This window comes from Rhamphochromis sp. 'chilingali' (genome assembly GCF_963969265.1).
Source record: "Rhamphochromis sp. 'chilingali' genome assembly, chromosome: 12".
Classification (NCBI taxonomy): domain Eukaryota; kingdom Metazoa; phylum Chordata; class Actinopteri; order Cichliformes; family Cichlidae; genus Rhamphochromis; species Rhamphochromis sp. 'chilingali'.
This window is the reverse complement of record NC_137939.1, coordinates 2,115,255-2,259,433: the sequence shown is the minus strand read 5'-3', so window position 1 is coordinate 2,259,433 and position 144,179 is coordinate 2,115,255. Positions and strand designations below refer to the sequence as shown.

The following is a 144,179-nucleotide window of genomic DNA, read 5'->3' as shown; positions in this document are numbered from 1 at the left end:
ATTTAATAATTATAATATGTAGTTTATATTACTATATAGTCATGAATATATGTAAGAGAACATGTTATGGCAATTATAATGTACTCTTAATTACAGATAATATAAAGTGAAACTTTATTTTGTACCTGATCTATAATTCAAGATTCTTTATTCATCACATGCATAGTTATACAAGTATAACACGCAGTGAAATGTAACCTGACACGCTCCTCGACTTGTGCAAAGGGGGGAGAGAGGAAGAACATTATATATTATATACATTAGGTGAATGTGCAGTAGTAGCATTGTATGCAATGTAATTAAGCTAATGTCAGGTAAAGTGATATTTTACAATGGCGTCTGGACTTCTTTAAGTTGCTTCAAGCAACTTAAAGAAGTCCAGATGCCTTTCTTTCCAAGCTCCTTAGACTGCTACTGTAAGACTGCTTAAGTTCAATGACATTTTTTATATAGCACCAAATCACAGCAACAGTCACCTTAAGCCACTTCATAGTGTCAGGAAAAACCCTACAATAATAGAGAACATTCCAACAAACAGCGCCCTTTGAGCAAGCACAGTGGCAACAGTGGGAAGGAAAAACTGCCTTTTAACATGAAGAAATCTCTGGAAGTAGCAGGTTTAGGGTGGGGGAGTCATCTGTTGTGATGAGTTGGAGGGGAGGGAGACAGGACAGAACACACTGTGGAGAGATAGAGATTAATAATAATTAATGACTGAATTCAGAGTGGTTTATAAACACATAGTGAGAGAAACAGATGAGTAAAGAAGAAATACTCATTGCATCATGGGATGACCCCAGCAGCCTAAGCTTATTGCATCATAACTAAAGGAGGATTTGGGATCACTTGATGTGTTTTATGTTTTATCAAAAAGGAACATTTTAATCCTAATCTGGAAAGTAGTGAGAGTGTCTGTCTTCTGAGTCCAAACTGGGAGCTGGTTCTACTGAAGAAGGAATGAATTACAATAGTCCAGCCTAGAAGTAAAAAAATGCATCAACTAGTTTTTCAGCATCACTCTGAAACTAGATGTTTCTAAATTAAAAATATTGCACTAGAAAGCAGTCAAGGACTTCTCCTGGTTAAAAGATTTTTAGAGCAGAGTACAATTACCTCAGTTTTATCTGAGGAAATTAAGAGGTCATCCTGGTCTTTGTCCTTAAGACATTCCTGCAGTTTTACTAATTGGTGTTCGTCATCCGACTTCGATGACAGATAAACCTGGGTATCATCTGCATAGCAACAAAAATGTATGCTATGCCTTTGAGTTATAGTCCCAAAGGTAAGCATGTATAATGTACACAGAATTAACCTTTGTGTATGAAAAGGACTCCACATTTACATTAACAAGTTGAAATCTATTTGATAGCTATTATTCAAACCACTGCAGTGGAGTACCTTTTATTTCTAATACTCTAATCGCTGTAATAAAATATTTTGGTCAACAGTATTTGCTGCAGATGATCAGTTAACTCTTTACAAGTACTCTTTCAAAAAAATCTTTTAAGTAAAAGAAAGATTGGCTATTGGATTATAATTGGCCAAGATAGCGGGGTCAGATGATAGCTTTTTAAGTAATGGTTTACTTACTGAAATCTTAAAGACCTGTGGTGCATATCCCATTAATAGAGAGAGATCGATCATTTAAGGCTGAAGCAGTAATTAATGGTAGGACTTCCTTGAGCAGTCTTGAAGAAATGGGATCTGGTAGATTCATCACTTTGCCTTCATCTTTATTTTTACTTATTTATACAGGGAGATATTTCGCATTTGAAGCTGTGGTTGAACTAGATAAATTATTGAACAATGAGATTTAGTTTTAGGGTGACCGCTCTTATACAGTTTGGGCATAATTACTTCCTGGTCTTAGGCTGGAACGCTAAACTTTGAATCACATTGAATATGACAAGTTTCCCTGTGCTGCCTATACCGGAAGAATTCTGGCCACTTATAGACTAAAAACTTGTGCTTCACCCCAGGTACAGCTCACAACAGGTACAGCGAAGGTTCACAAGTAAAGTGAATAAATTAGATTCAGAATACTTTATTAATATCTAGGGAAATTATGGGGGTTACGGTTGTGCCAGGACACTAACATTAAGAAAAACAGAAACAAAAAAACCCAACAAAAACAGACTAGACCAGTCTGTCTCAAAGTGTGGTACGCGTAACACTAGTGGTACGCGGGAAAACTCCAAATTTTTTTAAGATTAAATAATATACCATTGTGGAGGTATGCAAAGACGACACGAGAGTTTCCGAGGCTCTTCTGGGAGCCGGAGTCAACCAGAAAACGTGTCCCCGAGCTTGAGTTCTCTATAAAGAGTAGCCTTTCCTTATCATAAGGCGTCGTGGCCACTACGGAGCACTGGCGGGTTCGTTTCCCTGCAAAGGTGCCACAGCGCTGTCACGCTGATGGTTAAAACACAGCCATCATGCTGCGATCCCAGCCACCATTGATGAGTTGGAGGCCCCCGGGAGAATCGATGGGGCCGTCGGTGAGTCGGGAACTATCGCCTGGGTGCCGAAGCCCCTAGTAGTCAGGAGAATGCGATCTGCTTCTTCTGCAAGTGAGTGGTTATCCTTTGTGGCCAGTAGCGGGGAGTTGTCGAGGCCAGCTCGCACCGGCAACTGTCGGAGGAAGACGTGAGTGAAGAGGAGTCTGCCGTCATCCGTTCCTAGCAAGGACAGTGTGCTCTCCGTGAGCTCGAGTGCGGTACCATCACCCAGGCCCGAGAGAGAGAGGAGTTTCTTGGCCACTCTGCATCAGAGAGGGAGTAGCGCCACAGCAGCAGTGCCTTGAGAGCGGGGTATTTCTCTTGGGTGAGAAGTGAAGCTGGAGGATGAACGCTAACTTTTATTCCACTCAGTGAGGGTTACCGATGGTTAGGAACAAATGTAACTGCATGGCAGGATGCTGTTAACGGACCAAACTTCAGTCTGGAAAACAACTGCAATGTAAGGTTAGTCATTAATTTAGTGCTGCATGGGCTGTAGTTACATCGTAAGGTTTTAAAAACGGAGCTTTAAAATGAATAGTGATGATAAAAACCGAGAGGCCGACAGTGATCACTGACCTTTATGGGGGCTCGTTCAGATTAAATAGAACAAAATAAAAGCATTAATAAATGCAGAGTAGTTTGGACTCAGAAGCAGGTTTCATCAGGTCATCACTTAAAGATTGGATATTCCACCTGTTGTGAATGTTTTAATGCAGTACAGTTGTTATTATTATCATTTGTCACATCCTGTTTATGATATTAAAAATAAATAATGTTTATACAAGAAATAAAATTGACTCATGTAAACTGTATGTAGAGTTAAATATAGGCCTATACTACTGTACTTTAATGTCGGTCATAAGGGTGGTACTTCAAGAGCCATATATTTTATGAGGTGGTACTCATTGTGAAAAGTTTGAGAACCACTGCACTAGACTATTAGCAATACAATATGTCAAGATATAAGGAATAGTACAATATATACACTATAAACAAATCACCAAATAATAAATATCCGGGGTTGACAGATGTGATTATAAATGAATATCAAGAAAATAGACAGCAACATTATTAAGTAGAAAGGGAGATGGCCAGAGGCAGGAATGATTTCCTGTGTCCTTCAGTGGTGATTTTTGGTAATCTCAGTCTCTCACTGAACGTGCTCCTGTGGCTAGCCATGTGGCTAGTCATGGACTGTGTGGGAGGTATCCAGCATTGTCCTTATCTTGGACAACATCCGCCTCTCCGACACCACTTTAAGAGAGTCCAGCTCCATACCCACAACATTACTGGCCTTACGGATCAGTTTATTGAGTCTATTGTCATCAGCAACCCTCAACCTGCTGCCCCAGCATGCAACAGCATAGAGGACAGCACTGACCGCAACAGACTCATAGAAAATCCTGAGCATTGAAAATCAGGATTTTCTAAAACAGATAAAACAGTTTGCCATCCTTGAGGAAAGGTGGCCAAACATCATTGCTCACTTCTTATCCCTTCTATTTTTTTTCCTTCTATTTATTTTACATTTCGTTAGTGTCCTTGTTATGACTAGCATCACGAAACAGTAGCTGCAGCCCATTCAGATTGCTGACCTAATCCAGGTCCTCTAGAATAGCCTATTCATATGTGGTCTTGCCGTGTCTCCCAGTAAAGAGTGCGGTAGAGAGACCAGCACACAGACTGCTACACGCGGAAAGGAGGACAGGGCTGTAGAAATGCATCAACCCAGCAGCAGGATCAGTATCTCCTCCTTTGTGTGAGGAGGCTACTCGTGCATGTTTCTGACAAAACTGTCAGAAACCGACTCCGTGAGAGCCCAACTTCTCTTAGTGAGACCTGTGCCAATAGCCCACCACCGTGGAGAGCAGGCTTGCGCAGTTTTTGTTAGCACCGAAAGACCACCAACTCTCTTTTTTTTAGAAGAAAAAAAAAAGAACAAGTAGAGAAAAAACAAAACAAACAACAACAATAAATCAACAATAAAGTGCTAGTGCTTATCCTTATAGATTAATATTAACATTAATCAACATTAGTTAATATTAATATTAATGACTACTTGCTCCTCTGTTGAAGCAAATTAATAATGCTGGAATATCTTAAATGAAGTGGAACAGCCACTTCCGGCAATAGCAGGAAAATTTGTGCACGGTCATATGGTGGACTACGAAGAGATTTCTCGTGCTGGTAATTTTTCTAAGCATTTAAGTAATGGTTTCCAGTAAGTAAAAAGTCTATTCGACGAGCCTCTGAGGGAGAATTCTATCTTCTCCAAATTTAGAAGTCCTTGGACATAGGGGTCAAACTCTGGCCCGCGGGCCAAATTTGGCCCGCAGCCTAATTACATTTGGCCCGCGAAGCCATACCAAATTACTATTAGAGCTGGCCTACTGGTATTACACAGCTACTATATATATATTGTTTAGTATTAAGCTTTGCTTGTTCCATATTCAGTTTTTCAGCAAAACTTGTTTGAGTCCATAAGAAAAGATTCATTCTTATATCTGGAGGAAGATTTTTCTTTCAATAAATATTAATGTTAGCCCGCGACCTTGTTCCAGTTTTGAATTTTGGCCCACTGTGTATTTGAGTTTGACACCCCTGTCCTAGGATGTCATGTAACCAGACTTTGATTAATGGTGGCTGAGATGATTTCCACAACAACAAAATTCATTTTCGGGCAATAAGAGAAGCAAAGGCAATAAGATTATTTTGGATAGCTGTGATACTAAGGTTATTTGGTGGTTTGCCAAAAATAGCAATATGTGGAGTCGGAGTTGGATTTATACCTAATATATCTGAAATTGTTTTGAAGAATTGATGCCAAAATTCAGACAGCCTGAGGTACGCCCAAACATATGAGTAAGGTTGCAAGGTGTCTGTGAGCATCTATTACATTTATCATCAAATTTATCTGGATATAATTTTGACATTTTTTCTTTACTGCAGTGTAGTCTGTGGAAAACGTTAAATTGTATTAATGAAAGTCTGGCACAACTAGAAGACGAATTAATGGCCCCTACAGCTTCCTCCCAGAAAGACTCAGAAAAACTCATGTGGAGTTCTGACTCCCATCTTGGTCCTACGTAAAAGAAATTCACGAGGTGGAGAAACTAGTTTGTAAAGGTAGGAAATATGGCCCTTTGACAAAGTATTAGCTCTAAGAACCAAGTCTATTCCTCTGGGAGTTTGGATTTGTGGGAATAAAGTTGAACACTTCTTTGCAAAATGTCAAAACTGGAAATACTGGAAAAAAATCAGATTTATTGAAATTAAAGCAAGTAAATAATTCATTGAAACTTGCAAAAACATAATTTACGTATAAATGACCTAGACTACAAAGTCCTTTATCTTCATCTTTGCTGGAACGAATAAATGATTTTGCAAATCTGGGTTGCTGGAGGGAGGGTGAGCCATCCAAAGTGGCGTCTTATTTGTGACCAAATTTTTAATGTTCCAGCAACAACTGGGTTGGAAGGTAGGCTTAATAAGGATGATTGTAAGGTATCGCATGCTAAAGCACATGATGACGAGGAACAGGAGGCCGCTTCACTCTGACACCAATTAGTATGGGGAGACGTACACCACGATAATATTTTATACATGCTGGATGCCCAATAATACCCAATTAGATAAGGCAGTCCTAATCCTCCAGCTGATCTATCTCTATAGAGAAGTGAACGACTAGCCCTTGGATGTTTACCAGCACAAATGAACAATGATATAGCGTCATTTATAGTCCTAAAAAATGTTTTAGCTTTCATTGTAAGTAAGGTAAAATTCTGTTCTCGCATTAATCGCAGAGGTCATGTAATTGCAATGCCGAGATATTTGAACCCTGACTTAGCCATTTTAAAGGGTATAGTTGATGTAGGTATGTCTGCAGCCATTTGGTTAACTGGAAAGTATTCGCTTTTGGAAATGTTAAGCCTATATCCCGATAGGTATCCGAAGGAGTTTAATACTGACAAAATGTGTGGGATATTTAATAAAGGATCATTCACATAAAGAAGCAAGTCATCTGCATAAAGCGACACCTGATGTTTTATACCCCATCTATTAATCCCTCCGAATCTTTCCACCATTTTTAAAGCTACTGAAATAACTGGTTCAATCGCTAATGCAAATAGTAACGGGGATAATGGGCACCCCCGTCTTGTTCCCCGAAAAAGTGGGAAAGGAGTGGAGCGTTGATTATTTGTACAGACAGAGGCACAGGGAGAGGAGAAGAGTAGTTTGACCCATGAGACAAAATTATTATTAAAACCAAACTGTCTTAGAGAGAAGAAAAGATAGACCCACTCCACTCTATCGAAAGCCTTCTCGGTGTCAAGAGATATTATGGCTTCTGGAACATTAGAAGATGATGAAGAAAGAATGACACCAAGAAGTCTTCTTATGTTGGAATGTAAACGTCTTCCCTTTGTTATCTTCTGATCCTCTGAAATATTTGAGGGCATGATTGATTCTAATCGCCGGGCTAGAATTTTTGCGAGAATTTTAACGTCTACGGGAGGAGTGATATTGGCCAATAAGATGTGCAGCTCAGTGGGTCTCTGCCTTTTTTAAAAAAAAATTAGGAGAATAGTGGCTTGCATGAGTGTGGTACAATCCTCTTTCTTGAAATGTTCTTCTCTTTTGATTGGAGTACATCTTTCCACATGTTAAACTCAATGCAAAAACTCAATCAGCAATCAGTAATTAAATGTAGAATCCACTACATACTTGACTTACTTGTTATTTCTCTCTGTAAAGTATTTTGTGAATTGTCTGTGAAAAATTCTATATAAATAAATTTTACTGAGGTAATTTTTTGGGGGGAATTTAATCAGCACATAAGCTACGCCCATTAAGCGCTAGTTTAATTGCTTAATAGTTAGCTGACTCTTCTGTTAACTATATGCAATATGTCTGGTCATAGATGTTTAATACCGTGCTCAAATGAGCTTTGTTTCTTATATTAGCCAGCTAATGCTACTCAGTGCTACTCGAGAAATATCTGAAAAGACCCCCACGACAAGGAATTGGATAAGCATAGAAAATGAATGGAAGTATCTGAAAAGATGCTATTAATTGTGTTTTTACTTATAGGAACTTAATTTTTACAGACATTTAACATTTTATTCTTCAAACTCTTAACCTTAAATATAAATCTATGTAGAAGACCCATTTTCTGCTTTTACTTTAAATCAAATCAAAATCAAATCAAATCACTTTTATTGTCACATCACATGTGCAGGCACACTGGCACAGCACATGCGAGTGAAATTCTTGTGTGCGAGCCCCACAAGCAACAGAGATGTGCAAACACAACAACACAAACGAGCAAAATACAAGAATGGCCAACCTGAAACTAATAAATATATGTACAATATATAATAGTGTATGCATTTCTGGATGTGTATACTAAATATTTTCCTACGTGTGTGTGTGTGTATACACATTTTTACAAATTAAATAGTAAAAAAAATAAAAATAAAATAATAATAATAATAATAATAATAATAATAATAATAATAATAATAATAATAAAATATATAAAATATACAGAGTTGAATGTGTGCAAAACAAGTGGCATTTATATACAGTATGGAGTGCATAATGTTAAAGTTCCAGTAGTGAAGCTGAGGTGTCTATGACGTGTTCAGCAGTCTGATGGCCTGATGGAAAAAGCTGTCTCTCAGTCTGCTGGTACGGGACCGGATGCTGCAGAACCTCCTTCCTGATGGAAGCAGTCTGAACAGTTTATGGCTGGGGTGACTGGAGTCCTTGATGATCCTCCCCGCTTTCCTCAGGCAGCGCTTCCTGTAGATGTCTTGGAGGGAGGGAAGCTCACCTCCAATTATCCGTTCAGAGCACCGCACTACTCTCTGGAGAGCTTTGCAGTTGTAGGCGGTGCTGTTGCCATACCAGGTGGTGATGCATCCAGTGAGGATGCTCTCAATGGCACAGTGATAGAAGGTCCTGAGGATGTGGGGGCTCATGCCGAATCTTTTCAGTCTCCTGAGAAAGAAGAGGCGCTGCTGCGCCTTCTTCACTGTTTTGTTTGTGTGTACTGACCACGTAAGATCCTCAGCCAGATGTACTCCAAGGAACCGGAAGCTGCTCACTCTCTCCACAGCAGCGCCGTTGATGGTGATGGGGGTGTGTACTTCTCTGCACCTCCGGAAGTCCACTATCAACTCCTTTGTCTTTGCGACGTTGAGGGTGAGATGGTTGTCTTGACACCAGTGGGTCAGGGCGCTGACCTCCTCCCTGTAAGCCGTCTCATCACTGTTGGTGATAAGACCCACCACTGTAGTGTCGTCTGCAAACTTCACAATGATGTTGGAGCTGTTAGTGGCTGTGCAGTCGTAGGTGTAGAGTGAGTACAGGAGAGGGCTCAGTACACACCCCTGTGGAGCACCAGTGTTCAGTGTGATGGGGGATGAGGTGATGCTGCCCAGTCTGACCACTTGGCGTCTGTCAGACAGGAAGCTAAGGATCCAGCTGCAGAGGGAGCTGCTCAGTCCTAGATCCTGCAGTTTCCTGTCCAGCTTCGAGGGAACGATGGTATTGAATGCTGAGCTGTAATCTACAAACAGCATTCTCACATACGTGTCTCTCTTCTCCAGGTGTGACAGGGCAGTGTGTAGTGTCAGGGCTATGGCATCATCAGTGGACCTGTTGTGGCGGTATGCAAACTGTAGAGGGTCCAGTGAGTCGGGTAGTGCAGAGCAGATGAAGTCCCTGACCAGCTTCTCGAAGCATTTGCTTACGATGGGGGTCAGGGCTACAGGTCGCCAGTCGTTCAATGAGGAGATGGTGGAGGATTTGGGTACAGGGACGATGGTGGCCATTTTGAAGCAGGCTGGGACTACAGACAGAGAGAGGGAAAGGTTGAAGATGTGTGTGAACACTCCAGCCAGCTGAGCCGCGCATGACTTGAGGACGCGGCCGGGAATCCCGTCCGGACCAGTAGCTTTGCGCGCGTTCACCTTCCTGAAGCACTTCCGCACATCCTCCTCAGACACAGTGTGCGCACTGACGTCATCCGCGGTGCGCACACTGTCCGGTCTCATGGTGTTCGCTGCGTCGAATCTAGCGTAGAATACGTTTAGATCCTCACACAGAGAGGCCGTGGTCTGCGGTGTGCTGGTTTTCCCTCTAAAGTCTGTGATCGTGTTTAGTCCCTGCCACATACTCCGAGGGTTGTCAAACTGTTGCTCCACCCTGTCCCTGTACTCACGTTTGGCTGCTTTGATCGTCTTCCGGAGTTGGTAATGTGCGTGTTTGTAGTCCGATGTGTTCGCGGAGGCAAAGGCGGTGTTCCGTGCCGCGCGAACATCTCCGTTAATCCAGGGTTTTTGATTTGGGAAGGATTTAACTGTTCTGGATGGGACGACATCTTCCACGCATTTCCTGATAAATCCGCAGACTGAGTCTGTGTACTCATCAATGTCTCTGGCGGCCACGTGAAACATTTCCCAGTCCGCGTGATCAAAACAGTCCCGCAGCGCAGACTCCGATTGGTCCGTCCAACAGTGCACCGCCCTCCGGGTTGGAGCTTCCTGTCTCAGCTTCTGCCTGTAGGCGGGCAGGAGCAGGATGGAGCAGTGATCTGATTGGCCGAATGGGGCGCGGGGGAGGGCTTTGTACGCATCCCGGAAAGAGGTGTAACAGTGGTCGAGTAGCCGGTTTCCACGTGTGTTAAAAAGGATGTGTTGATGGAGTTTTGGTGAGACTTTCTTCAGGTTTCCCTTATTAAAGTCTCTGGCTGTGATAAACGCTGCCTCTGGGTGTGCGGTTTCCTCACTGCTGATCGCGCTGTACAGTTCCCTGAGTGCACGGTCAGTGTCGGCTTGTGGGGGAATGTAAACAGCCGTAATAATCACTGCTGTAAATTCCCTCGGTAGCCAGAATGGCCGGCACTTAATCATCAGGTACTCCAGGTCCGGTGAGCAGAAGGATTTGACCGGGTGCACGTTCGCATAATCACACCAGCTGTTGTTGATCATGAAACATACACCACCGCCTCTGCTTTTCCCAGTAAGATCCTGTGACCTGTCCGCGCGGTGCACGGAGAACCCCGGTAGTTGTATTGCGGAGTCCGGTACTTTGTCCGATAGCCAGGTTTCTGTGAGGCAGACCACGCAGCAGTCCCGCATCTCTCGCTGGAATGAGATCCGTGCCCGAAGCTCGCACAGCTTGTTCTCCAGAGACTGCACATTAGCCAGTAATAAACTGGGTAACGGTGGTCTGTAAGTGCGCCGTCTCAGTCGAACCAGAACGCCAGATCTTCTCCCTCTGCGTCGGCGTTTGCGGCCTCCAGGGCCAGAGAACAAAGGCGTCTCAGGTGAGATGAATGGGGGGTCTGCAAACGGAGCGTCCGTGTTGCAAAACTTGAACTCCGGAAAGTTATAAGAAAGACCGTCTTTTATGTCCAGTAAGGTTTGTCGGTCGTACACAAGGAGACAAGTGCTGCTCGTGAAAAAATAAAGGAAAAGTAAAATTAAACACAGAAGAAAGCCGTTGCTTGGGGGAGCTCGCGACGAGGCTGCACAGCAAATTCAAAAGTGTTAAATGTTTTGGTGTTAATAGTCTTCTTGCAAAAGTAGAGTTAATTTTACTCTAAGTAGAGTCACATTCTTTTAATGTAACTCTGAGGTGTAAAATGATAGTAGTTAAAATCGAGTGTTAAAAATGAGTGTTTCTCTGTCAAATCTGGAGGTGTTACAATGGAAACATTAACTCTTGACCTCTTAACTCTGAACTCCTACAGGGGCTATGACACCAACAGAGTAAATTCACAGACTCCGCCCCCAGCACGGCTCCAATCGAAGCTGAAGTGAAGCCGTTTCAGAACATTTTGCTCTACATATTTGAGTTGTTTGCCATGCTTGGTAAGTCATTTTTTCCAAAGATTGTTTCAATTATTATTATTAACTTTTACTTCTGTGGCTCTTTGGAGTTGAGACAAAGCTGTGTGAAAGGCATTAGCCATGTTGCTCGCTGATAGCATAATATTCTGTTTTAGCTAGCTGAAAGGTATCGTTTGCGGGCAAATACCACAGCCTTGAAAAAAAGCTTGCATGTGAATTTTCAGTCAAACTTTTGGTCAAATACACCTAAAACAATGTCTAGAATGTGAAATGTTGGTATAATGGTGCTACTTGAAGCCTGAAAACGATCGCCCATAAAAACAAACAAACAAACGAGCAAACAGCAGTAGCAGACGTCCTGACTGGATTCTACGTTAGCATAGATCCCTCCAGAGTTTTGTGCACACGGTTTAGGTAAAAATGAAAAAGGTTGAGGTTTTACATTTAGTTCAGTATTACCTGTTGCCTGTGTCCTTGTCTTTTGGGAAAATACTTTACACAAGTAATGACTCAAAGAGGATTCCTTTTTTTTTTTTACTGTGCTGCAATTGTTTACTGGATTATTTGTGCCATTAATTAGTGTCAACTAATTTTTATTCAATCTCCACACAGGATATGCTTGTGAAGATGGAATATGGGGGAGAGCAGAAGTGCGCTGAAGTTCCACAAAGGGATGAATGAAGGACATGCATATTGTATTGAAGAAATAAGTGATGAGATGCTGTTATTTGCATTTACCATGTCAGACCTTTTGATAAACAAAATTCTAATGAAAGTGAGAACATGTACACTGTTACATCTTTCAGATAATGTTTTGAAATTGTGGTGCACAGTTCAGAATAAATGTTTTTCAAAAACCATTGCGTCTTTTTAGTAAATGTTTATTTCCAAAAGAAATGTCTAGAAGTTCAGAACAGTAAAATTCCCGCTTTTTAGAATGAATTAGAAGATAACTCTTACGTAGTTAAACTAAAATACTCTTTGAGAGTTAATATATAAACTCTTAACACCAAGTGTTAAATTATCAACTCCAGACAGATTTGGTGTTTAACACTAAATCAGAGTTAACGTACCAACTCTCCAAAAAGAGTTAAATTAACACTCTCTGGTGTGGACCCATATAGACACTTTAATAGTGTTGAAATCAAATCCGACAGTGTTAATTTGGACATGCTGGATTTGCTGTGTGCCATACTCGGCGCCATCTTGTCTGTGTCTTTAACTAATTTTAACTTGTTTTGTTTTTAATTTTGTCTTAGTGAATAAAAAATTTGCATATATATTTACAGTATTTATTATTTAATTATCTGTTTAATAAACATTGCATATTTGTTAAAGTACAGTACATTTTTCAAAATGATAGGTTTTTAAAATAATTTAAAAACAGTAGATTACTTGTGTATTTTTGTAATTTTATTGATTTTTCATGTATTGAAAGATAACAGCAAAATTCTCTAAAATTAATAGAAAACATTCTGTTAAAATACCAATATATATATTTATATTTTTTACAGTGTAGACCTATTCCATTACGTCAAATGCCTGTTTTTCAGACTTCACATTCATTACTTAGTGATTGATGCCCGTGAAAGCAACAGACCATGGCTCATTCTCTGATTGCCTGTTTACAGGTCTCTGACACTTTTATAGCTCTCCTAATACCATTACAAAGTATTACTTCAACAGCAGAGCCTGCTGCTTTCCTGTAGAAACAGATACAAAAGGTTGTTTGCTTTGATAATTTCAAACACTCTAGTTGTGAAAATTTGCTTTCGTTGAAGCTATCTAAGGACTTGTTGAGATTTTGACTTCCACTTTCAATAGTGATCTGCAAGATTTTTTTTTTAGTCAAAAACAGATTTATATTGGTGAAAGCAAGGACGGTGAGGATGTTGTTCTCTTTGTCTAAGGAGCTTGGAAAGAAAAGCGTCTGGACTTCTTTAAGTTGCTTGAAGATGTTTCACCTCTCATCCGAGAAGCTTCTTCAGTTTTGTTGTTCTCTTTGTGTTTTATCATCCTGGCCAGGTAAGGCCAGTGAAGCAGAAGAACATCATGTCAAGAAGGTCCTGAATAAATGTGGTTATCCCAGCTGAACATATATCAAAGCTGGGAAAGCAACTAAAGAATGCTCCAGGTGATCCAGGTGAGGAGGACAACTGGTGCCTATGCAAAAACCCTTAGAGATCCTGTATGTTTCAGGACTATCAGAACAACTGAGACACATTTTCTCTAAACACTACATCTCTGTGGCTTTCAAACCCTAAAACTCATTGCACCAAAAATTGGTCCACCCCAAGGATCCGGTCCCCCGGCACAGAGTAATATAGCCAGGAGGATTGCCATGATTTATATCAGGGAAACCAAACAACCTCTGGCTAAGTGGATGGCACAACACAGAAGAGCTAACTTAGTCTATTTACACCTACAGCCCAGTGGCCACCCATTCAGTGATGAGGAACTCTGGTTTGAGTGTGGAGTCAAGGAGGCAATATACGTGAAAAAGGAAAGACCATCTCTGAATAGAGGAGGGGGCCTAAAGGTAGATCTTTCAGCATCTTACAATGCTGTGATTGCAGACATTCCCCAACTCTCTGTGAATGGTACTTATGTTCATTGATCAATAGTCTTTGATCAGCGATTGTTGATCAATGGTGATGACAGTTTGCATATTAATGATCAAGAAACCAACCTCACAGCCTCACATTGCTCAACAGTGGTGCTAGTTTCATTCATTATGCAAATTATATCATTCATTATGCATTATGCATTATACAGTTTATAAGGGGGGGGGGGGGGGGGAACCTGCAGTCAGCTGAGACTGAAGAAGTCACTCGGATGAGTCACGAAACTTTTCTTCTGCTAAAGACGTTATGTCCAGATGAACAGGATCAACTTGTCCTTGCCAGCCCATAGTGAACAGTCTGAAACTATGCAGTTTAAAACAGCAATAAATGCTGAAGGTCGAAGGTTCTGAAAACGTTTAAGGGCAAACTCATAAGATAATCAGAGAGCAATTGGCATGCACATATAAGAATTGCAATGGTATTTCCACTTGGTGCAATGGATAGCTTTGAATATAATGCCAGTCTATGCAATATTTGTGGTGACATTTCTCTAAAATCCAATCATGTTAACTTGCTGGTGCGGCTATAGGGAAAGTATCACTAAAGTCACTATTTTCTGTACAAAAATATTAAATGCAATACAACATCTAATAGAGTTGTAAAAACAAAACTCCACTTAATTTGCAGAATTAGAAAATACAAATGTTCTGACAACCAAATGTAGTAAGATTTCAACAAATGAACAGTTTTTTTTTTCATTGAGACGTGTACACTGAATCAGCACATTTCTGGTGACAGAACAGCCTGGTTGCATCCAGAGACATTTTCTATGCTGTCTCCCTTTGTAATTATGTTGGAAAACCATTGTTACCTCCTACTGCTAGGGAACAGCTGAAATGCATATGACTGTGGAATAGCACAGATACAACCCCATAGTTTTAACTTATAGTTTGCAAGTTAATAGTGCTTTTTTTTTTTTAACATAAAGCGATGGCTCTTCTGTAATTAATTGTATGAACTTGTATGCTAGTAATTTGTAGTGTACTATAATATGCTTAAAGAACTGTAAATACAACATGACCATCGTGCTCCAGCTGTGCTTTCCATTCCCATTCTTCTTTGCCCGTTCTGTTTTTGCCCTTTTCCATGGTTAAAATGATGTTTGTGATCTCAGTTCATTTCAGTAGCATGTATATGTCCTCATGGTTTGCTTCACTTTAAAAAATGTCCAGTAAATCAGTATATTCTGTCTAAATGTTTGATAATGTTTTTAAGCTGCTGCTCCTGTTGTTACTGAAGGCCTGGGACAAAAATGTTCAGCTGAGACATTTCACCTTTGAACTGCCCCAGATCGGCTCAAAGAATACATTTTTTTATGGTTCTGAGTTGTTATTTACACAATCTTTTATCTTACATTATTTATCTTCTGAAGTGTTTGAGAGTCTGATTTTACACTTGATTTTTTTTTCTGATTTCTTATTATCCTACTATTGTCTGGATCTTCTTCCATTTCAGTCTTTGCTTATTATGTTTACTTTATATCAATTCCAGAGAGGTTTCTTGCATTTTTGTTAGTGTGTGTGTGTGTGTGTGTGTGTGTGTGTGTGTGTGTGTGTGTGTGTGTGTGTGTGTGTGTGTGTGTTCACTAGAAGTTGCCTCTTTGGTTTCTGTTACACATCCATTTGTTTCATATGCTGTTTGTACCTTGGTCTCTTTTGTTTCCTTGTCTTTACATTTTGTTTAGTGTTAGTGTTCATGTCTCCTTTGACTTTTCCTGTTTTACTTTGAAGGTTTATTTTATTTTGTGGCCTGTGTCAGTTTTATTTCCTGTATGTGTTCCACGGATTCCCAGATTAGTTTCACCTGTTGTTAATTGTGTTCATGTGCGTTCCTCTCCTTCCTGTTTTTATTTTTATTAGTAATTGGTCTGTCTGTATATAGCCCTCTCTTCCCTGTATCTGTAGTCAAAGAGTCTGCTGTCGTTGCTTCCCTATATCCTGCAAGGGTCAGTGAGCTCCTGTGTTTTGTTCTGTTAGTTTCAGAGTTTATAGTTTGCTTATTTTGTACACTGATATAAGAGTATAAGAATAAAAGGGCTTACCTTTAGTTTTTTTGTTTTTTTCAGTCTGAGCATTTGTGTCCACACCTCACCGTCACAATCTCAATTTGCTTCCCTCAAGTTAAAGGTACTAAGAGACGCACTTCAAACACTGACCAGCGCACTGGAAAAGATCTTTTTTTTTAAAACAAAAAAACAGAAAACAAACTTTCTTTTCACAAATGCTTTATTGCTAGAACTGCAGTTTTGGAGGCTTTGGAGTGCACTTTTTATAAATCCGCTACTCATAAAGTGAACCCGCTCAAACTCACAGCCCAGGATATCAGTGACAAAGAAGGCAGACTACTAGACTTGTTTTGACGTCTGCACCTAACAGGGAGAAGAAACAAAAGCATAGAAGACTGCAAGGTAAGGTAAAGAAGGGGGAGAAAAACCCAGTCAGGATTTATTTGTCTTTGGACCATAAAATGGATGTAAAACCTGCTGTAGCCACTTGGAAGGCGTTGTCAGCGAAACTGACTCAGCTGGACTTTGAGTACTAAAGGTCTGATGTAAATTGTTTAGTTAAGTATCAGTTTCACAGAGTAGAAATTATCATTAATATTTTCTTTAGAATATGCTAAATGATGATGAGAAAAATCTAATAGGAAAGATAGGGTTTATTGTTTGAAAAGCAATTCATGTTAAAAATCCTGAAATGTAAGAGAGATATAAGACACACTGGAAAAAAGGTTGATTCTAGTTGAACTAGAATCAAAATATGATAACATTTTAAAAATGATGCAGATTTTTTAAAAGCTTAAACGTTTTTCTTTTGTTACGGCACTTACTGTAGCGTGCAGTAAATCGGCTAATATGAAGGGATTTTATTTGGGTTTGCAGGGTTCCTGTATGTGCATTAAATACTTGTATAGGTTTGCATAACAAAATTGTACACATAAAAACTATCACTATATTAAATAGTTTGAGAAGTGAAATACAGGATGTTAAAAGATGTGAAATACATCTTTGTTTTAATCTTCTTAACACATACAAAAAGAAAATAGAAGTACAAGGAAAAGTTATAGCTGGCAAAGACTTATGTTTATTCTTTTAGCTACTTGTGTTTTGGTATTAAGGTGAAAGAACATCCTATACAGAATGCTTGACGGGGATAGATGCAGACAATGGCAAAATTGTGCTACACGAAACAAAACTGCGACTTTTGAACTTTTTATTAAAAGTGTTACATCAGCTGTTTCTTTTTCTTGCCACATGTTGAAAAACTGTGGGACTTATTTTTCTCCTGAATATTAAACATGCACCCTCATGTAGAATGAGAGCACGGCATTGTCCTTTTCTGAGTTGATTTTCAGAAACATACATGCACAGTATCCATCAGGGTCCTTTAGACGGCTCTGTCATCTCAGGGCATTCACACACAGCAATACCGTGGCTGTAAGAACTGTGTGGATCTCCATTGTGGTCTCGAAAATTGCTATGTTTTTAAAAAAATATAATTTGTTTTCTTTAGTGTTGTGCTGCAAATCAAAACATTCATTCATCAAAAAGTATGTGCCAAATGTCATGTAATTTTGTTTTATCCCACCAAGTTCCTTCCCCAGCCGACTCTAAAATATCTGTCATTATTGTTGTAATAGTTTTTTATTTTAGCAATACGAGTAAGGATGGAATGTGGAATTTTAATTTGTTAGTTAAAAAAAGCACCCCCCCAGCCTTCTTTTCTAAAAATAATCCAGACCTTTATTTGAAAAGTTTATATGTATTTGCAAATCTTTTTTTTTTCAACAGAACATACTTATATAATGAATACAGCTTTTTACAGCAGACAAAACTGAAAACAGTACAGATTTGACAAATACTATACCAACAGTCTTTTCACTCTTTGTAATATTTGGTAACTGTTGTAAATTCCACAATTTACTGTTATTTTTTATTTATTTAGTTTGTCACACTGAAAATAGGTATTTTGGATTTTCAGACATGTACTGTGTCTGAAACAATGTTTTTAGCGTTGTCTAAAATGTGTCACTGTTATTTATTGATTGTCCATTTTCATGCATAAACAAAATACCGATGTAAGATCTGAAACATTCTTCTGCTGTAAGTAATGTCAGAGGACAAAAACTACTAGTAGTTTATGATGTTGCTTTCCTCATTACTGGATGCGTGGCATTAATGATGCAGTTTTTCCAAGGGCAAAATAGGGGAATTATTAGATTATTCAGAAATGCCATAATTTTCTTAATTTTATAGTATTAAAGATGAAATGCTGTTGCTTATGGCTCTTATTATATTGTTTGTTATTGTGTAATCATCATAGTAACAGTATTACTCAAAGACTAACTAACATAAAAAAGAAAAATGGTGCACTAGCCCTATGTGTATACAGTTTCTAGTTATTCCTGTTGTAATTTAAACATTGCTAAAGGAATGATATGAACAAAAAACTGCATCATATGAGGACAGGGCAAGTCACAGAATTAAAACAGTGAGGCTCGTTTAGCTGCCTCCAGGGCACATCTGGCTCCAGCTTAAAACTGAAGCCTGGACCAATTTCTTAGCTTTAAGGGCTAGCGCATGCAGTCAGTTAGCTGTTTCAGGAATGCCAGTTAATTGCAGTTCCTATGGAAAGGTTGGATAAATAAACACTGAATTGCCTCTGATGTGTTGTACATCTCTACAGGTTCTTGGGATAGACTTCTTCGCACACTGGCCCAAATTCAGCCAAACTAAATGGTCTTTTTGTGTTTGTTCTGACCTTGAGCAAGGCTGTGACCAAATGTTTCTACCTTGGGTCATTTCCAGGATTCCACAACAGTCAACGTAGGCTTGGGAGAACCATTTACACACGGGAATGTGCAAGGGAGGTGATTCAGTGAGGTGTTTTCACCTGGTTTTACTGAGAAAAAAAAAGATTTTTGAAAACATGTTTTCCAAAACTGGGGTTAAACTCCTGGTTATATTGTGAAATTACATTTGTGGGCTTTAGGAATCCTGACTAAAAAGTTCCATAGATGCTTAGATATTGCAATTAAATGTTATTATATGAAACTATAGGTTGGTGTGTTGATGCAGTCACTCAGGCTTTACCAGATTTTCTCTTCTGGGGTGCTGTATAATAAAGAGCTGCTTAATATGAAAGCTGTAATTGTAGAACAATGAAGGAAAAAAAAAAAAGCTGGAAAAAAATACATTCAAAAAGTCAAAAAGTTCCATCAACAAACAAACAGCATCGATAGCAGGTGCAACAGGGATACATAATTCCAATTTCTTAAGTGAATATGACCCCCACCCACGATCCTATTGTTAAGCATGTTTTGAATGCGTTGATTTTCAATTGTTTATTTGTATTTACTATTTTGACTGCATTTATACCACTAGAAACAGACTTTTTACATTTTTCTTCGTATGCCATGTTTTCCTCTTAGTTAGAGATAATATCAGAACTAAATGTTGCCGAAGCGTGTTTTTGTTGTTTGCGTTGAACATTGTTAGTCAACTGTTCACAGTCAGTCAGCCGGCCTGATATTTATATTAATCTGTACGCTGTATCCGACTCTCAAAATAATCACCATAACAACATGTAAAATGCTCTCACGCATTTAATATCTTAGCGATACGGATTATTTTACAGCTTCTCCGGTCGTTAATTGTGCAATTAAATTAAAAATTAATTAAAGCCCTTAAGCCGATGCAGTCCTCTGGTGATACAGAGGTGCAGTTCAAGGTCCGAAATTTTGGAATTTGCTGGTTTCTTCATAAAAATCCCACGCGAAGAAAAGTGTGAGAATGTGGTCATGTATCCCTTATATTAGTCCTCGAATATGTTAATAAAAGTGTTATAAACTCTTAAGTTTGGTTTGTATTTCGTGATTTGTATGAAGTAATTCGTGTCTTAAAGGAGGCACACGTTTTTAAGCCAAACATTATAAAAGAAAATGGCAAGAAATCAGCGCCAAAGAGATCTGGTTGCAAAGTGTTATTATTATTATTTTAAATAATTTTGGTTTTTATGAAAATAGAGCTCCTTTTACTTTATTTGTATTTTCTTTTCGTTTATTTACGTGGGTTACATTCCACAAATATCTTGATATCGACATATTTGATAAATTTTATTTTTATGCACGACTTTTTAATGGGTTCAAACGGGGATAATGAATGAATTCCAGAATTAATATTAACACCACAAGGTTCAGAAGGTTTGGCATCCTCATCTGCTGAGATATGATGCCTGACAAAGTATGTGCTTTGACTTTTGAAATATTAGATGAGGACGTGATTGGACAGGTGATCAAATTTGCAGATTTAAGTTTGATAACCGGTGTGTTATTATTATTATTATTATTTTAATTTTAAGTAGTTGGGTGAAAGGGGTGACCCAATTCAGCCAGAATTCGTAATATCATTCAGACTTAAAAAGAAAACCCGAGTCAATAAGATGCCCTAGCACCGAGCTGATAAGAAGACATTCTCTCTACAGCCAACAGCTTTAAAATATCACTACAGATAAGATAAAAGCGAGTCAAGGACAGATCAAAAAATAGATTAACCCCTTATGACGGGGTTGATAAGATTGTTTGCAGTTTCGTTTCCTTTTTTATATTTTATTTTTGTTTTATTATATTTTTGACGAGTTATATGAGAGACATTTCTTTCTCGAATTTGGACCCTGTTTATGCACACGGCTACTGTTTTGGTTTATGAGAGAGGTGGAGTGTCCTCTCCTGAGCACACACAGCTCTGTCTGAGCACGGGGACTTTGAACTTGAACTTCGCCTTGCTCATCTTTATGTGCGCAATACACCGGAACAAATGAGCCAGAACTGATTTTGGTCCATGAATTGATCTGCCTCTCTCCTTTATCCTTTCCACCGCCCATCCAGGCTATGTACTTGAAGCCGAAAAACGCACCTAGACAGTGAACGACATAGTCAATGTGTAACTCCATCAATTATTCTTTGGTTATCTATGGTTTGCCTTATAATTTCTTCTCTGTTATGCTCCAGGTGTGGCTTAATGTTAGTTTTGCACGAACAACCATTCTCAGGGACAGCTATGTTTATCTCTTAAACGGTCAAATGGACCAGTATGTATAGAACGAGGGTCAGCGGTAGTTCTGCAGAAAAGATCATTTGACTGAGCAGAATTCAAATAGTCACACTTGTGACATATTCAACTTAGTATCTGTTTATCATAAAGAGGGAGCTGTGTAAAAGATTTCCGTCATAATTAAAAAAAATGTCTGTGTTCATTACATGTTCACTATTTAGATTTCCGAGCTGTTTTCGCCAATATATCAGCACAGCAAAGTAATCCTGTTGATGTAAAGACAGGGGGTAGGTTGCAGGTAGAAGCGATGAAAGAGATCGCACGCACTCCACACAAAATCTTTTCTGGAGTTATTTTAAGCAATGTTATTTCAGGTATAGCTCATCGAAACTGCGGCAGTTGTTCAATTGTTCAATTTTTTTAATTATTATTATTTTTGTTAAAAAGGACTGTTCAATATTTCAAAATTCACAAATTAGCTATTGGTTTAACCGCAAATAAAAAGCACTTTAACCCCTATAAACTCTACTAAGCTACCCCTTCAGTGAAACTGAAAAACTTTGCTTTGTATAATCAAAGATAAATGACTGATTTTAGAGTAATTTTAGTAGTTTAATGTCAGTTTCTCAAATTCAGATGACAAACTTGGGCAAAAATAACCACCTCTGCACATCTAATCTGTTACCTCGGCATCAAAAACACACAGCCGCGCGCTTCTGGTGTATTAGATTATGATTCACTCCTTTCATAAGAACTCATAATTAAACTAAATCTATATAGTAGTTACCTACATACATATTTGTTGGTTTACACATATGATTCCGTTTGGTTTCAAGTGCACCGTTTCACTTCAAGATTTTCTTCATCACAACATCATGCAGGTGCTGACATCATTTTCCAGTCCGCAGCTCCTCCAAACCAACAGCCTATTTGATTTTAAGCTCTTGATACAGTCACCGTTGAACTGCTGCAGACTAGGTGAGGAAGTTATTCTAAAAATCTCTTCCAGTAAATTTCCCGCATTTTTATTTGGTGTGCTAGAGTAAAGTGAGCTTCACAGGGTGGGTTATCCAAACAAGCCGTGTGCATGTTACAACCGAGTCCACTGCTTACATTTTGTACCTCAAAATGCAATCTGCATGTTTCGCCTTTTGAAAATAAGTAATACTACAGTATATAGTGCATTTCACATGTTGCATGGATTTCACAGTGAAAATGATAAGGAACGTGTGGGTACATTTAGGACTTCAAATTAAATATTTGCATCTTAGTCTGGATACTTGGACTTTAAGTGGAGCAAAAAGTAAAATATGTTATTTTAGCTACATACTTATAAAGAAACACTTCACGCAGAGTTGGATCTGCAGTGTTCTGTTCTTTGTGCACGTTTCCTCACTAGTTACTGATCAGAAAGCGATTATTTTTATTCGGCTTTTCTGTATAAACTTTGTTTAGAAACAGTTTTTAATTCAACTGGCAGCCCTCTCAGTAGTTGATATAGTGGCGTCTTAAGCGCAAAAATATTCCGAGCGCGTGTCCGCGGAACTCTGTTTGCATGCTGACACATAAGAACTCTTTGAAGACTGCATAGTGTTAGAAACTGTAATGAACTCTGGTGGCACAGAAACTAGGCTACAGAAACTACTACAAGAAAAACCGCAAGATATCCTTGAAGATTATTTCAATACAGATTTCTATATCTTAAATGGCCAAACATATTTTGGATCAGTTTCGTCGCGATAAACACTTTCGAAATAAACGTGCTTAACCTCAGATGACTGTGTTGTTCTTTTTTCAGACCTGCTGTTAAGGAGAATAGCTCTTCAACAGAAAAATAGCTTCTCAAAGATCTTTTTCGGCAACAAGTGGGAAGCTTCAAACATATTAAACACACTTCTGGCGTGGGTAGAACTCATTTAAGGGACAGCTTGTGTAGTGAAAGTCTGAAATGTGCAGAAAAAAGTTTTAAGGGCTTTATTCTTTGAGAGAAGGAGTGAGGTGATTAATGATGAACGTGTGTGTCTTTTGTTTTGCTGTCTGGACAGATGGAGCGACGGCCTCTCTTAACTTGAACTTGGACTTCCGACGAGACGCGTCAAACTGTGGATTTATTTTGCCAGCTTTCTCACCGGTCCACCCTCTAGACTGCAGCAGGAACACTAAGCAGTGACTCTTGCAAAACTTGATTTACCACTTAAACAGTGGTAAATCAAAGATTTGGCATATACAAAAGAATATTTTATCAACAACGGCGCACATAAAGGCAAAACTTGGACAAAATTTGGGCCTGCAGTGTTGGACGAGATAAGACTTAGTAACGTGTTGGTGTCATGTGTCGTTATAAAAGTAAATATCAAATCAAATAATGCATTGCAGAAGTTAAAATAAAAACCTTAAGTCTATAGTGGCAGTACTCATTTTGTGATGAGTTTAAGAGATAATTGCGCAAGGCTACGCTAAACTGCCTTTATCCACGTCAGGAAGCCTAATATACAGCAAGATATGTGTCTAAAATCATAAATTGTTGTGTCACTACACCAACCACCTTATCAGATCTATTTATCCGTCTGTTTTTGTGGTGATGCTGGTGTAGCTTGTCATCTGAATTGTGCGAAATTCTACAAATGTTTGCGGCTTACATGCTCCCCATTAAATCGGTGCTGTATTCCTGACGAATTTATTGCATTTCAGAAATACACTTTGCATTGCAACTTGATGACCTGCACAATTTCTTATTCTCGAATTTTGTAAAAGACCCTGTTATCAGTTCAGTGCAGTGAACGAATGATGAACAATGGACAATGTAATAAGAATATGATAAGTACACTTTTAAAAAAAGGTTGTAAAGCCTGCGTTGTATTTTGTAAATCCATCTGGCCTAGCTGGAGCGGTGGTCTGCCAGCCATACCCTCTGTTCTGTGGGCGCGGCTCTGCTTGGCCTCCTTTAGTTTGCGGTTAGTCCACGGCCATGCTCTCATAGTCTACCTGCTTTGGGTGAAATTAAAAGAGTCAAATCTGAAGTAAATTACGCCTAATGTATATGTATGTGTATGTAGTCCTTTTCATGCAGCGTGTTTGAAAGAGTCATGACATACAGCCACTCTCTACACTGTGCTATCCCTGACGCGTAAAATGGCCAAACCTGTCGGTGATTATCCTGAAGATGACCAACTTCAAGCTAAACGTACTAATTTTCAAACGTCCGCCATATTTTGTTACTTGGCTTTGCAGTAGTTTACATCTTTAACCTTAAGTTGGTAAGAGTCTATTTAAGAAAGTATTAGTGGTTTGAATCTAAAGGGCTGGGACACTCCCTGCACCGTATTGTCTAAACTCAATACACTTGTGTCTTCTGTTCACTGTGTGCTGTTTCACGAATACTAAATGTAATTTAAGTTTGCCTGGCAAACATGTCTTCCTACCACTGAAATTAGACTACGATTTTGCAGTAGATTTATCTCCTGAAAACGTATAGGCGACTGCCACGTAGTTTACATTAGATTGGGGTCACAAATGCCTTATCCAGGTTCGGCTGCTAGTATCAGCTGCTCATCCTTATGCGGCAAGACACAGAAAATGCAACAACCAGGCTAATTTGTTGACCTAGGTTCTAGCAAACTAAAAGCTGTACCCTGATCTATTTACGCATTGCGTTTAAATTAACATTTTTTGTTACTGTCTTGAAAATTAATTCTTTGTCACGCACCAAGCACTGCACCGCCTGGTTATATATTTCAGACCTTGGCAAAAATCACATGCTGCCCTATGCCCTGACAGTTGGCATAGAAAGTCAGTGATGATGGCTATATGCTTACGAACTCTTCTGATCGTAAATTAAATGCAGCTCGGAGAGAAAAACACCAGATTGAGATGGTGTTTTAGTTTTGTAGGAATGCTTTCATGACAGGAAAGCATTGTCCTGCTTCCAGAACAATAGTCCACCTTCACACACACATGCGATTCCTAGGAGGAGGAGAAGTGCTGTATTTTTCAGATGAAAATGTTGCACGAACAAAGATTAATGCAAGCATGGAAGTACATGTTGCGACTCAAGCAGTAACGTGTGACTTACACGATGTTTTCAAGTTAATATGAGCCTCAGTTTCCTGTCATGTTTATGTATCACGATCCAGTTTGGGTCCAATTGCTTCGTCCATATACAGTATACTTAAAGCCGCTAAAAGTCTCCATGGGCTCCTTACTATATTGCGCACATCTATTTGGTTTTTTGGTTTGTCTACGTGTGGTTTTCAGTTGAATTACCAGTGATTTTAACTTCATTATAACATTGGTTCAGCCTGCAGCTGATTGCAAACTCTTAAATATATCCAAGGATTTGCATCATAATGAAACTGTTAAAATACTATTTCATAGATAGATGAAAAATAATTCACTTAGGCTTAGCTTTAGGTTAATTTGTCTCTACCTCAAAAGATTAATTTGTAGGTTATGATGGCAGTGTCATTATTATTTGAATAAGATATGGGCCTGCGGGAAATGGGATTGGGTTGAATGGGGCTGTACAATAACACACTACAGCCTTGTACTGCAGAGTCAAAATGGCGCTCGGTGCATGATGTAAACGCATATTCTTCTGGCTTAATAGCCATCGGCTAAGTCTTGTGCATATGCAGTGAGTTGACAGCGGAAGCTGCAGGTAGGGAGCCGTTGTATGAGGATGGAAGGTTCCCCTCCCCCACAAACCAATGCACCAGACAGGCGCTCTCCCCGCCTGACAGGGCCTGTCTGGCAGGACGTGATGTCTGGTTGTCAGTGTATTTACTGCGAGGCATCATTGCTGGTGGTCAGGATAGTCGTTTCTATTAACACTTCCTCCGCTTTCGCAGTGAAGAGTATTTGATTCATCCTTGCAGATCATTCTAAGTTTTTAAACAAAAGTTTTAATATTTAAGATGGATGAATGTTTGTAAAATTACATGTTTTTTTTAAATTTTCTGGTCGAAGTTCCCATAAACCGAATAAGGAGAAGTATCCAGAACCTCTCTAAAATACTTTGCTTAAAACTGAGCAGTGAGAGTTTTTCACTATTGTCTCTGACTGCAAATGTATTTGCGTAATTTATTTAGTCATTTATTTTTTTGTAGTTTGGTTAATACCCCTTCAAGCATCGCGACTTTGATTGAAAGCGTTTCCTTCTTTCTTGTCATTATACGCAAATTTAAGAACTATAATATGCGGTGACAAAAAAAGTAAACCCACTTAGGCGAATGAATTTTAGTCTGATTTCCCAGCATAAGAGACAAGTTTGCGTACTTACCCAGAGCAACTCATTTGAACCCTAAACTCAAGTTCAGGGTTCAGTGTGGGCAAGAAAATAGCAATCTTCATTTTACAATTAATTATTTATAAATCTCGCTGTGAATGGGTAGTTCGGATGATATTAATTTGAATTTTTAAATACAATGTGAAACTTGGGCATGCGGAAACTTGCGGGAAATATTTATAAGAATCTGTGTATCTTAAGCAGGTTGAGGGTTAATGAAAGATAATGAATTCTGAAGTTCACGTTAACATATTTTCTGTGGGGCTAATTAAACACTATAGCTAACATGGAGTTACTGGTATCTTTGCTACTTTTCCTTAAACGCCTACATACTATCCAATCTATATATATTTTTTGCTTTTTTCCCTCTCCTAACCATAAACGTGATAGTCATAATACTTACTTCTACTTACAAAGGGTTAAAGAAGGCAAATTCAATAGTTACCCGTATATTTAAGATGTTAATCTGTTGTGATAATGTAGTGTAGTCTAGTTTTTCAGAAATGATTGATAAAATCAGAAACGGACATTTCCAGTCTATTTTAGAGAAATGTACAGGTCAGATTAACACGTGATTTATATATTTGTATACGAAAAAAGATAGTGGATTGCAATTTTCCTTCTCTTTTTTTTTGGCTTTGCTTTGTTTAATGTTAAACTATCAGGCTGCCTATTCGACCAACGCTACATCATCAGTCTGGAGGAACTGTTTCTACAATCAGCAAGAAATATGCACTTGCATCTGTTATAGTAGACAGCATTGATTAAAAATACTAACAATTAAAGAAGATTTTTAATATACGGTCATTAATAATAAAAAGGAGCTAAATTCTTAGTTTGGAAGGTGCCGGTTTTCTGCCGCGCAAATGTTGTCAAATTCCTGATTTTCAAGCAGAAACTAAATAGTATTTGGAATTCTTTCCCCCTCTTCGCACATAGCAAATATTTTAGAGTAAGGGTCTCCAAATAACTTCTAGTTTGCTGCATACTTCAGTGTGAAGTTCATTCTTGCCTGTCTAGACTCTGATTACGACCTTGTTTGTCTGCGTTTTTTTACCTTGACCTTGGACTTCCGTGCAGCTGCCGCTTGGATGAGCTTTTCGCAGTTGTAATTTCCTTGAGACAAAAGAGCTAAAGTCTCCGTCCGAGGAACAACAGGGGTCCGGCTTCCCCAGTGCTGTTTGCAAATGCGCAACGGTTGCTCGATTATTCCTAAGACAACTCAGAAGAGCAAAAATGTTGATAAACTATCCGCCCTTTACAGGGTAGCTTGTAGCCTGCTTTATGAGTGACTCATGGAATAGGCATTACAAAAAGCCTTTATGGATTCACTGTGGGCCTAGCCTATCGGCCATATTTGAAACTTGAAAATACAGTAAAGTTTTATATATTAGCTCAGAAGTAATTTTTGAAATGCAGAACAGAAGAAAGTGTGTGTGCGTGCGTGTGTGTGTGGGGGGGGGGGGAGGGGGGGTATAGAACCTGGTGGTAATAAGAAGAACTAAAACTTTTTGAATAGTCTTACAAATCTAAAGGAAGACGCAGATAAAACAACAGAGGAAGAGTTGTTGGAAGAAATAGGTCCGCATATCTATCATGGAGTATAATTAAATAAGCTCTTTAGCCAAAATACAGTCCAGCTCAAAGCGGCCCTTGTTCTTATTTTCCCCTGGTAGCGTCAGCATCCACTTATAGAGTATGAATGAAGTGCACAGTGAAACGGAATCATCACATGAATTCGCTTAATGGTGACTTTGTCTTCTTGTCGTTGAAACTCACTTTGGGCCTGAGAGTGAATCTTTAAACTAAATATATCCTTACTTAAACATATAACGGATTAAACTCTATAAAAACTAAACGCTATCAGTCAGTATGGGCAATTACGGCATTTATATATTTAAATACCAAAACACTGTTCGCTTATTTTGTAATGACGGCGTCTTACCTGCTATGACTTTCATCTCGTCCTGTGGCGGCTGGTACTGCGGTGCAGTGACTGTCATTCAGCACATTCACGGTTGATAATCCTAAAACTCAGCCTGGTAGGTCTGCATCACATACACACGGCGCGCACACACCCGGCCAACCTGTAGATACTTACTTAATTAAGAACAATATGCTGCAAAAAATAATTACCTCATTCTAAAAAATAACTAAATAAAAGAAAAGAAATACATAAAATGAAATATTATAGTTTTCACAATATCAACATCTTAAATGTAATATTAGTAACATCCTGATTATTCCCTGCTGCAAAAAAACAAAACAAAACAGAATTTCTTCATTATATTGATGTGCGAATTAGTAGAAGATACGGATCTAAATGCGCACTTCTAGGAAGGAGCCTTGATAAGAGGTTTGAATATGCATATATAGTGTCCCACATATACCTAAGACCAGTGTGCGATATTAAAGATTAAGTTGACTACATAATTAAGATTCCATATTACATTATCGTTCTGTAATATTATATATTTTTATATTTCAAACAAAACCCCAGACGCAACATATCCACCACAAAGTAATGGACAGAGATAAGAGTTTGTGTCATATGAAGCTGAAAATACTATTCACAAATGTAAATACAAATATTTTATTTTAATTTTTTCTTTGCACAATGTTATATGCCCTGGCATCTTCAGAAATCGGCTAAACTTCACAGGTTGCTTTCGTTTGCTCCAGATCGTGAACGTATCCAAACTCCCCTTTAAGGGTGTGGGTCTAGGTGATTTAAGCCAATGATATGACTCGGTGTTCTGCAGGAAAAACGGTGACACTTGAGGCAGTGGGTCTTTAAAGGGCTGCTCTGCTCCTGCTCACAAGCTCAATCTCGTAGGACTTGTTAGCGTATCACGTGCCAGATTCTTAATGAAGTGGACACACAAGAGCACTATGTGCGCATGCGCTCGGTGTAAACTGTAGTTGGAAATGAGGTGTCCGTCTTGGAGTAGTCGACTTTTAAAAAGCATCGGCAGCCCGTGATATGACGACTTCGCTAGTTCTGCATCCACGCTGGGCGGACACCTTGATGTACGTTTATGAAAAAAGCCCGAATGAAAACAACCAGAATAAAAGCCAAACAATGGAGGGACTGAGCGGTAATTGCCCTGCGACCCACTGCAGGGACCTGATGTCGCACCCCGCGCTGGGACGACATTCTGGCACCATAGCGACCCACCAGGGCTCCGTCTACTCGGATATTTCCTCCACAGACACTGGCCGACAGTGTCCCGCTTCTCAAACATCATCAAGTGCATCTTTGAGTTACGGTTATCCCTTTGGAAACCCATATTACGGCTGCAGATTATCTCACTCGCACAACGTGAACTTGCAGCAGAAGCCTTGCTCGTACCATCCCGCAGAGAAATATGCCGAGCCCAGCACAGCGCTGCCTACGGAAGAGCTGTCTACCAGGGCGAAAGAGTTTGCCTTCTACCCGAGTTTCGCCAGCTCGTATCAGGCTGTTCCCGGATATCTCGACGTGTCGGTGGTGCCCAGTATCAGTGCCCACCCTGAACCGCGCCACGACGCCTTGATTCCCATGGAGGGCTACCAGCACTGGGCTCTCCCTAATAGCTGGGATGGCTACAAAGAGCCAACACAACCAACTCATATTTGGAAATCACCTTTCCCAGGTATGGAAAAGTATAATGATTTTTAAAGTGTTCCGGCAGATTGGAATTTCTGTAGTAGTCCAGCTGCTTGCAGCATTTTAATACGCATTAGGGCTATTAAAAAGCAGGCAGATAGTTTACTTTGCTTTCGTACTGTGGTCATCTAATTTTATTGTGTTAAAGTCTCCGTATCAACTTACCAATGAGCCACGGGAAACTAAATCTGATGAAAAAACACACAACTGTAAATTCCCATGTCTGTCATCACGTGTAATTTTCCTGCATCTCTCATTTTATGCGGAGATATTCATATGGTTTGAAGTTCAACAAATCCCCATGCATTTCTTTGAAATATGCATAAATTGAAAGTAAATTGGAATTCCACGTTAAGGTGGGTTTTCTGGAGCCCATCCTTTCTGAGTATTTGCTTTTGACAGTCATATGATGACAATAGTTAAGTTTCGTCACGTAGAACAGAGAGGAACAGCACTGCATACCTTTGCCCCTTGTATGACAATATAGTGGCTTAGCTAGCCTGCTGCGTTTGGATGGTGCCAATAAATCTTAGCGCCCCCGTGGTGCGTCTTTTGCATATATTAGGATTCATTTATAACATTTGCATTACATACAGATCTTTGCATCATGTCGTATAAATGGTTCAAAAAGACGGACAGGCTCACCTTTTACGTTGTTTGCCATCACACAGCATGCCTCATATCAATAGCATGCGCCAGTATGCACTTTACAGAGTGTTTAGGCTACTTTGTTTAGCTTATGACTTTATTATCTTTTTGAAATCTGTAGCTATTTTTAATTTCTGGTAGGGACCCCATTGCTTTTTAAATGTTATAAATGTTACAAGAGCAAGCCACGCAAGCACGGGCACGCAGACATTTACGCGCGTACACATGTACGAACACACAAGTGCGCGCTGCCTTTCTGTGCTGTTTCAGCCACACACACAGACTGACGTCCTCTCACGCGCATCAACTGATTTTCTTGCAACTAAAAACACATGCAGTGACTCTCATATCCAGTCAGTTATCCTCAATTTAATGACAAGATATAACTGAATGCTTGAGGACAGTGAGTCAAATAATAGGACATAGCTTTAAAATCCTTTAGCTTAAATAATGTGGATTTCCCCCCAATTTCATGTTTAAACAAGAATAGTGTATCGTAACAATCTCTTGCTGCCAATTATAGGGGGCGAAAAACTGCATGTATTACAGCTTGCCAGTATTTGTGTTAAGATTGCCATGCTTGTCCTGTCATGTTTTTGCACGGCTGTTTTGCATTTAGCTTTACTCTTGAAGAAAGAGACTAGTCACAAAAGTTAGGTTAACTTAAAAAAAAAGAACTACGGGGAATTAACAAAAAAAAGTGAATAGAGTATAAAAAAGAAAATTGCTTTATATTATGAATAAAACTAGAATCTTTCAAGAAAGCCTTTAAAGAAAAGTATAAAATATGTTAAACATGTATAACTTTATTGTAAGAATTAAAAACTTAAAGTTGCCAGCTGTCTTCAAGTTAGATGCCAGATTGTGATTCCTGTGTCTTACTGGTGACTGGTGTGTGGCACACACAACCGGACCAAATATAATTACACTTATCAGTCTTACCCCACAGCTTGATTACATGTCAATGGGAGATTCGTTTAAGATAACAATAACCGCAGTTACGTTGGTCCACAGATTATCAGTGAGATCAGATAAAGTGTTAGTATGAACCATAACTGTCACTTGATATTGAAAGATCATTTACAACAACTGGAAGTTATTCAGTCACCTCTCCACATGTCAGGTGCAGCACACCAGAGATTCTGACTTCCAGAAAATTTTAACTCTGTAGCCCATTCCCGTCACCACACACACACACACACACACACACACACACACACACACACACACACACACACACACACACACACACACACACACACACACACACACACACACACACACACTCAAAGAGATTGTATTTTCCTATTTTCACTCCAGTAGAGTCCATCCAAATTTGACCGGCCTTGTCAAACGCAGCATTGCTGGTTTTGTGAAATGAAACATTGTGCTATTTTGCACAGCGACTAATATTTTCCTGGAACTGTTCCTATTTTCTTGCAGATGTTGTGCCATTGCAGCCTGAGGTCAGCAGTTATCGTCGAGGGCGTAAAAAGCGTGTCCCTTACACCAAAATCCAGCTCAAGGAACTGGAGAAAGAGTATGCAGCGAGCAAGTTCATCACCAAAGACAAGAGAAGGCGGATCTCGGCCGCCACCAACCTTTCAGAGCGTCAAGTCACCATCTGGTTCCAAAACCGACGAGTCAAGGAGAAGAAATTTGTCAGTAAATCCAAGAACAGTCATATGCACACCACTTGAATGGATGAGCGACTTTCTTGAAACTGCAAGTCACACTTTCCAAATCATCTTGCCATATATTTACCTCTTCCAATCGTAGTTGAAGAAATTTCTTTTGTATTTTTAATTTAAGTTCCATCATCAACTCCACCGACCACGCAACCAAGGTCTCCGATTTCAATTTAGAGATAATGCTCTAAAAACTGTGAAAATATAAAAATTCACTTCACATTTTGTTTTATAGGAATGTACATATATAAATATATAATATTTAAAACGATATTAGTATTTCAAAGACAAGTATTGTGTGTTTCTTTTCCTGTTTCCTTTTTCTAAGATTTCAAAAGGACTGATGATATTTCAATACTTGCAACTGATCAAAACAGAGGACACGGTTTAATGTCATTTTTGAACTGTAGTCGCCGCATGGACAATGGTTGCGGTGGCGAAAAGACATGCTGAACTTGAGACTTTATCGTCTTCAACAAAAGACTTTCGGAAGAAAGAATAATTTTCTAAATAAAAAAAGGAAAAAGAAAGAAAAAGAAAAAAATGTTACATCTGAATTTCAAAAGCTATGTGTGTGGGATATGTAAAGCCTGGGGTAAAACAAAGGCTGCTATGTCGTTAATCTGTACAGTGCAATGCCTTTCTTATTTAATTCATATTATCTAGTATGGCGGAAATGTAAACTGGAATATCCCCCAAACCTGTATTTTTTCCTTTTATCAGTGAAGGATTCTGTCATGCAACCGGAATGATTGTAAACCATTAAAGTCAGTGAGTATTACACATAAATGCACAATCGTTTCTATCTTGTTTTGACTTCGTTGGTGTAACATTGGAGATGATCACACGCCTTGTACGACGCCTGTAATTTCTACTTTGGTGCAGTATGTGAACTGTTTTGTGGTGTTGAATTACGTACTGATAACGTGTTTCATAAATAAATGATGATTATGAAAATGCTCAAATATCCAAGTCAATCAGCCACCCTCCTCGCAGCATTTCCTTTCGTTTCAAGTTACACCGGTGCTACTAAGTAGCAGAGACCCAGACCTCTATCGCTTTTCCTCTACAACATCCCAGCAACGGATGGGCGAGTCCAGATTTTTATTTCGCACAATACTCGATTAAGAATAACTGGGCAACCTGGAGTCATCTTGTTGGCAAGCAGGGATGATACAGTGATTAGTCACGATTAGTGCGCAACAAGGCATACTGGCACTTGCAAAGTCAGAAAAACATAAATGAATAACTATGCTGGAATTTACTTCTTTCTTCCACAGAGAACTACAATGTTGAGACTTACAGGACCCGTTTATTTACATAGATCAGCTTTGAGAAACGGAGAAATGTGCTCATGAAGTTTGTACCGCAAAATTCCACCGCAATTTCCATCAAAGTTAAAGGCAGTGCATTTTTTTCTGTTATTTAGCATTCGTTCAAGTTTCAGAATAACTGGCATTCAGCGAATCAAATGGCTTATCTACCCGCTCTCACGCGAACATTTAGCGGGTTATTATTTTCAATCCTTATTATTTTCCATCCACAGGTACAAAAGTGTTTTGTTGTGGGTCTAACGGATACGTAAAAACCGGCAACCTTTAAGAGGGCAAGAAACATTGTCTTAATTAGACACCATCTGTACTGAGAGTATTTATTCAGAACATATTTTGCTGATTAATATTTTCCAACATACTGACAAAACCTGAGTAGATTTAAAAGGCAAAGCACTTGCTTTGGTAAATGTAGTTTTAGTCCTTCGCTGGATTCGGTGTACAGGCTCGAGCCTGCTGTAATTGCAGTACGGAGTTGTTCCAGGTAAACCTATACACAGGTTGCAGTTGTATTTAAATTGAGAAGCCATTTCACCCAGCCACACACACACACACACACACACACACACACACACACACACACACACACACACACACACACACACACACACACACACACGGTCTATCTGCGTCTTAATAGTAGGTCAATTACGCACTGACGCTAAAAACACAATTCCCCACCAAGGCAACATTATGCAACAAGTCTGTGTGGTTTTGTTTATGTACATGTTTTTTATGTGTTTAAGGAGAAGGTTTTGTTGTATTTTACACGCATCCACTTGTTTCACATGCAGACTTTAGTCATGAATTTCTCAAAGGTAAGTTAGGCTAGGCTACTTGTGCAACAGGAAATGACGGGAGAAGAATAATACGCGGACATAAACGGTTAGACACGAGTGTCCTGAGAATAATTGAAGATGCGGTCAGTTTATTTTAAGCTCCTGGTGACTAGCCCACATCAAGTCTGTGATTAAATGTTTTATCTGAATTAAAACCCAGGTATATGACTCTTCGTGTGAGATGTAAAGCGTGAAAACGGTTTCTGTGCCTTTCTTTAGTCTTAGCATTTTACGCCTGAGGCCTTTCATATTAAATCTAACGTTAAAGCTAATCCCTAAAAAAACAAACAAACAAATCCAACCGAATTGATCATTAGTCTAAGTTTTGCTGTGCACTTTCATTTCTTTATGTGCCAATTTCTGGCGCGCTGTGTCAGACTTGAGGCTCTAAGCCGCCAGATTTCAACTTTTGTTCGTTCGTTTCCTGGATTTTCAGTCCCTGTAGAAAGTTCTGGCTCCTCTAATTTACCCTTGACCATGACTATGCAGTCACTTTGACCTTGACATCACAGCGGATTGTGAATAATAAATAGGGGGTTGGACACCACTGCTGACGGTTTGTTTGTAGGCAAACAAGGTGTTATTTCCCAGTCTAGACAGACGGGCTTAATGACATGCCATAAATACATAAAAAGGGGAAGTGTAGCGATATCCTCTGACCTGCGACTCTGACCATCTCTAAGAGCGGTGCATTAACATTTTGACTCAGTTGTTTTTTTCTTTTCTTTCACCCCCCCCTCTTTTTTTTAAGAAGTCATCTAAAAGTACTTGTTCTAGCCCGTACCTCCCAAACCACCAATGGTTTCATGCACTCATCATGAGGTGTGTGTGTTATTGACCACGGAGGACAGGTAGAACTTTTGACGCCTCACACCAACATCAGTAACCCTCAGCAAGCAGCCATACTGCCTACACAGCAAGAGGAAATAATTATACGACGTCGCCCACAATAAAACAATTAAAGGTACGGCTGTTTTCTTCCTAATATGGCAGTAGGCCTACATGGACTTTGTTTTAGGACATTTTGTAGCTTTCAAAAAAAAGTACACTGAAAAAACAAAAGTAAGGAAGAATATGCTGTGACAAGCATAACCTTAATTTTTAAATGTGGTTTATTTCTGTCGATGAGCTACACTTCGTACAGCGACGACGTGAACGTTTTCATATGTAAAAATGCACAGCTGTTTATATGTATTTTGTTTCAGAACAAAAGTATGCGCTACGTATTTTTTCTTTAGCTGTGTATTTAAAGTCCGACCAGTAATTTGCCACATAAATTGGCTAATCTACACCAGCAAAATGCAGTGAAACGAGCGGAAAATGCGCTTTAAAACATACGCGTGTGTAATGCTGTAACAACCATGTTTTTAAAGCGTTTTACATATACATATATGAAGAACAGTACATAAACTCATGTGTAAATGTATCAGCGTCGCAATAAGCTACACGGTTCCCCTTTTTTCATCTGCTCAGTTTTAGGCCCAAATCGACATCTATGCCAAATATGTTAAATAGCCAGATTAGTAGTTTATGTGCCAAACGGGGAATTATGCAGCATATTAAACCATACAAAACTGCTTCAAAACTAAAAGAAAAAAGTAGCCCTTGCGTTTTGCTGTATGTGGAGGTGTGAAAGCAGCAGGCCACCGTCAGCTATGAAAAAGGGGGCTGATAACCTCTGGTGGTGACCAGAGGAAAATATCAGGAAGTGTTGCAACAGCATTTTTCTTAATGTGTTTTCGTTCATGTCTAGTTTTAGCGCCTGGTTGACATTTTTTCCAGTGCTTTTGACAATATTTGCGGAACACGGAGCTTACCTTTGTTTCATTTTGTCCAATTATTTTAAAGTAAAAAAGATTTTTAAAAAAGGAAAGTTTTCTGTCAGCATTTAAAGTTGAAGCCTGACGTTTAAAGCTGACAGAATGCCATTTTTATCTTAGTTATTTTGCAAGGGCACTGCTGTCTGAATTAAACCTTATATTATACCATCAGTGCAAAATTATTTGATGTCTGTAAATGTGTTATTTGATGTATTCTAGGCATAATATGCTCGATCAATGTAAGACGCAGAAGGCTACCGAGACTTTCAGCGTTTAGTTGTTTTATTTATTTATGCATTTATTTGTTGACCTCACTGGAAAAAAAGGCGACTTCATATTTTTTAAAAGTTGCACACTGTTCAAACATGTTACAAGTGAATTAAATCTTGCTAGGCATACAAGCCAAGTTTTGTTCGAAAATTCATACTCTAATAGTCATAAACAGCCCTAGTTAATTAACACTTTATAGTCAAATTTTTTGATTAAACATTTTACTATACAGGCGCACAGGATACTAAAGTTGTCAAGTTTGGATTAAAAATTAATCCAGCTAATAAAATAAAGAAATCAAAGAAAAAATATTCTTGTCTAACATTTTTTGACAGTTTCTTTCGATACAGCTGAGCACAAAGTGACGGTCAGGTTCAGATATTGATTTCTATAAAGTGAAGCTTTACTATTGATCCTTAGTTTGCGTATTTTAATTTTTTAATTTTTAATTTTTACACAACAATCTCCGGGTTAAATTATAATGAATACGTATTCTATTTGGGTTGTTTTTTAGCTTCCTTAATTTGAAATTCAAAATAATAATAATATCATTTTCCCTCGGAATGATATGCGCTGTTCTTAGAGATATAAGTAGCAGAATTCGTATTTTATCAAAAGAATGCATATAGTTATTTTTGCAAGAAAACCGCATAAAACATAGTGTGTTGCTGTAAACAAACAAACAAACAAACCAAAAAAGCTCTTCCAAAACATTTAATCTAAAACGTTACCACTTTGTGGTTCCTTATACTTCCCTTGGTGGTTAGTTTTTCTTGAAGGAGGCTTTTAAGGGGTTGCACATAGCTATAACTGTGGCAACCTGCCTGCCGAGAATCAAAGAGAGAAAAGGGGAAGAAAAGCCCTTTGTTTAGGCTATTGCCCTGTCTGGACAGGGACCAGGGGATTGCACGAGACTGTTTTCAATATCGAGCAGACAGTGTACTAGACAGTGACCTTGACAGTGCTATATGCTTTAAGTTCTTTATTTTAAATAATAGATTTTCGTTATGCTAGAGCACAAGGCCTATAGCCCACGGTCACATATGACATCATCGTCGAGCTAAAGATGCACAGAACAGACGTGCAGTTGTTTGCACGTGAAATCCGGATCTGTGGGATACTTTGGATCAGAGGCGTGGAGAGACGAGGCAAGGAGGCGCAACACATGGCCTCTTTCTCCGAGGTAAAGTGGCGACTTAAGCCTGCACATTACTTAACGCATGGACGTCCGGGACATTTTGTTGTAAACATCACACTGTGCTGTTTTGCTTTTGTCAACTGTTATAATAACATGAGAAGCTGTGAAGTGATAGCGAGGCACCCAAATGCTTTTCATAAGACCGAGGCCTAAGATATTATACTGGATTGATGTTGTGCTGCATTGCGAGACTCCCTAACTAGATGCAAGAATGTGCAGTGATAGGAGAGGCAGTGAGACCAAGGGAGAGAGATAAACCCCGACAGATCCCCAAGAGCTTCTCCAGTTTAAACATTTGATATTTGTTCTTTCTATTTAAGGCTAGAGCGAGGCCCGGTGCCTTTCGGTTAGATTGGATACATGGTCACAAGTTACGGACACAGCTATCAGATATCGGCTGACTTGCAAATCGTTCCCAAACCAGTGTTTAGGTGAATGCTAATGTTCTCACATAACACCTCATTGGCAAATTTCTAATTGGCAACTAGCGACATTCAGCACGCCGCATGTGCAGGCTTCTGTAAGCCGGCGCATTTCTGTTAATGCATAAATTCATAGTGCTGCTGTCAATAAATAAAGGGAATATTAATGTATTTTATATTTGGACCTTTACAACAGATTTTCTTTTCTTGGTGCTATGTTAACAAGGCTGATATTTTTACATTTGTTTTGCATTATCAAATATACGGATTATATATCTTTAAATTTAATGGAGATATCAACTCTCACAATACATACTGCAGTTTGCTGAACCTCATATCTATTCCTTTATTTTAATGGAGTATTAAAGTTCAACATCAAGTTCATCCCACCTTGTGTCGTGAACTTGAGTAGGCTGACGATGACATAAGTGGGCTATGTTATAGCTATGATTTTTTTTTTAAATATATGTCGTCGGACTTTTTAAACCACCTTGATTGAAATAAGCGGAGACTGGATTATGACAACTTTAGTAATTATATAAATTGATTTTTGGTAGTGGTGGTGGTAGCAAAATTTGAATTTGCAGGGCGATTGCAATAAACTGTTGCTGGACTCGTATAATACTGAAAGAGTTTAAACGACTGTGCAGTCTTCTTAGATTTATTTATTTATTTTCAAGAATAAGAAGCCTGTGTATCCTTGAGGGGAATGCAAAAGCCATGGATCACTTATAAGAATATGTACGAGGATTATGGTCATTTGATGACCACGGACCACATTAGAAATAGTTGGGCCAGCTGTTTGCAGAATACCTAAATCACGTGCATATGATAGTGATTTTTTTAATATTTTTTTTGAAAGAAACTGCACTTTGGCGGACTCTGAAAAGTTTGCGTGTGTGTGTGTGCGTGCGTAAACAGAGCGCTTTTGTCAGAAAATAGGATGACGGTATCACAGAATATCTCATATTTGTTCAGTGTCTTCCGAGCTGCATCCACAAATCAACTAATTAGTGCGTTATAAAGCAGAGAGACTCTCGGCTGATTGAATCAGCTAAGGGCCCTCTGATATCTTGTAAAATTCATATAAAAGAATTGTGAGAGGTATAACAATCCCACCAGAGTTTGGCTGCGAACGTTTATTGGTGGTATCTGTTAAAGTTGTTCATGTGAGGTGTACTAGAGAATATTATGTGAAATATACCCTCTTAAAGTAACCTTGTAGAATATCGTCCTCCTTTACAGAGCCAGTGGCTTCAACCTGCTGACCCCGTTACTGTAAATATGAGTAGAGTGCGGCAATGAGCATCAGTCTTTTCTTAAAACAAGCTTGTAAAATTGGGACATCACAGCTTTATATGACACGGAATTCGACCATAATTTGCTAGAAAACAAGATGTCATATGCACCCTCTCCTTCAAGAAAAAATAGTTTTCATAAGAAATAGCATTTAAAAAACTTTTGCCAGCTTATAAAGATATTAAACGAGGCCATGGACAGTTCCACGAGTGTAAAAGGAGAAACAGTCTGGGCTCCTTTTGGACGCGGCGTTGCTCGAGTGAGCAAAAACAAGATTCTACATTTTTAATAAAAGGTTTATAGTATTTTTAAAAAGCATATAAACCTCAGTAATACAGAAGTTAATGTTTTGTTTTGTCTGAGATGGACCAAGTGGGTGGTACCATGTGTAGCAGAATTTAGCCTGGACACGTGGTCTGAGAATGACCAATCAGGCGCTCCTCCAGGTTTAACTACGTTAAATGTCAGATTGCAATAAACTAGAAGCTGTTGGTCGGGCCCGCGGAAATGGGCGAGCATAATCTCCTTAATCCAGGGTTTGTGGGACCTTTGGTAAACATCCACACTGGAGACACATTTTACTTTCCGAATTTTAGAGCCTCAGGGGGACAACTGGCGGGGCTACCGTCTCTCTCGTACCCGAGAAGGGACAACGTTTGCTCCCTCCCGTGGAATCCTTCGGAGCCGTGCAATGGATACTCTCAATCCTACTTTAGCAGCCCCGTGTCTATTAACCCTTCCTTCAATCGGTCGTGTGAAATTACCAGACCAGAGGAAGGCAAATGCTATTACAACAATGGCAACGGGAATAGGGAGACCTGTTCAGGTGGCAGCAGTCTCAAACGAGAGGATAGGGCGAGAGACACATCATCCCTAGCATCTGACCACGGGATGCACAGTGGAATTGGCAGCACGGTTGCCTTTTCTAAATACGATTATGGGACCGAGCAGCTAACGCAAGACCCGCCATCCTGTCAGTCAATGGAGTCCGATTCCAGCTCCTCTCTGCTCAACGAGGGCAGCAAGCCTTCATCCAGCGACACACAGACCCTGGTGTCACCGGGAAGCCATTCCAGCAACATAGCCGCAGGCGGAGGTGAGCGTATTTTGTTTTTAACCACAGTTCTCACAATCGCACCTTCACATTATTTATAAGAAAGAACAGGCTGCGCACAGCGTACATTTACCGTATTAAACCGTCATTAGAGCTCGTTATCTTGATGCACAACATGCAGCTTAGGTTAGCCTGCAGGGTACTTGCGTGGTGTGCAAACGCCACTAGGGGTTGCCCTAAAATACTCCATGCGCCATGTGTACAGTTAGCGATAACCCCCAACAATCCATATCACAAGCAGCGTTTGAGTAAACAATTCAGTTCCGCCTTCTATTTTTTATAGCTCAGGCGAGGTTCTGTTACTTAGACATATAAACGGTTGACTTTGGTCTATTTTGTTCGCACTCACACAGATCAGTGCAGTGATTTAAAGAAGTGAGTCGCTTTGGTTGACTGCATCGAATAGAGACAGTTTTCTTTTTAATGACTCGTAAACCGAATTAATCTCTGTCGCTGTAGACTCAGGAGTCATTTAATATGCTTTGAAAGTCGCAAATAAGTACAGGGTATTTGCAAGCACGGCTCAATTACCACGTTAATGCTGCTTTAACTGCAACAATAAAACTTCCTGTGACACAAACCGCGGTATATTGGTGGGCTCCATAAAGGTGGCTGATTTTTTTTATACGTGGGGAACAAAAATGAAACGAAACTGGACAAGTCCTGATTTACAAATATTGGGATTTGAGTCAGAGACCAAAACAAATTCGTGGTACATGTGCAGGGAATGACAGCTTCCAGGGGCATTCGTTTTCTCAGTTTAAGATAAAGCACAAGCCCCACATCATGGATGTTTAGCAAATCACATCAGCTTACTCCAGCTAAACCAAAATAATACATTTATTTACATATACACATATTTAGAAAAGCGCCTTATCACAATGCTATTTAACAGGTTTGCTCTAACATGGCGCATTGCATACTGACTTAACTAGAGAGGCAACTTGACTTGGACAGCTGATGCCCCAGTAGGTTCCCCATAACCTTGGAGGTGACCGTGATTTTGCAACCGTGGTGACTAATCCACTGTGTGCTCCCCTCCTCTCCCCTCTTCTCCAGGTGCCCCGTGGTACCCGATGCACACTCGGACCAGAAAGAAGCGCAAACCTTATTCCAAGCTTCAGCTGGCTGAGTTAGAAGGTGAATTTATGCTGAACGAATTCATCACCAGGCAGCGGCGGAGGGAACTCTCCGATCGTCTGAACCTCAGTGACCAACAAGTCAAGATCTGGTTCCAGAACCGCAGGATGAAGAAGAAGAGACTCATGCTGAGGGAGCAAGCTTTGGCCTACTTTTAGAGATGCGGCAGAAGGTGAATCGATAGGCAGTAAAAAAGAAAAAGAAAAAAAAAGAGAAGAAAAAGGCAAGCCTTCTACGCTCCCTTAGGTCTTCTTTTAGTGCATGCAACCATCTACCCATCTTTTACATTGCAAGCATTTATTACCCTACTTTATTTCTAATATTTTTATATCAAAGGTGCGGGTTGCAAAAACCCTAAACAAGCCGCTGCCTGGCATCCAAAGCTATACACGTCAGTGAGTCTTCACGTTTTGGTATAATCGCACAGAAGAAGCTGTGAGAATGTGTTTGTGTGCGTGTGTTTTACTTTATCCCGATCTGTCATGACATTAGTGTACGGCCTAAATGTGTCTTTAGTGTAACATCTTTTCGGTTGACACATAGTGACGACATCAGGATTGTTACCGTTTTAGTCAGAGAAAATAAGGCGGGAGAGTCGGCGAGCCCTCGAAATAGGCCTAAAAATAATACTGAAGTCAGACAGGGAAGCCTGACTGGGGTGAATCAGTGCAAAAAGAAATGTCTGAAGTTATGAAGTGATAAAGAAGAATCTCGGTTTCGGTCGCCTTTACCTCCACATGCCATACTTTGTTAGGCAAGAGGAACAACGCCTTTATCTTGTCTCCATAGTTTTCGCCACGTTTATGGGCACGTTCACGGTCACGGGCGGCAGATCTGGAAGTCTGGGAGTCTGCGTGAGGAGGCGAGAACTAAAACCGCAGTGTAATTCATATCAATGTTTTTATGACTGCGCATTGAAAATTGATTGCCATGACTTTGTTCATGTGCAAATAGATTTCTGAAGGTATTTTCCACTTTCACCCCTACTTTTATTGCTTTTTTACGTGTCTTAACATCAACCACTGAATCCTGCATGGGTTGCGTTTCTTTCGTTTAGTGAGGTCACCGTTAGAAAACGGGTTTGAGCTGCTATAAAAAGTTTAAGTCCAGACTGTACCAGTCAAAAAAAGTGTATTTTACAATGAACTAGCGAGGACCTGTAATGGAAAGATTGAACAGTACTACACAACTGTGTTCAAGGCCAACTCGGTTACAGCGAGGGACCCGCCTAAACTCGCAACAGCGGGAGAATAAGTTGTTTTTTGGGGAAAGCGCATTTCAGAAACTCGGTGCTTATGATTTTTTTTAAATCAATATGTAGAATTAAAAAAAATGTAATCATAGGCTTATGTGTGTGCTCCCTTAATTCAGAGTGAATGCAGTGCATTATCCGTCATGTACAACGAGTAAGCTATAGCAGTGAAATGTTCTCAGCATGTTATTGATGTGAAATAATCATAAGTCATGTTCTGCAGGATACTTTTTCTGTAGGTGACTTTTATATTTTTTCTTCCAAACAAATGCCAACAAACTAAAACTTTTTGGACTCAAACGTCTTCAAAGAATGTATTAGTATTATTATTATTATTATTAGAATTATTATTACTAGAATTATTATTAGAGAGGGAGGACGGTCTATTAGACCTATTAATGTACTTGCTTTTTGCAATGTGCTCAGTGTTGCCCCTTTCTTTACCCTGTACTTGTGTACAACTTTGTTCAATGAAATGACATATGTTGGTATTTGCATCCTATTTGAGGAGGCCTTATCGCTATGTAATAGGCTAGTGCTTTATGTTATTGACCGTCTTGTAACAATATCGCATTCCATAGGCTATAGCCTATTTGTGGTTGTAAGGGCTGGAAATGTAGGCCAAAAGTGTATAGTGTCAAGAATGGTAAGAAATGGTATGTAAGGTTTGTTTAATTTTTTAAAATTTTACAAATGTTTTTATTTTTTTAATATTATTATCATCATCATTATTATTATTATTATTATTATTATTGTTTTACCATTCATGACATTTAAAAAAACGACGTTTCAATGTAGTAGTTGTTTATTATCGTTATTTTATGTCACTCCGATTGCATTCCTTTCTTTGCGCTTGTAAGGATTGCTACGTTGTCTTGTAAAAGTAATAATGATATGAATGTATATGCGTAAGGTCTTCAATAAAACACAGTATTGAAAAGGTTACTGGTATTAGCCTGTTATTATGTTGCTTATCTGAATTTTCTGCTTCAACACCAATGATAACTGTGGGGATTATTTTATTGGACGTGACCTGTAACACGGTTTAAAAGCTACACGCGTCCACCACACTGAAATAAAGATTTGAACATTAATAGGACATTTGAAAGCATTTGAAAGAGTGTTTTGTTGGCACATTAATTACACATGCTGTGAAACGTAAGAAAATAGAGCCCATTTATTTATTTATTTTATTGTTGCCGCAACAGATGCAAAGGTAGGTTATAGACAAATAGGTAAAAATGCAAAATTGCATCCAGGTGCATATTTTAAACTAACACTGAATATTGTGTTTATAAAGCCTGGGACACAACAACAACTACAAAACACCTAGACTGGTTTAAAGTAAAATTCCCTTTTCCGTCCTTGTGGTTTCTCTTGAAGTTCGACCTAATCAATGTCACTGGTATGCTACAAGCCTATAACGGCGCAGCTAAACACGCAATAGCTCTGTAAAGCAGTAATGGGGTTACACCCCAGTGCTCCATATAGTCGAGCCCTTTGGACTGCCTTTTCCTTGTGTATCCCATCTTCTGCCTTGCAGTGCGGATTTATAAGTGTGCTAATTATATATCAAAGTAAAGTTTATTATAACATGCACGCAGTCTTCAACAGTTTGCAGTCTGAGTTATGGTGAAGTAGGCTATGTTCACTGGAAACTGCTGTGCTGTCTGCATTTGGAATCAGATGTTGCCATTTCAGTGAACTGTGAACGTCTGCTCCTTGCAGCCGCCTGACTGAATGACATTCCTGACTTGGTCTGTGCGTGATCAGGCATACATGTACAAATGTAAGATTGCGTGAGCTCATTGCTTGGCACAATCCCCTTGGTGTTCGATTAACTATTGCCTCGGATATTTATGATTTAAGATATATCAGCGAGCTTTTGAAATTTCGAAACGTTTATTTTGAGTTGATAAAAGTCTTGCAGGAGTGTTACCGGAGCTATATCATATTGCTGTTTACGCAAGTAAAAGAAGCTGATATGTGTGTCTGTTTACCTTAATACCGACAACCACCTTCCTTAGTTAGGCGGATCTTAAACCGCAACAAAAGCCTTTCTAGTATTTTCATCAATTCAGAATTATTTTTGTACTTTTATGTGCTACATATGATTTAATAAATATAACGGCTGTACGGTCCTCCGTGAGGTTGTCTGTACACACTGCTTCAAAAACGGCACGATGTATGTACGGATACGAAAACAAAAATCTAAATGCTGATTTTTTAAGTAACCCTAGTAAATGTAATTAACACTTCTCCAATTGTTTATGGATTTAAATACATGACACTTCAAGGGAAGGCGTAAATGAAAGACACATGCTGGCATCATGTTGATTTTGCTTTGGCCTACCTGATAAAACGGTAGGCCTAAGCAAAATCTACATTTGAAATCGTTTCGATATATCACGGCAACTGAATTTTAATCATTTCTTTACCTTTAAAACAAGAAAGCAGTGCGTAATATTCACATATTTTCCTTTTTACGCAGCGATGACAACACACATGTGTCCGTGTATGTTTTAATGAATACACAGTGCATCATATCCACAAAGCGACGCCAATCTGATGCAAAACATTACTCGTTAAGCGCACCTAGTATTTGTTGCAATAATTAACTAAGACTATGAAATAATGCCAGGCGATCTTAAAGTGGCTTTATTGAATTTGATCACCGAGAGGACGTCGTTCATAACAGCTCCAGCCTTTTCAGGTCATCAAACGCGTTGTTGACCATGAAAGGAGATAAAATTGTATCTTATGTTTGTGCGTTGCCTTGTTAAATTGGTAAGAAGAGAATGGCATACGGAAAAAGCACAATCGTCTTTCTTGCTTTTTGTTTAATCGCAAACCTCCGTGGCCATACTATGTTACAAATATACAAATATATATTTTAGAAGGAGTCAGAAAAACCTGTCATGAAGCGCTGACAACACTGGCAGAAACTCATTAAGGTTCCATGGATCTGCTTCTATAACCCGCAAAAGAACCTATTGACATGAAAACGAGGGCGAGAAGCAATAGATATGAACCAGGATCCATGGTTTGTAACAAACTGCGGTAGATTAACGCTCACTTAACAAAGAAAGAGTAAAGTGCAATTCACAGCAGCAACAATTTGCATGACACCTTAATTCGAATGTATTTTGACAGCTACGTAATTAGACTAAGCACCCAAACAAGTCTACTTTCAGCACAGCGTGAATGCGATTAGTGTCATGACTAAATGACACAAACACTCGTGTGTATTTAGAGGCTAGTTCAATGCGTCATTTGTGAAATGGTTGGATTTTTTTGGGACTCATTAACTTGACAATCAAGCCTTTGAACTGTGTCGAATCAAATGCCGAACACGGAATTTTAACTTGAACTTCAAGCCAGAGTTATCTGTTAATATTATTTATTACTTTTTGTAACTTGTTTATTTAGACAGAGGATCTTTGCTTCACTTTATCATTGCTTGGAAGGTTTTCCACGTCCGGAAACACCAGTTCACGACGCCATTACCTGCCACTCTGTTCTTCTAAGGCTAAAAATGATTACTGCGTAATATCTAATTTTAGTTTGCCTTTACATGTCTTGTCTGCATTCTAAAGTGATCGAATTCCCTTTCTACAAAATGATGAGTTAAAAAAACCAAAAACAATCAAAGATATGCTTTGCGTTTCCAGACAATCTGGTGATATTTGGCGTTGCAGGGTTTTACAATAGGTCTTTCACAGCTCTTGAGCACTTTTGACTTTGAGACTGGCTAAATCTGTTTATGGCAGCCTGTCTCCGCGTCCCAAAGGTCACTGAGCTTCACAGTGCCCTTCGCAGAGAACTTGTGTGGAGTGTGGTCTACGTCCCCCGTCACCCCACTGTCGTTTATGGTACAAAGCTGGCCTGAGAAATAGAAAGCTCTGTTATTCCTACTAAAGTGTGTGGCAGAGGGGGAGTGTGGAGTGTGTGGACGTGCGTGAGTGTGAATGTGTGTGTTTTAAAGGAGACTGTTAATGTGATAAAGAGAAGATAGGTAGGATGCTCAACGTAAGAGATCTATATCGTTTTACGTCTTTCAGAACTATTATATATTGATTTTGACATGATTTGAAATGAGTTCGCCACTAGCTGCTTTTTTTCTGAAATGCACGCCCGTATCAATTTGTTTTTCAATAGCATCGCGCCTCCAACAGCCCTTAATACGGGGTGTGAAGGTTTCATTGCTCTCTCAAAAGAGCCGAATTCCTTTTAGACCAGTTGTCCCTGGTGTAAAGAAAGGCAAAACATTTCAGAATCGATTGAAATCATTGTAATGTTTCTCGATCAGCCAGTTGTATTATCACGGCAGGGCTTTATGTTATATTTTCGCAATAATATAAAGAATGTAAACATTGTGCACAGCGCTGGTCAGCTCGTGTTTATGCAGTATGGCGCTATATAATGCCGGTATTTTGATTGAACTTTCTTTCTTTTTTCTTGACAAATTGTTTGATTTTCTCTCTGACGAGGACACTTAAGGCGTTTTTAATTGGCATTCCGTATTTTTGATAGAGGACTTGTCTTTCCAAGGGCGACTCTTTCCAAGGGCCTTAAAGTGTCCACTGAAGGTCAAGTATGCAAGCATGGAACTGCATTAACTGTTTCATACATGGTGAAAATTTTTGCGTCACCTGTTCAAGTTTGATCAGCGTTGGTTCAAGTCATGTGTGGTGTAGCTTCAGCTATATTACCGTCTATTATTTTATATGCATTGGCACGGTGTAAATGTAAGGGCTCCTTAAAAAGCAAACATATATCAGAGCTAACACAACATTAGCACTAAGTTTAAGCAAGTATTTCAAGCATATCTGAGATGACAGCAGGAAACTCGTCGCTTTTAGTTTGGGCATACTGAACCATTTTTCGCAAGACTAACGCAAACAAAACCGACTTTTGACACCCACGCAGAAATCAGCCACCAGTTTGCATTAACGTTCAAAACTTTATCACGATTACCCTGCTGTATGCGTGGATATGTACATTTTCTCATTTGGGCTTGGTAACATCAGAAAAGATTAGATCAAATATTAAAAACAAAACAAAACAATAACCTCAGGAATTTCCTTGTAACGCTTGAAAAAAAAGAAAAGAAAAGAAAATAGTATAATTATTACACTAAAGTTGAGTTATGTCAAAATATGACGAAACCAAACAAAATGCATTATCTCTAAGTTAGCAAATTCAAAATAAACACATGCGTCACGCTTGGGTCCGTCCAATGCGTAATATCGTAAGCGCGGTAAAAAAAAAAAAAAAAAAGGAAAGAAAAGAAAACGTATTTATTCATTTCTTCACCTTTTAAATGCCCCTTCTTATTATGTGATGTGATTTAAAAAAAAAAAAGATAATTTAGGTATTTTAGAAGATTAACTCTAGTAAATAGAAGATTCCAGTGCACGCCGAGCCTAAAAATATCCTTCTAAATACATCAGCATGTGACAGACCATAGCCTCAAGTAGGCTCTTCAAATAAAATGCTCTTTATTCTGACTTTTGTAGAATAGTATTAACTGTGAAGCCGAGTGTCCCTCTAGCAAAACACAAATAGAAGCTCACGTTTAGTTCCTCTAGAATTTGTTCAGATAGACTCGCTTCACTGTTCCTCTGCTTAAATGGTTTCCAGGTCTCTCTCTCTTTCTCTCTCTCTGTGCTTTTTAGGGCGTCGAAATAACACATGGGAGCTGAATCCAGTAGTCACTATACTGAGCGATTTCTTGTGATGTGCAATCATTTAATACTTCTAATAAAAAAGAGCGTTAACACATTGTTGTGAAAGCTTTATGTCCTTGTGGTTGAAAGTGAAATACACTCTGGAGATTGCTCTAAATGTAACAGCAACACACAGCCTTATCTTGTCAGCTATTGTTGTCACCACAAACGCTTTACGCTAGGTGCACTCACGAAGATCTTAGTTTAAAAAAAGAAAAAAGAGTGAGAGAGAGAGAGACAAGAAAAACAAGCCTCTTTAGTGTTGCCTGGAACTCTTCACAGCTCATACAGGCAAGTTTAACTGCCCGGCTTACATCCAATTAAACTTATCTAGGCCATGAGGGGACAGTAATATGATTACGCAGGCTTCCCACATTTAGCCTTGACTTCAGCTAACTGTAGAGCAGTGTCCTGGTAAACTGCACCCATTGTGTATTTGTGTGTGTGTGTAGCTCTGTGTCTGTGGTGAAACTTGTATCTTTTGGCAATGGCTTTATCGACACTTTGGCGCAACCCCTTTCTTTCTTTCTTTTTTTACAAGAAGGTGACGCCTAGGCTAACAGCTGTAATTTTGGTGCTAGGTAGCAACACATAGCTTAAATTCCTCAGACAGCTAACAGTGCTTTGACAGTGATATTTAAGGGAGTATTAGCAAAGCACCAAACTGAACATTGTGTCTGAAGACTACTGGAACGTGCACTTAAAATGTTTTCATTGTCTGAGTTATTTTTAATTAGAATTATAAGGAGACATATCTGGGATACAGGCCATTTTGCTTTAAAACTCTGCATACGCTTTGCCTGCTCATTTGGTGCAGCCTTATCAAACTTTCCTGGGTCCTACTGCTAGCGGAATTTCTGCTCCGGCTCCCACATCCAGTGAAATAAACACATGGTAAATCCTATTCTTTCACTTTTGTTCCTTGCGCACCAAGGTGAAAGCAGTCAGTGTTTGAACCCACAGGAAGCGGATATTGCCAAGTGATGTACGCTGGCTGGTCATATTTTTCCATATTATGACAATTACCGCAACTTAAATGCAACCAGGAGTGCCATTTTCCATTTGTTTAAATGTAGAAATACTTCAGAGTCCAGAGAAGCCTTTCAGTGTTTCTGTTGTCGAGATCAGCAGCTTTAACCTTTAAATTTTATTAGTGCATCGCTTATTCATACCCTCGCATTACTTATTTATGCCGGGCTATTACGCATCATTGAAATGATTATGATGAAGAAATGAATTGCCAGTATTGTTTTGGACTGTCTGCCTCGATTCTGTTATTGCCCGCTGAAAGGAAAGTTTGGAGTTTTTATTTATTGTTTTTTATTATTATTATTTATTCTTTATTTCTTGGATGATATTATGATCAGAGCGATGCTCACACAAGGATGCATTTTAAATGTCACAATTCAGAACCCTTATTACAGCCAAGGCCAATTAGTATGGCGGTTTTTCGGGTTTTAGAAATTCAACTTCAAATGCAAGTCTCGGGTTTATTTTTATTATTATTTTTAATCACACAGTGCACTATGTATTTCATAGTGTTAATATTGGCAATGACATTTTGATGCGGGAATTATTATTGTTGCTGCACAGCAGCACAACAGTAATGGAGCAGCATGTGTCAAACATGTGTCCATATAGGCCACAGGGCCAGTGTGTTTACACAAATATTTCCAGAGCTGTCATTGTTAATGAGAAAAACAAAATAAATAAATACAGCAGCCGGGCTTCACGCATCACAAATAAATTCTTATTGTCTTTTTCTTTTTGCTTATCTCAGTATATTTTATTCCGAGTAACTTTGAGTAGATATTTTGCCTCGCAAACGTCCCAAACGCCAGATTTGAAACTTTTATTCCGATATTCGTGGAACAAAAGACCAGATTTCTTAAATATTTCTTAAGTGCGTTTGACGGCTCGAAGTAAAAAAAAAAAACAACCCAAACATAAATAAAAAATCAAACTGAAATTAATATCGCTGCCTCTTTGTAGAAAGGTTGCACAATATCCACTTCCTGAAATCCAAATTCCTCTCATTCTCAGCGTTTATGGTTTTCTATGGAACAAAGGGATTTAGCGTTACTACAGCCATTCGCAGTTTTATGGTGGACGTAGAGAGGATTTTAGTGGTCAAATTCAAGTGCTGTGTCTGGACAGCTGTCTGCTTTCTTTGTACTTGGATTCAGGATGCATCATGTGAGGCAACCTTTTGTCTGTAGGGGTAGTAAACAAGCTAGTGCCATTGCCACGTTTTCACAAATTCGCCTGCAGTGGAATCTCACTTCCAATGCTTGAGGTCGGATGATGTTGCTTCTTCTTCCCATTGCTGTCGGGAATCACCGAAGTCACTAACTTTCTTTGAATTTATATATGTATAGCAACACAGGTGTCCCCGAAGATACTGCAACAGGACGATATTGTGTTATTGGAAAATTGGGTAATAATTTGAGAGTATATTGCAGCGTTTAGGAAGCAGCCTATAATCATAAACAATGGGCCATCATATTAATTTCACCTTGAGATAGTATCAGTTAGTCTATAAAGATTCTGAGATGGCCCTCAACAGTACAATTAAAAGTTTACAATGACGCAGGAAATCACACGCAGGCGCATCTTTTCTCCAAACAATTCATTTTATTGGAATTTTTTTTAAAGTTCGAGGAACACGTCCCTGTCTGTCACGCACGGATGAATGTCGACATCCTGGTGAAAATAAAATAATCAGAGCAGCTTGGACCATCAGCTGGGACTTATTTAATTTTAGAAGGAAACGTCGGATGCACTCCTACTACTCGGTCGATAGGCCTTTAAGTAGCGCAGCGCATTACTGAAAGGACTAATACTTGCTCTGCTCTGCATCTTATAGATACTTATAGAAGGATTTTCATGCCAATAAAGTCCAACCACACCTTTTCCAAACTTATAAATCAGAACATTTTGAAAGTGTAAGCTATTCAACACATTGAATATTCTGAGGAGTGTTGCCAATAACCACTCCAAACTGGAGTAATACTAAAGCCAGTCATTTGAGGTACTAATTATTTGTGTGTGTGTGTGTGTGTGTGTGTGTGTGTGTGTGTGTGTGTGTGTGTGTGTGTGTGTGTGTGTGTGTGTGTGTGTGTGTGTGTGTGTGTTTATATATATTGGGGCACACTTTTGGTCTGGGTTAGATGCATGGCCCATGGTTCTGCAGGGATTCCAGGATCGAGGTCTTGAATTGTCTGATTGTCTTCTATGAACTCTGTCACTATCCAGAGTCAAATGGAATAATTAGTGTGGACCGAATAATTTGCTCAACCAACATGCTTCACCTTGCAGTGTAATTACGGTTTCCTTCCCCGTTTTTCATTTGATGAACCCTAAATAACGTAACGGCAAAGTAATGCAATAGGCTGCTGCATAATTTTAAAAACATAACTATGAATGATTCAGACATGTGTTTATTAATCACGATTTTATGTGCAGCGAACTCGGATAAGCACTTACGAGTGGAAATGCATCAAAAATAAATAATAGCTCATAATCTTCTTAAAAAGCGTAAAAAGACGAGTCATTTGCTGTGATTTGTGCAACTTTTTATAAATCCTGAAGCGCTGACGGAGCTCATGGGGCTGCTTTTTAACGGGCTTATGCTTTATATGGGCTATATTCTCTGTGATTGCTAATCACTATCCTCCTTTCTTTTGTGTTGTGTGCAAGATCAGTATTCATAATTTGCAATTCATTGGTCAACACTTTTACATTGCTAGTAATCCAGTAGTACTCACTCGTAAGAGTGAGCGTAATTATTGCAATGATAATATTAATTGCAATAATCTTACCTGTAAAACCATAACACTATGAAAATCATGCCATTGAGTGGACTCTGCAGTTTGTGCTATGCCTTTTTAAGGAGCTGTAGCTGTTTAGCTAGCCTACCAGCAGCCCATAAACATAAACATGCACAGCACATATCTTTCTAATTGTCATAAGCCAACAAACAGGAATCTGTTACTGGTTTTCTTAGTGGTCCCGTGGTGTTTGGAAATTATTCATTTGAACCTCCTCGATCTTACCTAAAGCCAACCACTCCTACACATCCAACTCTTCCAAATTGATATATGACAATATCTACTTTCGATCACGTGTCTGCGGGGCGACTTAGACGGATTGCGCGTCATCTCGCCTTCCCAAATTTTCCCCTTCTGCTGCAGCTCCTATCCAAAACATCTATCTATAGTACGGAGCACGAGAGAGAGAGAAAGATGTTTAACTCGGTGAATCTGGGCAACTTCTGCTCCCAGACGCGCAAAGACCGGACATCCGAGTTTGGGGACAGGACGGGCTGTGCGTCCAATATCTACCTCCCCAGCTGCACCTACTACGTCCCCGAGTTTTCTGCCGTCTCCTCGTTTCTTCCACAGGCCCCGTCCAGACAAATCAGCTACCCCTATTCCACAAATCTGTCTCAAGTGCAGCCGGTACGGGAAGTTTCTTACGGCTTGGACCCTGCTAGTAAATGGCACCACAGAAGCAACTATGCGTCGTGCTACTCGGGAGAGGATCTGGTGCATAGAGACTGTCTTCCACCATCCACCATGACAGAAATGCTTATGAAGAACGAGAGTGTGTACAGCCACCACCATCACCATCACACCCATCCGGGCTCCAATCACCCTTCCACAGGTTTTTATTCCGGCGTGGGGAAAAACAATGTCCTCCCGCAAGGTTTCGATCGCTTTTTTGAGACGGCGTACTGCAGCAGCACGGACAATCAGTCAGACAATTGTTTACAAAAGGGCGAAGGGGAGAAGCTGGAAAGCGACTCCCAACAGCAACAGCAACAGCAGCCCACGGCGTCTGTACCCGGAGCCGCGGAGCAGGAAAAAGACCCAGAAGATGAGGAGGAACACACAAATTCAGGCTCATGTACGTCTTCCTCTGCAACAACCAAGGACGGCAACGCCAGCAAGAGCAGCCACTCGAGTAGGTATACCGAGCTGTAAAATGGGGGAAGGTTAAGGGGACTAACCCGGTGTTTTGTCGGTCAGATTTTATGTGGAGTTTTATAAGCATTCAAACGATTTTATTATAACCCTACAACGCTCTTTCTTGCAACGAGAAGAATTTTTACGATGGGAAAGCGCTTTGAAAAAAAGGGGATGTTATACACAGACGCCTCTATGGTGAGAGTCTGTGAAATTTTTAAGAGAGAGCTATTGTGACAAATGTTAACTTTGATCATGAACTTGCGTTGGGCATTTTAAGGGATTTTCTCGTTGGGCTGTCGAGAGTAAAAACCAATTGGGCAGAACATTGCTTTTGGCGTCTTGTGAATTTTCTTTTAGTACACGGTTTGCTCGCAAAACACATGCTGCGAAGAGTATTACACACTTTACGGTTAAATGCATCTATCTATCTATCTATCTATCTATCTATCTATCTATCTATCTATCTATCTATCTATCTATCTATCTATCTATCTATCTATCTATCTATCTATCTATCTATCTATCTATCTATCTATCTATCTATCTAAATGAAGCGTTTCCTTCATTTACGAGCACACTTAATCGTGTTTTCCCTTGTATGTGGAGATTGCATAGGCTGCACATTATTCCACTTCCCCACAATCCGCTGAAAAAGCTTAAATTCATTAATGTGCATGTTTCCTTCCGCACATTAGGCTTCTTTTCTCCTATGATTTGTATGAGGTCGCCTGTCATTTCTATTAATGACTAACTTTATCTAAAGAAATAAATAAAATAAAAAAAATCTAAAAATGGATTTTATTTTTAAAAGGAAATTTTAGAGATTGGGTGCTTGTGTTCAGAACATATTTAGCCTCATGTGCATTGTTTTAGCTCAGCTAGGGAACAGACACAAGCTGAGACCGGTGTTTAGCCCTCTTTCACACACACATAAAAAACAATAAAAAACACACACATTTCCCTGGTCACCTGTTTGATAAGACGTTACAGGGCCACAGAGGTCTTGGTATGGCATTGCAGGCAAGGGCAGTGCATTTAAACCCACTGCCAAAAGATTGTGTAAATTGTTAGTTTAGCTCCAGGGGAATGTGGCGCACATAATGCGGTGAAATACTTTTGTTGTTGTATATTTATAACAGATAAACACGTACTTAAAGGCTGTAAGTTGATATTATTTACTCCAAGCGATTCGGATATTTAACACTCTTTATGGTTGGTTTATCTGATAGCTTCAGCCAGTTCACTAGATGAATGCTGACTGAAATGTTATCAGTACTAATGCCACTGAAACTGAATTCTTAGCATCTGGCGCCTCTTCAGCACTTAAGCTCGCTGTGACCCCCTTTAAAAACGCATTGCTGTTGTTGTTAATTAATGTAACGCCGCTGATCATTTTCCGTAGCAGCTCGACTTTATTTTGAATTTTATTTTTCACTTTTATTTCTTCTCCAGGCGCTCCTCGAACAAGGAAGAAGCGGTGTCCATATTCCAAGTTTCAGATTCGAGAGCTGGAGCGGGAATTCTTCTTTAACGTTTACATCAACAAAGAGAAAAGGCTTCAACTTTCCCGAATGTTAAACCTCACCGACCGCCAGGTTAAAATTTGGTTTCAGAATAGAAGAATGAAAGAGAAGAAGCTGAGCAGAGATCGCCTCCAGTACTTCTCTGGAAATCCCCTATTGTGAGCAGGAGCAGAGAGTGTCACAGTGTGGGACGGTGGCATTTAGGCCCCCTCTTATCTCACTGAGTTGTCACTGTGGGCATACCCATTTTCTAAGGCAGCCCACATCACCAACAGTGCAATGCTAAAGTGGACAGTGGCAGAAATAGGCCTGCATGGGATAAAAATCGCCATTTTCTTATAGCCCTACGGGCGGCGTTGAATTTCTAGCTGGTCCCCAGAAAAAGGCCTACACGATTAGAATAATCATTTATATGCTGTTCTTGAATATGTCCCTCTATTTATCATGATTCTTCATTGTGTTTATTCTATTGTTCACATATTTGTTAAAAACAATATGAAATATAACAAGCATTTTGAATCCTTTATTGCGCAGACAACTTTTAGCTCTCATCCCCAGCTCTGGTCTTTGTATATAGCTTATTCCCATCTAATTATTTCTTTACCGGAGTACGAGCAAATTATACGAAATCTTTAATTAAGCTGCATATTTCGCCATTGAGAACTGTGACGTCCAATCTGTGAAAAAAAAGTATATCCAACTGTACAGAGTAGCCTATGCAATGTGCTATCATGACTGTAAATAACCGTATGTTGAATTTCCTTTCCGCTATCCCTGCTGCTATTTTTCAGTACAGTGCCCATTCAACTCTAACAGCTTTAACGCCAACACTTGTTAAATTATTTGCTTAAAGCATTGCTGCTTTCGATTCCAGAGAGCAGATTGTCGGCCTGTGTATCATTAACATAATACCTATGAAATAAACAGAAAATCTATAGGCAAATCACAATGACTTTGTGCTGTTTGTCTTTTTAATTACTACCCTTACCAGTGGTTCTGTGTGCATTTATTTGTTACTTTGTGTTGGTCGTGAGTCAAAACCTTTTGGAAATACCAACTGCTCATAAATGCGTGTATAACCTAACGCTGCTGGCTTGCACACATAACATGTGCACACTTTAAACCTCTGTTAAATGCCAGTTCACGAGTCTACACGCATTTGGTGCGGTGGATTTGGTGTCGATTGGGAAAATAAGGAATAGTGGCTACACTTGAGGGCTTTTTGACAATTTTAAGGTTACATCGGTGTAAAAAGGATTATGTTTGAATTTTAGCACAACTGTTAAAAAAAAGAAAAGAAAAGAGAGGTGAAGCTCAGATCTTAGAAATGTAGAGAAGAAGGGTTCAATGATATCCTCTTTTAGTGCCCACTAAATGGAATCGCCACTCTTGTAGTCTAGACACTGCCATAAAGACACAGGCACTAAATGCCTATTTTTTCTCTTAATTGCACCGTCTGTTCGGGGGAAATGGCGTTCACTTCCGCAGTAAATAGTAAACAAGCAGGACTACATGTCCGAGGAACGTTGCAAAGAGGTTTCGACATGAGACAGACATAGACCGACTGTGTCTATATATATATATATATATATATATATATATATATATATATATATATATATATATATATATATATATATATATATAGACACAGTCGGTCTATGTCTGTCTCATGTCGAAACCTCTTTGCGGGTGTGTGGATTATGTGTGCGCATGTGTTTAGTTTGTACGCTAAACATATGCGCATGATGATTGCACGTGTGCATTAAGTACAATTTATAATTAAATGTAGTCTTTGAACTTCCATAATGTCAAGGCCTTCACCTTTAACCCGATGCAATAAAGTGGAATCAAGGAGCCCCTTTAGCCCGGAAATGTGTGCAGCGGCGGAATGGGCCAATAAGAGTGAGTGGGAACAGAAAATGGAATGTGTACAGAGAACAACTTTGACCCCTCGCATTAAACTACAGCAGGTAACTTTACCAGCTTTAGCACGTCCAGTAAATACACTTTATTGTCCTTGTAAAATGTATACGTTTTCACGCATGAGGCGTTTTAAAACATTTTGGTGTAAACATCTGGATTTGTATTCTCTAAGAAAAGAAAACGTGCTGGTGTGTGGCTGTGCCAGTGTATTTGTCGTAATGGGAGGTTCTGTAAGTGCAAATATGACGGTTTGTGAGTGCGTGGGTGTGTGGTCCTTGTGAGTCAGTCTACCCTTTGATTCTTGACTTAACAAAAGACTGCACGGGCTGTTCTGATCAACAGAAATATTACCGCACCGTTTGCACGTTGTTGTGTTTCCTCCCATTGGTGTGAATTTGGTTATTTTCGGAAATAAGGTTTTTCTTCAAGTTAAACGGTTTAAAGTGGGAAAGGGGGGGGGGGGGGGGGGGGGGGGGGGTAAAAGGGATGACCGGCGCTTTTTTGTGCATCTCTTTAGAAGGTCATGTATTTTATCTGCATGAAGTGAAATCAGACTTAATCTGCCCGTCTTAGTATATCATCAGGGATGACAGGGGGCTGTTCTGACTCAAGAAAGACGAAGCACGCTAGCCGACCAGATCAAGGCTATACCAGCCCCTCGTCGCCACACCCACCAACCTTGGCCCTGGGACAGTGACGTGGTAATTTGTAGGTTTCTCCAACACCCAACGTCACTAACAGAGAGTGCTGCAGAGTCTTCTGCAGATGTTGTCTCTCAGCCACACGGGGGCCAGGACTCTCCCGGCCTCTGAGAACTGCTTTGTTTCCTCAACGGGATCTTGAAAACGTTTCCTGATATAGATGCCTCGGTGACATCACTGTAGTATTATTAGGTGTAGTAGTAGCAGACATCAGTTTTGGCGATGTGTGACAAAAGGACCGTCCACTGTGCTGGAATGCGGCTCTCGCCATGCGTCAGTCTGGCTTGTGCACTTGGGTGTTGCGGTGATGAAAAACATGGCGGTTTGTTTCATTTAGAGCAGAGGAAAGAGAATGGAGACGATGTAGCCTGGGTCCATTATTATGCACGAGGAAATTTATTTAATTCGCCTACATAATAAGTAATATTTTTGTGCCAGAAAACTGGTAATAAGATCATGTTTTTATTTATTATGCACAAAAACTAAATTATAAAATAACACCGGAGGGTGTCTTCGTCTTGTGCGTGTTTGTGTGTGTCTTTTCCCCTCATAAACTTAGAAAAAAGAAAACATTTCACACCAGTAAAAAACTAAAAAGTTAATAAAAAAAAAAGTTAAATACAGGGAAAAAACGGTTACATTTTCCTTTCTGGTTCATTTTTTTCTTCCATTTTGTTACAAATTTAAGGCAGACATTTGTTTTTTTGTTGTTGCTGTTTTCATCTCTAAACTGTTCTGACTTTAAATTTGCTTTATTTTTCTTGTAAGTATACTTGGCGGTATTTTGTTACCCGCCTCCTGCAAATTCTAATCAAGTGATTATAGGCTATTGAATGCTTTTATACTACGATGTTGTACTTACATCTCAGCACCTAACCGGTTCTATTGGGCCATAAACCAGTTCGTCGCTGTAAAACGAGCACCTATTGCTGCAACCAACTAGCTTGCAAAGCGCCTTCATTTACATTAGCGCTTTTGTAGGCTGCCATTTATGGATTGTTGTCACCAAAATTAGTTTTGGTAAAACTTATCGAAAGTTTAAATCCCATGCACATGGCATCTGGTGTAAGGTATTCGGTAAAAAGGTAATAATGTAATCCTGCTGTACTTTGATGGTGGTTATCGCTTTGCTATTTAATTAAGCGCTTGCGTGATCCTGGCACCATAAATTTGAAGTTAGCCACGGAGTGGACAACAGCATGAAAGAGCTCACAAAGCACAGCCTGCCTACTTGCAACTGGAAAGATATTTTAAAGTGGCCGCCAGGAGCAAATTAGTTATGTCGCCCCAGTGGCTCCTGATTAGTGCAGGAAACCCACTACCATGTAGGCTGTCTCGCAGCATTCACCACCCATACCTGCTGGCATTATCATAACAACCTCCAGGTTTGCAATAATTTATACGATAAATTATTGCAGTAGTGTTGGTTGCTGGCTGAAATTTAGACAAGTGTAAAGAGCATGGTAAAAACAAAACAAAAAACAGTGCCAGTAAAGTGCGTGTGTGTGTGTGTGTGTGGGGGGGGGGGGGGGGGGGGGGCAGCTTTTTCTTCAAAATGTTTAGCCAGACAACAAAACCGGCTTTAGGCGTCTTGCAAAAAAGAAAAAAATTGAAAAAAAGGAAAAAGGAAAAAATCCAGAAATTTTCAGGGACCACTTATTGGGAAATAAGGTGGTTCTCGCGTTTCCATGGGAGAAATGGATCTGTATAAACAAACAACATTCAGTTATGGAAGCAGAGAAGAATGAATGCCCATTGAAAGTTTTCCTCAGTTTCTTTTTAAGAAAAGCATAAAGGTGGGGATAATAACCCTGCTACATAGCTTTGCTTTAACTACCGCAATCTTTGGGCTCTACAGCAAGTACAACAGTTAGCTCCCCTCACTTCTAGCTTATGATAGTCACAGTCACGCAAATCTGATTGTTTCAAGTGGAGCTCTTCTGCCATCATGTGCAGGGTGAATGTGCATTCTGCTGTAAGAAAAAAATAAACAACAAAAAAACAATCAAGTCATACGCTCGTGTTTTTCTGTTCTGAAATCACTGCACATTTTCCATGCTGCTGGCAGCTCTGCAACAGCACATTACTGTCCCATCTGTGGCATCCCAGCACACATTTTGGGTACTACCATAACAACAGGCGTTGTGTCATTTTACTTTATCATTTCAGATATATCACTCCAGTATGCACTTTTGCCAGGTTTGTGAGGTTTCTTTGCGTCTTTTGTGAAATGCGTCTGTTATTAAATCTAACTAGTGCGCATATAATTTGCTTTTACTCGTGACTGTTTCAGGCTTTGTGCTGAGTCGCTGTTACCCTGCGGGCTAGGTGGGAATGTGTCATAAAGCATTTTTGTGCGTGTTTGTCAGTGGTGTGACTTTGTGAAATGAGCTGACAATATAACGTGTGGGTGTTGTGTCCTTCTATGAAGCAAAAACCTGCTTTTGTTACACAATTTTTAGGTGTGAAAATTGGCTACATTTCTATTCGTTCTCTATGTTGTCTATATTGTCTCCTCGTTGCCAAACACCAGGGTATTGTTTATGCTGTGGTGTTTGATGAACACGTTCACTACAGTAATGTATCCACACGGCCAAGATTGTGTTCGGCGCGTGTTTGGAAAAAAAAACACACAAAACAACCATCATTTACTCTGAGTATTTATTTCACCTACATTGACTATGTGTGTGTGTGTGTGTGTGTGTGTGTGTGTGTGTGTGTGTGTGTGTGTGTGTGTGTGTGTGTGTGTGTGTGTGTGTGTGTGTGTGTGTATTCATTTTATACACATTACACACCGACACATAACCAAAAGCGCAAAGTGATACAAAATATGTTGCCCTTGCCTTTGGAAATGATTCTGAACTGGAAACAGCCTCGCGTGCATTTTCTTTCACAGAGTAAACAAGCAGGCTAACCGTCTCCGTGGTTAAAGCATTTTAAGAAACATTTTAAAGCGTTTAAACATAGCCTGCTTTAGCAGCCAAGTTTTACAGTTGCTGAAATACAAAATATGCTGAGGTCTAACTCGTTCTAGCCAGCTTTTCTATGTTAACGAGGAAAAGTCAACAATTAGCTAAACTACGGTTCAGTTTCAATCCAGTGGGTATAAAATATAACGCTGTTGTTCTTCTGACTTTTAATGTAGGCTTTAAATTACGTGATATGAAAGTTGGACAACAGCCTACATTTATATTTGTTTTATATCCGTTTTATTCTACTTTGTTGAATAAAACGGCATGTTTTTTCCCCATGTTTTTATGCTTTTTACATGATAACTGTTATTATAATTTAGACATGATCTAATTAGCGTTGAGGACAGAAGAAACAAAATCACATTAAAAAAACTTTCTGTGCGTAAACACTTTCAAAGCTCATATTGAATAGAGGAAATTATTTTCAAATCCTTGTTTCCACTGCTACTCCGCGTGTGAAATAATGATGACAATAATAATGGTAATAAAAACAAAGCAAAACAACAAACTATTAAAAAAAACAGTTAAAGTACTAATAATAACACAACCAAACATGCGCAAAGGAATTGAAACATTTATAGAAATACTATATGTGCTCAAGTAAGCAAATACCTATTTATTAGGCTATATATACGTAAAAGACACTTAATATAATTCTGTACACCACAACATAAATATCCTTGTAGGCCATCCATTTGCAATTTCCCCGTACAGTTGAACACATTATAAGGCGACACCCCGTTAAACAACCAAGTGCTGCTTCGTTGGTTATTTCAGTCTACTTGAAGTTGACCAATTGCTTTAAAAAGATGTGGCACTATTATTATGATTAGTCTAATGAATTCTGGTGCATTTCAGCTGGAGCACAATGGTAATACAAAACAAATCCAAATTAATAATCAGAGAATACAAATTATGGTGGTAATGCTACACAATCAGTCAAAAAGCCTTTTCCCAAAAGATGACAGTTTTATATTAAGCAGATCAAAAGGAAAAAAAGCAAAAAGAAAAAGATTACTGGCCAATTACTTTTTGGGCTGCTCCACACATTCATCTGTACTATTTCTTTAAATTTCCCACCGTAAAAAAATGTCCTCATTCCTGCTGAGGCTTTGTTTAAGAAAACAACACATCTTCTTTCCCGCTTACAGCTTTTCTCGCTAAACCTGTGACAACAACAAAGCGGTTGGAGTTTTAAAAAGAAGAAAACAAAAAGAAAATACACAAATTGTACCATTTGGATCAAATCCAGGCGGCTTCGTCTCCACAGCATAAGCTCCGAGGCGAACAGAAACTCGAGGCATGGCTGAGTTAATTTGCTTTGAAGCATCTAAAAGTTTGTGCTGAACTAGAAATAAAACATCCAAAAGCCACGTAGTAAGAGCCTTTAAAATCACTGCAGCAAGAGCTGCCGTCCTTTGTTCTTCCTGGTATGGGCCTGCTGGTCTGACCCCCAGATGGTCACTAGGTGGCGCTCTTGCTCTACCAAAAAACCCTTACTCTTCCCAACTTGACCGCGCTGACGTCACGTCAGTCTGGAGCATCAAGGCCACTTCCACGCAGCCATTGGTCTGAAACTCACATGACATGTCTCCGAGCATCCATAATTATGTTACTGATATTTTTGCACCCCCCTCCAAAAGATGTCAGCATCCTACTGTCATTTTTCTCCCGGAGAATCCCGTAGTTTAGACCAGTGGAACACACCAAACGATTACTGTGTTACCAAATGCAAAAATGTCATGTCCGAATAACATAGCTCCCGGTAACTTCCTCATGGATTCCTTAATGGGAGGATCATCTTCCTTCAGGGGTGACAGTTATTCCAGCAACCCCGGAATGTACATCCACTCAGCTGCAGAGTACGGATATTCAGTGATGAGAAACAGTGGGAAGGTTGGACTGTCTTCACTCTCGAAAGGAGACGAGATTCTTACTCCGGGCGGTGTGTCGCTCAGCGGCTTCCAGGATGAGGCCTACCTGTCAACACAACTGGCCACATGGACCCCAGGCTCCAAAACCTCCAGGGACGAGCAACCTGTTGCCCAGTGTTTACAACCCTGCTCGTTTCCAATGGGTAGCGTCAAAGAGGAGGCGTTTTGTTGCCTCTACCAGGATGACAGCAATAAGGGGAAACAGACAACAGAGTCAGCCACTTACATCCGGCTTGGGGACAATAGCTGCCGGCCTCAGCAAACTGCCTCCTCTTCCAGCGGATGTTTCAAGGTGTACAGCGGAGAGAGGCCGCCACAGGATGGTCGGCAGTTCCCCTCCAGTTTCTCTCTGACCCACTTGGCGATATCTGTTGAACCATCAGCAGAATCGACAATAAGTCGCAGCAAAGCGAAGGAGACAGCGAGAGAGCTTTCCAAAACAGAGGAGAGTCAGAGCAGGAAGGAAGAGAAGGCCAAGAGTGACAGCTGCACAGATATCTCGGACGGGGAATTAAAAGGTAGAAGGCTAATTTACGCCCACCCCCACCCCACCTCACCCCCCACCCCCAACTTTAACTCAGACACGTGCATATGTGTCAGTACAATGCTCACGCGCACACGCAGGCGGGTTGTTGACGGTGTTACTAAAAGGATCGCACAGATGCAATAATTAATAACTTTAATGTAGCTTTGTGTTTGATATCAGTCATATGGTCTGCATGGGGATTTGATAGCCTGGCCTAGGAGGGGGTACGGTGCTCGTGGCATTTAACACAGTTCCATTAATGTGACAACTTGAGATGGGGAGTTATCATTAGAATAAACAGCCCCCCCCCCTCCGCCGCCGCTCTCTCTTTCATACAAGCTCTGGTTATTTATTGACAGAAGTAACAGCACCATTTCATACCTCAAAATTCCGGCATTGAGGCAGTATTAAATTGTACGGGTTGTCTCCAAAGTTTTAAACTTTTCGACCCAAATTATTGAGGATATAATAATAATAATAATAATAATAATAATAATAATAATAATAATAATAATAGACAGAATGTAAGCTCATGAAAGGCCACTAATTGTACGGTGTACGTAAAACAATTAAAAGAACACGTTGGACAATACTTTTGCTTTTTCAGGAAAGAAAGCTGACACGTTATATTTGACAAAATATGCAGAGGTAAATTAATTCTGTAAGAACACAATCTGTTGATCGTTTTTTTGTATTTCTAGTTATTATTATTATCCTTATTATTAGTAGTAATATTAGTAGTTATAGTAATAGCAGCAGCATTAGTATTAGTAGTATTAGTCGTAATGGCACTGGTATAACACCCGTAATGAATCTTAAAGTTATTACATATTTTTCATTAGCTTATTTAAAGTGAATTTCACCTTGTTATTTATAGATGAAGATCAACACTATGCTTTTATTTTTAATTTAATTGGACAATGCTGTAGGGTCTGTGTTTGTGTATATTTGGATTTGGGAGGGGGAGAGTGTGTGTGTGTGTGTGTGTGTGTGTGTGTGTGTGTGTGTGTGGGTGGGTGGGTGTGTTTGTCTGTGTGTTTGCGCGTGTTCGTGAGAATTAAATTACGGAATTAAATGTTTTGGTAATGATTAAATGTTGGGCACACAGAGACTGTTCACATTAGGGTAATTATTAAAATAATCTGCCTGTGTTTATACGTGTGTGGCGTTGGGGGAGGGGGGGGGGTTATTCCCTAGAGTCTGCGAGCTAATCAAGAAATTAAGTGAGTGTGCAGCGCAGCAGTGTGATTTTTTCCGCTGCTGGTACTTCGATGCGTTGTTTCTTTGTCCTTACCCCCCCCCCCCCCCCCCCCTAAATCTGGTATCATGCTGCAGAGACCGCCTCTTGTTTTAAGATGAAGCTAAAAAAAAAAAGAAAAAATATATCTGGCTCCGGTGTGCAAAGGTAATAAAGTTTTATGGGAGTCTGAGGTCCAACATAGACAAAGGAAGTGTCTGCACACCCTCGTTTGATTCCATCTAATTATAGTTGTACATCTTACAGAAGCAATTTGCAAGCAGTAGGAGTTGTTAGAAAAGGTGCGATGCTCGATGTAGTTCATTTGTTCGAGTAAGAGCGGAGGTGAAGCACCCAGGTGAAGCTGTTCTCTTAAACTACTAATTTGGATTTCTTTGAACGGTATTGAATGTGCATTTAGAAGATGTGGGCGTGTACCTAGCATCTACTGTACTGATCAACGCCTTGAAGATCTCCGCGCAAAATGTCGGGATTTGGCCGCCTGTTTTCTCACTGTCTTATTTCTCTCGCTCCGCTAGATGATTTGTCCGCGGAAAAGACAACGGGAAGCTGGTTAAAAGCCAAAAGTGGAAGGAAGAAGCGCTGTCCCTACACAAAGCATCAGACGCTGGAGCTGGAAAAGGAGTTCTTGTTCAACATGTATCTGTCTCGGGAGCGCCGCCTGGAGATCAGCCGGAGTATCAACCTGACCGACAGACAGGTCAAGATCTGGTTCCAAAACAGACGCATGAAGCTCAAGAAGCTAAACAGGGAGAGCCGAGAAAGGGAACAGAGCGCAGTCTACAACTACTCCTGAGCAGATATTTAACACACACACACACACACACACACACACACACACACACACACACACACACACACACACACACACACACACACACACACACACACACACACACACATCATACATCACAGCCCAGGCAAAGATATCAACAGATATGCATGTGTCTATAAATGATAAATGATACACCCAGCAATTATTTAGTGATCTTTCTCCTTATGTGCACACTAAGCACACGTGCACACATCGTGCCTTCCTATATGAACGATCTAAACGCTGCAACTTGCAGACCAGACCTGAGCTTTCCAGGTAAACAGTTGTAGCGACACTGGGACAGTAAGGTGCTATTAGCTTGTCATTTTAATTGTAATAACATGAACCAAAGGAAAAGAGGAGGCGACATTCACGCAGTCTATAAATAACTAGTGGCATGTAAGCGGTTTCATTTTGCTGAGCTTCAATGAATGAAATGCCACTTGTGCTGCTGCTTCTTCCTTGGTGTGTAATGTGCATGCACGCGATGATATTAAACTATGTCATGGCGAACGATTCCAAAACAATAAAAAAGAAAGAAAGGAGGGCGAATTAGATAAAAAGCTATTTCCAACTTTGTCCTTCCCCTAGCATAGCAATGAAAATGAGAGGGAGGGAGAGACACTGCGGATGAGAGAAGGAGATCATGGCAGTTTTAATAGAAGTGAGAGACCATAACGTTGATTTAAATATTATCCAGGTGACCACAGTAAGTCAAGGTCATAAAATTCTAATGTCAGGTTCGCCCTGGAAAGCGTTGGGGGTGGATTTTATGATCTGCAAATATAATGTGCTGCAGCAGTAAAGATGCGTTTAAAGGTGTGTGTGGAGGAGGGCTAATCCACACAGCAGAGACTGCAGTGTGCAGGACCCAGCCGAGAGGCGCTGGGCTGGCAGGAGCAGGCGCCTCCACCCCGGGGATAGTGGAGCTTCATGGGCGCAGGAGATAAGGAGGATGGTGGATAAAAGGACAGCGACCGCGACGGCTCCAGTGACAATAATAACAAGCGTCACGGCAAACACGTGGATAACAAAGCGCATCTGGAAGGCGTCTACCGAAGGCAAGTGAAGGTAGGACCCGGTTTTACGTAATATTTTTATTTCCTGTTTCGGGAAGTGTGGCGCATCTGTCAGAGAACTTTGCCTGACAGCTCATTTGGCACGCACGGTGCACGCCTGCTCGCGTCCGTAGTTTGAATGAAGTTGTTTCAGCGTGCTGCTGATTGCTACTCAGTTTCTTTCTCGAATCACGATGCTGGTTGCTGATTGTTTTCTTTGTTTGTTTGTTTTTTGGATTAGCTCTGGAGATTTGCTGGACTGGATTTTTAGGCTATGTTTACTTAACGAATGGACTAAATTTACGCTGCGCTGACACAATAATATTTATGAATTTAGAAGAGTAGCAAAATTAGATGGATGCGGTTTTTGAGACGATACAATTAAAAGTCATGGCACATCTAATGTGTCTACAGGCAGCGTAAAAAGCAGCATGATTGCAGACCACAGTGTGTATCATACTCGCCTTTTCCCTTAGTGCTGGATAGTGTTAATCCCCACTTGGCTTTTCATGCATTGTCCTTTCCATGGATATTTTTTGTAAACCCCTTTGCGCGAAGCTGAAGCGTGGTTTAGGTAGTTTCATGTTGTTGGGGTTGGCTTCCTGGCTCGGCAACAAGAAACTGCCTTGATTACGTCAGTTCGTCTTCATCAAGGGCACAATTTCCGCCGAATTACCCCCTATAGTCACACAGGTCCCCGCAAATGGCATTGTAAATGAACTGAGTTGCAATACCTTGGACAGAGACGTTTTCTTTCTTTGCTGTTATTTTTGTGGTGGGCTGTAAAACCTCCCAGAGGCTCTCAGAAGGAGAATAGGTTGTAAACAACATGGGGTAAAGTTTTAGACTGCGTAGTGGTGCATCTGTCATCACTGGCTGTCCGTTTAGGTTTCGTTGTTTCAGCTGTTTTATGATGAGATAGAAAGAGACATGGATACATAGGTGGCGGACTTAACTAATTAAATGTGTAACAGGACATTTATGCTAATGACACTTCTATGACTTCATCTGAGCTCTCTCTTCTGCTAATGCACAACTTCTTTTAAGTGTTTAAAACCAAAAGGCCGTTCAGTTCCAACTTCCAATTTGCTGGGAGGTTTTGCAGCGATAGGCTCCCTAACGTCAACACAAAAAGCTACTTTGTCATTTCCAGCAATAGCTACTGATGACTGTTTACTAGAAAACATTAGAATACACACAAACAACAATCGCTCCGTTAGCCACATTTTGCATTGAAGATTCAAAATGTTACATTTTTAGTACAAATTCCTACAAAAATCTTTGTGTGTTTGGGTCTTTTATGTCTTTCAGTTGTGTTCCCTCTGGTTCTACTTAAATGTTTGAAACTTTATTTTGTCTTTCCACGGACCACTATGCGGAAGAATATCCTGGGTTTTACACGGTTTCATCTGTTATGTGTTGTGGCTAAGTTTCCAAAACATAATGGGCACACATTATATCTTTATTGGAGTCGACCCGCAACACTTTCAGTGTACATTTTTGGACTAATGGCACTTAAATTAATTAAATTATCAGAGTAACCATTCATTTCTAGCGTGAATTTAGAAATGAATGATATTTATGTTTGAATCTAAACTCACTGACGGTCACCGATAGTTGGCAAAACTTTATGTCTTGTAATAAACATTGTTTTATCATAGTTAAAATTAATGAAAAGGGGAGAAGGACAATAGAAAAGAAACTCTCAAAAATGACTAGATATCTGTCAGGAAAGGGGTTTTAGCTTACGTCAGCGGTCAATGAAACACAATAACTTATTGATGAAAGAGCTGCTTATTCTGCAAGCACTTTTTTTTTTTGGAAAGGCAGTCCAGTGTTTATGCTAGTCACTATCTCCCCTTGTTTTCTCAGCCCCCTCCTTGTAGCGGTAGCACCAGTGGAAGAGACAGTCTGGAATCCAAAGTCACTTTCATTCAGCTCAGTGAATGAGTGTCTCTCTTGGAATGCACCACTGACAAAGACTTTACAGCGCCGAAAACAGCCCCGAGAGCTGCACAGATTCACCCTAAAACCATATACACATAAAGTAATTTATTCCACTTTGTAGTTGCGCACAGGAACTGAAGCCTTTACACAGCCGCTTCCTTTGGGACAGCTCAAGATGTCTCACTGCTGCTGGCATGATCAGACATGAACCAAATATGCTAACAGCTTTTCTTTCTTTCTTTGTTTCCCCCTTTACCTTTTTTCTACTGTCATTTTCCACATTCATTATGTTTATTTTATGATAGAGAGGAAAAAGTAGCACTTCGAAATTTATTTTATTTTTACCATTTTACCAAGAAGATTGATTAGGGTTTGAATTCAGAAGGGGTGTTATCCTTCTTTCTTTGGAATGGAAAATGTGAAGACTGCTCTATTGCCAATTTGTGCGGTGCAGGAATGACTCTTAAAATGCGACTTTTTTGGATTTGTTGAATGACATTTAATAACTGAGAACGCTTTCCAGCCTCAGGATGGATTATAAAGGAAAGCCTCAATAAGAATAGAATTTTTCTGTAAATAAGTGACACTCGTGGCCTTAGAAAAAGGGGGGGGGGGGGGGGGGGGAGAGAGAAAGCGACTTACGCTGTTTTATATATTAACTGCGCGAAAAATTCAAACTGTCACAGGCCTGCTCACCAGCACTGTAATTGATCAGCTTCAGAACTGATCACTTTACGGGCTGTTTTGACACAAAATGCGTTTGAAAGACATTTTTAAAGCTAATTTATTAGAATAAGAATGTCATTTATTGATTCTCTGAAACACTGGCGTGCAGCGGTTATCTTGGGATTTCCATCCAATACAGGAGGAGAAATTATTATTGTAGTTTTTGGCCTTTCAGTAGATCATAGTACAACTCTGTGGTCCTTAATATTCAGCGTTTGGGGCGTTATGAACACATTGTGTTAACGTTTCTTTGAATTATCTTTATGTGTAGTTTAAACAGATAACATAGCCTAGATGTCGTATTTGAACGTGACTAACTAATTTTGGAAAAGAGAAATGAGACGCGTTTATTTCGTATTTGTGTGTGTGTGTGCGCGCGCGCGCGTGTGAGTTAGAACTTGTGATGTCTTGTCAATTTTGCAGTAGTTATCTTGCTCTTACCATTCATTTGACAGAATAATTACTTTCAGTATCTCTGCTCTAAACAGGAAAAATAATGCGCTTCCATTCTGGCACTGGCATGTCTAATAAAAGAAAGTCATGTTCCAACGCACGTATCCATGTTTATTATCTTCTCCGGACCGGTTTTGCTGATAAAAGCAGACTCAGATACAGAGTTCTGACTCACTTGACAATCAAGATGAGTCAGTTTATCTGAATAAGCATTGGGTGTAATATCAGCTTGAGTAGCCTTGCGGGTTTATAAAGATACACTTACAGAGAAATTCGCAATCCGCACACACGGCGATTTTCATGCAAGTGTACTAATGATCTTAGCTGAAGTTCCCCTTCTAATATTATCACGAGAAGCATGTTGCTGTATTCATCTACAATCATTTTTTACGGTGAAAGGTGGCTGCTGAATTAAAAACGCGGGCGCGAAGATTATTTTGACGGAGCAAACACTGATTACATGCCTGTGAGTCCGTATTAATAAGAAGCATCAGTGCACTGCAAACACACGCTTTGGTTCATGCGGCACAAATAGGCTTTTTGAAAATTGCTACAACACCTGTATTTGTGTGTATTTTTGTCCATGGGAAATGTGTGTAAGTGATACATGTCAGAATCTGACGTACATATGTTGGCGGAGTTATAGTTAGTCTATTGTCATCATTGATTCAAGAAGCCGTTTTTTGGATAAATTATTTTGCATGTCAGAAGGACAAACGACTGTAGTAAAATGAAAACGTAGACTCGCTGTAATAGACAGTGTCATATATTGCATAGATTACAAATCGTTATTAGACCAATATGAGATTTTTTGAAACCTCAGATATAAAACCAACTGTGCCACAGACGACTACAAATCCCATAAACAAGCCAAACAGACGGTTCTGTATTTTTCTCCAGTTAAACTTTTAGCCGTATACTTTTGATTTGTCAAGTTTCACTCTTGATTTGTTGATTTTAGAGTGCACGTGTTCAACAAAAACAGTCACTTCTGCTACACGAGGTTGTGTTTCTCTATAAAATGTTATGGAACTAAAGTAGGACAGTGTTTGGTCATGCAACAAAAGGGGATTTTCTGCGACAGTATATTATCAGCTGGTTCAGCTGCAAGTGTAGTTGTGCCCTGGAAGAATAGAGATTAAGGACAGACATTCATCAAAAGAAAAAAGAAACGACGAACAACAAATGGTTTATATAAAAAATACTTTTTTATTTATTGCAAAATAAGACGGATACAAGAGTGAAATGGATGATGGAAGATAATTGAACAGAAGTTACTTCTCATTAATGACACATACACACACGCACACACGGAAACAAAAGCACACTTCAAAACAATAAAAATGATATTAGTGCATTGTTGCAGACATCGATACAGGATATATTCGAATTCGTCTTTACGATCGGATTGTAATAATTGCTCATTGAGTACTATTTCATTATACTGGGAATATCTGAAATCAGCAGACTGCAAATGTTAAACCTCCAGAAAAACAAATGAATAAAAGAACTGATTAGCACATTTGGTAAATTTCTTTGTCTCGATTAACCTGCGGGTGAACAATAACTAGGCTCAGAGCTGCGCATTCATCAGCACACACCAGGACACCGTTTGGAGTTATCCGGGTTAAGGTCCGCCGTCTGGTCTTTTAAATTTCATGGTTGAATCTGAACTCAGCAGCGAGCACAAACGTAGGACTTCCTACTGCGTATATGATTTGATGCACGTTGTTTTACACCACGAAGCCAAAATGTTGAATATCATGTCGGTTAATCAACAAATGTAAAACTGTATTTTGACTCTAGCTGATCTAGGATAATTGCTGGCGCTGACAAAGGCTCGTTTTTAAACGCCAACGCTACAGATGTTGCAAATTGGGATAATTATCATTTTATTACAATCATTCTTTTCGCTCTTTTTTCTTTCTTTCTTTGTTGTTAAACTCTTGTTTCGTATATTTCAGTGCATGAAACTGTATTTTAGCCCAGTTTGAGATAATGTTTGCCACAGTGAAGTGTGACTTGTTCTTCCACACCACATATTTTCTCGTTTGCACATAACTGTCAGCTTTGCACGTCCCAAAATGGATTTCTTGTCTTAAAGGTTGCAATCAGTTAACCTTTTTTTTGCCAGTTCAATTCCTTTTATAAACAACTAGTCCACAGCAGAGACGATATTATCTGAAACATTAAACCTGCAGTTGCACATAAAAGAATAAATACTGCATAAAACAGATTAAATAGTCCAAATACAACATATGGGCAAAATATAACAGTGTGGGTAAAAGCGCGCGCGCGCGCGCGCACACACACACACACACACACACACACACACACACACACACACACACACACACACACACACACACACATTGGAACGTGTGCAGCTTTTAGGAATTAATAATTCAACATCTATACTATCTACCTCATCCACCCTCCGCAAATGCATTATATTTTCTTCTGTATGACGCCGGTGGCTACTTTAGTTGCTCTTCTTGCAATTCTTGTTTCACTGCCTGCTAACTGACAAGCTACCCATGTGCATTGCAGGGCAAAAACAGCAGACTCATGCCACTGGATACAACAGTAACATTACCCCTGTCATTAAAGCTTTCACAGTTAGCCTTTTAATGAACCATTTTACCTCTTCTGCTTCCAAAGTCCGCTCTGCTGTCTTCGGCCCTTCTTGTTTCATATGAATTGTTTCAGATACTCATAGTGGTGGTGGTGGTGCCGGTTTAATGTTGAGCGAGGAACTCGGATGCAGTCTTATTAACGACACATTTATGAACAATCAAATGGTCCTCGTTAAAATTTATTGATGGGCATAAAAACATGAACGGTCACTAGCCGAATATAGCGCGCCGTAGTGGGCTGCTTGTCAAGAATCTGAATCCCCACCTCTCCTATCTCTGCAGATCCCATTTAGGAAATGTTTGCTGTATCCTCGTTAAAACAGTGCAAACTTTATTAGTGGCGTATGCTACATCCTCGTATTTTTGATTCAGTCTCTCCAGTATCCAATCCAGCTATATCTAGCCACCGTGGAGGCTTTTCTCCTAAGAAATAAACCTCATGCCGCAGGAAACTCTAACACCTCCGCTTTATCAAACGTGCTTTAAAGCGTGGTTTGATAAAGATATAAGAGTAAACGATTCGGTAAACACTTTGCTGTAATACTATCCCTTGCAACAGCATGGCGCTACGGTAGATTTTGCCAGACAAAGATTGATTACACCATCAAATAGTGCCTTGCTCTTAGACGTAATGTGCGCAGGTCTGTTGTGCGACTAGAGGTAGATCCACTACTAGAACTACAAATGCGTATTTTCTTCATGAAAGAACATAGTTTTTGGAATTGCCTCTGTGCCTCCGAGAAAAAATAGTAAAAGATTATATTCTTTAATCCGATTTATGTGTACTGGTATCCCAAGATAAGTGGCGCATTGATCCACTGTACAATTTTTGTGGGGGTAAATATAATCACGTGTTGGTGAGGCAGCCAATAGCAGCCCGGGAAGCGTTGAGAAATAATTACCTGCCTTGATTGTTCTATGGCTAGATAAAAAAAAGTACACATACACTCCATATAATAATCGGATGCATGTAAAAGAGTCGGTGAAGCTTCGACATGTCGACCACGGGTCCCATAAGTAATTATTATGTGGACTCCTTGATCAACCATGAAAACGACGATGTCCTTACTGCAACTCGTTTTTCGGCGCCCGGTTCGCACCCAGCCGGTCCTCGTCCGACGTCGCTAGTACCGGAGTGTGCTGACTATCCTTCCTGCAGCTTCGCACCCAAGCCACCCGTCTTCTCCACCTCCTGGGCCCCTGTACACTCCCAGTCATCAGTGGTTTACCATCCATACAGTCACCAACCTCACTTAGGCACAGACTCGAGATATGTGCGGTCATGGCTGGAGCCGATATCAGGCGCCGTGCCTTTCCATGGCTATCCGGGGAACAACAGGCACTACGGGTTGAAGCCCGATGCATTTCAAGAACACAGAGCCGGCGAGTGTCTCGGCTCCAGCGGACGGACCTACACGGATTATCTGTACTGCTCATCCACTGACACGCGAGACAAGACGCAGCAGAATCTCCCCTCTCCTGAGTCGGAGCTCATGGCTTCAGGAAAACATAAAGATGAGAAACCGGAGCTAGATCCGAGTAAGTTCATGCGCCTATACGATCTTTTTACAACCCGGTGGGTGTTTTTTTTTTTGGGATAGCTTTAAATATGCTTTTGCTCAGAGCCATTTGAACGTCCTGCTTAAAAGTAAAATTATAAACTGCTGCATTCTTCCTTTCAGCTCAGCTCTGAATCGCTCCTTGCTATAGGGAGCAAGCTTTAGGAACTATAAAAGACAAATGCTTCTGGGCTAATATTGGGGCAATAAAACCAGACGGGGTTGTTAACATGGACTCAAACCTACAGGAAGACGTTGAATTTGGGAGGATGTTGCATAAGCTTAAAACACATGCAAGGTGTTCTAAAGGTGGCCTAAACTCACTTAAGAATCCATATTCGTCATATGGTGCATTGTTACGACTTTATGTTGACCCCGTGCTATTAAAGATGGCACAGCAAACCTTGTAAGCCGAATTTAAGTCCTGTATTGTTAGATGGGCCCTTTCCGTGTGGAAAAGCCACATTCTGGCTCTGTTTGACCCCCAGATGGAATAAAAGGAAATAAAAACGGTTCTCACATAGTGAAGAGATGCATGCATATGACTATCTGCTCTCTTCTCTGGGTCCAAAACAAATTCACATGACTCTTTTTTTCAGACAACTTGAGGAATGTAGGGACATACTCGAGGACTTTCACCACGGACCTGTAAAGGCTTGAACCACGGGCCATTTTATGGGCCAATAAAGTGAATAAGCGCATTGAGTATTTTACGACGGTGTTACTCACAAGTTAAGGGGACAAGGAAGCAAATCAGTGGAGGCTTGGAAAGTGTAAGACTGAGAATCTTTCCTTAAAATGTTAACTGGCAGTTTAGCTTTAACGACGTACACCCAAACTTGTGTGTGCCTTGGCACTGTTTTCAGTTTGTTGCACTTTCTGATGAGTCCACAGATTTCCTATAAATCCAGGGGCTCATTCAATTTATTTTTTTTAAAGGCCGAACAGTTAATGCTGATGTCATCTGTTTCACAATTTAGCTTTATATTGTTATTCTGTCTTTATCATTGCTGTTGTTTGTATTTGCAGATAACCCTGTGGCAAATTGGATACACGCCCGCTCCACAAGGAAGAAGCGATGTCCTTACACAAAGTACCAGACTCTCGAACTGGAAAAGGAGTTTCTGTTCAATATGTACCTTACAAGAGACCGCCGATACGAGGTCGCCAGAGTGCTGAATCTGACTGAGAGGCAGGTCAAAATCTGGTTTCAGAACCGGAGAATGAAGATGAAGAAGATGAACAAAGAAAAGACCGACAGCAAAGACCAATAATGTGGACTACAGTGACACAACAACCAACAATAACCACTAGTCTAATGGACAGCACAGATGTACCAAAACACACGACAAGCGCCCCTCTCCTCCTTATATTTATCACCTTTGTTGGATTTTTTTGTATTAACCTTAACTTCCAGACTGTTTGATGCCGAATATTATTTTTTAGTGTACATTTATGTGTCGAGCGTTTAAGTAGGAAAAAAAGAAAGAAAAAAGAAAACGGAAAACCTCTAAGGAGAGAATTACACTTTGCTTTCACTTCGAGATATGTGGTTTTGTAAAAGAAATTAAAGAAGCGCAGTTTGGATACGCTTAAACTGTCCGGAGAAAGAGAATACTTGAATTCCTTTGAATTTCACAAAAACCATAATTTATGCTGTGAATGTTTTCTTTCATGTTTATTTTCTTTGTACGCTGTTGTGCAGGTGTAGTATTTTGTACAGCAACATCTGCGGTCGACATGTCTGTCTTGTATTTTTGTTATAGTTGTAGCTGTATTTGTGCACATTTTCTTTCTCCTTTTTTTGACTGTAGCCTACGAGTTTAATTATAGAGTGTAGATATAGACCTCTGCAAATATAACCATAATCCCAAGCTCTTGTTTTCTGTGTTTATTGTGGCTTTGCAGACTGTATTTGCGATCGGATTTAGCAGACTACACGGCTGTACAGGGGAATCCAAAGCAGTATTACCCCGTACTAGAAAATAAGTAAATGGATACAAAAATTTCTGAAATTCAAAACAACAGGAAAACGGACCCAACCAAAACTACAAACGCAAAAGACGGTTGATTTATTAATAAAAGTTCCTTCACATTTTTTAGTACGCACTGTTTTGGCCGCTGAGTGTGCCCCCATTACAGGCCTAAATGAGCTCTGCTATTACAAATAATGGCGAAATAGAAAGTTTGGCGTAGCCTATTTAAAGCTTTACTGGGACAGCATTGTTTTAATTTTGCTTGGCATCGCTTTGCACTTGTGTCTTAATTACAGCTTCTTAGTCGCAAACATTCACATTCATACCGTTTTATACGTTATCCATTTTAGGAGAGTAAATAGACCTGAAAAAAACTCTCAACGCAGAATTGATTATGTTTTATATCAATAACAAAATACATAGTAATTTTTTTTATATAAATTTCTCCCAAAAGCACGTCTCTTTAAGGTTATAAATGTACCAAAACATTTTAAATGCTGGCTTAAAATAGGCGATCCTTTTTAAATTGTTCATATAATATTCTTATAGGGACAGAGATGAATGCACGAGGTTTTTACCATATTTATTTCTTTATTAGGTCAATGCCCTATATGAGTTGAAAGTAGCCCATCAACCACATTTGTGCAGTTTCCGAAAGAGTACTAAAAAACCCATTAACCACCAATTAAACACAATTTCTAACTAAATGTTAATTGCATTGCCAGGCTCATTGGCGATCAGAAAATCTGAGACCAGATTTGAAAAGTTTCGTTTTAAGCGAGAGACAGTTTCCCATGTCTCGCATTTGTTTCCTGGGATAGACCTAAATTGCCTTTTTGTGGTGGCAAACAATACGGGCAGGATGCTGTAATTTCAAAGCCCAATCCAGTGCATTTCCGCTCTGCTTGGACAAAAATCCCAGTTTTACAGCCCCTGTTGGAGCTCGGCTGTTTGTCTCAAATGCAGACCAACAAAGTAAACTCGACTAACTGGCTAGACGTCTGGGCTAAATTACTTTATGGTTTTAATGGACGCTGGTGGTGGACTCGTTCAAAGGAGAAGCATGCGCACTGTTCTGGGGACTTTTGCCTGACTGGGCCAGCCGCAAAACCCCCTGCACTTCATCATATGAGTCGTCTATTAGTCTACAATTAGATGGGAAAAGTCAATAACCATTGTGCATAAATGTGAGTGCTGCAGAGCGCTATTATCTCTTGTATAAAAGTGATCAGCTGCCACGACAGGAAACGACAGCACAGCAACTATTTCAAGTCTACAGACAAGCAAGACGAAGACAGAAGGCGCGTGTTTTATAGATTCCACGGTAATTAACTGCTTTAACTTTATTTAAAGAAAAATACAGGGTGCACACATCCTCTATACATTCAACCCTTTCTGGCCACATAGCAGTTGTCGCTGATTGGTGGAGTTATTCAGGTTTAATGACACATTTCGACACTAGATGACGCTGTATGTCCACGTTTTGAGGAGTGTGTCTGCGTTGAAGAGCTTTTTTACAGCTCTGTGGCTTGGCTGAAGAGTGAAGAGTAACCTGTCGATGACAAAATGACAGATATGGCCACCAACCACATTTTGTGTAATAGGCCACAGAACAGCAATCCGGAATGCAGCCAGCTGGTTGTTGTGCTGGCCAAACAATCTGTGCAAATATAGTAATCTTTTTTTCACTTCAGAAAAAAAGATTATGCTTTTGTTATTCACTCGTTTTTTTTTTTGTAGCTTCTTTCATTGTCTGTGGATTCATGAGTTAATACGGCTGTTTTGTGGGTGGTAGTTGTGTGCTCAATTCTAAAAACGCAAAATCATATCTGCAATATACATGCAGTACATGTTCATAGCCTTTTACAAAAACTTAATTAAGCATAATACATAATAATGCATAATCTGTGTGTTTTTTATATTTGCTGCCTCTGCTTTTCAAGCTGTAAATTCAAACCAGACTGAGACACTTTATTTTAAAAAGTATTTAAAAAATCCACAATTAATAAAGAGCCGAAAATCACATTCAGCCAGAGACTCCTTTATTAGCAGTTTTTAAACAGTTGCATCTGTAACATAAAATCAGTGCAATAAATAAATGGCAACAAAGCAACACATCGATAACAAAAGCAGCAAAAGCATAAACCGCTGCATCAATAATAATAATAACAATAATAATAACAATAATAATAACAATAATAATGATAATAATAATATGTCCAGTAAAGAAAGGGCTACCTGTACCATTTTAGTCCTCAGTCCGTGTCGGTTGTAACGTCTGTACCAACAATTCAAATTCTCCAACAAGTGATTAGCAATCTGCATATTTATAGAGTGTGAAAGGTCTATAAATTCGTCCAGTGCGCCTTTCATATTTTACGATGATGTGTAGAAACCGTCAGTAACCCCACAAAAACCCACACAGGCATAGAGACCACGCGAGTACTGAGCTGGGAATCGTGCGAGTTGATTGCACCTAAACATTCAATGTTAAATTTTATGAACTCCCCCGTGTGAGATTTACTGCCCATCCTCGTCGGTTTTACGGGGTCAGTAAATGGCACCTATAGCATTCATAGGTCGTGTTTATATTTGCGTGCATCGGTGCTTTGGAGGCCTGGCGGAAATCTGTCGCCTTGGCCTCTACACGGTTTTGCATCGAGGAATGTTTTGTCTTCAATTCGGTGTTTTGCTCGGGGGACTGAATAGCTCCGAATCTGTGTTGTTTTTATTTTTAATACCGTTTTAATGCTGTTGATAAACTCCCAAATATCATCCCGACCCAATGGAGCCCAAGAAAGGCCAACTGTTTTCTGGGAACTTGTATATAACCTTCAGGGCTAGATAGAAAAAAAATAAAAAATAAAAATACCTCATCACAGCAGCTTAATCCGCTTAGAAAGAGGGGAAATCCTCCCTGCTTTAAACACCTCATAACCCCCATACAAAGAAGCAAAACTATAAATTCAGACTACACAGGAAATGTATCATGCTTCATCGTCTTTATATCGTAACCATTTCACAACTGAATTGTTCAGCTTGTTAGAAAGGTTTTTTTGTGTGATAAACTTAACATTGATCATATTTACAGCCTCTTAGATTGTTGGTTATGATTAGTGAAGCCTTTCTCAAGGTGGATATACGTAGGGCCCACGTCTGACCGGTCATGGAAAGATGAAGGGGTGGGGGGGGGGGGGGGGGGTGAGGTTGGAGGAGGGTGAGGGAGCCTGTGGTGGGGGTGGTTGGGTGGGAATCTAAAAAAAGGAAAAAGAAAGAAAAGAGCAGCGCCTGTGACTGTGCCGGTCGAGCGAGCCAGCTGTAACCTTAGCTAACACACATCCAAAGCTCATGCCATGAGCCGGGTTTGAGACTGCAAAACCTGGAAAAAAACCCCACTCACGACTGCGAGGAGAAATCCGATGAGAGGAACGGCTCAGAGAGAGTGAGCTGCCGTAGATTGTCCAAAGGGGCAGCGTTTCTCCTAGTTCCGGTTTGTCTGCTTGTGTGCGCTGTGCGAGTTGGGACCCTAAACAAAAGGCTGCCATCATCCTAAAGGAGATATTCTGCTGCGAGAGAGCCCGTCTGCTTGATGCTAACTAAACATGAGCTCCTATTTTGTTAACCCTCTTTTTTCTAAATACAAAGGCAGCGAGTCACTGGAGCCAACTTACTACGACTGCAGGTTTCCACAAAGCGTTGCCCGCAGCCACACGCTAGTTTACGGACCCGGAGCAGCCGCACCGGGCTTTCAGCACCCATCCCATCATGTGCAGGACTTTTTTCACCACGGGACCACGGGGATCTCCAACCCCGGATACCAGCAAAACCCCTGCGCTTTGGCTTGCCACGGAGACGCAACGAAATTTTATGGATATGAAGCCCTTCCAAGGCAAACGCTTTATGGTACCCAACAAGACGCAAGCCTAGCGCAATACCCAGACTGTAAATCGTCGAGCAGCTCTAACCCCGGAGAAGGACAAGGCCACTTAAATCAAAACTCCTCTCCCAGTCTTATGTTTCCTTGGATGAGACCCCACGGTCAGAATCATACAAATTTTTCCTATTCTTTCAGTGTTGCCGTGTAGTGCGCGCGTGTCACTGTGTATCCGCCTGTCTGTGCGTGTGTGTGTGTATGTGTGTGTGATTGTGCATGTGTGCTAAATACATAGGGTGTACAAGAGTATGTCTCTAAACTATAAAACGAAATAAGTCAGAGAACATGATGGGGCACATAGAACCTGAAGTGCAGGCTGCTGTTACTCTGCAGCACATGCCCATACAGGGCTGAATGGTTGCTTTCCAAAGTGCCTTTAAACGCTGAATTGCTGATTACAGCCACATGACACGCTCTTTGAAGTCAATTATCGTTCACATAAGATATTTCACAAACTCTAATAGAGCTATGAGAATGGATGGATAAGTCGTAGTCTAAAATACGATAATACCATGCACACTAGCAGCATGCAGAGTGACAGGGGGGTTAGCTAAAACACAACATACCACGATTATCCAGAATCCGGGTTTTAGAGTTTTGGGGGTAATTTGACCCACAGGCCCACTGTAGGCTCAGACACATACAGCCATAATCATAAGGGCTTTGTAGATATTACCCCTTCCATTCATGGATCTCTCTGTCCAGGCTATAAGGCTACTTTAGCTCCACACAGGTGTGCGCTTCATTTTTCATTTCTGCTCAGAGACATGCATCCCAATATCGTCCCCAACTTTATCTCTGTCTTCTCATACTTTTACCTACCTAGTTATTGTCCTCCTGTATGAGTATGAATGAAAATGTCAGTCAAGTTTATATGGGCTCTGCTGCAAGAGGAAACAGTGTAGTTTCTGTAAACACCCCTCCCAATCTGACATGGAGGAGTATATAGATTTTGTTCGTAGAGTTTTAACATCATTAAATTGATGGGGGATGTAGAGCAATTTTACCTTCGTGTACAGATTAAAAATTGAACTTCAAAGTAATAATACTATATCCTACTCCACTAACTCTTGGGGGATGTGGTTGTAAAGTTGCATCAGACCTGCAGAATGAACTGTAAATGAAGCAGACATGTGTGTAAATTATTATTACTTTGAAGACATTTATTTGCAGATCCCAAGCAAACTACGGACTCTATTGTGGGTGGTCTGTGTGTACACTGATATATGTTCCTGCTAATGGAAAATCTAACTTACCCAGCTTAACACTGCAAGAAGACATCTACTCGCTCTTTCTTTTCATTGAGTGTGATCTGGCATGTGTGAGAGCTGAAATGGGTTAGTGATTGTGCAGAGGAAATGAGTAAATTCAGAAAGAATTATCAGCCATCTGAATGTCTTTATGGGGAGATCGTGGTGAGCCCTGTTAACCTCTGGCTTTATTTCATATTTCAAGCCCCAGGAAGACGGAATGGGAGGCAAACCTACAGTCGCTACCAAACTCTTGAACTGGAGAAGGAGTTTCTGTTCAACCCTTACCTGACCCGTAAGAGAAGGATCGAGGTGTCTCACGCCCTGAGCCTCACCGAGCGACAGGTGAAAATTTGGTTTCAGAACAGAAGGATGAAGTGGAAAAAAGAGAACAACAAAGACAAGTTTCCGGGTCAAAGAGGAGAGGCCGAAGCCGAGGCCGAAGAAGAGGGGAACGAGGACGGTGAAGGGGAAGAGGCAGAAGAGAAAGAAGCGGAAGAGAAAGAAGAGACCAAGGAGTGATTTTATGGTCCTTTTATGGTTATATGGGTGAAAAAGAGGAAAAAAGGAGAGGTCCCATAAACAGACGAAGAGTCACAAGGAGGCAGAGAGCGTCAACTTTATGACCACCCTTCTATTTTGTCAAGAGGGATCAGGAATCCCACCAATATTGCTGTCATAAATAGACAAAATTCTCCATTCTTTCGTTTATCCTAACATGATGCGCATTACCATTTGGATTTTTCTGTAGAAGCTACAAACGCTTGTAGCGTTTTTTTTCTCCATAGAACTCTGGCCATTGTTTTAAAAAAATAAGGGAGGGTAAATTAAAACGCATGTTGGATGGAAAATGGCTTAGCTATTTTTTACAAATTTGCTTTTAATAATAATTGTATCAAAAACGTAGCCAAATAAGATCAAAACATGACCAACGCCGACCTGTGTTGTAAATAGATTATAGCCTACATAAAAAAAGACATCACTTCAAAGTAGCCTTTCTGAAATTGTAAAAAAAATGTAGGCCTATAACTTAGTAGTAAGTGTTAAAACATCATCGCAACAGTTGCATTGGCTAGCAGCCTCTGTATAAACCACAAGTTTTATTATTATAATTGTTACTGTTACTGTTTTACTCGTTTTCATGTGACAGCCATTAGCTCCTCAGACATCTTTCTCTAGGATTACCAGGGAAATGCAATCGTTTGGAATCCTTTGATGCTACCTAAACCTGGGGAAATTGCAATAGAGATTTCTGAATATAGAGATTTCATATGGTTTTAATTTTAAAGTGTTCTATATCGACCTTATATTATTAAGTTATGTATGTAGCATTTACCCAACAAACAGTATACACTTGTTGAAGACAATTTGCGAGTCTTGGGAAGACACTTAGCTCAAAGCCAAGTAAACACTTTTGAGATTGTACCACAGCACTACCTAAAAACTCAGAGCTTTGCCTTTGCAGAATTTACAGTTCCACATTTATGGCATCGCTCTGATTTGATCGCAAGCTATTTCCCCAACAACTAAAACTGCCTATAACGCACATGTACTGTGTATGATAACAACAGCTACAATTACAACGATTTTAAAGTAAGGGAATTTTTATTTTAATGTGCTGGTGACATAGCGTAGTTGTTTTGCACTGAATATAATCTTTATGTACGTCTTGTTATATATTGATGTTAACAATATGCTCGTTTTCTGGTGTTTCTCCTGTGAAAGACGGAATTGTGTGTCCCCGCCATTGTTGATGTAAAATCACGAATAAACAAGATGGCTCACTATCATTTCTGGTTTTATTAAGACTGTGCACTCTGTTGTTAGAACAAACATCATCACCACCCTTTCTCCGTGTACACAAAACAAATGCATGCAGACATAGGTGAAGTGAAAATATGCAGGGTAGTATTTTCTTTTTTACACACTGTAAAGAGTTCAATATGAACCCCTGTTTTCATGCACGGACAACAGTAAGTAGATAACGTGCAACAGAAAAGCCCCCTGAATAATTCAAAACTGATGATTTGATGATGCCTCGATTTTCAGCCTGTGCATCCAAAAAGTGCTTCGGCAGGAGGGAAGATAGTGCAGAAGCCTCCTAAATAAAGTTTTCCCAATTTAAACTTTCAGAACAGTTCGATTAAAAAAGCGCCAGACACGCGTTTGCGGATGTATCCCTTTACCTTTTAAGGAAAGACAGCGAATCCCATTCACAGCAGGCCTACTCTCCAAAGCCTGAGTCGTATTTGATTCATCCTCTTAATAAGAAACTTCCTCTCTTCGGGGAGGACACGAAGCTTTCCTTAATGAATCTCGGGATGACTGATTGCTGTTTGAGAGATGAGATGAGCAAACATTTGACGTGCTATGTTAATAATCAAACAAAGTAATGGCAGAGCTTGAGGGAGGCTTTATCTGTCAGAGGCCATACATTTGCAAGGTGTTGCGTGAATCTTGTGTCCAGACAATCCGCCGGAAAAGCACCAGAGCGCTGAAATCAAAGCGAACGGGGGAGGCCAAGTGCAGGTAACAGGTAACATCTCTCTTCGGCAGTCCAGCTGGTTTTCATGATGACGGGTTGTAATAGACAGAGGACGTGAACAGACAACGTGAAATCTGAGTAACACACTCAAGTAGGACTAAACTGCGATAAATATCAAACGGTACACCAATGTGGGTCTCTGAACGTGCTGTTAACGGGGTAAAATACCAGTACTTGCTCTATCATATTAGCCCTCAACAGAAATTTGAACCCTCTTTTTCAAAACATGAAATTCGACCTCACCCTTCTCTCGGTTTGATTCCCCCCTCACCCCCCTTTTTTTAACCGGATCTGAATTTTTCAAATTGAGAACAGAATGATTTTCAACATATTGTTTCTTTAAAAAATGCATTTATTGCAAGTTTAATGCAATATTAGACGTAATTTCAAAGTAAATAATAGTAGTAAATACACCGTAACATGACCCGGGACTTGAATAATTTAGCTGCCGAATTTCAGCGTTAGGCAGCTAAATTATTCAAAGTCTGTTGCTTTTTATTTGCTCACTTGTAAACGGTTCAAATAAGCTTCAGTGCATATATGGAACATTGTGGACACAAATGCAATGCCAAGGAGTAAGTGTTAGGGGATTTTATAATGTGTAGTTAAAAAGTGTCCATATTGAAATGTGCGATTGAAACTATTTATATTTAAGCCCACACTCGTAATTGGAAAATTATCCTCATCTAAGAATTCTTTTGTAAAGAAAAGGAAAAAACAAAAAACGAACTAACCTCTTGTTGTGCTTCAGACCTCTTTTATTTGAACAAAATGAATTAATAAATATAAATAAATAGTGTTGAAGGGTAACAACATAACACAGCCTAACGAAGGAAGACAGAACGAAAGCAGTGTTCAAGGCTTTTTATGTGAACATTATTCGCAAAAACGCAAACTTATCCACATTAACTGGAAACTTATTTTTCAATCAAACATTCCCATTTCATCTCAATCCAGACTGAGACCAAAAGATGTCGGAGTCTTTCACGTCTCCTCTTTTTATGGCTTTCCCCCTAACAGTGACTTTTTCTCTCTCTCTCGGATCAAACAGTGTTGCGCCAAAGCGCAACCTTTTAATTCAGGGTGTTTATTTCTCTGTTTACGTGCGCTTTGTCTCTAGAAAATTTCCGGAAGTGTCCCTTAGTCACAGCTATCCAGCATCCCGTATTACCCCTTTGTGTGAATGTGTGTGTGTGTTTCTCTCTCTCTCTCTCTCTCTCTCTCTGTGTGTGTGTGTGTGTGTGTGTGTGTGTGTGTGTGTGTGTGTGTGTGTGTGTGTGTGTGTGTGTGTGTGTGTGTGTGTGTGTAGTTTTAACAGAGGGTTGACATTACCAATAAAGTTAAGTGTACCTGCTGTAAACTTTATTGGCGGTGGTAAAGACGCGGCTCGGCCTGCATCTTTTGTGTGCCTCAGCTCCGTGTGGCGATGACGGCCTGCAAGGACAAGATGCACCACTCAAACTAGTAAGTGAGGGAAATTTTGTTAGTTATTTAGCTTGTAGAGAATGCGCTTTACTCGCCATCAAACGACACATCAGGTGATTATTTCAAGGCGAAGCCAGAGGACTTCCTGTAAAAGGATTTACGAGATACAAAGCTGCGTGTTAGTGTTAAATTAAATAATACGTCTGCTGTTGTTCTCATCTTGATCCGTGTCTCTCTGTTATTACGCAAGTATTAGGATACAGTATATTTGCTGAAGGTCAAGAAAAAAACACCTAACCTCCTAACTTTTTATGCGTGAGGAATTTTACGCGCAGCGATTAGATATTTTGTTTTCTTTCTGCGTGTGCTGATGTTAGCTTTCGTTAAAGGTTTGCACAACATTTGCAGTGTATGTATATTTCTTTTCATAACAGAGTGTTCTCTTTTCCAGCTCAAATCTCAACTGCTTTTTAAAATGTATATTTTGTTACAAATGACTTGCAGCAGGCATAATTTTTGATATTATGCTTGCACCTGGTGTGTCTGCGTATTTGATATTGGATGTGAGGTGCATACTATCCTGACATCTGTTTGCTTCCGTATGAGAAGCACAGGCCCTTATATGGAAGTAGAGTTTAGCCTAATTGAAGTTTAATTAGTTGCGTCTCCGTCGCTTTCTGTCCTTTTCTTACTCCCCTACCTCGCCTTCGCACTCACACACTTTTATTTCCACGTTCCCAACTTGTCTGGGGGACATCTTGGCATAGAGCTCATCCACCAGGGGAACTGTCATATTTTGACACATGTCTGATATGTGACATATGGGGAATTTCGCTGTCATGTATTATATTATTGGTGGCTTAGTTTTGTTCAATCGAAAAAAAGAAGAAGAAAAAAGAGAGGAAAGACAAGATGGGTGCAAACATTCCTGGTTGTTAAAAGGAGAAATTTACAGCTGAGTAATAAAAGTTTACGACTGAATCCTTTCTGCCATTGGCTGAAGCGAGCCACGTGGCACAGGCGCTATGAACATGAACTTTATGCTGTTGTCTATTCTCTGGTCCTTCCCCTGTATCAGCAGCAGACTAAGCTGGGGCGTAGAAACATATTATTTCCCTTTATTGTAATATTTAAAGAAAAAAAAAATGCTGCACAGTCATCTTGGCACTGCCGCGCGTGTTATTCACCCGATCCCCGACTTCCTGACAGTGAGATCTTCGGGACAGTCACCGCCTCTACCAGCCGCTGCCTGCGTTTATTCCCCCACCGGAGGCAATAAAACCACTGGGACAGCAAATGGAAGAAGAAAGCCTGCTAGAAAAGACTTTTCCCGGCAGACACCCTGTCTCCATAAGCTGCTTATCGCCGGAATGTGAACACAGCCAGCAGCACAGAGGAGATGTGCGTTGTGTTGATATATCCCACTCGCCATCGTGACCCTTCAGCTGCTTTGTTGGACCACAGTGACGCTCGAAATTGTGGAGAGCCTGCTGGGGGTAAGATTATACACTTTACTAGCTGCTTTTCTTAACTGTTTAATGATCTGTTTCTCAATCGGCTGGTCCTTGTGGCGTTGAGATGATTGTGAAAATTATGAACGTGTGAGATCATGAGAACTGAAGGTGTCTATTCAGTGTAGTTGTGACCTGACCTGTAGCCTGGGAGGGTGCTGAAGCCCGGGGCGGTTGTCATTATTTCTTTCTGGCTGATGTGGCAGCACCTGTGTGGGTAGTGGCTGCTTCAGCCTACATCCAGTGTGTATTTTTAAAGGCGCTGTGCCAACCCGATGTAATTGATTGCCTTGTGATAGTAAACTTTCTCATCACTCACATAGGCCCTTCTCACCAGGCAGTGACGAATGATATTAATTTCTGGCTGATGTTCTCTAATTATGGTTTGTTTTCACATCTGCTGCCACACGTTTAACCCAGTTTCTGCCAGAAGCCTGCATAACATCTATAAGCAATTTCACACATCCCTATGTCACACGCACACACGAGAAACACATAGGCTCACAGTATGTACACAGTGACACACTGGTGTCTCCCGGCAGTGCCCCCTAGCGACAAGAGGCGTTATATGTGGAGGTGGGCGGGTGTTGAGGCTTGATGTTTATGGCTGCTGGTTTTCGGCGGCGGTTCACTGCGGATGTCAGCTGATACACTGCTGCCAGCGAGTAACTGCTCGACCTGACACCGAGGAGTGTTTCTGATTTGTTGTTGTCACTTTGGAGAATGAGATTCGTCTGTTTTATTGTTTTCGTTTTAGCATGATGAGATGAAGTGATTTGTAGAAGATATTGCTTTGTCACATAAGCACGCCACGACATTCGTGAGAGTTAACATTTCATTTTATTTACACCACCGGGAAAAAAAATAAAATAGGACGAGTAAGTAATAAGTTCAAAATTGTATCAAATATGCACAATATCAACAACACCAAGAGCAACAGCAGTGGACATTTAACAGTAGCAAATGTGTCGTCATAAGTGAGACAGAATGAGTGTATACAGTGCATTGTTTATAGCATATTGTGCATGAATGGTGGGACATTGCATCATATACATTTCACTTCCCCAAATTTCTTTCAAACACGTCTAAAAATACTAAAACAATTAAATAAATGTATTGATTAAAATAAATCCAGATCAATTATTTTACGTTATTCTGGACTTCATATGAAAAAAAGCACAGAATGAGGTTTAAACTCGTCAAGTGTGTGCGTGTGTGTGTTTGTGTGGGAGAGACAGAAACCACGAAAGCCTCAGTAAAAAACAGAAGGATAATGAATTGGAGTATCAGTGTAAGACAAAATATATACGAAGTGTATCCATTGCACAAGTATCCAAAGACATCTTAAATAACACGGTGTGTGTGTGTGTGTGTGTGTGTGTGTGTGTGTGTGTGTGTGTGTGTGTGTGTGTGTGTGTGTGTGTGTGTGTGTGTGTGTGTGTGTGTGTGTGTGTGTGTGTGTGTGGGAGACTGCAGGCTGTGCATTTGAAGTTTGGCGATGTTGTTTCATCAAAGCTTAGCTTGAGGAATTGTCCTCTCTTCTCTGTGTAGAGACTAAATATTTTTTATGTAATAAAGCGACGTGATCTGTTTCTGTCTCAGCAGTCCAGCGTTTCAATCTTGTAAAATACAATTATTGGCAAAGCCTCGTTGTGAAAGCCTTTAAATTCTTATAACCTACTGTTAAACACGTTGTTTGTTTTTCCCTTATGAAACATTGCTGTTGCAATGGATCGTGTCCGCTGCTGCCCAGCACTATGCCTGCAGAAGAGAGAGAGAAAGACAGAGGGAGAGAGCGAAAGAGGGCCCATTTAATAGATGCCATTTGAGTTGTTAGGTAAATCTTGGTTGAAATAATAAGGGAAAACCACAGCCCATTGTTTTGCCCTGCAGTGTTTTTTAAACCCAGAGATAGGCTCGCATTAAACTCCATGAAGTCATGAATCTGTCCGCATCACCACATTTAGAACCTCACTTACAAATCCCGACAGGACCAAAATTTTGCCTACTAATGGCCATAATTTATGATGTGTGGATCAACATGCGCTCATTGGGCAACAGCTTCCTGAGTGCTTAACGAGCATAAAGTCGAACACTTCCGGACATTAATTGGGCTAGCCAGCGATGGTAAAGTGCTTATAGAGGGCTTTACATTGTTAGTATGTGAATTACTCCTTATTAGTAAGGTTAGAAGCGGGGGAGAGGAAAAAGCATCAGAGGATGACCAGACTTTGCCCCTCTTGCTGCGTTTTTAATCATGGCCGATAATGTAGAAATTTTAAGGGTCCCGTATAACTAATGCTGAGTGATGTTGTGATGTTGGATATTGAAAGCTGTGTTTAAGAAAAAAATAGAAGCAACCGTAGATGTTGATGGGCCATGTTGTGCTGCAGAGCGCGGGCTATCAAAGTTAGGCCTTCAGCACAAGAACACATCAAAGCGTAAGAATTCAACCAGTAATAATAATAATAATAATAATAATAATAATAATAATAATAATAATAATAATAATAATAATAATAATAATAATAATAGCTTAGTTTATGCCTTGGTTGCGCATCACCATATAAAACTACAAATTCAGGGCATATAACACTGAGGAATTAATTATGAATGATCTTTATTAATTCCCATGGTTAGAAACAGGATGTTAGGGTATTGATAGTATTTTATATTTTTACTTTTCCTGGTTCACGCATTCGTCGCTGGACATAATGTTCTTTTAAAAATTGTGGAAACGCGCACCAAACGGTTCCTCTCCTCCCTGCATCAAATGCCGTGCGTGTAATTTGCCTCACGGGCCGCAATAAAACACTAAAACACAAGGGAAAGAATGACCTTTCTAATTCTGCACACTGACACAAGCTCTCCTGCATTCCAGTCTCTCCAGTCCACACATTGGCTTTACTGTTCAGCTTTTATTTACAACCCAAAGTTTACAGACCGCTCTGTTCTTCGTGTGTGTGTGTGTGTGTGTGTGTGTGTGTGTGTGTGTGTGTGTGTGTGTGTGTGTGTGTGTGTGTGTGTGTGTGTGTGTGTGTGTGTGTGTGTGTGTCTGTAAATAACAATAAGGAAAATCTGTGGTTGAGAACTCAAATAATTCGAGTGGATTTTGATGGAATAGAGATTGCTGAAAATTGTGTTAATCTGAAACACTTTGCAGTGTGGAATAAATTATGCCGACTACTTGGTGACGACAGCAGAAATGGTTAAACAAAGGAAAGCTTTCACAAATCTATTGCACATTCCGTTTCTGCCACCATGAGGGCGGATTGACTAAAAATATAATATCACAAACTTCAATTTTATTTGCGTTTTGTTCATATTTACTTTGGTGGGATTCAAGTTCCAGTCAAAGTGGGGGAACTGACTTTTTTAATGTTTGCAACAATTTGGTCTCCTTTGAAATTACACCACACTGAAGGGTAGAAGTTCACTAAACAAACTGGGACCCCGAGTAGTTTACTCCTGCTATAAGTGTTGGTTTAACCTCCGTCATCAAGTGATTTCGTTTCTGGATATCAAAAAGAAGAGGGGAAAAAGAACAGTCCCAGGACGGAAATTTAGGAAAACTGCAGGCTCCAACTTTTGCGCTTTATTTGCCTCAAATCTGTGCGACGCGGATGTCACATATGGTCACAAATAGTTGAAGGGAAACTTTTACTGCACCAGCTACTTCCTTCTCTTTGTTCTTGTCTCTTTTATGGGCTATTCAGGATCCCAAACAACAGACCAAACACTGTTGCACGTTTAGGCTGCACGAATTCACTCCATTGAAGAAATCAATGAGGTGAACCAATAGGCTGTTGCAGCCAGTGGGGCTGCGTTTAACAGACTTTTTCAATAGCGTTATTGATTGTTGTTGTTATTATTATTATATTGCTATCTGATGCGGCTTGTTTAAAAAAAATTTTTAATTAAAGTAAATTAAAAAACAAAACAAAAACCGGCCACATTAATTTGGAAAACTACTTCGAAAGCACGTGTGGCGTTTTAGTTTTAATTCATCTGAAAAGTTTTTCTAAAATGAAAATGAAAATTAGCGCACTGCGATCTCGTCTAATGCAGATTTTGGAGGCAGCTCGTTTAGGTCAAAACACGTGATCAAGTTTTTCTAGAATTCTGCAAAACGCCTCTAAAGTAATTTCCAAACCCATCATTTGGTGCTGAGATAATAATCGGTTCCCGTTTCCTCTGTGTGTGTCACAGGAATGTCAAAGCACGATCACAAGGAGAGAGAGAAAAAAGAGACTGGAACATCTGCATAAGCATTTTAACATGTTGCCTATTACATTTTTTTGCTTAATTAATTTGAAGTAAAGTGTTCTTTGTTGTGAGTTTGAACAGACTATACCTGAGAAATAGCAGTGAGCATTGATGAGCAGGTTTGCACGATCGCACAACTGATTGGATTCTTTTTTCAAGATGGTGGCAGAAGTCATCTTCACAGGAGCATTTTTTTCATTCTTTTTTCCCCTTTCTGTGCCATACCTGTCCTGCACGCGATTTTGTCTTTGCTTTGCCTCCACACGCTGTGCAGTGCTTTTTTGATTCTTAGCGGGAGAGATTGCTGCCTGTGTTTCAAGGCTTTGCTGCAGAGATAGTTGTTGGTGAGCTGGGGAACGTCACTTGTTTTATTGCCCTCACAGAAGAGAGACCATAAACGCATTCTTACCGCCGACACCCTCCCCCAGGTCACTGCAAAAGCATGGAAATTGGAAAGTTGTTGATATGGCTGAGATAAACAGCAGTGTATGTTGTATTATGGATTAAAACTGGGTATAGGACACACACATGCGCACACAAGATCACTCACACGAAAACTTAGTATGACAGTTCATGGCTTTGCATTAGTAAACAGCTTTAATATCCGTGTTATTTTTTCTATTGGTCACTATTTAATAGGCATTTTGTATAATATTTCACGTGTTTTTCATTAGAATTCTCCATCTCCTTCCTTCCTCTGAATGTGGTCTCTGTCCTGAATGACATTGGCCACGCTTTCCATCTTGCTTTCTGCTTAAACGACACATGCTCATAAACTTCAAGCCAAAAACTTCTCACTCAGCCAAGCTGTATAGTGTGCCACTCCAAGTCTACGTTGTGTTTATCGACATTTAGCCGTAATGTTCAAGCTCTGAGCTAAAAGCTACAGTTTCTCCTCAACTCCTGCCTCTCAATTGGTTGAGAATGGTCAGCTGACATTGTCATATTGTCTCTCACCGAGCCAAGCCTCGGCTATAACACTCGGGTTTGTGCGTCTTAACCGGAGATTGGAAATTAATAATATTGAATCCTCAAAGTAGCTCACGTCCAGTTACAGAGGCAGAAAGTCGAGGAAAAAAAGAAGACCTTGGAGAAAGGTGTGGTTGGTTGACACAGAGATTTACTGAGAAGGAGATTGAAAAGAGACCGATAAAGAAGTGGGGAGAGTTGGAGAGAGGGTTACAAGCAAGGTATGAATTCTTATTTCGCGAACCCGTCGCTCTCCTGCCATTTATCCGGTGGTCAAGATGTTTTGCCTAACGTACCCCTAAACTCCACCACCTATGACACAGTTAGACATTTTTCGTCGTACGGTGCCGCTGTGACCCAGAATCGGATATATGCACCTTTCTACTCTCCTCAAGATAATGTGGTGTTTGGGTCTGGCAGGGCACAGTATGAGTATGGATCAAACGTGTTTCTTCAAGACAAGGACGTGCTTCCCAGCTGCAGACAAACAAATATGGGACTCAATACACAAAGCCACATTGCTCAAGAGTACAGTCTGGATCAAGGAAGAGCAGCAGCTCAGGAGCAGAAAAGTAACATCCCGATCTACCCGTGGATGCAGCGAATGAACTCACACGGCGGTGAGTTTTACTACGACAAATAAATTAAGGAAATGGGCCAGTTTTACGATATGTCTTACCAAGAGAGCAAGTTACTTTTTATGGCCCCATAAAACATTACTGTATCCCCTCGACTTGTAGATGGGCCTTAACATGTGCAAACAAACAGCTTTCATTTTAAGAATGATATAGTAGCCATAATCAGTAGAGTGAGATAGAGAGACTACTTAAGAAGCTTTAATAATTTTAGATAATACAGCAAAGATATCCTTTGAGATATATTTTCCCCTTCCAGTTAAAATGCGTTTATTTTTCTCTGTGGATTTAGATTGCAATTATGAATCTAACAACGAGGCAAAAAAAAAAACCAACTTATGCTCAGTTGCCTCCAAGTATGAACAGACTCCAGGCAGAGGCACGTTTTATTTGAAATCCAAACGTGACTTCGCGCTGTTAACGCTTAAATGAGTGACTTTACTTTGTCTCCCAGCAGGAGTCGGCTACGGGACAGACAGACGCAGAGGACGACAAATATACTCTCGTTACCAAACGCTTGAGCTGGAGAAGGAATTTCATTTCAATCGCTACCTGACCAGGCGCAGACGCATCGAGATCGCGAATGCGCTTTGTTTAACAGAGCGGCAGATCAAAATCTGGTTTCAGAACCGACGCATGAAATGGAAGAAAGAGAGCAACCTGACCTCCACGGTGACAGGAACTGAACAGACAGGAGCGTCTCAAGAGCAGGAACGCAATGGCGCAATGGAAGAAGGGAAAGATGAAGACAAGAAGAAAGAATAGCTCAAAATAATAATAATAATAAAAAATTATAAAAAACCACACGATGACCATTACAAACCAACATAACTACCTAAAAATCTACATGGACTCGAGAGCGACTTCACCGCATGATTGCTACCACGCAGCTCTCACCAATTTTATTTCGTGTTGGACCACAGGAGTGTTGATCCTTAGAAATCCAAAATTATTTCAGCCACAGTTTGGCCGCTGTGTTGTGTGGAGAACTGAGGGTTTTTTGTTTTTGTTTTGTTTTTTATTGCAAATATCACACTTGTATTGTGGAAATAAAAAGAAGTATTAATTTCTACCTATCTTCCTATGCCAGGAAATCTGTATATTTACCTACCCCCCTCTCACACACCCCATCCATCACTGTGAAACTCTTTGATCACCTCACTATAATACAGTGTTGATCTGACTAAACTCATTACTGTACATGCACATTCCATGGAGGCAAAAGAGCGGGCGGACACTTGATCACAATGTAATCTATTACTTGAATCGTCCGCAGGAAAATGGGCCCTGCATCAAACTAAAAGTAGTAGTCTCCAGTCCGAACACACACATGCACACACAGACACGCACAGACACACGCACACACACGCGCGCGCAAACACACACAAACAAACAAAAACCATAATGTCTGTACATGATAAAAGTAACGGTATATAACGTAAATCCCGTGGAAACGTAATGTGCATTTAGCCGCTTTGGTAGACGCTGCATAACATAAGATCATTGACCATTTGACACAACATGCTTCCTCGTGAGATAGATTTGTACACTAGTAATTCTTCACCTTTGTTTGAGAGTCAAACATTAATGTTTTGTCATAACTGTGTATCACGGAATAAAATGTTTGTAAAACTTTCACCTTTGTCTTGTCTGTTTCATGAGTCAGATGAAGACAGATCCCTTAAATACGTAATAAAAATACGAAGAGATTTCCTAAACGTGGACTGTGAAAGTTTGCTATTTCTTTCTTCTTATGCTTTTCTTTAAATTTTAAAGATTTTTTTGTCGTGGCCTGTTTGGTCCGGAGGCTGTGTAGGCAAGAAAGGGAGGATTTGACGTTAAACATATATTTTTAAGCAATTTTTGTTTCTCCAAAACATGAGACCTGTTTGTTCGACGCCGATATTGGTATGGCACAGGAATTAGCTACTGTTAAGCTACTGTTAAACACGATAACATCCCCGTAGCTGTAGTAATATAAACTCCCAACAACGTTCACGTTTCAAGTCCATCCGCGTAGATATATTTTAACCTAGCTTTATTATTATTATTATTATTATTATTATTATTATTATTATTATTATTATTATTATTATTATTATTATTATTATTATTATTATTATTATTATTGGTGATGGTGGACTGGCAGCCGGTCCAGGGCACAGAGCTGACCGGTCTTGACCGTCTTGCCCCATACCAGACACCAGATGACGCTCTTGTCTTACTGTCCTGCCCTTTTTGCGCTAAAGATCCCTGCCTGGTCCTCAACAACCAACAGCTCAAAGTTTACCGGACACGTTTCTCCTATTCATCAATATCCCCATTGAGTATCAAAGCCAATTTATGACTGGCCAACATGCGCACGTGATCCCGTACAAATACCCCATATTTGGGCAGCCCACGTCGGATCAAGAATTAAAAAAAGATACCAAAGCCTACTCCACCTATAAATCCTGGATTATTTTTTAGGGCAGACAGCTGTGAATTTTCCAAAAGCGGCAACAAAGAAAAGCAATGATCAACAAAAACAAGGAAATACCCGCAACGTGTAGCCCGCAGCCCTGTCTAGTTTAAAAAGAAAGTGTCAGTGGTAGTTTGAAATGAGCTCTGTTGACAGCTCCAGTCTCAGGCAAACAAGCGAGACAAGTTCTCCTAACACTATGTTTAGTTTCGATCTATCTGGGCGCGTGTCCAGCCATTATGAGGGTGTTAATGTGAACGGGATATTCTCTTGTCCCGTCCCCACGACCTCTGTTCAACGGGAGGAGATGAAAACTAGCCTGCGTGGCAATACGGATATTCCACTCCCGTCAGGACCACAAATAACCATGGTCTCCAGTAGCTCGTCTGTGGACGCCAGCGGGCTCAGCTACGGCAGCAGTAAGCTGCTCGGACGTGGGGCTGGCAGAGACCCGGAGAGAAGCGCAAAATCCGGCGGCAACATGAGCCAGGAGAGCGACAGAAACGCGGATAACACACAGTCCGTGAAACGAAACACAAACGTGAACCAGCCTGAGGATAGTGAGCAGCGACCACAGATTTATCCATGGATGACAAAACTGCACATGAGCCACGGTAAAGTTTGCATATTTTCTAAAGTGCAGCTAAGATGCTTTCCCTTATTCACCCTTAACGCTACAACACTTCTTTTTGCCCGTTCCAGTGTCCCTCTTGAGTTTTATAGGCCAAACGCAGGAAATAATAAAAACTCGCGGTCATAAATTTTATGACAAAGGCATCCATTGCTCGTAAACCTGCTCTGTTACGGTGAAGATGTGATCTGCGCTGTGATTTATGGTGGCATAATTGGATAAGAGAACAAAAATGCGATAAAACTATGGAATAATATTACAAATGCAGCATTAAGTATTAGTTTTTGCCATGCTTCGTTTATAGACTTGGTCTAGCTATGTGTTTTGCATCAGCACACACACTGTGAGAGAGGAGCTTTAGCCTTAAATTGAACTCTGTCAAACACCAATGCCCTGACCCAATCATGAACTTTTCACCTCTAAAAGATCTGAATAGGCATGCTTCTTCTCTATGCCTTCAAACCACTGGCGTACTGTTGAGGCAGCGAGACGTACAGGGAGCACATTTGCTGCAAAAGATGCTGTTTTTATTATGAGCCTCCATATGCAAATATCTAGAAACACACTGCAGGGTTGTTGAAATTATTTTATTTTTTCCAAAAGCACAGCTCTGTTGCTTTGCACGCATGTACCCACGGAAATCTGAAAAAAGTATCTGGAAAACATCACTTTCTTCAACCCACTTTTTCTCCCCCCCCCCCCCCCCCCGCCCCCCTCTTTTTTTTTTTATAGTTTACATATCTGCTTCTCCCCCACAACATCCTACTCCAGTGCATCGTTATTAAACCGAGGCCAGGGTTTTATCGAGAGGCCCACATATTTTTAGTTATCAACTTCTAAGCATTAAATCATGATAAGATGCATTAAGTAATATTTTGTATTTTTTATGTTTTGCTGTGAAAGGATTAAGTGGGCCCTCTTCCCCTGCACTGAGCATATTTATATTAAGGGTCTAGTTAACCATCCTTATCTGCATGAACATAAATTTTTATTGCACAAGTCCACAGTAAGTAATATCAGGTTAAAATTAGGTCATATAAAGATTTTTGATCTTTTAAATGGGGGTTGAAGGGGATTTAAATTAATGGATCCTTGCTTGTAGTGCTTATGGGTATCCAGGCTTTGTAATAACATGTAATAGTAATGAATGTAATGATATTATTAGCCTATTATTTATATTCCACTTATTTTTTTCCACTCTAATGCTGCTGAAAGCTAACTTATTTTAATACCACTTCAGAATCGGAGGGTAAGCGGTCCAGGACCAGTTACACCCGCTATCAGACTCTGGAGCTGGAGAAAGAGTTTCACTTCAACCGGTACCTGAGCCGCCGCAGGCGCATAGAGATCGCCCACACTCTGTGTCTAAACGAGAGGCAGATCAAAATCTGGTTCCAGAACAGACGAATGAAGTGGAAGAAGGACTCAAAAATCAAAGTGAAGGAGTAAAAATGGCATCAGCGAACGCGGTGCATGCAGCACGTTTTCAGCCCCTCACTGCACAATGCTGGAGTGCCGCCTGACCTTCGGATGAACTGCTAGGAGCAATGACATCACGACACCGCTCTGTGTGCTTCATCACCAATTATGTGTCACTTGCTGCAGTTTGGGACCTAATGTATTGAATATCGCTCACTTTGATCAATCGGTTTACATTTCTAAATTAATTTGCTGCCCATGCGATGATAGCCTCACTTTACTGCACGAGAGGAACAGGGGGTCGAGGGTTAGCTGGAACCGTCCCGCTGCAAAGCTTTGGTCTGCAGTACACTGAAAAGGTGCACACAAACACTAAAAGAAGAAAAAAAATAAAATGTTTTTAAATTATGTAAGCGAGAGGTAACCTGAATAGCTCCCATCTTTATATCACCATGCATCAAAGGGGTCAGTGAATCAAATAAAGTCAAAATAAATACTAATTCTGACTTATCTGAAAATCCTTAGCAACAGTTAAGTTGTCTTACAAATACCACTTCTCTCCATTTTTTTCTTTTTCTTTGAAATTTACTCTGTGACATGTTGCATTTAGGATGCTGTTGAATGTGTGTTCAATAAGCAATGTCCTCGTGAGTGGATTTCGTGTGAAGACACCATCCCTGTTGTCTGTCATATTCTTGTGACTCTTGAATCATTATGTACAATTCAGTGGCTGTTTGTGATAATGTTGTAATGTGCAATGGAACAATTTCTCTTCCCTCCTTTGTAAACTTAAGGTGCCTGATTAACACTGGGCCTACAATAACTGATAGATGGCCTGTTCGTTGATTGTAACCAATAAAGACTCATTAAAAGTAAGGGAATTCCCTGCTGTCAGCATGCACGTTTATTATTATTTATTATTATTATTATTATTATTTAAAACACATTTCGAGGGTTGGCTGGCGGAATTCAGTTCACTATCAAAGCCATTTATAAATGCGTTGTCCCATTTGAGCCACGAAATCAACAGATTTTCATTGACTCACAAACGCGCTCGGAAGTCTAAGGCCCCCATAAAACTTTATTGCCCCCTTCTCCAGCACTCCACCACACGCACACTCCGTTTCCTGTTTTGTCAGGGAAGGAAGGGACGCACTTGCCTGTGATAACACTCACCCACGACACAACGTGGATGCAAAACTTTGGTTTCCTGTGACCGCACACTGGCGCGTCATCACCGCTGAGGCCATATGGCTACTTTTGTCATGTCGCCTTGCTCTTTAATCCTGCTATCATTACACTGCTGTTAAAACATCGCTATGTGGTAGCGCTGTAGCATAGCGGACATAAAATCACGCCATTGTTGAATGTAGCGGCAGTTTTAGTAGAAGAAGTGGCGTGACGCAGAATAGCCCAAGGTTATGAGGTAATTCTGTCTAGCACTACTTAAAGAAAATAAAAATCAACTCACCTCTTAAACTAATAGCTTCCTATTGACTTCCTTGACGGTTATGAGAACCGGTCAGCGCAGCGTCCACTTTCTCTGCGCTGTGTTGGGCCTAACCTATACATGGACAACGCATTCAATCCCTTTTTGTATGTCTTTCTTTTAGGGTATTTTAAAGTTTACAAGGTTACATATGCCAATTGCCTCAAGCAGGGCCTGTGAATGGTGCATAGGAAGCACGTGGTGTCATTTAAGTGGGTTTTATGGCCTGGAAGAGCTGACAAACCTTCGATATATACACATCATATATAATCTTAACTGTCCGGAATCGCAGCTGCCTGCTTCCCCTTATCGGAGGAAGAAAGGGCTTTGTGGCAGTGAGGATGCAGTACCTTTCTTTGGACTGTGTAGTCGAGTGGTGCGGAGGACTGAGAGCTGTTGCAGTAAGTTGGTTTTTACTTTGCCTACAGGCCTGCGCGCTGTGCCGTTAGCTCACTGAACTGCGTAGTTTTTGTTGTATATATATTGTAACTGAATGTGTGACTGTTAAACAGATTAGAGCCTAAATTGACGCTATGTACTAATTCGCAGCGAGTATTTATGAAACTGTGCCATATTTTTAAGCACCCGGAAAAATGATTGTTTTCACACGTTTTATTGTATCTTTGCTCTTTTTTAATATTCAAAAAGTGTCTCGTACGGATATATCGATCACTGATATTTTGTGTTAAGGAGCCACGTTTTAAACCATTATTAGCCTTTTATTTGAAGGCTGTTGCATTTTATTCTTGGCAAATAACAGAATATAGGCCTACGCACATTTTCATGCGGTGGATGTGATTTGATTCAACAGTTTTCTTCTTAATGTCAGAGTGAGAAAATAATATATATATATATATGTGTGTGTGTGTGTGTGTGTGTGTGTGTGTGTGTGTGTGTGTGTGTGTGTGTGTGTGTGTGTGTGTGTGTGTGTGTGATAGAGAGAGAGAGAGAGAGGGAGAGAGAGGGAGAGAGAGAGGGAGAGAGAGAAAGGTGACTGTGAGGAAAATGCAAAGTTCAGGCAGAACTATCAAAAATAATCTGGCGTCCCGTCTCACTAACCACTACACCCTCTCTCTCCCTCTCATTTCCAATATCCCCCTCGTACTCTTACCTCCATGTGACATACGGAAATTCTAAATAAAAGCGCCGTGGTTTCAGACGCTTGGATGGAAGAAAATGCGCTTTTTTGAAAATATACACAACGTTTCGAAGCATATTTTGTGACATTTGTTCTGTGCTGTTCTGTGTTGTGCTAAAAGGTGGCTCTGATGGTTAAAAGAATGCATTAGTCCACAAAAAGAGGCTTATTAGTGCAAAACCACCTGACTACCATGACTCGAAGTTACTGTTTGCACTCATCATCATATTGTTTTAGGGTCATGTCTGGGCCAAAGGAACAGGCTTGAGTCAAAGGCATTTTTGCAGTTCAAATATGCCATTATCCAAACTGAAATATTACGAAAGGCAGCACTAGTGTTAGCTCGAGGCGTGCATGTGCATGTTTTGCAGAAATGTGTTATCAGTCTTAAAACTATGTGATCTTATAACCTAAACGAGTTTCTGCTTTTCTTTAGGCTACATTATTTTAAAAACGTCCTAGAAAGTAGTTCAGCTTAGAAAAGCTGCTCAATGTGTGAAACTGCGAATGGATGAATCTAACAGTAAGACTTTTTGGGTGTGTTCAGCTATGCTGTTAGGCACAAGGTGAATCAGGAATTTACAGGCTGTAAATGCTGCATAATGTGAGAATTAAAAATCACAAAACAAAGTATTTGAGTCAGCTTTCTTCCAAATGAGGAGTTTCGAGGCTTTAGGTTGTGCACAAATGCACTGAAGGCTGACCACTTACCGCATCTCTCCAGTCCTGGCTTTACAAACCTATTTTTAATATTTTCTTTATGTGGAATACGTAAAGTCTGTCCTGGTTTGCTTTCAGGTGTGCAAGGGAAAAATTATACACTTTCAATAGGGGGCACTGTATAACACGCTGCTGTGTGGGTGATACACTGCGGGGGCAACATGTCCAAGTCAGGGCATTGTTAGTTCCTCTTTCTTCTCATTATTATTTTTTATTTCCTCCTTTTTTCAAAAGCAATTTCGCTGCTTTTTTACGTAATACAGACATTTGTCATATCCCATTAACTCCCATAACTCTCGCACTAAAATGAAACAAAACAAAAGGAAAATATTTGTTTTCCTGCAGAAATGACTAGTAAATATATTTTTTCTTTTACAATAAATTAGAAACAAATATTAACGTGTGTTTTGCCACATTCATGGGGCTACAGGGCGCTTATTACAATCGAACTAATTTTACTCTCAGTACTTTTTAGTCACTTTGAATTAAAGACCTGGTTTAACCTCACAAAAACTAGGACAGACCTTTCCAAAAACACTCTTATAGCATCGCAATAAAAGTGAAATGGCACAAACATCCGTTTTCACTGCCATGTTCTGAGCTGTCGTATTCCTTTCTTTGACCTGTGGAGCTGACATTGTCATCATTCAAACCTCGGAGGTCATTTCCGGGTGAACACAAACATCCTTTTGTCTGAGCCCAAATAAAAACCATAAAGTCCTATTACATCGGTTGTTTTGTTTAACTCAGCAAGAATTGATTTACAATGTGAAGACAAACTAGTTGTTTTGTTTTTTTTGAATTATCATTGACTCTCCGCCATAATTCCACAGCGCTCTGGAAGTCCTGGGATTTCTATTCTTAGAAAATTTGCCCAAGGAAATACCAAAATGGTTGTAAATTTACTTTTACTGTCTGAAAATGACCCGTCCTAAATTTTCGCCCTCGGTCCCAGTTCTGCAGCAGCCCTACACATGTCAGAGCTTTTCTAGGACAGCCTCGCTTAAGTAGATAGCAGAGGATATGAGAGGCAAAGGGACGGACTGACGGGTCATTAGGAAAAAAGGAAACACATGCAAACAGTTTCTTTCTGTATTTGAACTTTGAGTGATTTACTGTAGGAAACACGAAGGGAATCATTATAATGAAATACATTTGTGGCTTTCGATTGTATTATATAATCTCCTTTTCATATTTGTATGTGGCCAATTTATATATTTAGATTTATTTTTAGATTATACAGTGGCTTTTTAAAATTGGAGCAAAAAACCGGAAATATGGTACGGACACCGCATATGTTTATGCCATCTTCAAATGCGTGACAAATAGGTTGCTTCGTTAATTTAGAGAACACTGAGTAACATTTTCTTTCTATTCTTTTTTTTTTTTTTGAGGGGGGGGGGGGGTGTCTAATACATGTTTTAAAAATAAAATATTAATTGAACAAATTATAAAGCTAATTTCTTCCTCGAGAATTTTATTTTTGCAGTTTGGGTGCAAAAATTCATTTTGTCACTTAATGAGGAAATTTTTTATGGACCTTTATGAACCATTTTGTCATGATTACCCTTTTAATTCTTTTCGTTCTTTCTCTCTATTTTTCAGGCATTTCAACGAGCCAACGTGAGTGAGACTGCGGATTTAATAGTAAGTGTTACGCATTGCCCCACGCTTATCTGCCTACCTTTATTTGAGAGTAAAGCTTGTCTGGCGGAGTTGCTTTTTCAATGACAGCAACCACCTTAATATCTGCACTTCCACTTAATTTATCCAGACACTCTGGCGTTATGTTCTGTGTCTCGTTTCTTACGATTTCCAACATTGGACGCCTAAACAAAAACTTAAGATGGAATTACCATCCTATCCTCTCAACTTCTTGCAGTGCCAGTTAGCCGGATTTAACTGCGCAGTGAGTCTTATGAACCACATCATTGCTTCGAAACCAACCAACTGTTTATAGGAGGAATCTGGTTTCTGAAACCGCCTCTGCTCCCTTGGCTGCTGCTTTTTAAAGAGTATTCATATCCAACTAGTCTCCAGTCTGTCTGCACTTCATTAAAACTTTTTATTTTAACTGGACGATACAGCTTAACGTTATTACACCTGGGGAGAGTAAACGTGGAAAGGCTATTAGGTTAAGAGTTTGATTAAAAGCGCATCGTAACCGTTTTCATCAGGGAGCACAATATTGCTGCACTGTCTGCATCCAGGTCAGGTACTCGGCCACCAAATTAAAAAAAAAAGAAAAAAGAAAAAGAGCAGCACTGCGTGGACAGAACGACCTCCACATAGTTTTGCACAGATTTATTTTGTTTACATATGTACATGTGTGAACACGCTTGTAAGGCTGTTATTTTGCAGGGGAGGAAAAGGGAAAGCTTAATTTCTCAAATGAACAAATGAAACATCAAATTAGTCTGCCTGAGGGCCTCATTTTTTGTACTTCTACATTATAACTAGTTATTGAACTAGGTGCACGATCTGAAAGCCATTTGTGGGGAGAAAGAATTCATTGCTGTCTCTCCATCAATAATCCTTGGCAGTGAACTATTGGAACCAGTCAAACGCGAGGGGTGAAACGCGGGTCAGGCTGTCTAACTAATATTAAAATGCGTCCGCCAGAGCGCATGGGGCGAGAGGGAGTAGGTGGTGTGTATGTAGCTCCTTTCACACTGGTTGTGTGCACGACAAACAGCATGTCTTTTGATGAGAATATGAAAAAAATCCAAATGAATATGAGTTAGATTTTTTTGTTACCACTTCTCGGGAGTTCACTGTGTGTGTTGGGGCGGGAGGCTTTGTTAATCAATTTTAAAAAATCAAATTGATGCGCGGGATGCTGGCGGAGAAATATGTAGATTGAGATGTTTTTTGACAGTGTTTGAAGCACCCTGTGCATCACCGCTCTAATCAATTCCATTGATTCACAATCTGAGCATGTTTGCTGTTTTTAATAACCCCGAAACAGGTCACATGTCTGATATTGCATTTTTCATCCGAGGCTTTTCTCATTAGCTTCCAGAGTGGCAGCAAGAAAGGTTACCGAGCGGTCAGTATGGTAATAGCAAGCAGAAGAAATGGTTGGGAACAATAGAAACTTATTTTTCATGTGTGCTGTCACGCCGTCCCTTTGTATCCTTCGTGTTTGTAGCTGAATATTCATATAGGAGGCACCTCAAAGGCAGAGGCTGAATGTTGAGAAAAGAGACCCTTTCTGTTCTCTGCGTACGGCGTCTTTATGCTTTGTGTGTGTGTGTGTGTGTGTGTGTGTGTGTGTGTGTGTGTGTGTGTGTGTGTGTGTGTGTGTGTGTGTGTGTGTGTGTGTGTGTGTGTGTGTAGGCATACGTGTGCACTCACGGATATTTTATTTTTAGAGAAAGGACCTAAAATGTGTGTTTTCCCTTGCTTGTAGATGTATCCATAGCAGGAGTGGGGTTGTTTGTGGCTTTGCTTCTTGAATCCTGATAAACAGAATCCGCTTTGACGCACGCTTTCTGTGGTATTTCCACTCTGATGCTTCTTGTGACACGACTGTGAAATGCACGATAACCTGCTTGCCACAGATATTTGCCCGGCAGATGACCTTTTACAGTGTCTAACCTAAAACACATTAGTTGTCTATATGTATACCCTGTAGAACCGAATTTGTGTGAAGTACAAGCAGTCGCAAATACGTCTCTACAGGAATACATGGGCAACTGAAATACCACGCCAGTCGATGAATTGTTCTGCATCTGCTTCCCTTCACGTCTCTCTGGCATTTTTTTCTTCCTGCTTTTGCATATACAAGCATCAACGATGATACATACAGCCTGCATCCACCCCATCCACGGGCTCTGGCAGTGCAATAACGCTGTCACAAAGTGTATTCATAGCTCAGACAGCCACAGATTGTGTAGGTAGGCCACAGAGAACGTGCAGTGTGCGGCTACTACTGTGTCAGACCCTGTAAAACACGTTAGGAACCAGGGGTCGTTTAAAAGTGACTGATTTACGGCTTTTATTGCTCTATAAAACGCCTCTAACATCCTCACTAGGGGTAATAGAAATGTCGTGCGCATTCTTTACAAACAGTACAGCCGGAATTATGATAAGCAATTTCACGTCGTTTTTAACCGTATTATTTAACTGCTGCTGTGAAAATAGATGCTTAACTTGTAATGTGATGGTTTGAATGGAAATATATCATTGTATTATTATTATTATTACGGTATTATTATTATTATTATTATTATTATTATTATTATTATTATTATTATTATTACTCTCCACCTGAAGACATATATGTGAAACATGGGGGTGTTGAGGTGATAGGGAGGTTAACTTCACTCTGTCTGCCTACAGCTGACTCTGAGAAAACAATGGGAAGCTTCCAGCACATGACAAGTTTATACACCCAGGCAGTATCAGTTTACAATAAAACAACAGACCACCAGTGCTGTATGCCTTGGCTCATGGTCATGCTTCAGCCAGGGTTAGCATGCAACATTTTCAGGGTGGATTTGCCTAAAGGCTGCTGAACAAAAGAAAATGTTGTAATACTTTCAGTGTTTGTATTTTACTGTTTAAATTCTAGTTTGAAGCATTGCGTAACCATGTTTGTTTACTAATCATCGGGATGTTGCATTCTGCAGTTCTTCTTCAGCACTTCTTGTAGTTTCAATGGCCTGTCTCATCTGCCTAACAGTGTTGTTTTTCCTCACATAGATGCTGTTCATTGATTGTTCCTGTGCTTTTATTTGGGCCATTACAAAGCTCAGAAACATGTGCACCAGGTAACAGATAAGGGCTTTTTCAAGCTGTAAAACTGCAGTCAGAAGAAGAGGGAATTAGCACCACTCAAGATCACAAGGACTGGTAGCTGATTTCTATTTACACGTGTCATGAATTGCTATCCTGCATTTAGGACAGATGTTCACTTAGTCAAGAGTGTGTACAGCAGACTCTCTTGTCTGCAGCAACTTCACAGTGACACAATACTGGTCCTGCAGTTAAATCAGCAGCTCATTACACCCTCTGCTCTGTGACATAATAGTGATGTAGTTTCACTGCTGGCTGGTTTGTGAGCTCCTGGTGAATGCTTCTCTGCAGGGTTGTGTGCCCCTGATCTGTGACATCATATTAGTGATATTATGTAAGTTTGATCAGTTGGATGTTTGACGCCTGCTTAGCCCACATTTGTGTTGCAGTTTTGTTGTGTCTATGACATTTTCGTCTGTGGCATGTCAGGGTTTATATTCAAATTTGGATTTATGCAATGTTTTGTTTTCTATGGTTGCTTTGTTGTGTTGTGCCTTATGGAAGCAAAGGTTAGAGATTAAAAGAGTTTAGCTTTGTCTTTCTGTAGGATAGAATAGAAGCACCATGGATGCACTCTTAAAATCTTTTATGTTGTAAAGCATTTTGCAGCTTTTGTTCCAACAGATTTTGGCTACTGTGACTTTAAAGCAGCAACCTCAGATACAGAATCCTTCTGTAATTCAGTCCCAGTCTTAATGCTATATACTGGGATATTCATAACTGAGCCATTTGTATCTTTTAAATCTTTTTTGTTATATTTTGTAATTTTGTAATATACTGTATTATTTAATTTAGTTTAGTTAGTTACTGTTCTTACTGTCTTGGAGCTACTGTGGCCACATAATTTCCGCAGGGATTAATAAAGCATTCTGATTCTGATTATTCTTACCAATTTTCATTTAAAAGCTGAAAAAATCCATACAAGTGTGTAGTTTTAAAGAAATTAATATGGATTCGAAATAGATAGACCAAAATTTCTCATTGTTGAAGAACCTGCCACTGAGGCAGATTGTTTCTCTCTGTCCACTTCTGTCCAGCACCACAAATGATCAGTCTTCATCTCCTCAAAAGCTGGAGACCATTCACCTCTCCACCTCTCCACTGACCTACCTATGTTACTGCTGAAATGTTTTATAGGAGAGAAAGAAAGAAAGAAAGAAAGAAAGAAAGAAAGAAAGAAAGAAAGAAAGAAAGAAAGAAAGAAAGAAAGAAAGAAAGAAAGAAAGAAAGAAAGAAAGAAAGAAAGAAAGAAAGAAAGAAAGAAAGAATTTATGTGACACAACCCTGGGCTGTGTCACAGCTGAAGCTTTGTTGTCAGAGACAGTCTTTGTTAATCAGGTGTTATAACTAACACAATGACTGGTTTGTTGTTGCACCTCATCCTTGTCCCTTTGAATAATTGAGACCACTGTATTTGCCTGTTATATTTTTTCCTTGGTCAGCAACTAGCTACTAGTTTTGTCCCCAAGATCAATTGCCTTGGTAACGCAGCCAGAGAGAGAGAGAGAGAGAAAGAGAGAAAGAGAGAGAGAGCGAGAGAGAAAGATTTGTGCCCACAATGGCGACTGTAGGTATGCTAAATACCTCTGGTTCCTTATCCGGGAACTACCTCTTACCCTGCTATTGGGCCATTGGGTCACGTGGTAAAAGTAACTTTACAGGGCTGCTCGCAAGTAGGAGGGCTTTATGGAGCAGAAAAACGACAAAGCTAGAAAAATTATTTTCCACTCCAGAAATTAATGATCATGAGCTCGTATTTGATGGAGTCTAACTACATTGATCCGAAATTTCCTCCATGCGAGGAATATTCGCAAAATAACTACATCCCCGAGCATAGTCCAGAATATTACAGCCGCGCAAGGGACACTGGCTACCAGCATCACCATCAGGAGTTATATCCTCCGCGGGCGAGCTACCAAGAGCGCCAGTTTAACTGTGCAAGCATCCCTGAACCTGACACGCCAAGGGGACATGGAATACCCCATTCTGCGCATCTACTGACAGGGAAAGGGCAACCTGCTTCATGTGAAACCCCACAGTTGTCCATGTCCCCCGCCACCCCACCGGCCGCAACCTCCGCCTGCAACCAAGCTACCCCGGAGCATCCAAACAGCACAGCCTCCTCCAAACAGCCTGTGGTGTACCCATGGATGAAGAAAATTCACGTCAGCACTGGTAGGCAACTTGTGTGTTTATGTTCCCTGCACTCCTCATGCTCCTCTCTCCCCTTCCCTCCCTTTATCAGTCCCTCTGACTCCCATCTCGTTGCCAGCCCCTGCTCCGATAGCAGGGAAGCCTTTGAAATGGCACAATTGAGGCGGATTTACGACTCGGCATTGGTAATTACACCCACCATAAATTTTATAGCCGAGGTATACTCAGGGCAGCCGTATCACCATGTGGCTTCTGCTGTTATGTATTGCGCGATGGAGAGAGGGGGAGAAATGAATAAGAAAAAAAAATCTGAGCTTTGTAATCTTGCATTAATAATTTAGCTCATAGTTGGATGTGAGTGTCCTCTCATTACGCTGAGAAGTTCTTAACTTCCCATTTAAATTTCTCAAACAGCTAAACATTCATAACCAATAAATCTTTCCAGCCATATCTCAGTTGAGGCCATTCTTGTTTACCCCTCCTTTCCTCCGTTCTCTGTCTCCCTTTCTCTCCTCTTCTCCTTCTTCCAGTGAACTCTGGTTACAATGGGACGGAGCCCAAGCGGTCTAGGACAGCATACACCCGGCAGCAAGTCTTAGAATTGGAGAAGGAATTCCACTATAACCGATATTTAACTCGGCGGAGGCGCATCGAGATCGCACACACCCTGGTTCTCTCCGAGCGGCAGATTAAAATCTGGTTTCAAAACCGCAGGATGAAATGGAAAAAGGATCACAGGCTCCCGAACACCAAAGTGAGATCCTCCTCCTCTTCCTCCGGGTCCAACACAAGCTCAGCAGCCGGCGCTGTTGCCGCTGCCTCGGCCACTAACACCGGGGCCCCCGACGAACTTACCGGAGCTCAGCATGGCGAGGATATTACCAGGTTATAAAACCACGAACCATTACTGGGGGTAGAATAAGAACTGGTTATTTATAGAACACTTATATATTTTGTTTTCGTAGCTATCTTGTGCGGTTTCCTTTAAGTCCAAAGTTATATAAAATGCATGTTATATAGCATGGATTACTGCGAATACCGATGAATTATTTTTACGTGACACAGGGTTTAATTTATTTGAAGTTCAATTAAAATGATGTTTTTTATTAAAAAATGTTTTGAATGAAGGATGAAAAAGTAGAAAAAAATATACATTTTATCAAAATGTTATTGTGGGCCATTCTTTTGCCCTGCTGCCCAAGGTGAAATGCACAATCTATTTATTTCAAACAACACTGGAAGGAAATCACTATAATAATAGTTATTTTTGGTATATAAAAAAGAAAGCTGGAACACACCATTGATCTTGAACTTGTATGTTTAGGAGAATAACAATGTGTGAATTACCTCGTGTATTTCAGAAACAGGATTTTTCTTTTTCTTTTTCAATTTTTTGCAATTTAGTTTTGTAGTGTTGATGTTGTGTTTTAGACCGTTCAAAGCAGATTATTGTGAAATGCAATAAACGGAGTTTAGTGTACTTGTGCTAATCATATTGGTCAATAAAACAGTGAGTGTCTACTAGTTTTAAATACGTTTGTTCCAAGTTCATTTTAGGTAAGGTGAGGTCTACTGTTGCAAATTGGAGGAGATCCTTAAAAGTGTACAGATGTGTGAATACTGGACATTTCACGAGGGAAACAAAAATCACTGTGTTTTTAAACTGTGTTTGTCAATCCTGCAGCTCCCTTTTTTGCGTGTTTATATTTGCAATGTGTACAGACACTGTGTGTGTGTGTGTGTGTGTGTGTGTGTGTGTGTGTGTGTGTGTGTGTGTGTGTGTGTGTGTGTGTGTGTGTGTGTGTGTGTGTGCGTGTTAAAGCTTCACTCATAATGGATTGAAGTTATTTCTGAAATATGAAAATGAAATAGTTTGCGCTGTGCAGTATACGTGGAACCTCATCAGTCTGAAGGGCATTCAATTAGACAAGCCACTGAGGCCCTCCAGTCCACACTGCACTGCCTCTGCCAGTGCTACAAAAGAAGCTACTCGCTTCCTTCGTCCTGACTTGAACACAAAGATGCATGCGTTTAATTTAGAGTACATTTGCAATGTGTTAGAGATTTTAGATTGTTGTGAAATTATTCATTTTGTAACAATAGTGGTTGCCCTGCTTTTCTATAGTCCTCTGCGCCATGCGACTGGGTTTTCAAATGTGAAATGAATAAAAAAAATAAAGTCGTGATCTGCCGATAGATTCAGTATAATGCGTCGTGTGGTCTTCGTTAAATATCTGAGTGAAGATGCTGATGAAGTACACTAGTTTACCTTTGGTTTTGTTTTTTAAACATTTTTTTTTAAATTGATCTAAAGCAGTGCCCTCTCCACAAAAAGGAATGCTGTTGTTTTCTTGTCTGCTCACTCTTTGACTCTTGCTTGTATAAACACTTTGGCTCATTTGTCTGCTGACTCCCCAGTGGGCAGTTTGCCTCCGTAGTATGCTGCAGCTCGCGAGACTGTAGAAACTTCAAAAACGGCGCTAAGGCGTCTCTGTGCAACGTCATCGTGCGACTTTCATCTGGCAGGGGGACCAACTCACTGCAGGACTCTTTGCTGCTGAAAACCTGCTGGACTGATGCAATAATTTGAAGAAAGTCTTTTTAACTGAATCATCAACTGAAGTGCCTGAAGTGCTTTCATTTTGTCTCCCATTCCCCCCCCCCCCCCCCCCCCCCCTTTTTCTTTTTCTTTTTTTTTTTTTTGGGAAGAAGGATTTCGGTTTAAAAATGGCTTGAGTCCAAAGACGCGCAAGAATTTGATAGATTATTGAAATTGTGACATGAATAGGCCTTATAAAATGCCTCGCGTAGTGGGAGGCAAAAGAGCACAAAAGGATGAGGTATTTTCCATCATCAATCTTTCCCCATAGAGCTTTGTGCTCTGTTCTGGAAAACAGCTCTGACAACAACCAGTTTTGATCTTATCAAATATTATGTAGACGGGGTCGCATCCTATGCCACTTTTCTTTTTATTTGACTGCTTTTCCCACAAATGTGAAAGTTAAGTTGGACTTTAAGCTGGACCAAAGAGGTTCAAACCTACTTTTTGGACAGGGCTTTGGATAGGCAGTAGAATAGTGGTGAGACGGCGCTGAAAAATGAATCCAGAAGCCTTTATGTTGCTGGACAGATTAGAGAAATTAATGTGCTCGCCACAGTCCCAGCATCCCTCCAGCCTCTTTCTAGGCCCTGTCGCCTCCATGTCGCGAAGCTGAAAAGGTACTTTATTGAAGTTTGGGGGCGAAATGGTAGAAGGCCGAGTTCACCTCGGGGACACATTTTCTGTCCCATTAGGCTCATTTCAGTCTGGATGGCCGACCTCTCCAACCCTGTGACCCAACTCACTCTCTATACGTGTACCTTCTGTGTGCGCCCTCGCTGGTCCCCTTCGGCCTCGGCTTTCTTTTCTGCGTTGTGCCGATAGAGAGGCCTGCTGCGGGGGATCACTCAATGTGTTTCTTCTTTTGTTAATTTGGCGGGGTGGGGGCGACGACACTGGACAGGGCTGAACTCTCGGACGGTTCTCTTCCTTGCATCCAGCAGAATTGCAGGATTTCCACACAGACACCTTCTTCTTTAATTTAACAATCTTTCGATCTCCCGTGAAGTCGTTTCCAAATCAAAGTGGCAAAGTTTTGTGGTAATGCAGTTAATGGAGTGGCAACATACATATATAAATATTTTTTTAAGTCTGTCTGAGAAAAGAAGGAAAGGAAGAAATATTGTTTTGTATACGTATTTAAAAAGTTATTTTTTAAATTGAAATTATAAATAAGATGTAAACAAAACTACCCTTTTAGTTCCCTGAAGACCCCATACCCAAACAGGAGCATTTAAAAAGAGTGTCTCTTGATGCAGTCACATGACTCCTGTGTGGCTTAAGAGAATAGCTGGTCTCCGGTCAGCGCTTACATTCAGACGTGAGCTGCCAATTATAGATGTTTCTGACAGTACTGGGACAGTTGGTCATTTTGATTAGTTTATGGACAAAGACCTTCAAAAACCTTCAAACTTCCCATGGAGGCTCGGCACTTCCCCAAACTTGTATTTTTAGCCACATGCATTTTTTTCCCTGACACAGAGGAGAGCGAACTTCAGAACAGATTACTAATTAAGTTTTGTTAGAAGTAGAAGATGCTCGAAAATATAAGCGATGATGTCAACGCTTGAGATATTATTGATGGGGCAAATCACTACCCGCTTTTTTAAAAATGATATTCGAAAACTCTTATCCGGTTTTGCAGGCAGATTTCAGCGTGTTAGAGCGCTTTGATCTTTCTGGTGTGAACCAAATATTCAACGTTGATGGAAAAATATTCAACAGCCCGTCTTCCAGGATAAACAGTTGACACTGAAAGCCAAACTAATCTCACCGTCTGTCAGTTGTTTATGTGATAATTCATCCTCCTCATCGTGTCTGTACAGGTGCAGCTCGAATTACACTTCGAACAATGACGACATGTCCCTCTTTGTTTGAGCTCTTGTAACTGAAGATTTGCGTTAAATGGAATGAGAGTGTATGATGCACAATTTGACTTAGCGTTGCCAGGGATTTAACTAATACACCTGTATTAGGCGTTGTCTGATTTATTATGGGAATAAACAAAACGTGCGGTTTAATATTATTGCTATTCAAACAAAAGGCCAGTCAGTCATAAATCAGTGTCACTCTGCTGCTTTTTGTTTTTTGTTTTTTTAACTTTGTTCTTATACACAATGGAAACTTTTCCTCATAGCAACACAAATGTTTAACTGCATTAAATTTAACGATAGAAAATGAATCATCGCGTACACAAATATTTTCGTTTTCTCTTCTCACGTGATCCAAGAAAGAGCGTAAACTTCAAAGTAATATGGCCTTACCTGTGACAAGATCTACACGAATGGATAGCAGTTTAATTCTTTAAGTTTAGAATGGAGTATTTTTGGTTTCACTCCATTCAGCTTTTTAGGTCATGGTCTTTTTTGCCTTTATTATTTTGCCCCCGCCCCCCGGGCTGAATCTGAAGAATTCATTTGATATGAGTTATTGTTAAACTCACCGCCTTTCAGGGATCTGGTGCATTTTGTGTGTTTGAAGTTGAGTGTATAAATTCCTCAGTCTCTACTCAGCTAACTGGTTTCGTCTCTGACTTGAGACTGTTGAATCACACATGAATTTCAGCTCACATTGCACTGCTGCAGGCTGCATGTGCTTTACGAGCACCTCGGGCGAGGACTTTCTCTGTGAAGATATATGTATGAAAAAAGAAGAACTTTGCACACAAACACCAATCGAAATGTTTGAACAAAACCAAATATGAAACACGGAAGCGCCTGTGTTGTGACGCTTGCGCGCTTGATTGCCTGCTTTTGTTGTCTGCGCCGGGTTAAGTGCAAACTGTTTCAAACTCGTCCCAGGTGAGTGTCTTCTTCAGTCACTTTGGTTTGTCATAAAAGGTCCGGGCCGGTGCATTGTTATCCTGTAGTGTGTTTAAACGGCAGCCATGGCAGCTGCATAAAGGCTGAGAGTTGAAACAGGGGTCATGCTGCTATTTTCCAGGGATAGAGAGGCTGTCTCACATTGACCAGCAGTGGGTGTGTCATAAATCCGTAAATCTCTCTCCTATCCGTTCACTCAAGGGAGCAAATGCGTCGGCCTGGTGTGTGCGCGCATGCGTGGTGGAGGTAGAGTTTGATTAATTTACATAAAACTAGATTTTAAAAAGCCATCAGAAATGTTAAAAATGATTTAGTGTCGGCGCTGGAAAACATTTCAAGCAGGAGACGACGAAGCAGCTTGGACTGGTGTCCCACTGTAGAGTTGACATCGCACAGGAAATGATGGCCTGGATAAACTTACGAGTATACTTTCTGTCATCATAACGCCTCGCTGAGAAATATTTAATTAGCCCATTTGCTGCATCGTTGAGGACCTTCGAAATTACAGTCATTTTCTTCCGTTAGAGGTATCACAAGGGGCCCAGACAGTCACTAGATTGAGTTATGATTATGTTATTCGCTTTTCATTAGCAAAAGTGTTCTGAATATGCGATCCTGAGACTATAGATCCATGATTATGCAGAAGTTTAGCGAAATGCGGTTTTTATTTGATTTGTTCTCTGAAAACGATTATCCGGTGTATTTGCGTGACCACCAGTTGCATATCATGCAGAACTTTGAGCACTTTGACAGCTGCTGCTGCTGCAGTTTAACTTTGTGTGTACTGTATTTGATTGGATGTTAACGCGAAGGGTCATATGACCTCTGTTATCTAAGATGCAGGACTTTAAAATAAACTATACAATAAGTAAACAAATAAATACCGCGTAAAGCATGTATATTTATCAATTAAAGGAAAAAACAACATAAAATGTCTTAGTAAGGTACTAGTCGCCGGAACAGATTCTATGCAACTTGGCATCGATCCTTCAATTCTCCTGAACTCTGCTGGAAAGATAAGCCCAGTTTTTGATTTGAGGATGATGGTGCGGTGGAGGTCACTAAAATCTCCCATAGGTCTTCAGATGATTTGAGCTCTGATATGATAAAGTTTGAGTCAGACCATTCTCATACCCACTAAACCATTCAGTGACCTTGTGCCCAGTGGATGGGTGAGTGATCTTGTTGGAAGAGACCCCATTTGGGTAGAAATTGTTAATCAAAGGATAAAGATGATTACTTAGGACAACTTTTGCACACTTCCTTCTAAGCTAACAACTGGATCCAAACAATGTCAGTAAAATTTACCCCACAGCTTGAAGCCACCTGATCTTCTTACTGGAGGGGTTAACGTTCAGGTTTTCCCCTTTAGGTTGTTCTGTATATAGGTTTAGATAGATAGATAGATAGATAGATAGATAGATAGATAGATAGATAGATAGATAGATAGATAGATAGATAGATAGATAGATAGATAGATAGATAGATAGATAGATAGATAGATAGATAGATAGATAGATAGATAGATAGATAGATAGATAGATAGATAGATAGATAGATAGATAGATAGATAGATAGGCCTAAACACTCAAAAACAAGCAAAAATATTTTGAGTGTTATTTTAATTATTGCACTTTTAAATTGCACCTTTTCAGTACGGTACTGAGGTTTGTCTCTATTCTCCAGACTGGCCACGATTTACATCAGAGTTAGGCCCAAATTAATACTTCATGTTAATGCACATGCTTATAGGAAAGTCGGGACTAGTTTGGGAAATTGTCATTGTCTGTCTTTTACTCACTTATGAAGTGCAGTCTGCAAACTCTAGTCTTTTCATTTCACTCTGCATTGTTTACAGCAATATAGGGCACCGGGCCCATAAATCTTCTCCTTGCTCTGCCAAGACAGCGCCATTTGTATGCACCGTTTTAACCGACAGCATCCTCTGCCCATTAACGTCTTCTCCCCAGCTCTCTCTCAGTCTCCCTTTATCTGCGGAGCTCTGTCCCCTGGAAATACATTAACTGATCCGTGCTTCCCTTGTGCTTTGTGAGCTATTTATAGATTTTTTTTCTTATATGGAAGATATATATATGTGTGTGTGTGTGTGTGTGTGTGTGTGTGTGTGTGTGTGTGTGTGTGTGTGTGTGTGTGTGTGTGTGTGTGTGTGCACTTTCCCGCGTGCCCATATATATGGGGAAAGACAGAAAAGAAAAACGTAATTGTGTTGCATCTGCCGGATTTCACCGTTTGTGCGCAGCTGCGGATATTCTGCAGTACCATTTTCTGTCTGCGTTATTGTTGTGAAAAATAAAAGTTTATAGACAATTTCCTTGGTTGTTTGTGTCAGCAGGCGAGAGAGCGGAGAAGGTAAGGAGGAATTGTAAAAGGGTTGACACCCAGAGCGACCGGCGCGCTTTTGTGTGAGAGAGAAAAATGATTTATTGCCACTGAGGCGGTTCAAACAGAGTTCACGGAGAATTGTGGTGGAGGCGCGGAGGAGCTAAATTATGGTCTTGCTGAGCTAGTATATCATAGATTCTATCTCCAATTCAGAGAGTATGTTCAAGGGTGTGAGGTAAGGAAAACAAAACGAATTTAATTACTTTCCCCACTTTCAGTCAGTCCTGATGTACACTGCCTTATTCAGCTGATAATAACACTAATGCTGCTTTTACTACTAATAATAGATTTATTTATGCGTGAGACGAAAACACAAACATATGTCAGGGTTTTATCAGTTTATTTAGTTTTGCTGGCCCACATTTACCTCACAGTGGAAATGACAAATTTAACCTTTAGCCAATTTAAATTTAAGTACTAAACCTTTCCACAGACTTTATTTAACTGGCTACAATTCAAAAGGGCGGAAAAGAAATATCAACACTGTAGTTTTTAGTGTCAACAAACATTTTTAATGCCTCAGCAGTCAAATTGAAATTATATTAATGTTGTAAGCATTGTGCTATGGCAGCAGTTGTTTCGTGTCCTTGATTTCATATAAAATATTTCATTACGTAAAAATAAATTCAACTAATAAAATAAAATAAAAATAAAAAATCTCAGGATGTGACACCACTCTAAAGGTTCAGGTAAAACATCGGTGATAGTGGCAGCAGGGGTGAAACGGAGAAGGAGGAAGGCTCCTCTCTTTCCACGCAAACCCTGAGTGCATAATCCATCACCTCTGAGACATCTAAAGAGGGTTTTCTCGACAGCTTTGCAGCTTTGTACTGAAACACCAGAAGGAGCTTACATCCAAAACATGGTTCAGCTAAGATTAATACTGGCTTGGAATATTCAGTATAGTCTCCCAAACCTTCTCATTTAGAACATGTTTTAGGGAGCACTATTTATAATTTTGTGATAGATTCATTATTCTCGTTATGTGGCCGTTTTGCATAAAATTGCGCATTGCTGGAATTAAACAAACACGTTTTATGAGTTCTTTTTCCCTACAGTATAACTCAGTTAGGCCACAATTGATGTAGCTTTTATACCAAATAACTTCTCCTAGAAAAAAATATTTATTATGGGTTTTAAAATGAAGTTGAAAAATTCATATTTTATTTAGGTGTTTTACGCCTTCATAGCTAAGTCCCAGTTGTCTTGGATGTTTGACACTGTGGCTGCAAATAGGCGCGCAAGAGCCTTTAACTGAGCATCTCATGTTTGGGTTCACGCCTTCGTGCAGAAGGAGGAATTTAATTCCTCCAAAAGATGTCCATAGTGTTTGAGTGTTGCCTCCTGGAGCCACCGTCAGTGGACTCGATGCTGTACAGTGATGCCTGATTAATGCAAATGCGTTGAATTGTCCTGTAGAAAAAAAACATCTTTGACGATTGCCTCCTTTGTCTTTGTGTGGCAATGACTGTCATGTCTTTGTTTGACCACTCCCAGTGAATCCCATTAAGCCAAAGCTACACTGTTATAAACACACGCTCTGTGTGTTTATAAAACCCGCCGATTTATAATAGGTATTTAAATGCGTTTCAGACTAAGTTATCCAAAATAAGCGTAATGATTTCGTTTTACAGACTTGAAACAGATTTACTCCAGTTAGTGCCCCTAGTAGAATGAAAATACGCGAATAAGCACCATTATTTATAATAGCGTTTGACTGGGGAAAAAACAAACAAACAAACAAACAAACAAGCAAACAAGGAGCGCAATTTCTTTTTAATAATTTTACACCTAGAAAAGCTTCAGCAGAATAATGAGCTGTGATCTATAACCAGTTATTAACCATCTCTTATTCCACCTCACAGACGCGTATTGTAGCGCAGAGGGAAAAAATCCTCGCATCGTATTTGTTCAAACCTACCACCAAAAAGTTCAGGATGTGTGGCTGCGAGCGGCGGTTCCTTCAAAAATAAAACGAGAAAATGAGTCCTGTCAAAAGAGTAACAATATTACAAGAAATCTGCGCCCAGTTTCTAATGAAATGCTCCTCACCGCGCGTGTAAGCTTTGTCTGTCTCCCCCCCTTTCTCCTAATGTTTGTTTCTCCGTTTAAACACATCTCCCTCTTTCTCTTACACTGATTACACAGTCGTTTGGCGTCTTTTCATATTCCATTATATATATTTTTAATATCCTAGGTAAAGAAATGCAGGCTGCTCATAGAAATGTCTGAAGAAATATGGCAGAAGCTTCCTCTGGGTTCCAAGTTGCCGGCGGATTACTTTCCAACTCCAAAGCTCCGTCATTGGAGGACTGCCACACGTGACCACGGCGCCCTTCTGGTAAATATTATTCAATTGTTCCAAATGGTTACTCAAAGTGCACTTTCCCGCGTGCCTTTTTACATTCAGGTTAATTGTGATCGAATATTAGATAGACACACGTCCTCGCCTTTTACTGCTGTTGAGGGACTCCTGGTTTTATTTGAAACAGTTTGATGAGCTGGGTCCATGGACCCCCAACAGTTTGCCCTCCCACTGCAGCTGCATGGCAACAGTTTTGCTATGAGCTCTGGACAGGTGCCAAAATTAAGCGCGGGATACAATGAAGGAGGAGGAGGAGGCCAAGAAGCAGAACTTAATCAGCAAAACATGACCTCCTCTTCTCGTGTCAGTTCCAGGTTGAACCCAGATGAACAATCTGAGTGCCCACTGGAGCCCGTGGTTCACTGCCATGGCAAGGGCAAGCTGGACATCAAGAGCAGGAGCTGCAGTCTACTCACCATCTGCCGCTCAGAAGTAATTTTTCCCTGGATGAATCCACGGACCACTGGCTCTGAACAGTCTGGTAACTGGTTTTGTTCATTATCTGTGCCTTTTTAAAGCTGACACTGAGTGTTCAAAATATTTGTGACACAAGAAGCTTCATTAGGCTCTTTACAAACACGTTTTTCCCTCTTTTTAAATGTTTCTTTTTTTCGACTGATATGTAACTCAAACACTCACTGTCTTTGTTACCTTTCTTTGGAAGCAGAACAGCTACAGCAAAGTAACTTTTCAAGAGTGGTCAAAGTCATCTGCTTGATCACACTTAAGAGAACTTTGTTCTAATGTGAGCGCTCTTTCTGCTTTGTCAATGAATGAGTGCTGATGTTACTGAACAGTTAACCAAATGCCACTGTCATGCTCACAGCATACGGGGCTGTTTTTCCAGTCCTGCAGGCAAAGTGATGTTCCAAACAGACAAGCTGCAGCACAAATGCTGCACAAACACTTCTTTTAATCCACAAAAAAAAAAGAAAAAATCAGCACTCTGCGATCTGTCATCTCTTGACACGGTCTCAAAATGGATTGTATCAGTTCATTAATTCTATCACATCACGACTATAGAGGCGAGTGTGTTTATTTTGAGAGCAAAATCTCCATATATTTTAAAAAAAAAGAGAGAGAGAAAAACTTTTTGATTTTTTTTAATTTAATGTTGTAATCATGCTGGGTTTTTTTCTTTCTTTTTAAATCTTTGAAATAGTTAAACTTTGCTGTGTCGACATGCTGACATATAACAAGGAAGCAGTCCTCCAGTGCGGCAGATTATTGTTATATAGTTTTCACTATAGGTCTTATTAAGTATCCATTAACCCTGGCTTTGTTACATTATTATCAACAGAGCCTGGTGCTGCTCATATACATGTCAAATTGAATCCCTAATGGTGGTTATTTTCAGTGGTGGTCCCAAGGTACCTTTTAAGTGACTGAGATGAGGATTTGACAGGTCTGCTTCCGTGTGTAGCTCTGATTAATGTGTTCTGTCAGGCAGCCGTAGTGGCGTCAGATGTTTCCCCCAGACTGCTTCTTCGGGAGGTAACTTTCCCTGAACACATGACACAGTAGACAGCCAGTCTTGTATAGCGTCTCAACCGTGACTGAATGTGCAGGAAGAGCTGAGGGCTCTTACTTGGTCACAGGTTGATTGTCTGAGGATTAACACGGGCCTCCCTGGCACTTGAAGTCTTCCATGTGCAGGTTATACATTTCAGGATAGAACTGTTAGATGTTTTCCTTTTAACACCCTCTCTTCTTTATGTGCTTCCTCCATCATCAGTCAGCAGTGGCATGGCAGCTGGTCTATCAGGTAGAGGAAGGCAAAGTGTGAAGAGGGAGAGGACAGCCTTTACCAACAACCAGCTGCTGGAGCTGGAGAAGGAGTTCCACTTCAGCCCTTACCTGTGTCGTCCTAGGAGGCTGGAGATGGCTGCTGGGCTCCAGCTCACTGATCGTCAGGTTAAGATCTGGTTTCAAAACCGCAGGATGAGGTACAAGAAGGAGCAGAAGTATGGAAAGATGACAAGTTTATCTCAGTTGGCCACCTGCAACCTGTCCCCCAGCTCAACCTCCTTTGCAGACCACCTGAATTTTCCAGATGCAAACATTGTTAGAACTTCCTCCTCCTCAGACTTGCACGCCTCTCTATTTGGCTCTTTCAGCAACAGCAATAGTGGTCAGTATATTCAGCCATCAGACCTGGCCCATTTGAACTGCATACTTCCATCTGTTGCAAATGGTCCATCGGCCTCCTTTACGGGCATAGATAGTCATCACCATGCTGGCATTTCAAAGTGGCCCTAGGGCCCCATAATGGCCAACTCCTCCTGTGCTCATCAAAATCTCAATATGATACATCTACTTTCACTTACTTATGAAAGACTGGAGGATGAGTCTGATCAGCAGGGTTGAAGTTCCCTCAACACACCCTTTCAGCATTCATGGAACATTTTAATTAAACCATATGAACACATCTTAATTAAAGGAAACCTACAGCGATATCTTTTGTGTTTCTCAAACACAGTGACTGAAGACTGCAGGGCCTCAAACTTGCTGTGCTTTTTGTACATACACACAGCATGCACAAGACATGAAGTAATAATTACACGTTTTTGTTCTGTAATCTTACGCGTGTATTGCGCATGGTTAATGCATGCATGATGTAGACTTTTGAGTGAGTTTTCCATTGCCTTCCTGTTGTCAGACAATTGCTAAGTGGTTGTCATTTTCTAAGTGTTACATTAGGATTTTTGTTTTCATCTAAATAGCAGGTTGTGTGAAATATTAGTAAGTGTTAAATGGGCAAATTAATGTTCGTTTTGAATGATGTTATATTTTTGTTAAAACTATTAAATGATACGGCAAGTCTTTGATACTTCTATTGATTAATTGAGATGTCACCTACTGTACAGGCTTAATAAATGAATGTGGGAAAACTGTAGCTCTTGTGCAATGTTTACCCTATTCATCGCTGATTAGACTTACATTTTTTTTTCTCCAGCAGTATTTTTATGATTAAAGATTCCTGGATTAGATCCCAAATGGAAAAAATGAGAACGACTCTGTAATCAAATTAAGGCGTGCTTTAGATTCACTGAAAACTACGTAGTATTGTGCATTCATGTTGCACAGTCCCGCCACATAAGCCTCTCCCTCACTTCTGCCTATGAGTTCCCCACCATTAATCACTGAGACAAGGCAGTCTTTCCAGCACTCCAACCACAAGCTCTGAACCCATTGGGCACCATGACAAGATCTCTTGCCTCCTCCTTCCCAGCCTTTGCCTTTTCAATAGCCAAATTGTAGTGCTGCAAGTTGGGGCTGGCCTCCCACTCAGGGGGCATGTTAGTTGTGTAGCGTAGAAGCCCTTCCAACATCCTATAGGGCTGCACCAGAGACCAGTGGCATTCAGTCACTTATGACAACATATTATCTTAAAGAACAATGAGAAGACTTCTTTTTTAAATGGCGTTGACTGTGTCACTGTGACATGTGGATTCTGAAATGTAAACAGAGTCATGGAAGGGTTATTTTTAATCATCTATTTTTGATTTTAAAATTGGGGGGGAGGGCGTTATGCACGCATTTGATAGAAGTGGGTCACATGTTCTCCTGAATCTCCAGAGTTTATCAGATAGATTGCAACTTCCAAAGGAGCAATTCCTGTCTTATTCTTGATAACGTGAGGCCTGGTGTCGATACTGCGCACGAGTTATAAGCATGCTATGTGATGTATAAGAGTTGTGTTGCTGTAAATGAGCTATCACAGATGACCACTGACAGCTATGAAATGGGGGGGTAACAAGGAAGTTGATCCCCTAGTTGTTCTGGATGGAATGCCTTCCTGCTCCTAATTCATCGCTTCATCAGCTGGCATTTGGTAAATATTTGACACCATTTGCAGCACGCCTCAGTAGGTGTCAGGGGAGTTATATAGCACCTATAAGTCTATGAACATTTCGATCTAAATAAAGCCACGTCCACACCACATCTGTAGAGAAGAGGTGGTGACAGCTGGGTAATTTAGGAGAAATATAATAAAGGGCAAAAGAGAGAAAGACACATGGCAAGAAAAGTTCTCCTCGAAAAAATATGTTCATTTACAAAGAGGCAGGAAGAGGGGAGGGGAGTGTAAGGAAGAAGAAGCAGACAGCGCTGGATTCCTGAAATTCTTCCATATGCTGGGTGATTTATGATTTTAACAGTGCTGAGGTTCAATGGGACTTTTACCTCTGGTTCCTCTACATGATCTTTTTCCAGCCACTGAAAGCTGGAGGATCCACACACTGAAGTGCAGTAATTCTGTGGATGAGGTCAAGGAGGAGGGGGGGTCCCCAAGGGTCAAAGAAAGCCTCCCCCAAGGGCCCCAGTGCAAGGGCGAACAGACTGCTTCCATTTCAACATTAAGTTAGCCAGTTGTTCACACGCTGGGTCACTCCTAGTTAGCAGCATAAAGTCATTATTTCCTTTTCACTCACTTGACTTCTTTGCCCCGTTTGATCAGATGTGTTTTTAGGGGGCGAGGATCAGGAAAGCCAAAAAATCCTTACATGTTTTTCTAGATTCTGGGCTTTGCCTTAAGTAGATCTTTGAAGTGACAAATGATCCCAGCCGTGGTACCGTGAAACCAGCTTTGGTTACGGTCCATCATTAATTTCAAAATTTTGCATTATGTCCTTTACAGTGACTGATGTGCAACTGTCCAATTTGCAGCTGTTGTGTAACTGATTTGGGGTTTAGATTTGAAAAATGCTCCCTGCATCCAGACTTTTCTTAAGCTGCAGTGAAAACAAAACTGCTCTAAGTTTAACAAAGATGTGCTGCTTTAAGTATCTTTCACTATAATCAACAAATGCCAGCTGCTTCTTATTTTACCATCCCATAAGCTGCTGCTGTCCATTGGAGAAGTGATAATTCCATTCATTATATGGGGCTCTATCAAAGCAAATAAATGATGATGATAATAATTAATGCTTATGAGTCAACCCTTTCGTTTATTAGTATATATTTCCATAAACAGTTTATTTTCTGATTGGCCTGCAGCCTAAGAGAGATTCCTAAAGCCTGAAAGTAACTAAAAATCCTCTAAGCTCCATTTAGGAGGTTTTCCCCTCAGTTTATTCTTCATTTGCTAATTTGTTTTCCCATCCTTGGCCACGATCCATGCATGCGGTTATTTACATCAGTAATTAATGCCAATGACTAACCTGCTTTAAAATTTCATAAGCTGGGCTTGGTGTCCACCGAAAAGCACGATGTCTTTTCAGTACAATGACCTCCATTTATTTAGCACTGATTTATTTATGAGGTTTTTGCTTTGGCAAACAATGCTTTATCAGAGAACACAAAGAAAGGTAACCTCCTCATTATATAGCGATTAAAAAAACATCTCCAGGGGTAGTAACAATGGACATTATTTACATTTAAAAGTCATTAAACAAAAATGTTCAAATCCCCTTTTGAAATTATCACACAGTATCTTAGGAAAATATTTCTGTAGGCACAGTTTCTAAGTAGGCATATACCCTCAATATGTACTGAATTTATGGCCTTATTCAATCACCGATGAGTTCAGATCATAAGGCGAGCTCGAGCAAGGAATAAAGAATGAAAAAAGAAAAGAAAACAACAACACAAGTATGTGTGCCTCTTAAACAACATGAATACATGTGCCAAAGTCCTGTTCTTGATGCTGTTTATTCTGACAGAAAACTTTACAATATAAACATGAAACCAAGTTTGTGCAAAAGCGTGTATGCATCGATGTCCATCCTGCAGAAATAAAATTCATGTTAAAACACTTTTCATTGGACAACAAAACAACGCCTTTGGAATTTGTGTGAATTTGCTTTTGCTCCTTACATAAATGAGTTCAGATGGATGGCTGTACTATTTAAAGACATGAAATATCACCAAAAGGCTTATTTTTGTCATTTATGTCTTTCGTAGATTTCGGTGTCGATAATGTGGAAGTGTGTTATAACTGACACATATTTAACAACATATAAAAGACTCAAGAATAACAGTTAAGTGTAAGAAAATGCCACTCAGCAACAAAGATGTTATTGGAAAGGTTTTGGTGAAAAAAGCAGAGACGTAAAAACTGCTGCATGCAGGAGAAAAGCCAACAGAGGCCTAGAAGTCATTTCCGCTTTGGTGGGGATATGTTCTACAGACTGGTTTCTGTGAATTACTGCTTCATTAAATAAAATCTTTAAAATTTCTGGCACGCATTGCATGTTCTCCTAGTTTTCTCACAGCCTTATGGTCAGACTCTAATATCTACTTTTATAAAATAATTTGTATAAGCATAATGGTAGGGTTTATGACCAAACTGGGAAATCTTCCTTTTAATTTTTAAAGTAAATCAGTAAAATAAAAACTTGTGAATGTCACAAACACAACTTTGCTCAGTTCTGGTGTATAACGTGGAACTTTTATGATTGGCCTTTAGGAGGTTTTGTTCTTTTTATGACCCGCTAACCTTCTTAGCTTTCTCCCTCCACAGTAGTAAGTGCTGCCCACCAGTCTCTCCAGGTGCTTGTTGCTCAAGATGATTGTTAAGTATCAATTTCCTGTGTCACCTTTATGGGTTTTATTTATTTGTCTGCTCCTTCTTGTGGAACAGTGCCTGAGCATCACTCAGGTAGATGGATTATAACTCAACTGCTACGACTCATCAATCTTGGAAATTTGACTTCCTGAATCTCATACAACTGTTACTGTCATATTATGGCACAGCATTATCAAGATCAATGGCATTTTAAATGCTTCCCAGTTAAGGATGATCGGTGACAATAAAAAGGTAAGTTGGTGATGAAACTGTCTCTGCTGTGGTGAGCTGCACTCAGCGCAGTGAGGGAGTCACCTACTGCAGCCCCAGACGAGATCTGCCTAACTGAATGAACTTGTAATCACAACAGTCACCCTGCTAAATGTCACATGTTGACCATTATTGATCATCCAAGACTTATTCAATACCCAATGACTTCATCAGGGTCTAATCAATTGACTTTTTTTTTTTTGTTCACACATAAAAAAGCATTTTAATATTCACAGCATAAAAGGATTTGCAGTGTTATCAGAATAGTGATATCAGGCTGCTGGAAATGTGAACTGTATGTAAGCTTCAAATCCCACTGCTTTGTGTCTAGTCTCCCCTGGAGACAGGAGACCATCTGTAACAGCACAAGAAAATAAACATAATTGATTTTCCTTAATACTTTATAGTGTTACCTATCAGCCTGCACACACAGTTTGCAAACTGACGTAATGTTTTAGACCTTTGACACACACAGAAAGGAGTTTCAGATTGGAGAGACTCAGCTCGGATTCTCAGATATCAGCTACATCTGTAGGTGGTGTCCACAGTGGGATTTTATGCTGCTATATCCCAATTACATAATGCCTAATACGGACATACACAAGTTAAGGTAAAGTTCATTTTTAGGTTGTTCAGCTGAAGTACCTGGATAGCAACAGATATTCCAGACGTTTTACAGCTCCATTTCACTGGACTCTCATTAGCAAATACATTAAAATAGTGTAATAACACAGTCCTGTAAACAGTAAAATACTGCAGCACAAACAGCAGGTTTCTAAAACAGTTTGAGCCAAAGGTTTTTTCAGCTTCATTTATCTTGTATTATTTCAACTGGGTTTCACTTGGAATACCTAATAAAGTGGCTTTCAGGTGTCCCAATTTAATGCCTATTTCCTGACTTGTGATAAGGAAAATTGAGTAGACATGTAGCTTGTTTAGTTTTGCAAACATATTATTTTTACGTCAGCACTGTGGGACAATGAAACCATCAGAAAGTAATTTTAATGAAACATTCGATACTTCAAAAAGACAGACATTCATTTTCACTGCAGTATTAATTTTGCAGTGTAATAATGTTGCTGATGTAATTTTCATAACAGAACTTTAAATTAAACCTTTCACATATTTCATGGTTACTGTTAAGGAAATTTGTTTAACATGATCCATGAAAATCCAAAACTGGAGCCACGAAAATATGATTTAGGTCTGAATACCTAAATCTTCTTAAATGCACGAATAAGCTGACAGACTGGCAGACATGGCGACACAAATTGTTTTCACTACTTTAAAACTACTTAATAAGACACAAAAGACATATAACGAATATATGAATATTCTAAAAACCCAGCATTCTTTCAAAGCTTTACGTTTTTTCCATTGCTGACATTTTCCTACTTAAGACTAAAAGAATAATCTATCTTTAACTTAAACAGAGGATTAGTGTTTTATTAATATGGCATCGCTGTTCTATCAACATTTTGCTATTAACCATGCTTAGCATGCACAGTAGACTACTGATTTGTGCTGTGAACAAGCAGGGGATGTTTAAGTAAAAAATAAATAAATAAATAAAAGCAACTCCTCTTTCCCTGCAGCTAAAACAATGCTGTATGAGGGAGAATATTACAGAGTGTGCTGCAATGATGAACATTTCCTCCTGTTTCATGTTTAACCCTGCTCATTTCCCACAGTAAGAACTCCGGAAACACACAAGTGTGCACAGCAGCTTGGGGGGAAGATGACTGATGGCTTGTTGTCATGATGTTTGGGATTCTGCCGACTCGAAGCCTCCTGGCTCACTGAAGCTGTGAAGCGCTGCAGCACATACTACAGGCTATAGTTGAAAAGTCCTGGTATTAGTAAGGTATTGCTTCATTGTCACACTGTTGAGCCTGTGCAGAATGCAGTTATCTGTAATGTCCCTGGCCATTTGCAAAGTAGTTGCACTGGATTTATGATTATGGCTCATGTGCCGAGACAGATTTCTGCTATTCAACAATGAAGCAAGAACAATTATTAGAATTTCACACTGAGCGGATGGGTTATTTTGTTTTCAGCTGGTATTCCCTGGATTGTGTGTGTGGTCTGGGTATACGCTAAGATAAACCTTACTTCTGACCTAAGGATTTTTCAAAATTGTCAATATTTGGGGGGGGGGGAAAGCCGACAGGCACCATCAATCACTCAGATAGCCATCTTTCAACTGGTCAGTGTGCCACGCTTTCTGTGTGTGCTTCTTCTTCAGTCCTTTCTCTGTACCTTGAATTATTTCTCTTTGTCCCTCTGCCATATTACAGCTCTATCGTGATGTCTGATGAACCTTCCCACCATGAACATGGCATAGATAGCTGCCATCTTCCCGTCTTGGAACTGCATTAACATTCTCAGCCTTGTGAGGTTCAAGAGCTGACACATAATGAGACTTGACAGTGTTGCAGGGCTACACAAGGGTCTGGTGTCAACTGCGGTTGCAGCATTATGTCAGCAGCAGCAGGATGAGAGTTCACTTCAAAACCAAGGAGGTAATCCGAGCACGGCCGCACTGATCCCAGGGCCTTGACTGCCTATTGACACACATCAGAACATGGACGCAAAACAAATTAACATCGGTCAATATTCTCCCCCCACCTCCTCCTGGCTCCTGACATAGCCACCTAAGTGTTGCCATGTTTACCTCACCTCCAGTCAAAACAATAGAGACTACGGGGATAATGATGGAAAGGAAGAAAATGTCTGCACTCAGGTTTAAGAGGGTATTTCAGGTGTTTATGGGCAGAATATTCCCATTCCTGGTATGTGTGTAAGACTGCAGAGTTTGGTTTGAGGGGGATTCAAATTCAGAATTGTATTTGCAGGATCCATTTCATTTAAACAGAGAGATTATACTCTTTCTAAATCTTGTGCAAAATTTGTGGTTAAGGGGACACAAGCTGTCCAGAGGAAGGAGTCTGAGCTAAACAAAATCATGCAACTTCTGTTCCACCGGGCAGTGATGTGGAACAACACCTCATATATGCTAATCAAGCATATGGCACTTCTAGGAATAAAACATGGGTTGTTGTTGTTGTTGTTGTTGTTCTATGAGATTAAAAAAAGGTTACTTGATTTTGAATGCAATTTGAATGCATCCAAAGGCTGCAATAGTCTGTGGCTGCAGCAAAAAAAAGGGGAAGGAAAAAAATCATTTGCAAATGTAAAAACCGAGATTGCCCGCACCTGTTTTTTTCCCCTCTTCCTCTTCTTTTCCCCTCTCTGCAACCCTTTCCCGTCCCCCGCCTCCCTCTGCTGAAAGCCATTACAGAAATACAATTTCTAATACCTCCGCACAGGTCTTCGATCGACTGCAAACAAATTTATATTCAGGCGGTAAACAGAAAGCTGCAGAGATTTATTTAGAGTGTGGAGGAGAGAAACAAGCTAGCGCGTGAACCCTGAGTAACCTCCGAGCTGACATGAAGATGGATCAGTGCACCATGCAAATGCATGGAGAGAAGGGATATATTGCACTCAGTCATTCAGCACATCGCTGCCTGTAGAATCCCATTAACTCCCACAGCTGGGACCATATTTCTGTGTTGTAAGAATGCAGTTAGAAGTTGTTCATTACGCTGAATTATTTTGTAATTACTGCAGACTTAAAAGACATAGAAAATATAGTTAAAATAACGCGATAAGAACGGAGGCAGATATTTTATAGGTTAGGGTTTTAATTAAATGTTACCTGTTAGATAGCACATAATACTAATATTAATAATGTTAATGACAGTTATGCTGCTACTACTACCACTAGCGATGATAATAATAAAAAGGTAATATAACCGTGTAGTTACTATATTTAAGTAGTAATAAAATGCATATATAAAAATTTAATTTACTAATTAATAGGTTGGTTTTTTAACTAATTAAACTAAGAGTCCGTGGGAAACAAAAATACAGGTGTAAATAAGTTAAAATTATTAAATTTCTTTACACGTCTTCAACTTATTTGCAGGATCACAACATTTTTTTTACAGAGATAAAAAATAAAACGATCACATGATCGTTGAAACTTAAAAATAACAAGCTAGCTATTTAATGTTTGTCATTCTTTTTTTCAACCCTCGCAAAATATTGGATATATAGAAGCTGTGAAGTGGGATCAAAGTGAAAGCGAAAATAAATGTGGTTTTCAAATGAATATTAGACGTTAGCACTGGCGCATCAGGGCATTATCAGCTCTATTAATTCCCATGGTTTTAAATGTATGCGGCCAAGCTGAGTGTCACAGTGATGCGTGAATTTGAAAGTAGGTCACCAGAAATAAATGCATAAATAAATATATAAATGAAAACAAAAAACCCCCAAACAGCTGCACTGTGGAGCTCCTTGATCTGTGAGCTGCTGTAGCTGTGCGCCTGTAGATCTGCTTTTGCACCAAATGCCTTTTAGGGCGGTGCAGACCCAGCAGCTTTTTGCGCTTCTTAATATCTAAATATATTTTCTGTCACTCTTTCAACTTTCAGCCATGTAACCCTGTTTACACATGCGCGAAAATTGTCCCACAGCAGTTCATTTCCGGTTAAACACGAGAAAAGTACAGTCGTAAAAGCAGCTGCTAACCCAGCTGAGGAGCACGTCAAACTTGAGCTGGACACGTCCTCTCTCCCACTTACAGCTTCTTGATCTTCACGCGGAGCCATTTTTTGTATTTGTTCGAGACTAATTACAAATCTGCTGCCACTGAACTTCTAAATACCAGCTGTCACGACCTCTGAACCCGTCAAGTGTGTCTTTCACATGACCTAAGCCCTTTGCTAAAGAGGGCCCTGGGTTTTTCAAGAAGCCTTGAAAATTTTACATAATCCATTAACTACATCAGTGTAGACTTATATTATGCTAATTCGACTTTGGACAAAAAGTTTTTTTATTGTTATCTTGAAAAATAACCAGTGAGGAAGAATATGACTTTGTCTAAATGGACAAAAACTGTGTTTTTTGGCGTCGTGTCCTACCTGTCTGAAGGTGAGAGGCCCACAGAGGTCCTCAGTGTGATGATGATTGACTTTCCTGCTGCTTTCTAAGGATGTTTGTAGTTTTGTTCTGTGGGCCTGCTTGTTGTGCTCGGACACCATTAAAAATGTTGACCTTAAGCGAGTCTCGCAACTTGCTTGCTCGGCTTAATCAGTTTTGTCCAGCCTGATGACAGAGATGTCCAGCTATTGGCCGAGAAGGGGAGGGCACGTCATCTCCATCAATCAGGGACTGCTGTTTCTCCTCTGAGGAATGTCCCCACGGTCGTCCAGCCGCCTGACCATGCATGAGAGGCCGGGCATGAAGTGCAAGCCCGTCCAATGATTATGCAGGGGAAAGGTGATAATGACTTCCTATCAAGAGTTAACGGCCGAAGGGGAGAATAGCCCTCTGTTAACGGGCTGCTGCCGAGCAAAAGAGGTTATAAACCAGGACCTGGGCAGCAGGTCTCATCCTGAACTCGGTGGTCGTGATGAGGAGGGGAAAGTGGAGGTGGAAGTTGCCTCGGGATTTTATTCTCCGCGTCTGACTTTGTGCACCTCTTCGGACAGCCCTCCTCCTCCAGGGTTTGAGGCTCTGGAGGGATTCTCGACACTGGCCTGCCCCCACTCGTCCCGTGTCCCCTGGCGGTGCAGGGTGCAGGGGCAGGGCTCTCCAGGACGTGGATACTGCGCGTCAAATAAAGAGAAGCCACAGCGCTTTGGGTCACTTACGGAGGAAATTCAAATTTACCCTCACAATATCCCCGAGATTCACATCACCGTGGGAAGCTCCACGAGCCCGGACTGTAAAGGAGCTGATACGGATGAAAGGAGTAAAACTTTTGAGTGGATGAGAGTAAAGAGGAGTCAGCACCGGGCGGGTAAGTTTTTTATGTGTGTGTTCAGGGACACTGAGCGAGAGAGGGAGGGGTGAAATGACCGCGAATTTAATTTGGGATAATTTGTAAATTTGTTTTGTTCGGTTTTTAGCTTTTAAATAACTTCCCTTTATAGTTGAGAAAGTTTGATCGAAGTTTTCTATTCGAGCAGGAAAAGAAAAAAAAGGAGGGGGGGGGGGCTGACGTGTGTGATGCGTCACAGTGAACGATTTCCTCCGTCACCAACAAACAAAAGATGAATTTCAAAGATAAATGCTCCCTCCTTAAAAAGCAAATCAAAACGCTTCGAAGGCAGCTATAGCTGTTCCTACTCGACGCCACATTTGAATATGCTCATGAGGAGTCGGGTGCAATTTTCTTAACGGTTTCATGTTAATATGTCTGTTAGGTTATTTAACATTTTTTGCTCCACCTACTGTTGCGAGCCGGGTTTAGACTGTGCACAGAGGGAGAAGGTGAAGTACAGTGAGAAGCCTGTTTAGCCTCAGTGTATATTCAACCCAGAAAACAATCAATTATTTACCCTTGCCCTTACTAACCAGCAGACTTTGAATAATGCAACAGACCACTGCCTGTCGAGGCTCACAGGAAGTTGAGTAAAACTTACTCCTGTAAGCTGAAGTGCTCCCTGAGTATTGATTAGTTGTCTGTTTGTAATGAAAGCCCTTGTGTATTGATTTCAGTTTGCAGCACCTTTACATGTGTCCACCTTTTTAACATAATTGCTGTCACAGATCACCATTTCACTGACTGATGAGTTCTGGGCAGAGAGCCCACAGAAGAATGCATATCCCAGACTTTAAAAAAATATATATCAGGAGCATACTAATGTGAAAAATGCCCATCAATCCTCAATTTTATGTGAGTTATAGTATCTTATGTAGATCCTTCATTTGATCAATAATGTCACTTGATTGACTGGCCACTGTACTTGGGCTGGGTTTCATAAATTTTACATGGAAGAAGATTTACAACAGCGGTGGTCCAGTATTGTTTTTTCTTTCTTTTCTTTTTAATAGTCTGTGTCTGCAGTAAGAATGCTGCTGACCCAAATATCCAGTGACCAAATCTGAAACAAACAAAAAAACTATTTGTGGTAGAAGGGCCCAGCTTGTCTTTTAAGGGACGCAACAAACAATCTGAACATAAAATGATGTCATAATCTTTCTGCTACCTTTGTATGCTCTCAAAAAAGGAGAGACATCACATTTGATTTTAATTTTGATCATTTTGTGACTCAACAAACATAAAATCTGTAGAACCCAACTGTTTGCTCAATATTCAGATTAGTCCACCGGACGGTCGCAGAATAAAAAACTGTGTGGCAATGGGTCAAGCTTAAACTAATGAAATAACAACTACATTTTAAAAAAATACAATAAAAAAATCCTTGGTTACATTAGTGGCTTAGCTACTGATCTGCATTTGCAGATTCTTTTAAAGATGTCGCTGTGACAGAAACAGAAATGTGGCATAAACACAGCTGATTTATTATAAAAAATGAAATGGTGTAAGAAACAAACAAACCAACAAACAAATAGAAAAACCTACAGTTCATGTTCTTTAGACCGGATATATTGCCAAAGCGAGGAAGGTAGAAGGTGGCAGGCACACTGCTGATTGATCTCAAAGTCATTTTATCCATCAAACACATTAGAGACACACTCACATGATCCAAATCCATGTGCTTGGGAAAACCATTTGCTCACACCCACCCACGCAAAAAGACATTTCCTGCCAGTATTGTTTGTATCTCTGTAACCTCTTTCTGTTTCTCTCTGAAGGAGATCATCTGTAGGAGTAACTCATTAGGACTACTGTGTAACTTGTAAAAGAGTCATTAGTGAAAGTATGCTTTCCTCTGGAGGTTGTATTGGTTTTGCAACCCCCCCCCGAAAAAAAAAAAAAAAAAAAAGTATTGCGTATTCTTCCATGTTGAAAGGCCTCCATAGACCTGCTGTAACCTGATCTCCTGGCTCAGTGTATATACTCCCAGTGCGTCATTCTTCAATTATGCTTTGACAGCACCTGAATTACTGTGGGCTGGATGCCCAGATGACTGAGGCAATGTGTATTGATCTATCCCTTTTCTTCTTCCCTCTCCTTGGCTTGGAAGGCCCTTCCATTCCCTTTGCTGGCTGGCTATTTTTAAGCATGCAAGTCATTCCTCAAATATTTAGTTTGATTCTTTTATGCCCTCTGGCCGGCATCAATTCTATTATCTTTGGAGCCATTAATCAGAATGTGCATGTGATTTGCACTCCACAAAGCTCAAGTTCTTAATTACGTACAGTTTCTCTGCATTGGTTCTTCATATTCACTGGCCTCAAATTCTCAGGCTTGGTCACCTTCGCATTCATTTTCTTAAAACACAGATGTTGACATTTATCCTATAACTGACCTTTCCATCTGCTATGCTTTTCCAAGTGGCTGGAGGCCTGTTAACCTTCCTCTCTATGAATTGTGGTGGGAGGCATTGCTCTACACCTGGCACACTGACTCCATTATGCAGAAGCAGCAGCCCATTTTCTCAGAGGCAAAGACACACTGACGACTACCCACAATGTCAGCAATGAAAAATCCAGATATAGCTGCACTTCCTGTCATTCATTGCACATAAGTAGCACAGATGATACTTTAATGTGTAACCCAGAAACCTCAGAGGACAAAAATGGAGACATTTGTCATTAATGCAGCGTTCGAAAGGATTTGTAAACTGTTAAACTGTCATTGACACAGAAAGACCCGAAGGCAAATAATTAATGATTCCGATGAATACAGTTAATGGACTGTAAATGCTACAAAGTTGTGTTGAATCGCCAAACATCTGACTGCTTTATATCAGAATATACGGCATATATTATTTTCTATACGGTTTTTAATGAACTCGCTGAATGTTTTGATGAACACGCTTTTAAAATATAATACTGCCCAGTAATACTGCAAAACATCCAAACTCACACTCAGAAGTTTCACTTTAAATCTGATTTCCAAGCTGTGAGCTTGTGGACTGCAATGTGCTGCACAGGTCTTTCTGTTGTTATGTCCCATGTAGATAGCACAACATTTCAAGCCCCTCTGCTTTACAGCAGTTCAGGATTTTGCACCCTGCCTATAGGCTTTTTGGTAAAGCTGATACCTCTGATGAAACATCTTCATTATACAGGGGACACTTTAAATCATTAGACTGGCACAGAGCCAGTTCCTGTAAATGAGTTTTATATCATTTTATCCCCGGTGAATGCTTCAATACTGAACTACTCTTTAAGTAAAAAAATATAATAACGATTATTTATTTATTCTCCATTATCACTGAGATTGGACTGCATATCATTTATTCAGTAAACACTGAATTTATTTTTTTCTGGAAACAAAGTTATGACTTCACGTATAGCCGAACAAACTGAACCTTTCACGTTTTCAGCTTTGGGGTTCAGCTTAAATCGAGGATATGGGCGTGGATAATTTAATTCAGAAAGGTTTTGTGCTTCTTTTGTTAGTAGCCTCATTGATCTTGCTAAAGAAGGTTTTCATGTCCTCTCTCTCTCCCCAGTCAGGACGCGCATGACCTGTGGGTTCAGTATTGTTGACTCGGGCCTCGGTGTGGTGGAGGCTGGAAATCGCAGCATCTGCGCGGACGGCCATCCCACGATGAACGGAGCCCCGAGGATCAGTTACAGCACCAAGCAGCTGACCGAGCTGGAGAAGGAGTTTCACTTCAACAAGTACCTGACGCGGGCCAGGCGGGTGGAGGTCGCCGGCGCCCTGCAGCTTAGCGAGACCCAGGTGAAAGTTTGGTTTCAGAACAGACGCATGAAGGAGAAGAAATTACAGAGAGACGGGCTACTCTCCGACCCAAGGCCCGCGGCTCCGCACTCACACGCCGACACTTTGGACACCTGCCCCTTCCACGGACCGACCTAGCCAAAAAAAAAAAAAAAAAAATCAAAACAAACAAACAAACACCTGCCCCTGAACTCCTGAACTGCATCGTGCGTTACACGGCAAGTCTGCAAATGTTTTGATTGGCGTTTGCATCGTTTTCAATCAGGCTTCACCTTTATTTGCTTACAACGACGGATGCTTAACGCAAGAAGCGCAAAGGCAAGTTTCTTCATGCAAGAACGGGCCCAGACGATTTGTCATTCTCTCCGGCTTCAGACTGGTGCTCTGATTTGAATATTAAAATTCAACTCATCCCATTGCGCTCCTATCTACACAATGTAAACGAAGATACAAACTCATATTAATTGCCCATAGAAACTGTGGAAGTCCATTTGCGTATTTTCTTTTTGTGTTTTTTGTGTTTCTTTTTTTTGTTTTTGTTTTTTACTTTTTTTTTTTTGGACAATTTATTCGGCAAACTTGAACACATTTTAACTCGTGCTTCCCAGTTTCTATGTAAAATGTATTATTTCTATTTATTGAAGATCTATTTATGATTATTATTTATTCTGATATTTTTACAGCATTTATTCACATTATGCCATAGCTGCCGTCTCAGACAAATTAAAGTCCACAATTATGTGGAATTGTTTCTGTTTAAGCTGTTTGCTTCTGACGGCTCACATTTGAGGACAGGAGGAGATACACCTGTTGTAGGCAGAGCCCACGCGTTATGTTACCAAATATTTATCAAGCTAATTTAGCTTCGCTTTGAATCCTGCCTTCGTGTCGTGTGTTTTATCCACTCCCACTGTTTCCTTTATCCACGGAACGATTAAAATGCCATGATTGATGGAGAGATTTATTGACGGGCTCGTATTGGAGTATTGATCCGTGGTGATCCATCCATTTGAGGCACAAATATGTGAGCATTTGCATGCATGTGTAACTGCATGTTAATGGAATGTAGAAACGTCGCGATCGGGAGCTGTTGCGTCTTTTATTGCTTCTATATATGCATCAGAAAATGATAATTTAGCTGAAAGACTCATGCGGGAGAAGAGACAATAAAACGGTGCCTGTGCTGTTTTGCAGATCAACCAATAAACTGTGTGGCCCCAGCAGTTCGAGCAGCTAAATATTCCTTCCAGATTCACATCTCATCTCATATAAAGTAAATGATGGTAAACACGGCCCTTAAACACTGTTATGTTTCCGGTATCACACTGCGTTTCTATCATGTTAATGTCTACTTTAATATCAAGATATGGGCCATCAGGCACATTAATTTTGTGTAAGGGAATATTTTTGTTTAGCTTTCAATTAGCGTGTTTGCACTGGATATGGAGGTTACTGGATCCAAAACGGATATTAATCATAACAAAGGAATTAAACTTGAGTGTTGGAGATTAGAAATAAAGTGCTAGGATAAAAAAAAAAAAGATGAAGAAGAAGAGGAGGAGGAGGAGGAAGAAATTGGGTCGGTTTCAAACCTCTGACGAGCGTTCTCGTTTGAATTTGTATTTGTATCATGTAAGTAAAATGCTACTGGTAATACTCATTTAAAGTAATACAATTGCGCCTTTGTAGGGCACAAGAGTAGACATGGAGGCTGCAAGGCCAAGCTAATATATGCAGTTACACCAGAGTTCACCTCTCACCTCCTGACCTTTGCCTTGCCTCGGAACAACGATGACCCGGTCAGCGGCTCTGAGAGAGCAAGATGCACCATTAATTTGGGTGACCTCGAAGTCTGAGCTTTTCTCTTCCTTTCTTTCGTTTTCTCTTCTTCTTTTTTTCAACAAGCAACTCCAAATGCTTTTGTTCTGGTGTGGGGTGTGTGTGTCCACACAACAATATTTCATCGAGCTGAATAGAAGGGCGAGTAGGCCATATGATAATTGTTCATATTATAATTCCATACCAGGCCAGATAATGGATTTTTTTCTCCTACACCTAGAGGTAACCTAATTTTTGCCCCGTCTCTTATTTTAATAAGCCAAAAAAATATGCTACTGGCTCAGTTTATAAACCGGATGAAAGAGTCTTTTCACCCAATAAGTTTTTGGATATAAACTACAGACCTATTTTTAATAGCAAAGTTGAAATATTAGAGTTACTTGAGCATGCTCAACAGTTAATATGATTCCATGTCAGAGCCAGCATAAACAATATTTGGAACAACTATTCATTAGAAGTTTGCAGTTTATATATTTTATGCATATTTGCTTGAAGAATTACAAAAAACCCCTACACACACCTATTTTTCTCCAACCCCCAAACAATATGTTTTTAATGTGCATCTCATTAATGAAAGCCAGAAAAGAAAAGAAGTTTAAAGTTAAAGAAGAGGGGCCAACTTTACAAACATTTAAAAGTTTTCTTTTTCTTTTCTTTTCTCGGAATTGATATGAATGATTTTACATGCAAGCAGGGCCAAAATATGTTGAGCCCAATTTATCTAGAATTTGCATTTAAACAAAACACACACCATTAAGGCTGCCTTTCTCTAAACAAAATAGCACAAATTGGAATGTTTAACAAAACCATCAAATGTGTTTGTCTCGTTAATGCAAAGTGCGCGCACGTGAAGGTCACAGGGATAATGATGGGCACAGCGATGTTGGGATCATGTCAGTTTAAAGCCATCAACTATAAAAATGTCCACTGTTATTACAGCAATGTGTTGTTTATGTTGACCTTTTTAGGAACTCTTATCATCTTATCATGTAGTGACAGGGCTCCATGTAGCAGGTTGTAATGTGCACAGCAGACCCTTGCAGCACGTGTGCACTCTGACTTTTTTTTTTAAATCCAAACTTACTTAATCACATGTTCTTCTGCATAATAGATACACCTAAAACACACAGCGGGCTCAGTAATAAGGAGAGGGGAAAGAAAAGAGGGAAAAACCTAATGTAAATTAGAAAGAAGAGGTAAATGTAGAAAAAAGAGCTGCTTTATTTTGTTTGAACCATCACCTTCATTTCATTGTGTGGCAGCTTCAGTGTTTGCGTCTCAATTGATGAAAGCAGAACTGCATTGTTTGTTCAGACCTGACATTTAGTTCGAAAGCATTTGAGCGTGACTGCTCTGATGAATTTGTACTCTCCTGTAATTCCTTCCTGAAGATGTACGGTTGGTTCGGAAGACTGACAGCTGTGCTGTGCTTAGACACACGTAAACACGTGGCAAGTGGGAAGAAAGTTAAAGCCAAAATTACTCAAATCCAGATATATTGCTGCCACAGGTAGCACCAGCATCATCATCATCATCTTGGAGCAAGCTTTCCTCACCTTCATTTTTTTCCTCTTTAAATACAGTGGTTATTTCTCATGATGAAAATCAATCTAAAATCAGTTTTATTCTTCTCATTAATTCAGCAAGAAAGCTATTCATATTTAAAATAAGTATAATCATTTGTTTAATGAATAGTTCCACTTGTTTTGCTAAAGTATTCCTGAACAGAAAACACACAGCTGAGAATAAAGCAAATCCACTGATGTATTAGTGTATAATGAATGAGGCTATTGGCAGTCTCTCGTTTCTTCTCTTCTCTATTGTAAGCTGGCTGGTGTGGGCAGCTGTTACAATCCTCCCGAGGAACACTGAGGCATGAGCAATGTGTGCCTTACAGAATACCTTACACTACTTTTTTAAAATGAACATATATAAGTGGGTTCTTTCTGAGCTTGCACTAATTAATGCTAAGTTAACCTGAAATTAACTTAATGCATAATATGCATGTAATATTTTCACCAAGCTCGAGGGAATAAAATCAATTGATCACGTTAAGCTTTTTCTAACTTTATGTGAAGCACTTACAGAACAGATAGCTTGGTTGTTGTTTTAATTATAGGCCATTTGAATGCTCTCCTCCCTTTAGTTTTTTTTTCTGCTTGTCTGATTTTACTGTTTTTCTTTATTTGCAAAGACTTTCATGCACTATTAGTCTTTTTGATCGGCGTTATTCACATATTTGACTACCAAACTATTTGTACATCAAGAAAAGTAGAAATGAAGCGCACCTGTGTGTGCACGAGCGCGTGCCAATGCATGTTTGGATGTTCTGTGTACAATTACACAAATATGTGTTTGGTTTCCTAGGTGCTGCTAATAATGCGCTCAAAAAAGATACAAAGCACCTATTTGAATAATTGTTCACTCGCATGCGTACACACGCGCACATACAAATCCATACATTCTGACAGAGCGGCGCTGAACAACATGCACACCAGTCCAGTCCTTGCCTCTCCTCTCGTGCTCCACTCCAGGGAGCAGATGTTTGGGGACAGCTTACAGCCTCAGCGAATTTCTGTGTACAAAGCAAACAGCAGCACTCAGCACTTCTGGCTGCAATGGGAAATGTGCTCTTGAAGTGGGGGGAGGGGTGGCCTTTGAGTCACTGTAAGGTATCATGAGGATGGGTGGAGAGGGGCAAAAAGAGTGAGAAGGAGGGTACACGCAGAGGTGAAACTGTGTCAAGGTTACAAGTGGCTTGCATAGGAAAGTCCCCCCAATTTCCCGAGACATGTGCTGCTGTGTGTCGAAGCAGTGCAGGGCAGCATCCTGGCTGGTATACTTAGTACCCCTGTGTGACATCATCAGGAAAATCAAGCTACATATCTGATTGTGTCTACATGACCTCTCCAGTGCAGTTCTGTCTGCTCACTAGTTTGGATTGCCCTTTGAAAAGTTGCAGACAAGCATAAAATGGAGGGAAAAAGGGGGGAAACAATGTAGTAAGTCGCCGCAAATATTGCTGATATTGCATCTAAGACATCAGCTACAACATGGGACCAGTTCTGCTAATGATGCCACCGATATAATGCATTGATTTAAAGGTGCTGGTCCTGTGGCAGTATGCTACCCGTGCTCTCTTTTGTTTGCCTTCTATAGAAAAGTAGCATTTTATATTTATTTCAAAAGATCACTAAACGTAAGTTCTCGAGATCGCTTATGAAAATGACAGTATTATTTTGCACTTAAATAAATATTTTGTGCCCTTTTCATCCATTCCAAAATATTTACAGTGCAGCTTTACCGCATATGCTCGTCAATATGCTGCACACAATTAGCTCAAACACACACACACAAGCATACACTTTTACTTGTGCATGCGAGAAGACACATTTTGACCTCTCATCAGTGTATTATAATCCCTAAACAAACCATCATAAATGAGCCCTGCCATGCTTATTTGTCTGAGCGAAAGTAACCCCCCACCACACCCTCCTCTTCTGCCCTTGGGGTGAGGTTGCCATAGTGACAGATTCATAGACATATGGAGAGAGAGGAGAAGAGGAGCTTGGCTGAAGGGGTGGGGCTGAAGGGGTGAGGTGGAGAGAAGACAGAGGAGAAGGGGATGGGTACCAGTTTGAGGACGCTGGCGCTCTGTCTTTCAGATGTGTCTTTGTGTTTCATCTGTCAATCAGCCATCCGTGGCAGTTTGTGCTCGGCGAGGGAGCAGTTCATGAACTTTTACTCTGCCAGACGCCATCTTGGCTGTATTTCACAGGGGGCGGGATTGATTTTCAAGCATCTTCACCCCCCCCCCCCCCCAAAAAAAAAGAAGAAAGAAAGAAAACATGATAGGCTACGTGTGGAGGCAGCAAAATGTGCATTATTAAATTGACTTGCAAATTTGTGTCCGCATATTGCAGTCTCTTGTCGTTTTGTTCCTTATGCTAATGACTAATGAGCATTAGGGAGACAAACATACAGATGTTTTTGCATCTCACTAATTAGATTTGGATGATGTTTTCGGCTAACCTGAGGACAGCTTGACAATGGACAAGGAAAGGGAGAAGAAAGGGAACTAAAAAAGAGAGAGTGAAAGGAAAGGGGTGTAGGTTTGCAGCGGCCATCAGGGCTGGCCTTGGTGCTGTAAAACCATATTTTTTCATCAGACATTTTATGCAAAAGGGAAAGACCAGGTGCTCAATCAAACCTCACGCCCACTGTTTTATTTTTCATCTTCACCCCTCCCAGTGCTTCTCTGCACAAACCTTCTGTGTGCCTTCCCTCTACCCTCACACCATTCTTCTCTTCCTCTTCCCTCTCTGTGTCATTCGTCTTCCATTCTGCCCCTCTGCTGCCTGCTCTCCAACTGATACGAGAGAGTGACCCTTGGGCCCTCAGGGGTCAAGTGATACAAGGTCATTGGCAGGTCATCTCTGCTGACTGGCTGACCTCTAAAAGGACTTCTGGAAGGAGCCAATCGGATCTTGCTCCTTCCCCCCTAAGGCGGATCCCCCTCCCCAGCTCTTTGGCAGCCTGTGTCACATGACCAGTGTGAGGCGTCAGAGGGAGGATGATTAATGATGCTTTTAGTACCTGTTTAGAATGAAGCTGTCCACACCGCACTGTAATTACCCACTCCCAGGCGGCAGCTGCCCAACGTAATTGCTTTTTGTTTGTTGACCTGGTTTATTGAGGAAAAAGATGGCTTTGGCTGGGTAAGATGGTGCTATGTACAGTATACAGAGGTGACAATAATATGTATGTCAAAATTTTTTGGTGTCATTGCATGGTAGAGATTTATGTAAGCCAGGAGAGAGAGGACGTGTACCTCAGTTGTGAGCAGGAGGAGATACAAATGTGGCAGGATACAAAGTCACTTTAGACTGGTTTTGTACCACAAATGCACTTCTTAACACAAAATAAAAGTGGAACGGTATTTAGCCACAAAATGTCAACAACAGATCTACAACCTTTGCACAGAACTCCAAAGACAGCCACAGACCTCCTGTGCAAGGTTACCGCATGCAACACTAAAATACACACATGTTTGGCATGCACAGTCACCGAGGAGTATGTTCTGTCATGCATAATTTATGACAACATCTCAAAGGTGAAAAATTAAAGCTAAGTTCAGAAGGTCAGTGGAATATTGCACCTAGAGGTCCCCCCCTGCCCTCCCTTTCCCTCCCATTTCTTGTTTGGCTACATGCCTAAAGCAAATATGAAAATTTCAGTACCTGCGGCGCAGTGCCACGAGGACAGTGACAATGAAACTCAGATAAACAGCCCCTCGTTTGACCTATGGAGAGCATAAATTTACCACCCATAAATCCCTGAGAGTTTCAGCTCTGTTTGGCGCATTTGCAGTGCCTCTCTACCCAGACTGAGAGAGGCAAGTGTCGGGTATCTGTGCTTCTGTATGAGCAGCTTTCATCCTGCTCCTGGTTCTCACATAACTCAGTCCTGCAGCCTTTATCACCGCCTCATAAATAACGAGGCTATCGCCTGATAATGTCCGCTTAATGCTTAGTCAATAAAGCCCACAGTAAGAGGGGCCTTTTTTAGCCTCTCTCTTGTACATAAATATAAACAGTGCAGTAGATTGATGTGATGGGCAGGCTCTTTCTGCACTGGGACAAAAAAGAGGCAACGTGTGGGCCCGGGAGCTGAAGGTGGGCTGTGGGGCTGCAGGTGTTTAGAGGAGATAGTGAGCTGTAATGAGGGGGCTGCAAGAGAAAGGCTGAGTGGATAGCCTTGACTGATCACCTGTGAAAGGCACATGCACACATATACACACAAATGACAGCACGCAGACACTAATGCACAAAGCCACATGTGCACATCGGCACAGTCATTCACACACCAACACACACTCTAATGCCATCATTAGTTAACCCATTGATGTCGATGCCTGGTGCACAAAAAGCTCATCCTCCCTATTTGAAGGGCATTAGACCATTATGATAAAGAGACCTGGTGAAGTGTTTTTGTATCTTGTTAGCATCTTTTCCTAATCTATTGGCAAATTTGGAAAAGCAACCATATGCCCCTGCCACAAAATTACATCCACGGTTGTACGTTTCATTGTCTTGTGTGCACTTTGCACGGACATTTATCGACCATTCGCACTAGTCATCAGACCATCCAATTCCAGTGCGGCGCCAGAGGCAGCTGTAGCCAGTGTTATGACTAAAATGGGATCAGACTGAGCCCTGGGGAGACAGAAGAGACTGACAGGGATGTTCCTAGGTTGAACGAGGGGGCTGATTGTGATCCATGAGCTAGTCAGTGTAGCAGCACCTGGGCTTGGAGTAGCAGCGTACAGAGACACAGGGTGGGTTCAAACTGAGAGGGATGATACCATCAGCTCATATTGACATGCTTGGTGAGGTGTAGTTGGTGGTTTAAATTTTTAGACAGCTTTTTTACAAGCAAGGGTTGTAGCCAGCATTAGAAAATACAAATGTAACCCTTCAAACCAGGAATGTGAATTTTATGGAAGGAATAGTTATGTAGATTTCTTTTTCACAGCTTATCTTTTAAATATTAAAGGCAGCTTTCCAAATCTTTATTCATATAAACTATACCTTTCAGACACATTCATATGCAGTTAAGCTTCAAGACTCCATGAAAGCAAACAAGTCGAGAATAAATCAAATCTGAAAACAAACAAGTGTTGTGATCTCACTTGCTTTATTTATATTTATTTCAGTGTGTTTTATAATTGAATTATGTGTATGACTGTGTTTTCATGGTTTGAGAAGTGTGTGCAAGTTAAGGACACTGGGAAATATTGATGTTATGGTGTAGTCTAATAATGGCATCTTCTTCTGGAATTTTCCAGAATTGAAAGAAGTTGAGATAAATAGTACAAAGAGGTCTTGTGTCTTTCTGGCACAGTGTGCAGCTCTGTCTACAGCCTCACTGTGTTTGTGTAAATAAAGATGGCTGAAAAGCGGGATTCAGCTTACTGGGAACTTATTTCCACAATAAAAGAGACATTTGACTTCCACTCCTTATTTTCTGCTCTTTGACAGTGTAGTACGGGATCATAGCTATGAATAAAAATACATAAAAGGAAGAAAAAGAAACTATTCAGACAACATGACCCTGGCAAGTGATAACAAAGGAGCTTTTTCTCAAGCCATAGTTAGGTTTACCTCAAACTAAACCTTGTGGGACATAAACACCTCAGAATGCAGACTCAAAGGACTGCCACTTTGAGCCAATGATTGATTTGCCAGATAATGCAGGTCAAATTTCAGTTAGAACTTTAGGGCCTCACACAGCAACTTAAGCAAGCTGAGTCATTCTCCAAACCCAAAGGAGTAAACATCACATAAGAAAAACCTGTTTATCCCCAAACTGTAGGACTTTTATTGCTTCCCAAAACAAGCTGTAAAATGCACAAAATCAAGCAGAGATCTGTGTTTCATCCACACCTCATACGAAACAAAAACAGCAAAACAACAAGGTAGCCTACACTCTAGGAATCACTATTCAAGAGAAAATAATGAACTCATAATTTATGCATAACATGTAAGGCTATGTAAAGCAAATTAATGACCGACCATCCAACCTTGAAGTTGCTGGAAGGACCATTTCCTCACTACAGGGATGAAGCTGCTCTCAGTGTAGCTCCCCTCTTAATATGCTAGGGAGTTATCGGCACCACAACAGCTATTTTTCTACAGAAGCCAAAGAGATGGGATTATTACAGATGAGTTTGTCTGACTCTGGGTAAGTAATACAATAAGCCCATTTGATAAAATGTTGTATGTACTTAAATGCATTACATCCAGCGTGTTTGGAAAAGCATCACTGTCATCTACCGCTCACACTGGACCTCATTTGTCAATATTTGCTTCAGCGAGCATTGCTGGGGTACTCTGAAAAGCTTGAACAAAACAATGAAGCTGACATGCAAAGCTTCAGTCTGCTGCCAGTATTATTATGTTCTCATCATGCATTCTGCAAGAAAATGGGCAATGGCTTGACTAAAATTTGTACTTCTGAGCTTTTAAAGCTTACCAAAGACACACAGGGGCATGCAAACTCATGCACATGCAGTCAAAAACCACAGAAACCTTTTAGTGCTAAAAGGCAAAGCAGAATTCAAACTACACATTCAAATATCTTTACTCCCATTTAATTTGAAGTTACTACATAGGAGGCAGCCATCTAATGACTTAAGCTCCTTGTATTTACAATTTCCACACAACCTCGGGCCACAGATTTGCTGCCTCCCATGTGCTGCACTAATGTAGGAGGTAGTCGCCCAAAGGATGACATGGGGCACGGCCCAGATTTTGGAGAAAGGTTAGCTTGGAGGTGCCCACAACTAGGGAAGGCACTGCTCTGAACACTGCGGCAAATGAATCTCCTGGGTAATGGAGACAAAACTATCACAAAATTAGGAGAGACATTAACTGGGGTATCAATAAATAAACCTCTAATTAGGAAAAAAGAAGCAGAGCGAAGCAGGAGCAGCAGCACGGGGGGAGAATATCAATGGGATGTTCACATCTGTATGCAGGCACAGCTCTCTGACGAGGGGCTGGGCCTCACAGGGGCTTCACCAATGGCACTGGCTCACCCATCCATTCCCATCTTGCCCTGGTGTAGAGCGTGCCCACTCTTTGACTGTG

General features: G+C 40.2%; 9 protein-coding genes and 1 long non-coding RNA gene across 15 annotated transcripts; 9 read left to right on the top strand and 1 right to left on the bottom strand.

Moving 5' to 3' along the window:
* Positions 1 to 29,129: 29,129 nt before the first annotated feature.
* hoxc13a (homeobox C13a) lies at positions 29,130 to 33,247 on the top strand. The gene is made up of 2 exons (XM_080900010.1): positions 29,130 to 29,956; positions 32,062 to 33,247. The coding sequence occupies exons 1-2, from the start codon at positions 29,305 to 29,307 to the stop codon at positions 32,316 to 32,318; spliced, it is 909 nt and encodes a 302-aa protein (XP_080756136.1). The 5' UTR covers positions 29,130 to 29,304; the 3' UTR covers positions 32,319 to 33,247.
* A 4,537-nt stretch (positions 33,248 to 37,784) lies between these two features.
* hoxc12a (homeobox C12a) lies at positions 37,785 to 42,092 on the top strand. Its single transcript, XM_080898014.1, has 2 exons — positions 37,785 to 40,581; positions 41,659 to 42,092. Exons 1-2 carry the CDS (start codon positions 39,993 to 39,995, stop codon positions 41,895 to 41,897), a joined length of 828 nt encoding a protein of 275 aa, XP_080754140.1. The 5' UTR covers positions 37,785 to 39,992; the 3' UTR covers positions 41,898 to 42,092.
* Positions 42,093 to 52,805: 10,713 nt separating this feature from the next.
* hoxc11a (homeobox C11a) lies at positions 52,806 to 56,176 on the top strand. Its single transcript, XM_080898011.1, is given in 4 exon segments — positions 52,806 to 52,847; positions 52,849 to 52,927; positions 52,930 to 53,685; positions 55,143 to 56,176. Coding segments are annotated over 4 exon segments (1,095 nt in total). The 5' UTR covers positions 52,806 to 52,820; the 3' UTR covers positions 55,376 to 56,176.
* A 4,304-nt stretch (positions 56,177 to 60,480) lies between these two features.
* LOC308406790 (homeobox protein Hox-C10a-like) lies at positions 60,481 to 65,430 on the top strand. Its single transcript, XM_080898012.1, has 2 exons — positions 60,481 to 63,264; positions 65,049 to 65,430. Exons 1-2 carry the CDS (start codon positions 62,550 to 62,552, stop codon positions 65,324 to 65,326), a joined length of 993 nt encoding a protein of 330 aa, XP_080754138.1. The 5' UTR covers positions 60,481 to 62,549; the 3' UTR covers positions 65,327 to 65,430.
* A 146-nt stretch (positions 65,431 to 65,576) lies between these two features.
* LOC308406793 (homeobox protein Hox-C4a) lies at positions 65,577 to 120,096 on the top strand. Of its 5 annotated transcripts, XM_080898018.1 has the most exons (8): positions 65,577 to 66,415; positions 86,063 to 86,349; positions 101,698 to 101,739; positions 104,800 to 107,067; positions 107,577 to 107,931; positions 117,068 to 117,211; positions 117,544 to 117,716; positions 118,971 to 120,096. In XM_080898018.1, the coding sequence occupies exons 4-6, from the start codon at positions 106,632 to 106,634 to the stop codon at positions 117,069 to 117,071; spliced, it is 795 nt and encodes a 264-aa protein (XP_080754144.1). In that variant the 5' UTR covers positions 65,577 to 66,415; positions 86,063 to 86,349; positions 101,698 to 101,739; positions 104,800 to 106,631; the 3' UTR covers positions 117,072 to 117,211; positions 117,544 to 117,716; positions 118,971 to 120,096. The 5 variants fall into 5 exon arrangements, with proteins under 5 accessions (XP_080754144.1, XP_080754141.1, XP_080754142.1 ...); XM_080898019.1 differs by lacking the exons at positions 65,577 to 66,415; positions 86,063 to 86,349; positions 104,800 to 107,067; positions 107,577 to 107,931 and adding exons at positions 94,383 to 95,309; positions 96,567 to 98,635; XM_080898015.1 differs by lacking the exons at positions 117,068 to 117,211; positions 117,544 to 117,716; positions 118,971 to 120,096 and having other exon boundaries at positions 107,577 to 108,867.
* On the top strand, positions 72,033 to 75,618 carry hoxc9a (homeobox C9a). Its single transcript, XM_080898020.1, has 2 exons — positions 72,033 to 73,703; positions 74,753 to 75,618. The coding sequence occupies exons 1-2, from the start codon at positions 73,160 to 73,162 to the stop codon at positions 74,995 to 74,997; spliced, it is 789 nt and encodes a 262-aa protein (XP_080754146.1). The 5' UTR covers positions 72,033 to 73,159; the 3' UTR covers positions 74,998 to 75,618.
* On the top strand, positions 78,965 to 82,673 carry hoxc8a (homeobox C8a). Its single transcript, XM_080898022.1, has 2 exons — positions 78,965 to 79,737; positions 81,089 to 82,673. Exons 1-2 carry the CDS (start codon positions 79,302 to 79,304, stop codon positions 81,403 to 81,405), a joined length of 753 nt encoding a protein of 250 aa, XP_080754148.1. The 5' UTR covers positions 78,965 to 79,301; the 3' UTR covers positions 81,406 to 82,673.
* Positions 86,356 to 93,861, top strand: hoxc6a (homeobox C6a). Of its 2 annotated transcripts, none has more exons than XM_080898023.1 (2): positions 86,356 to 92,219; positions 92,689 to 93,861. In XM_080898023.1, exons 1-2 carry the CDS (start codon positions 91,823 to 91,825, stop codon positions 92,997 to 92,999), a joined length of 708 nt encoding a protein of 235 aa, XP_080754149.1. In that variant the 5' UTR covers positions 86,356 to 91,822; the 3' UTR covers positions 93,000 to 93,861. The 2 variants fall into 2 exon arrangements, with proteins under 2 accessions (XP_080754149.1, XP_080754150.1); XM_080898024.1 differs by having other exon boundaries at positions 92,692 to 93,858.
* A 139-nt stretch (positions 120,097 to 120,235) lies between the features above and the next one.
* On the bottom strand, positions 120,236 to 129,144 carry LOC308406798. The gene is made up of 2 exons (XR_013973589.1): positions 129,005 to 129,144; positions 120,236 to 126,577 (listed from the first exon to the last, which is right to left on the bottom strand). It is a non-coding gene; the product is annotated as an uncharacterized lncRNA (long non-coding RNA).
* Positions 129,145 to 129,248: 104 nt separating this feature from the next.
* LOC308406791 (homeobox protein Hox-C1a-like) lies at positions 129,249 to 139,235 on the top strand. The gene is made up of 2 exons (XM_080898013.1): positions 129,249 to 129,885; positions 133,457 to 139,235. The coding sequence occupies exons 1-2, from the start codon at positions 129,369 to 129,371 to the stop codon at positions 133,825 to 133,827; spliced, it is 888 nt and encodes a 295-aa protein (XP_080754139.1). The 5' UTR covers positions 129,249 to 129,368; the 3' UTR covers positions 133,828 to 139,235.
* The last annotated feature ends 4,944 nt before the right edge of the window (positions 139,236 to 144,179 follow it).

Excerpts from the sequence above, each read along its gene's own strand:
- hoxc12a (XM_080898014.1), top strand. The coding sequence starts at position 39,993 with ATGGGCGAGCATAATCTCCTTAATCCAGGGTTTGTGGGACCTTTGGTA. Across the intron at positions 40,582-41,658 it reads CAACATAGCCGCAGGCGGAG|GTGCCCCGTGGTACCCGATG; the intron begins GTGAGCGTATTT and ends CCTCTTCTCCAG.
- LOC308406791 (XM_080898013.1), top strand. The coding sequence starts at position 129,369 with ATGACTTCCTATCAAGAGTTAACGGCCGAAGGGGAGAATAGCCCTCTG. Across the intron at positions 129,886-133,456 it reads GAGGAGTCAGCACCGGGCGG|TCAGGACGCGCATGACCTGT; the intron begins GTAAGTTTTTTA and ends CTCTCTCCCCAG.
- hoxc9a (XM_080898020.1), top strand. The coding sequence starts at position 73,160 with ATGTCGACCACGGGTCCCATAAGTAATTATTATGTGGACTCCTTGATC. Across the intron at positions 73,704-74,752 it reads GAAACCGGAGCTAGATCCGA|ATAACCCTGTGGCAAATTGG; the intron begins GTAAGTTCATGC and ends TTGTATTTGCAG.
- LOC308406790 (XM_080898012.1), top strand. The coding sequence starts at position 62,550 with ATGTCATGTCCGAATAACATAGCTCCCGGTAACTTCCTCATGGATTCC. Across the intron at positions 63,265-65,048 it reads CTCGGACGGGGAATTAAAAG|ATGATTTGTCCGCGGAAAAG; the intron begins GTAGAAGGCTAA and ends TCGCTCCGCTAG.
- hoxc13a (XM_080900010.1), top strand. The coding sequence starts at position 29,305 with ATGACGACTTCGCTAGTTCTGCATCCACGCTGGGCGGACACCTTGATG. Across the intron at positions 29,957-32,061 it reads TTGGAAATCACCTTTCCCAG|ATGTTGTGCCATTGCAGCCT; the intron begins GTATGGAAAAGT and ends ATTTTCTTGCAG.
- LOC308406793 (XM_080898015.1), top strand. The coding sequence starts at position 106,632 with ATGATCATGAGCTCGTATTTGATGGAGTCTAACTACATTGATCCGAAA. Across the intron at positions 107,068-107,576 it reads GAAAATTCACGTCAGCACTG|TGAACTCTGGTTACAATGGG; the intron begins GTAGGCAACTTG and ends TCCTTCTTCCAG.
- hoxc6a (XM_080898023.1), top strand. The coding sequence starts at position 91,823 with ATGAATTCTTATTTCGCGAACCCGTCGCTCTCCTGCCATTTATCCGGT. Across the intron at positions 92,220-92,688 it reads GCGAATGAACTCACACGGCG|CAGGAGTCGGCTACGGGACA; the intron begins GTGAGTTTTACT and ends TTTGTCTCCCAG.
- hoxc8a (XM_080898022.1), top strand. The coding sequence starts at position 79,302 with ATGAGCTCCTATTTTGTTAACCCTCTTTTTTCTAAATACAAAGGCAGC. Across the intron at positions 79,738-81,088 it reads TCCTTGGATGAGACCCCACG|CCCCAGGAAGACGGAATGGG; the intron begins GTCAGAATCATA and ends TCATATTTCAAG.